This window comes from Hippocampus zosterae, chromosome 1 (assembly GCF_025434085.1).
Source record: "Hippocampus zosterae strain Florida chromosome 1, ASM2543408v3, whole genome shotgun sequence".
In the NCBI taxonomy this organism is placed as follows: Eukaryota; Metazoa; Chordata; class Actinopteri; order Syngnathiformes; family Syngnathidae; genus Hippocampus; species Hippocampus zosterae.
Genome location: NC_067451.1, coordinates 959,596 through 1,103,774, shown reverse-complemented (window position 1 = coordinate 1,103,774; position 144,179 = coordinate 959,596). Strand labels below are relative to the sequence as shown.

General features: G+C 48.9%; 1 protein-coding gene across 3 annotated transcripts; it reads left to right on the top strand.

The window, feature by feature from the left end:
• The first annotated feature begins 22,594 nt into the window (after positions 1 to 22,594).
• Positions 22,595 to 125,005, top strand: pcdh7b (protocadherin 7b). Of its 3 annotated transcripts, none has more exons than XM_052056112.1 (3): positions 22,595 to 26,408; positions 77,454 to 77,649; positions 121,935 to 125,005. In XM_052056112.1, exons 1-3 carry the CDS (start codon positions 23,337 to 23,339, stop codon positions 122,468 to 122,470), a joined length of 3,804 nt encoding a protein of 1,267 aa, XP_051912072.1. In that variant the 5' UTR covers positions 22,595 to 23,336; the 3' UTR covers positions 122,471 to 125,005. The 3 variants fall into 3 exon arrangements, with proteins under 3 accessions (XP_051912072.1, XP_051912157.1, XP_051911985.1); XM_052056025.1 differs by having other exon boundaries at positions 22,596 to 26,408; positions 77,454 to 77,673; XM_052056197.1 differs by lacking the exon at positions 77,454 to 77,649 and having other exon boundaries at positions 121,935 to 122,104.
• The last annotated feature ends 19,174 nt before the right edge of the window (positions 125,006 to 144,179 follow it).

Sequence of the window (144,179 nt, the reverse complement as noted above, 5' to 3'; positions counted from 1 at the left end):
GCTTTAAAAGTACTCCGGGCCCGACCGCTCATTGTCATGATTACATAACGACCAACAGGTGTGCAGCTGCAGGGAGAGCCCTACAGTGCCACCTGTTGGTCACATACCAAAACATGACATCCGCTGTGCGTTCCCCGACTCAACGCTTGAGATCCCGCTCAAATACATTTGGATCTGGCCTGAAAACTTTGTTCGCGGCTTCTTTTGAACACCTCAATAAATAAATAATGATGTTGGAAAAATACGTCCGATTTTCACGTTTTTCCATTTTGTTTTATCTTTTCATTCATCCTGCTTTTGTGTTTGGCATTTTCTCTTGAATTTAATCTTTTCTCCGGGTTAAAAAAAGCACAATGGATTTGGCCTTGTCTGCGGATGACGCAGACTGAAATTGCCGGACCTTGACGAATAGATCTCCTTTCAAGCCAGACCACGGAAAGCGTTGTTCTGATGTACTGCTCCAGAGAACTCGTCCGCCTCATGCGATTCTCAAACTTACCACGTGACACAAAATGGCGGTGTACACAATGCGCCCGCGTTAGCCCGTAGCACAACCGACGACTACTGTGGCTCATATGATAGACTTTGATCAACAAACACCTTTTTGTGTGCATGTCGCTTAAATAAAGGTCCAACAACGGATATATGGCGATCAAACAAGCAAAGCCCGTGTGACACAAACATGTTACGAGACACGGGCAACATCTGGCGCAACGGATCTCATCCTTGCTTGGATTCGCAACACAAACTGCACCACTGGTGCGACTAATCTCAGCCCCAATTCCCACGTATCCTCTTGGCCTAATGGACTCTTCGGAGTATTACATTTTTTTTAAAACTTAACCCCCACTTGTTAATAGTGTACATTAATGTCAGAAAAGAGCATCTGCTCTCTGGTCATTAGCTAAGTCGCTTTACGAGGGATTTTCAGGAACTACTTTTTCAATGCACACTTCCAGACCAGACCACTTCCAGTCTTAGACTTGACCTACATGACTTCCGCAAGTCTTTCCTGTGTACAACCGAACATGTTTCCGAGGCCTGTTGTTGCTGGAGAAAGAGTTGTTGACGTCGTGGTCACGATGGGCAAGGTGACAGACCAGCATGCGATGAAACAGAGCTCTGAAGACGACTATATTTGGATTCGAGGATTCTGATTGCAACGTTTGCCGTGAAAGACTCAAAATGCCAAAAAAGGGCATCAAAGCCGGGTCAAACCAGGCCCTGCCCTGGTTGAGCTGCTTCAAATGACGAGACGTGACATTTATGAAGAATATCGGGAATGTGTACAGAAACACAAAGTTCAAAGCCTGACTTGCTCCGTCTTTAGCACGGTAACTTGAGAGCGGCTTGAAATTTGAAGGTCAAACCTGACACTTCATGATGACTTCCACCTGCCGGATGTGAAGTGTCTCTTTTAAGGTTGTCGGTTCTCATTCGGGTTGAGGTCTGGGGATAAGGATTGGGCTTTTTCTCCCTATACCCCCCGTAGCAGCTTTAGCTCCCACTTGATTTTTATTTATTTTTTTTCAGCATGGAACAACATAACAAATCCCATAGTCATGATGATGTGCAACACGGCGCGTGCATTTTTCTTCTCTTGATATTGCAAAGCGTGATGGTGTGCGAGAAGCAAAGCGACCGGTCGGAGAAGGGCTCCAAACTCTCTCGGGCCAAAATGAGACCTGCCCCTGGACTAAATCGAGGGGATTGAATGCATTTTCTCGAATGTAGACGGCTTGGCAGAACTGATGGGAGATGAGGCGGGGAGGGGGATTGGAGGAGGGCAGGGGGGTTTTCAAGGAGAATGAAGAAAAGGAGCGTGGCGGGGACAGAAAGAGAGCGGCGGCGGTGCGTTACTGGCTGACCACTGGATCTCTCGAAGCGCCGCCGCTACTGACACCCACGGCCCCATTTTCATCCATCCATCCATCCATCCATCCATCCATCATCTACCGCTTATCCGGGGCCGGGTCGCGGGGGCGACAGCTTTAGCAGGGAAGCCCAGACTTCCCTCTCCCTAGCTACTTCTTCCAGCTCTCCCCGGGGGATCCCGAGTCGTTCCCAGGCCAGCTGGGTGACATAGTCTCTCCAGCGTGTCCTGGGTCTTCCTCGGGGTCTCCTACCGGTGGGACATGCCCGGAACACCTCACCGGGGAGGCGTTCAGGAGGCATCCGAATCAGATGCCCAAGCCACCTCATCTGGCTCCTCTCGATGTGGAGGAGAAGCGGCTCGACTCTGAACCCCTCCCGGACGACCGAGCTTCTCACCTTATCTCTGAGGGAGAGCCCGGACACCCTGCCGAGAAAACTCATTTCGGCCGCTTGTAACCGGGATCTCGTTCGATCGGTCACGACCCATAGCTCGTGACCATAGGTCCCATTTTCACCTCACCAATAAAAGTGTTCTGGTGCAGGGGCCAAGCTTCACTGAGCCAAACCCCCCCCCCCCCTTCCCTCGTCGCCGTCAACACTTGCGCACAGACACAATAGTCCCAAAAAAAAAAGGCCATGCTAATTCCCTGACGACGGGAGCAAAAGTGCAACGGGTTCCGCGGGGGTTTAGAATGCCTTCATCTCTTCATCCGGTGCTGCGGAGGACTATTCACAGATTTGACACACTCAGGCTAAATCCTTAAGTGGCATGCCTGGGCAGGACCGCATATGGATGCGGCAACATGCGGTTTGTGGATTAGGATCTGCGTGGCAGCACTTTCCTTCCACTTCCTGGCAAAATGAGGCAGACGGGGGGGAAAAGGAGCGAAGTGGCGTCGGGTCACGCGGCGCCTCGTCGATAGGAATAAAAAAAACCCATCCGCCCGCATATTTACACGGTAGACAGTCACGCCTTTGCTGCTCTTTCTCAGTCTCTCCAGTCTGATTTTTTGCGCATCCTAAGCAGCTCCAGTTCCCTAATGAGGCGCGATCGCTGTGTTAAAGCGCTAATTAAAATCGGATATTAAAGCCTACTCGCCATCATCCCTCCTGGCTCCAAACACGGGGCTGACTGTCGCTTGGCGCGACGTGGCAACAAGTGGCTCACCTCCCCCCCCCTGCGTAAAGCCAGATCACCCCATCAGCAATCATTTGAAGGCACCGATACGATTGGCCGGGCGCAGGCGGACGCGCATCGCGGGCATACGGTGCGTGTCGGCGTCGCGTCAGTCCAAGAGTGAGCTTGTAATTTGGATGAAATGGGGACGGAGTGTCAGAGAATTACGCCTGATGGCGCCATCAATTAGTGGATCGGGCTTTCGCAGAACAGCTGGCGGGCCTTAATGAAGCGTGCGCTAATGATCGGCCATGCAAAATTGATGAGTCATTCCTTTCAAGACGTGCAATGAATTTAGGATGATTAAAATGGACCCTTCACAGCCCGACGTATCGAACGTGGTGGACCAGACTGTACTGCCCCGTGCTGAACCGGATCCCGATTTTTTTCCGCACGATACGGCTCCGGAATGGCCGGCCCACGCAAATAAGAGCAGCTACCGCAGTTGAAAAGTTTTGGAAAACTCAACTTGTATACCGGATGCCTTTTGTTCAATGGAATGCAGGTCTTTCGGCGAGCCGCTTCCTCTGCTGGTCCCCCCCCCCCCCTCCCTGATCTGGAGAGAAGGGGGCCAGGTGATGATGACCCAATTGGAAGTCAACATACGGATTCGGCTCCCATCCCATCGCTGCGGACATGATGTGCATCGACCGAGCGGGGACAAGAGCTGGGTCGACCACTCGGAGGTGCCGTGACGAAAATTGCTTCATTGACCAACTTCAGGGATGGGGGGGTGGGGTAAGGGCTTTCCGAAGGCGTCTCCCCGCAGCGTTTTTATCTGGCTAAACAGTCAAGTCAAGTCAAGAGTATTTCTGGAGCACTTTCTGGAGCACTTTCTGGAGCACTTTGGAGCGATTGAACATGCACAATAAACAGTAAGACAAATCGGTAATAAAGGCGGTAGAAAGCACCAAACAGTAAAATCAAGAGCAAATCTAAGTCATGCTGAGTCGAACGCCAAAGAATACAAGTGAGTTGAATAGCATTCTCACTTTGCCAATACTATGTCAAATGTTGCCCACTCGGCATCCACTTCAGCCCGGTCATTCTGGAAGGGGGGGTTTTCCAATCTGCGGCCTCTCCTGGGGGTTAAGGTCAGGGGACATCATGAGTATTTGTCAACTGTGGGCATGCAAAGCCCTTTGAGAGTGTTTGTGATGACGCGCTTCCCTCCCAATCTGTATGCCACCATGGGCGAGACTGAAAAATTGGTACAGCCAAACAAATTCAAGTCGTGAGGCAGTCAAGCTAAAATTGGGACCTGATGTGCGAAAAGGTTCCGAACCTCTGCTGTGAAGTCAACCATTGGTAGGCCACAGAGGTGCACTTGATACCAAGAAGTCCTCATCTTCAAGTTGGCAAAGAATCAAGTCAGGTCCAATGGCCACTAAATTTGACTCGCAAGTCAGAAGTCAACATTTTGATGCGACCGCTGTGATTCACTCTCACCTCACATTTTTTGTCCTTCAAATCAGAGGCGCGGTTCGAACCTTTGCAGGTTTTCTGAAGAGAAATGGTTTTCCCCAACCAATTTCCAATGAATATTCTTTGCCTTGCAGCCGTGAAAACCCCGCGCGACCTTCGGTCTCTTCTACTTTGGGCGAGGTGGCGCCTGCGAACAAGTCAGAGTCTCAGTCGTGAAGAACAGGGGCAAACTTTGAACCCGGCGCTGCTACTTCATTAGCCTCCGTAGATATCGGCATCTGTTACATCGTGAACTCCTGCTCCTCAAACGCCAGAGTGGGAAATCAAGCGCTCTCATTAGACGGCGCCGGATTAGCCGCAGTTCACAGGCCGCTCGCAATCGCTCCGCTCTCGTCGGGTCCGAAGAGAATGTACTCACAAACTACTCAAGTACAGATGCTAAAAACGGAGTCTGGCAAATGTAGACGTCGGGTTTGGGGGTCATTACTGTGCACAATGTCAAACTCAGGAACGCCACAGCCACAAAGACTACGATTCACCTTTAGCGCGTTACGTCACAGCCTTGGTCGGACCCTCAAACGATTCGAGGATTTGCAGCCACGGTTAGTAGATCCATCCATCCATCCATCTTCTGAACCGCTTGATCCTCCCTAGGGTCGCGGGGGTGCTGGAGCCTATCCCAGCTGTCTCGGGGCAGTAGGCGGGGCACACCCTGAATCGGTTGCCAGCCAATCGCAGGGCACACAGAAACGAACAACCATCCAACGCTCACACTCACACCTGGGGACAATTTAGAGTGTTCAATCACCATGCCACGCATGTTTTTGGAATGTGGGAGGAAACCGGAGTACCCGAAGAAAACCCATGCAGGCCCGGGGAAAACATGCAAACTCCACACAGGGAGGTCGGAGCTGGAATCGAACCCAGTACCTCTGCACTGTGAAGCCGACTTGCTAACCACTGGACTACTGGGCCGCCCTCGTTCCAACTGTTTGCGTCCAAAAAACAAACAACAGAAATTCTTTGACTTGACTTAATTTGACTTAACTTTAACCTTATAAACAAGTTTTGCCTTCGACTTTACAAGGTATCTTGTCCCCCCCCCCACCCCCGGTCTCAATGCCGGGACCCACGCAACGACAAAAAAATACTGGCTGTGCACCGTGAATTCCGGTAAAGTCGGCGATTTGACGAAAACAGTGACCGCGGCAGGCAGCGATCGTCATGGATCGATGGACAAAAACAAACCGGCTAAATCGCTCCGTTTTGCGTCCACTTTGATCCGGCGATCCTTAACGTCACTTCGCACCCGCGTGATCATGTGACGTAGCTGCAACGGATCAATATCCACATCCTGTCACGCTTAGAGACTTAATCATACACGTTCACGCACTCGCTCACACTATCACATACTCACTCTCGATCTCCCGCTGCAGAGACAATCGCTGTTAGCATTAGCCGGAGCAGCGGCAATCTCCACAAATACAAAAGGAATGATTTTTGTATGTGTGTGGCAATACAAATTCTCTCACGGGATGAGGAAAGTATCAATCCAGAACTATTCCAAAAGTAAAGCCTGCAGGACGGACTCCCGAAACACGATGTTGGTCCCGCCCACTAAAAACCAGCTGTCGGCAGAGCGCAATTGTGTATCGCTTGTCGGTTCCGCCAAGCCCGTACACGCATTATGAAAGAAAAATTGGCTAATTAAGGGTCTCTCGTCTCCTCCGAGGAGCCCTTTGATCGCGTCCTAGAACGTACGTTGGCGGCAAAGGGAGACTGGGCGCAGAAAGGCGGACTTGTCTGTGTTCCCTCAGGCCATCGGCGTGGGCACTGACGGCGGAGGAGACGTCAAGAGCCCCGCCGCCGTTAATGTGAGTCACGTCCGCCTGGAAAACCTTCTTTTGCTCGACTGACTTGGAGTCGTGGAGACTTTTTTTTTTGCGCCCCGTCCCCCTTTGGGAGTCGAGGACAAAGTCATGCCTCAATAGAAAAGCTGGCAAAGTGGCATTAGACACGAACGCGAGCGTTTCACAACTTCAGGGACACGAACCCGCGAAGCCCCCCCGAGAAGTTGTCGCTCGGTGCTACGAATCGAAAACATCGGCGCCGCATCCAATGGGAATTTGAAAAGCGAGCATTTGCAAAAGTCAGACCTTCACATTTTTTTTTTGTCAACCGCTGCACCATTTGTTTGCCCGGCTCGCTCTCGCACATTCACTGTCTCACATATCTGACTCGAATGTTCTCACACTTGAACTCTCACATATTGACTTGACCACTCGCACCTCCTTCCTCACAAGATTCTCACTGGCGTTGACTCTGGCGCAACATGCTGGTCGTGATCAATACAAAGTTCTCGTGGAGTCCCACCCTCCCTCTCCATGTTTCCGAGTTTCTCTCACATTTATTCTCTCAGTAACACACGCTCACCGTCACACTGACTGGCTCTCGCTGGCTGACCGCATTTCTTGCCGTTGGCGTATGCGCAACAGTGCCCCCCCCCCCCCTTCCCGTTCCCCACGCAGCAATGAGGCCTTCTCGCCGTGGCAAATCCCATTTGAGTTCCTCGGCAAGCGGCTTGAGTGGCCGCCTTCTCAAAAAAGCAGCGGGGAGGCTTCTTGATAGGTGCCTCAGGAACAAAAAGGCGTCACCTTTTTGCTATCAAAGAGAAAGGCCATAATCCAGATTCCGGCGCTAAATCCTGTGTACACTGACATAATGCCCTCTAAGCTGCCTAATTCCTTCCAGAGCCTTCCACGGTTGCGCCACTCTCGCACTTAATCAGTACGTCGCCACTTCAAGCCTGTCACTTGATGTGTGTTGTTTTTCCTTTCCCTTCGCTTCGGCGCCCTCTTTGCCTCCTGGCATTAACCCCCCCCCACCCCCCCGCCTCCCCCCTCCCCATCACCCCCCTCCATATCTGCGGCTCACATCACAACAATAACAACATCCTGTCCTATGCCCAAACAAGCATCCGCAAGCTGATGGTTGCTAGGAAACCGGGCGGATATTGCCATTGGTTCTCATCATGCTCGAGATTTTCCATTTAATCCGGGCGATGTAATTGGCCTCTTTAACTCCGTCTGACTAGGATGCAATTTGCGCTATGGAAAAGTGAGCCGGACATACAAATAAGAGAATATTGTCCACGCACGGGAATGAGGCGACATGACCCGTCTGTCCGCCACGTGAATGCATAGTTGATGTTGTAAGCATGTTATGTGTTGCCACGTAACGTAGCAAGCCAGCATCGATGTTGTTGTTGGGTTTTCTCCGGGTGCTCCGGTTTCCTCCCACATTCCAAAAATATGCGTGGCAGGCTGATTGTACACTCTAAATTGTCCCTAGGTGTGAGTGTGAGCGGGGATGGTTGTTTGTCTCTGTGTGCCCTGCGATTGGCTGGCAACCGATTCAGGGTGTAGTGAGGATCAAGCGGGACGGAAGATGAATGAATGAATGAATGATTTAGTTACAAAAAGTGCAAAGTACAACAAATGACGACGGTGACAAAGAATCAAAACAAAATGAGACAAGTCAAGTCAAGTCAAGAGTATTTCTGGAGCACTTTCAAACAGCCATCGCTGCATACAAAGTGCTTGCTGTACATGGAGCGATTTAACATGCACAATAAACTGTAAGAGAAATCGGTAATAAAGGCAGTAGAAAGCACCAAACAGTAAAATCAAGAACAAATCTAGTCGAGTCAAGTCAAGTCAAGAGTATTTCTCGAGCACTTTCAAACAGCCATCGCTGCATACAAAGTGCTGTACATGGAGCGATTTAACTTACACAATAAACAGTAAGACGAATCGGTCATAAAGGCGGTAGAAAGCACCAAGCAGTAAAATCAAGAACAATCAGATGGCAGAGTCCAAAATGCTTGTGTGTCAAGGGGTGCGATGTCGTTTTTTTTTCCAGACCACCTGTTCAGGGATTCAGGCTCCCAAATGGCTGTTTCAAACCAAAATGGCCGCCTTCCGATACAATTAATACTTTTGTCGCCAAGGTCCTTGAGACGACCTTGTGAGTCCGCTCACGTTACTCACGTCCTTGGAATTTGGTGATGAGAGACACAACTGATGACTGGCCGATATTTTCAAATCGTCCAGGCCAAGCCTTAAAGCAAGTGGGTCACAAAATGGCCGCCGAAAGACAAACATTTGTGTTCATGAGAGAAAGTACAGTATTTTTAGTCGCACGTAATGTTTGCAACTTTAGTTTAATTTAACATGCACAATAAACAGTAAGACAAATCGGTAATAAAAGGCGGTAGAAAGCACCAAACAAGTAAAATCAAGAACAAATCTAAGTCATGCTGAGTCAAACCAAAAACGCTCGCAAAAGCCGAGGAATTGTTGAGTGAGTTGCGTGTCGCCGACGGGGGCCTGCGTTATCTCTCCAACAAAAGCCAAATGGCTCGGCAAGTGAGCGTCACGCCACATCGTTAAATCTTGATGGGCAGTTTGAGAGCGCGCTTAACGACCTTAAGAGGCCAAACGTCACGATAGGCCCTTTGACAAAAAAAATATTATCACCCATGTGCTGTTTTTTACTCCGCCCTGTGATTGGTTGGCGACCCCTCCAAGGTGTCTCTTGCCCAAACTGGGTTTTTTGTTTTTTCCGGTTTTAAACATGACAACATCATGAAAGGCGATTGGTTTCCTCCTCCTTGCTCGTGCCATCGATTTAAATGCGCGATCTTAAACAACGGGAGAAATGTTGCTCAAAAAAAGTTCCTTTCTCGCCATTTTTGGACAAATCTGACTCGTGTTGTGGTTTTTTCTCCCGCGGGTCGAGCTTTTACACAGCCCATCAATCGCCTGAGCGTCACACATGAAAAGGAGCGGCGCAGTGAGACGGCAAAAGCCATACCCCTGGCGAAACAATTCCTTTCCCGCTAGCCACCCCCCCGCAGGCTCTCTCTTCCATCGCACTTCCTCCAAACTCGTGGGGCCACTTTGGAGAGGCTGCACTACATCTGCTGGAGTGGTCATCCAAGTCTGGCCCGACATCCCCCAGCAGGCGTCGCAGCAAGCGTGCAACTAATGAACAAAAACAAAACAGCAGAATGTTTTCACAATTGCACACCCGGCCCGGTTTTATCTGATTAGTTTTGCGCTCAGTGGGTGGGCGGGTACTGTTTGTTACAATCTATCCACCCGGAACAAGGCGGAACAGCAAGGGTTTTTGACTCGCATCGCGTATTTCAGAGATGGCGTACGCACACAAATGAATCCTAAAAATCACTTTGCTGAGACGTTTAGCAGAAAGCGGGCAATACCTTGGTACTGTGGCGGTACTCGTTCATGCCATGCATCATGCCGCCAACGTTCAAAATGAACTTTTTCCAACCAAATAATGTAACTCCTCGGTATGCTTTGACCACAAAATGGACGCCGGCGTCTTCGCGGATTGGCGAGAGCTGTTTTGTTGACTTTTCAAAGAGTGCACAATTGGATAGCGACAGCCCGGCACAGTTGCCGTTCCACTTTTGACCAAGCCGGGCTCACTCAAATGCGCCGTTTTAGCCGGCCAGGTCGTTCCTGCACTTGTGGCGTCTCTTCACGAACGAGTGGCCCATTTACGAGCCGCTACGTTACAGTACTTAGCTTTTTACAAGTCCTTGAGAGCAACACTCAACAATAAAATGCGAAACATCTCACGACACCATCACATCTTATCTGTTTCTCCAGCCTGTTATGTCCAAAATCATATAATGTGTTTAATTCGGTTTAATCGTGTGCAACTAATTGATACGTTCAAATTAAGTCAAGCCAAAGAATTTCTGTTGTTGTTGTTTTTTTTGACGCAAACAGTTAGAACAAGGGCGGCCCGGTTGTCCAGTGGTTAGCACGTCGACTTCACAGTGCAGAGGTACCGGGTTCGATTCCAGCTCCGACCTCCCTGTGTGGAGTTTGCATGTTCTCCCCGGGCCTGCGTGGGTTTTCTCCGGGTGCTCCGGTTTCCTCCCACATTCCAAAAACTTGCATGGCAGGGCTGATTGGACGCTCTAAATTGTCCCTAGGTGTGAGTGTGAGCGTGGATGGTTGTTCGTTTCTGTGTGCCCTGCGATTGGCTGGCAACCAATTCAGGGTGTCCTCCGCCTGCTGCCCGAAGGCAGCTGGGATAGGCTCCAGCACCCCCCCGACCCTAGTGAGGATCAAGCGGCTCGGAAGATGAATGAATGAATGAATGAGTTAGAACGAGGGCGGCCCGGTAGTCCAGTGGTTAGCACGTCGGCTTCACAGCGCAGAGGTACCGGGTTCGATTCCAGCTCCGACCTCCCTGTGTGGAGTTTGCATGTTCTCCCCGTGCCTGCGTGGGTTTTCTCCGGGTGCTCCGGTTTCCTCCCACATTCCAAAAACTTGCATGGCAGGGCTGATTGAACCCACTAAATTGCCCCTAGGTGTGAGTGTCAGCGTGGATGGTTGTTCGTCTCTGTGTGCCCTGTGATTGTCTGGCAACCAGTTCAGGGTGTCCCCCGCCTACTGCCCGAAGACGGCTGGGATAGGCTCCGCGTGACCCGAATGGCGATTGAGCAGTTTGAAAAATGGATGGATGGATGGATGGATGGACAGTTAGAACGAGGGCAACCTGCAACCATCATGTTTTCTAGTTTACAGCGAGACTGTGTGATGGGAGCATTCCAAACGTGCATGTGCACAAATGTAACCAGCAGATCGGGGTACCTGATGATGCACGGTTATGAAGGAAAAAAAACAAAAAACAAAACAAAAAAACAACAACTTTTGTTGGCCGGGTGTATTATCCACGGGATTATGCGTAAAAAAAAAATCCGTATTGAGCGTTTCTTTTGTGTAGCGGTGGAGGCAGGCGGCACGCCGGAAGCCCCCACTTTGAGAATCATCAAGTCATCTCGTTTCTTTGACATGAAGGGGTGACTGCGGCTTGAGTGGTGTTCTTAAAGAAATATAAGAGCAGAGTCCTTGCGTGAATAACCAAACGCCAATATTCATCTGGCTTTTATGAAAGCTGTCCGGGCGAGCGAAAAGTCTGAAATTGCTTTCGTCGCTAACACAATGGTGGCCTTAACCGGAGGTATTAATCCTTGACCGGCGAGACCTAATTGGCTGACCTGTGAATAGGCCAATGGGTGAGTGGCTTTGAGGGGCGCAATGTCAGAGGGGCCCCACAAGTCATCCATTCTCCTGCAAATGAGAAAAAGTTTCCCTGTTGATTGAAGCGCCATATCCACTTCCCATCTCTCCTCGCCACCGTCCTTTTGTTCGGCCCGTTTTTGCGAGAGAACTACCGGTGAAATTTTGCACTGAATACTTTTGGATGAACCTTTCACTTGCGCTTTATTCCCCCGGTGCACACATTTTGACTTCATTTAACTCCCCCTCCCGTACCCCCCATGTGACAAAGCCGATTGAAAAAACACTCAGTCAAGTGAGAACACATTGTCGGATCTTTTCCCCGCAAGGGACCGGATGGGTGGTCGGTCGGGGGTGTATCCAATCGCCGACTCCAATGAAGCGAAGTCGTCCCCGGCCAATTGCGGAGACAGACGGTGGGATGGCGGAGCACAATCTGATCCAGCCGAGTGTGCTAATCAAAACCTTGTCTGCCTGATCAATACTTGCGGACAACAGATTGCACTCCTGGGGAGAGCGGGCGGAGGTTGGAGTTGCGCATCGTCCTCTGGGGTGGGGGTTGGGGTGGGGGGTGGGAGCGGGGACTGATAAGATAGAGCGAGCGTGGCAACGGGGGAGCGGTTAAGTGATTTCAACGTGGAAGGTCAGATGCGTCCTGGAAGGAAGCTGGAGGATCAAAACGCCGCCAACTGGGCCGCGATGAGTCAATCTCGGCGCCGACCGTTCGTCTTCGTCATCGGTCGGAATTGTCATCATCTAATGAGCGAATTTTAAATCATTAAAGTATTCATGAGAAGTGGCTCTGGGTAATCGATACCTTGATGTGGTCCCGTTGTGGCGGAATTTCGAAAGCGTTCATCTGAGCGTTCAACGTGAGGTTCTGATCCTCAATTTCACGGGGGGGGCTGTGTGGCGCCGGTGCGGAAAGGAGATGCCGAGGACGTGACCAGTTGCATCTCCTGCCACCGCAACCGCGACGTATGAAATGATGGTCTCGTTAAATTTCAGATGAAATAGCCATCAATCCCGATCACGTCGTTCTGTCCAAAACACTGCGGTTAAACACGTGATGGATTACTTCCTGCGGAGTACCGGGGTACCGAACTCGGGGTTGGGGTTGGTAGTGGTGGTGGTGAGGGGGGGTGAGCTAATTACACAGGATGGATCGCATTCAGTGGGAGGCAAATGACTTGTCGACTGTGATTAAACCAACAGTTTTTGAAGTTGGGAGCCCTGAAGGAGCTTGATCGGAACCCCGTTAGTTTGCCTGATGACATTCACGCATTTGACGAGACCCACATTGCCCTCCGGAGAGGGCATAGACCATTTTTTTTTTTAACTTTCCCGACAATCTTGGTTTGAGGCGTACGCTGGTTTGGGGGTGTTATTCATTGAAAATCAATATTTTCCATTTCTGCGGCTACCGAATGAATTATTACCGAGATGGGCATTGTGAAGAGATTGAAGGCTTAGTCTGAGGCATCACTCATCTTTAGACTTTCACAAGGACATCGACTTCTCCCTCCCTTGTTGACGTAAGCAAACATGGGCCCGACGTTTCTTACTGCTGCCAAAGGACACGTTGCACCTTCCTGTCCGTATCTCCGAGTGTGCGCTGAGTTTTGAATAATACTGGTAATGGTATTATGAAATTTTATTTTTTAGAAGTTGAAACAGACAGTTGTCAAAAGAAAAAATATATTTTTCTAAGCTGCCTATTTCTGAAAATGCGCAGCTGGTTATGGTTAAATTAGCCAGTGTTGTTGTTAGCGAGTCAGTTAGCCGTCGCGTTCGTGAAAACGGAAAACAGCTCATTCAACTCGAGTGTGCTGCGCTTCAATTTGGGAGTATTTTGGGTGGAAGAAGATCAGAGAGCATTTACAGAGAAACATGCCAACTGTTTTAAACTGGGGGGGGAAGGTACAATATGTCCAGTACATAATCGGTATCCCGATGCTCATGAACACTGTGATGGAAATAACTCTCTCCAAACTCATCACTGCGTTTCTTTTGTTACATGTACTTCCGAAAGCCACCTTCAAAATAAAAGCTCTGTAAGGAATTGGTATCCACGTACAGTCCTGCTTTTCCCTACTTTAATTTTGAAATCGACCTTAGGGTAGCGTATGAACAGACACCGTCGTGCCGGCTGGCTAGGCTAGGTTAGCTCTGGCGCTAACAGCTACTTTCGCCAGTGACCCGGCGCGTCGGTCGAGAGACGCCGGCGATACGGTGGTTTCTGTGTCGCTATGCTCGCGGTCCGTGGTGCAAACCACCACTGGGCACTGGAGGTGTATGCTAAGGTACCTAGTTGATCACAGGGTCCCATACTGCATGTCAGAAATGGGCAATTTATTCTTTTTGAATGGGCCATGCGAGTACATCGTGTTAAATATGAGTAGAATGTATTTTTATCAAACAGTAAATTGTATTGGGGCGGCCCGGTAGTCCAGTGGTTAGCACGTCGGCTTCACAGTGCAGAGGTGCCGGGTTCGATTCCAGCTCCGGCCTCCCTGTGTGGAGTTTGCATGTTCTCCCCGGGCCTGCGTGGGTTTTCTCCGGGTGCTCCGGTTTCCTCCCACATTCCAAAAACGTGCATGGCAGGCTAATTGGGCGCATTAAATTGTCCCTATGTGTGAATGTGGGCGTGGATGGTTGTTCGTCTCTGTGTGCCCTGCGATTGGCTGGCAACCGATTCAGGGTGTCCCCCGCCTACTGCCCGAAGACGGCTGGGATAGGCTCCAGCACCCCCCGCGAACCTAGTGAGGATCAAGCGGTTCGGAAAATTGATGGATGGATAAATTGTATTATTTTATTTATTTTGTCTATTTATTAATTATTACGATGGATTTCTTTTCTTTTCTTGGACAGCGACGGTCCTTCACGAATGCACCCTAAGAACGCCAAGCGTGCAATTCCACAGCGACCTCCCCATCCGACGCGAATATGATGAGCCAAGCAAAGGCGCGACAATTAGGCCGGGGCCGCTTTTACATCAGAAATGAACAAATTAGTGAGGCGATTCGAAATGTCAAGATAAGCAATTATCAGACCAAAGTGGCCATTAGCTAGCGTTCCCTCTGGCCACAGGTGATGAAGCCACCTGGAAGAACGGGAAGAGCACCGGCGGAATGGGATTTGAGATGTTGCCATGGGAGAAGTCGGGTTTTCACCTTACATGCAAATGGCCTGTGTGGAGATCCTTCTTCTCTTCTTTCAAGCACCCCTCGAGAGAAACAAACAATCATTGGCCTCTTACGCCAACATGAAGCAGCTGCTGGGCCTTCTTAGGACAAATCTTTCGGATCAGTTTTGATGCTGCGCTGACTTATAAAAGGAGTTTCTTGTCTCTTGTAAGTTCTTTTTTTGTTTTTTGTCTTGTCGCCAGTTTGTCACCAGGAAGTTGAAGCCGTCGTTCAGGGGGTACACGCATACAGTCAATGGCCGTGATGCTGCTTTGAGGCACGTTCACACTTGGTTTGGTTCAGTTCTACCGTATTTTCCGGAGTATACGTCGCAGTTTTTTTCATAGTTTGGCCGGAGGTGGGACTTATACTCTGGAGCGACTTATGTGTGAAATGCTTAACACGTTGTACAGATACACATTACATTATACGTTTTTGGTTCAGTTCTACCGTATTTTACAGAGTATAAGACGCAGTTTTTTTTCATTCGGGGGTGCGACTTATACTCTGGAGCGACTTATGTGTGAAATGGTTAACACATTGTACACATACATATTACATTATACGTTATTTTCACACTAAACCGCAAGAGGGTGCTCTCGGCCTGTGTAGATACTTTCCACGTTGGCGTTAACTGAGAAAAAAAAAACAGCTGACGATGACTCTGATGTAAGTGACGTAGAAGAGGAAGCGCTACATCTTCTACCTCCGGAATTGGCGGAGCTGTTTAAAAGTGACACCGACACACATTCACAGTTCGTTGTTTGAGCGTCATGCAACGTTAGCATACTGTACACTTATTCAGCCTGTTGTTCTCGAGTTTTGTTTTTATTTTAAATTGCCTTTCAAGGTGATATGTATGTTTTTGGTGCTGGATTTTATCAAATAAATTTCCCCCAAAAATGCGATTTATACTCCGGTGTTTTTTTTTCATTCATTCATTTTCCGTACCGCTTTATCCTCACGAGGGTCGCGGGGGTGCTGGAGCCTATCCCAGCTGTCTCGGGGAGTAGGCAGGGGACACCCTGAATCGGTTGCCAGCCAATCCCAGGGCACACAGAGACGAACAACCATCCACATTCACAATCACACCTAGGGACAATTTACAGTGTTCAATCAGCCTGCCACGCATGTTTTTGGAATGTGGGAGGAAACCGGAGCACCCGGAGAAAACCCACGCAGGCCCGGGGAGAACATGCAAACTCCACACAGGGAGGCCGGAGCTGGAATCGAACCCGGTACCTCTGCACTGTGAAGCCGACGTGCTAACCACTGGACTACCGGGCCGCCCTTCTCCGGTGTTTTTTTCCTTCTCAATTATTCATTTTATTGGCTGGTGCGATTTATAATCCGGAGCGACGTATAATCCGAAAAATACGGTCAATAAACTCTGCAGCGGCCGTGCCGAAAGATTGAGAAGGCTGGCGTGTGAACCCAACCATTTGCTTTTCGGGCTCATGACAACTACAAGCTACCAAAAGCCGAAAAATATGACGACGGGGTGACGACTGGGGTTCCCCACACAGGAACAAATTAGTTACGGGAGAAGACGCGGCGCAAAAATGCCTCGTGTTCTATCCGGAACAAATCACACTCAAGTTTTCAAAGCTTCATCCAAGCATCGTGTAACTCGATAAATCCCCACTGGTCAATGTTACTACTGCACTCCTGTGTCCTCCCCCCCCCCCCCACCCCCCCGAAAGGGACGACGAAACGAAAACAATTGATTTTGCGCCCTCCTGAAAAGAAAAGGTTGATGTCTCCGTCTTTCTTCAGTGGCAGGATGGAGAGGAAGTGCCCGTGGATCTTTGGAGAACAACGAAGGTCCGAGTGACTGGCAGACAGCTTGGTGAAGACGGAGCGTCCAGGCGGTGGGCAGAGGGCGTATTTCTCTTCTGCGAGACGGCCGCTGCCCTTTGCGGTGCGGGATGAAGGATGGACAGCGAGAGGGAGCTTAGAAAACCAGAGGCTAAGAGAGCAAGAGGAGAAGGGGCGGGAGAGGAAGAACTTTCAGTCTGTATTTTCCATTCAAAGACATTTTGACAGGCCAGAGCCCGCTCTGTGGCAGGCAGTGGGGCCATTTTCCAGTCTCCTACCGGCAGCTTGAGGGAAGCGGGGAGCCAGAATAGATATATCTTCAGGCTGCCTGACTGCTTCCCCTCCACCCTGCCGCCGCCCCCCAACCTCCTGCCATCGCCTACCAACACTTTCTTTCCTGTTTTTGACAGCCCGCCCCGAATAGCCAAGCAGGTGTCTTCTTATTTTCTTCCGAAACGGTGGGACCAAACAGATAAACAAAGCAGCGAAGAAGGCGGAACCCGCAAGTAGACTCTTGAGCAGGAACCGGTGGAAAAAAGTAACTTGGACTTGGACACGCACAACTTTCCACGCAAGTCACAAGAGCACGTCACAAAAACACAAGTGCTATTTCCAACGTTCCGCGGATGCAAAACAGCCGAAAGGTTGCCGGTTGAAAAGCTGAGAATCAGCCTCGGTCGCCCCACTGAAGATCTTCATAACGGGGCCGGCGTTGCACGAGTTTTTCTTCTTCCGACCGGATGGTTGTTCTCTTTTCTCCGTGCCAAGTGGCCGGCTCGTTGGAGGACCGAGCGTGGCCGAGGGTGGAGCGTGTGGTGTCGACACTGGAAATCATCACCATTGGAATGGTCTCCGAGCACATTCGCCGTGTATTGAGCCATTGAGAAGAGCCCCCGCGGGGCCTTGTCCCATTGAAAAGGCGCCTCTGAATCGCTTCTTTGAGCGGTCCCCTTTTGATGTTGGAAGGGCGTTGAAAAGGCCGGCCGGGCGGTGCCCCTTGTGTCGCTGGTGTGATTAAAATGGCACGTCTGACTCAGTGTCGAACGGGGGGCGGGGGCGACTGACAGTGTGTGTGTGCCCTTGTCCCGATGGGACCGAGACGCTTGTCAGGAATTCCAACGCTGTCAACCGATATTACCATACGCAGGGCACATATGGAGACACGCGAGCACTAAGACCAACATCCACACAGTCACCGAGTGGGAAACCAAGCTCACTGTAGCTGCACACGAGTCAGGCGATGAGACCACCATCCATTTTCCGAGCCGCTTGATCCTCACTAGGGTCGCGGGGGGTGCTGGAGCCTATCCCAGCCGTCTTCGGGCAATAGGCGGGGGACACCCTGAATCGGTTGCCAGCCAATCGCAGGACACACAGAGACAAACAACCATCCACACTCACAATCACACCTAGGGACAATTTCAGAGAGTTCAATCAGCCTGCCACGCATGTTTTTGGAACGTGGCAGGAAACCGGAGTACCCGGAGAAAACCCACGCAGGCCCGGGGAGAACATGCAAACTCCACACAGGGAGGCCGGAGCTGGAATCGAACCCGGTACCTCTGCACTGTGAAGCCGACGTGCTAACCACTGGACTACCAGGCCGCCCCACTACAATACATCTTGATTGATATTGCAAGATGGAAAGGCTGAATAAGAACCAAATGGGACCGGTCGATCAGAGAAACCAATGAGTTTCGGCAACGGGGTAGGGTCGTCCTCTCAAAAACAAAAGAACTTTTGGATCTTGGGACTGAATCCCAGAAAGGTACCTCGGAGTCTGGTCATTCCATTTCTGGGGCCGGGATGGGAGGGATGTTTTTTAGTCGATCTTATGTCCAGGGGACGGATGCGACGACACTCCTGTCGCATGCCGGGGTTGCCGTCAAGGACGAGAGATACCATTTGCGGTTGGGGTGTGCCTGCAATTTAGGTTCGGTCAAGTCCTCACCAAGCCATGTGGCAGGAACTGATGACGCCAACTTAGATGAGAGGAAACCCAAAACCATTTCGATTCTTATCAAAACAACCATGATTGATTTCTCCGAAGCGACCTATAAAACAAGCACCAAAGTCCCAACCAAATTCCGTTTTTACCGTCCAGAAACTTCAGTGAGCTGAACTATGTCAAGCGCAAGAAAAAACGGACGGCAATCTGAACCGACGTTGCGGCAAAGCCTCCCAAATTTGTGCTCCGGAGACGTAAAGCTATTAGCTATTAGCGATTAGCTATTTCCATCCTTTCCACGACGCGAGTGTGAAATCGCATATGGCAACTTTCAGTTCAGAGTGGGAGCTTTCACACTTTTGTAGCCAGAGCCACCTTCCATTTGCAGAGTACAAATGCGAGAAATGTGGTGAATATTAATCACAGAGCGCCGCGTTCACGTCATCACGGAGAACAGATTTAGTTGCCGTGCTCCGTTTTGCCCCCAAATGGCTGGAACGCCGACGTCAAAGCCCAAAGGGAGCCTGAGCTGCAACAGAGTCTTGGTGAACGCACACATCGGCATGAGGCGCTTCCATATAACAAGTGGAGCAGCTGGAGCTCTGGTGCAGCCGACACAACCTCGCGCTGAACACGCTCAAGACTGTAGAGATGATCGTGGACTTCAGGAAAGATTCTTCTCCACAGTTGCCCCTCACACTATCCAACTGCCCTGTGTCAATCGTCGAGACCTTCAAGTTCCTGGGAATCACAGTCTCCCAGGACATGAAGTGGGAAGTCAACACCATCTCCATCCTGAAAAGGGCCCGGCAGCGGATGTACTTCCTGAGGCTGCTGAGGAAGCATGGCCTGCCACAGGAGGTGCTACGACAGTTCTACATCACGGTTTGGTTTGGGGCCGCCACAAAAAAGGACAAAATCCGACTTCAACGGACAGTTAGGACGGCGGAGAAAATCGTTGGCACCGCCCTACCCACTCTTGAGGACTTGCACACTGCAAGAATCAAGACAAGGGCACGGAAAATCCTCCTGGATCCCCCGCACCCTGCCCACCACCTTTTCCAGCCACTCCCCTCAGGCAGACGCTACAGATCCATGCGCACCAAATCCAGAAGATACTTAAACAGCTTCTTCCCTCTAGCTATTAACTCCTTAAACAGTCACTGACGTAGTCACTCTTCTTGTACTACAAAATGGTACTACAAAACTACTGGTTACTCTAAAATGGGTCAATGATTTTGTTGTTTACAATGATACTAATGCAGCGTGTTATACCGGAGACAAATTCCTTGTGTGTTCTACATACTTGGCCAATAAAGATGATTCTGATTCTGATTCTGATTTTGCTTCCCTTTTATGGCCTGATTGATCTGTGCAAAAAAACAAAGGTCCTAAACCAGTTCTCCAGCCAATTGCCCCCCCCCCCCCACCCCACCCCAAACTGCTCTTGCGTGGTCCAGAAGGAGCCAGGCAGCTTTGAAAGTATCAAAATAGCCAGATCGCCAGAGGGGAGTCGGAATACAAGCGGACACTTTGCTTCTCTGCGGCTGTTGAGTCACGCCGCGTTGTGATGTTTCCTCGCTGCCGTTCGGAGGACGATGCCGTGACATATTACCTCCCGGGCAGCGCAACAAAGACTCGCTTAAGAGTGGCCTGGCCGTCCGCCCGTCTTATCCCGCCTCCCGCATGCCGTGGGGCAACTTTTCACACTTTGTTGACAGACAGCTTCGCTGGTCTCTCAAGGCGACTGCGGATTCGTGCCGAGGCGGTGACTGACAACAACGCGGTCAATGAGAAAGCCGGACATGGAGCAGGTCAAAGCGGAGCTCCGTGTTGTTGCAAACGTTGCAAACAGACGACCATCCAAACTTTTTCGTTTGACGGCCCCATCCAGAAAAATGCAAGGATGAAAGGGACGCTTGAAAATTGGGCCATTTTTTGACGCACGCTAAAGTCCATCCAGAAAGTCTTTGTTTATTGTTTGTGGGGTCGAGTTCATTTCATCAGTTCAAGGCGTTGAGGCAAAGAGTTGAGGCTTTGTCCCAGATTTCGGGGTGGCCAACAGCCCTCTATCTCAATCAGGCCATCCAGCAGAAATTGCCAGAAAACATTTTTACCTCGAAAACAGAATGATCTTGATTGAATGCGGTGTTTTGAAGGTCGATTATTCTTCGAATAATACGATGTTTATTTGCATCTTTCAATATAGAGAAAAGTTCTGCGGTGTATAAACACATTTGTGAGGAGTAATGGCAGCCATTTTGTTTTTTGACACGCTTCCTTCTCACTTTGCCCACCTTCCCCTTTTTTTTTGCACGAATCCTGTGGCCCATGTCAAATGTCATGGTAGTGTTTACTTCTATGAGGGGGGTGGGGGGGGGTTGTCATGTTGCCCATGATTGGACACCACCATTTCTGATGGCAAAGAAGCCAGGCGTCAAGTCAAAGGGTCAAACAGTTGATGATGCGCTTTGCAAAGAAGACAAAACGCCCGCAAGGGCCGTCAAACTATCGCCGAGTTTAAATATCCTCCCAAACTTTGACAGGGAGGCCTTCAAAAATTCGAAAAAATCCGAAAAAAAATTGACTTTAAAATAATAATTGCATTACGCTCCTTTAATTAACTGAAATGACAGCCACGTTGAAACAAACAAATGAAGCTTCATTTGCACTTTGTTGAATGTCGGGCTTTCGGCGATGGTGCTTGAGTACGATTATCATCCGGCTTTCGAAACACCAGCGGCGAAATGTCGGTCAGTCATTTTCGACCAATCACGTTCTGCGCGATGGTAGTTGTAGGACCCCAAAAAGCAGGGAGGCAGCGAGGAGCAGGCTTGGATCGACCAAAATGTATTTCACAAAAAATACACACACAGCAGTACAATGAAAAAAAAAACCACATTAAGTCGAAGTACTCAAAAAAAAATGCCCGGAAATCACAAGTATCAAATCAAACTAGGACAGGAAACAAAACATGACAGGAGCACACGTATGCTCACATAGTCACAGCGAAGACTGACAGAAACTCAGGGAAGAAAATCCCAAGCTGAGTGACGAGACAACGAAAAACACCTGGACAACACACAAAGGCTAATTGCCTACACACGAGGAACCCTGATAACGAAAACAGGTGGCGAAAAAAAGCCCGCATGAGGAATCGAAAGCAAACGTAACCAGATCCAAACGTAACAGTCATCCGCTGGAGGGCAAAGCCTGAGAACGATTTTCTGCAGCGATTGGGAATCGTGATCGCGGCGATCCGGGTCTCTCGAACTGCTTATTCCAGTTTGATCCAGCCGCCGGTGATTACGTCGCTCTTGAAGTCAACAGGAGTCAAATCTTTTTTTTTCTCTTTTTTACTTATTTATTTTATTTTATTTTTTTAAAGGATTGATTAGACTGATCGATTTCCTGGGAGGAGATAACCGGCGGCGCTGCGGCGCTTCATTTTTTAAATAATTTTTTGGGATGAATCAAACGTGATGGCATCGATCACCTGCCCAACGGACGCTTGATTGGGGCCAGGAAAGGTCTGCAAGGATGCCAGTACGTCTCCTTTAAGAGTCTTTCATGAAGCTGAGAAACATAAAGCATCACATAAATAGTGCCCCCACCCTAAAAAAAAAAACAACAACAACAACACCAACAATGGAGTGGAATCGATGCCGATCTCGGAGCTGCAAAAATAACACGCAGGCGTCTCAATCCCTGATGATGCCGTTCAAGGCCCTCGTGTCTGTTTGCAATCCGACGATAGAGGGCGCTCGTCAGCAAGGAACAAGCACTGCCGGAATGCAGACGCGAATGGCTTTTTCTCTGCACCTCCTCTCCTCGATCGCAACGTGAATTTGAACTCAGGCGCTACAGTGGCGCGAGTCAACCAAGACCAAGTGTTTCCTTTTTTTTTGGGGGGGGGGGGGGGGGGTGTACGCATGCATCCTTTCACCTGTACTTTACTGCGTTCTAATTCATCACACTCTCCGGGCCGGGACGCCTGGCGCAGGCGCGCGCATGTTTACGCACGCTACTGGGGAGGAGGTGGGGGTGAGTGAAGTAGAGAGAGCGAGAGAGAGAGGAGAGAGAGTAAGAGAGAGAGAGGGGGGGGGGATATCATTTGCGCGTCCCTCTCCGGTTGCTGCAGAGAGAGGCTGCCGACACACGTCTGCAGGCAAGTGGTCAGGTCGCTGCATTCGCTAAGGAATCCAATCACCCCCCCCCCCCCACCAAAAGAAAAAGTCACAAAGGATTAACATCTATTTTGCTGCTTTTCTACCAATCCTGTCATTTTTTTTATTGTAGTGGATCTGCGTCGCACCGGGAAGCAACTAAGTGACTTGCGGGATGAGAGCAGCCTGAGCAAGGTGGCTTGTTTTTTTTTTGGGCTTGTGTGTATTTTTTCCCCCCCTCCCGCCACACTTTTCCAGTGACTCGAGTGGACATTTGGCAGCGCAGCGGAATAACCGCCCCACAGAAGAGAAGAGCTCCCGCGCAGAAAAAAAACGTGAGTGACGATGAGAACAGCACGCGCTTCGTATTGCCCCGACTGGCGCCTTTTACGCGGGTGAAAATTCACCGGGTGCACACCGAGCCTCCTTCTTCTTTTTGAGGCGTCATTGAAATTCATAGAGAAGGACAGACGGGCGAAAAAACTTGCTGCCTTCCACTGCAGTAAGAGCGATGTAGAAGAAGTCGCGTTCTATTCCAACATCCAGACGATCACAGTGGTTTTTTTGGGGGGGGGTTGTTTTTGGTTTTTTTGCGGTGGTGGACACTTTGACCAAGCAGCAATGAGGACTACCGGCGCAGTGGACTATTTCTACTATTGCGTGCTTATCCTGCAGTTTGTGCATCAGCCCGCCGCCAAGCAGGTGCTCCGGTACCGCCTGGCCGAGGAGGGACCGCCGGACGTGCGGGTGGGCAACGTGGCCGCCGACCTGGGCATCGTGGCGGGCTCCGGCGAGGTGACGTTCACGCTGGAGTCGGGCTCGGATTTTTTCAAGATCGACAACATCACGGGCGAGCTCACCACCAACGAGAGACGGATCGACCGTGAGAAATTACAACAGTGCCAGATGATATTCGACGAGAACGAGTGCTTCATCGATTTCGAGGTGTCCGTCATCGGACCGGCCCAGAGTTGGGTGGACCTCTTTGAGGGAAAGGTCATCATCTCCGATATCAACGACAACACCCCTTCTTTCCCCTCGCCCGTGCTGACGCTGTCGGTGGAGGAAAACAGACCCATCGGAACCCTCTACCTGCTGCCCACCGCCACCGACCGAGATTTCGGCCGCAACGGGATCGAGAGGTACGAGCTGATCCAGGATGGCGGCGAGAACCCCCGGCGGCCGGGAGACGCGTACTCGGGCAAGAGGAGATCGGAGGAGGGCGCGAGCAGGAGCGGCGTTTTTGAGCTGCAAGTGGCCGACACCACCGACGGCGAGAAGCAACCCCAGCTCATCATCAAAGGGGCGCTGGACAGGGAGCAGAGAGACTCGTACGAGCTGACGCTGCGCGTGAGGGACGGCGGCGACCCCCCGCGGTCCTCGCAGGCCATCCTGAGGGTGATGATCACCGACGTGAACGACAACAGCCCCCGCTTCGAGAAGAGCGTGTACGAGGCCGACCTGCTGGAGAACAGCTCCCCCGGCGCCCCCATCCTGCAGCTCAAAGCGGCCGACGCCGACGTGGGGGTCAACGGTCAGATCGAGTACGTATTCGGGGCGGCCACCGAGTCGGTGCGCAGGCTGCTGCGGCTGGACGAGAGCACGGGGTGGCTGAGCGTGCTGCACCGCATCGACCGCGAAGAAGTCAGCCAGCTGAGGTTCACCGTGATGGCCCGCGATCGAGGGCAGCCGCCCAAGGTGGACAAGGCCACCGCCGTGCTCAACGTCAAGGACGAGAACGACAACGTCCCCGCCATCGAGATACGCAAGATCGGACGCATTTTCCTGAAGGACGGCGTGGCCAACGTGGCCGAGGACGTGGTGGTGGACACGCCGGTGGCCCTGGTGCAGGTGTCCGACCGGGACCAGGGCGAGAACGGCGTGGTGACCTGCACGCTGGTCGGCGACGTGCCCTTCCAGCTCAAGCCGGCCAGCGAGATGGAGGGCGAGCAGAATAAGAAGAAATACTTCCTGCACACCTCGGCGCCGCTGGACTACGAAGCCACGCGGGAGTACAACGTGGTCATCGTGGCGGTGGACTCCGGCAGCCCCAGCCTGGCCAGTAACAACTCGCTTCTGGTCAAAGTGGGCGACGCCAACGACAACGCTCCCGTCTTCAACCTGGACGTGGTGGAGGTGTCCTTCCCGGAGAACAACGCCCCCGGCGAGAGGGTGACGACGCTGGCCGCCAGCGACGCGGACGGCGGGAAGAACGCCGAGATCAGCTACTCCCTGGACCCCTCCGTCAACGGGATCTTCTCCGTGGACGCGGACAGCGGCGACGTCCGGGTCAACGCCGTCCTGGACCGGGAGCAAACCGAGCGCTACCAGTTCAAAGTGATGGCGAGGGACAAAGGCGTCAACGCCTTGCAGGGCTCGGCCACGGTCGTGGTCCTGGTGGCGGACAAGAACGACAACGAGCCCAAGTTCATGCAAGACGTCTTCACCTTCTACGTCAAAGAGAACCTGGAGCCAAACAGCCCCGTGGGCATGGTGACCGTCATGGACGCCGACAAGGGGCGAAACGCCGAGATGAGTCTCTTCATCGAGGAGGAGGAGAAGGAGATCTTTTCCATCGAGAACGCCACCGGCACCATTTTCTCCACGCTGTCGTTCGACAGAGAGCACAAGACGGCGTACACCTTCCGCGTGAAGGCCGTGGACGGCGGCGAGCCGCCTCGCTCGGCCACCGCCACCGTCTCGCTGTTCGTCATGGACGACAACGACAACGCCCCCGGCGTCACCTTCCCCATCAACAGCTCCTACACCCTCCTGCCGCCCTCCAGCAACGTCCGAACCGTCGTGAGGACCGTGGTGGCCACCGACGCCGACACGGGCGTCAACGCCGACCTCACCTACGGTCTGGTGGGCGGGAACCCCTTCGGGCTTTTCCAGATCGACGGCGCCACCGGTGTGATCTCGCTGGTGGCCAAGCTGGAGCAGAAGCACTACGGACTGCACCGGCTGGTGGTCCGGGTCAACGACAGCGGGCAGCCGTCGCAGAGCACCACGGCGCTGGTCCACATCTACGTCAACGAGACCGTCTCCAACTCCACGGCGGTGGAGGCGCAGGTGGCTAAGAGCCTGAGCACGTCCCTGGACACCAACGTCGCCGGCGACCCCGACTACGACCTGAGCAAGCAGCGGCTGAGCATCGTCATCGGCGTGGTCTCGGGAATGGTGACGGTCATCGTCATCATCCTGGTGGTGGTCACCGCCCGCTACTGCCGCCCCAAGAACAAGAACGGCTACGAGGCCGGCAAGAAGGACCGCGAGGACTTCTTCACGCCGCAGCAACACGACAAGTCCAAGAAGCCCAAGAAGGACAAGCGCAAGCAGAAATGCAAGCAGCCCCTGTACAGCAGCATCGTCACGGTGGAGGCGTCCAAACCCAACGGCCAGCGCTACGACGGCGTCAACGAGAAGCTCTCAGACAGCCCCGGATGCATGGGCCGCTACCGCTCGGTCAACGGAGGCCCCGGCAGCCCGGACCTGGCCCGCCACTACAAGTCCAGCTCGCCGCTGCCCACCGTCCAGCTCCACCCGCAGTCGCCCACGGCCGGCAAGAAGCACCAGGCGGTCCAGGACCTGCCCCCGGCCAACACCTTCGTCGGCACCGGGGATAACATTTCGCTGGGATCGGACCACTGCTCCGACTACAGCGGTCAGACCGTCAACAAGTACAACAAGCAGGTAAGAGGACTTTGGCTCCCGGTTTCCCTCCCGCCGCTGTTTTCCGACTCTCGGCGTTTTTTTGTCTGGCGTAATGTCTTCTGACAGGCCCGGGTCTCAGTAGTCGTGTTGCCTTTATGCCGCTAATGTGTGTCAAGTTAGCAGTATTGATCTGTTTCGGTTTGGAGTGCCATTCACATGCAATATTGAGAGGGACCGGAATGGTTTCGATGAGCTCATCGGAGGGGAAGCGCCAAAAAAAAATCTTTTTTCATTTGCCGCTAATGTGTCTTGAGGGCTGCAGACAGCTCGCATAAGGGTTTGGTTTGCGGTTAATTTATCCCAGAGGCGGAGGGCAGTGGGGGGAGTGTATCTGCACGTGTGTGTGGGTGGGAGGGTTGGCGGGGGCTGGGGGGTCGGGGGGCCGCCCTCGGTGTCTGACAAAGCGGCCTTTTCTTCTCGTCGAAAGGGGAGGCAGGTAGATGAGAGTTCATCTTTTTTGTCGCTGTCCAACCAGAGGCACCATCTGGTCATCGGGTCACGCTAACGTTGCTAACGACATTCCATTTCTCCATTTGCCTCCCCATCGCCATCCCAACACTTTGGCTCGTTCCTTGCGCCCTCCGGCGAGTCTTCGCTTCCTTCTGTTTGCTTCCTCACAAGGCATAAAGAAAGAAAGAAAGAAATGAAAAATAGCTTTTGGCCGCGGCATGAAAAGAAGGAGGCACGACAAGCCGGGGAAAAGAAAAAAAAAAACAGTCAGGCGATTTGCAGAGGTGCTTCGTCGCGCTTGATTAGGCGATGAAATGAATTATTGATCCGTTTCTGCTTTTATTTGACATTCAGCATATCCCCCCCCCCCCCCTCCATCTCCAATGCCGCAAACCCACCCCGTGCTGTAACAACGTTCTCCACCTGCCTCCACATCACAACGCTTCACTCCTTCTTTGTGGGTGGGGAGGTTCTTTTATTCTTGTGCTCGGGTCTCCTCTAATATACAAACGTACAGTATATACACGTATACACTTATGTATACATGTATACAAAACTCGCTCGTATTCTTTGCCGTTCGACTCAGCATGACTTAGATTTGTTCTTGATTTTACTGCTTGGTGCTTTCTACCGCCCCTATTACCAATTGGTCTTACTGTTTATTGTGTATGCTAAATCCATGTAAAGCACTTTGTATGCAGGATACCGAATATGTATAGAAAACTCTTTGGCGTTCGACTCAGCATAACTTAGATTTGTTCTTGATTTTACTGCTCGGTGCTTTCTACCGCCTTTATTACCGATTTGTCTTACTGTTTATTGTGCATGTTAAATCGCTCCATGTACAGCACTTTGTATGCAGGATACCGAGTATGTATACAAAACTCGCTTGTATTCTTTGGCGTTCGACTCAGCATAACTTAGATTTGTTCTTGATTTTACTGCTTGGTGCTTTCTACCGCCTTTATTGCCGATTCGTCTTACTGTTTATTGTGCATGTTAAATCGCTCCATGTACAGCACTTTGTATGCAGCGATGGCTGTTTGAAAGTGCTCGAGAAATACTCTTGACTTGACTTGACACACACACACACACACACACACACACACACACACACACACACACACACACACACACACACACACACCTCTGGAACCAAAAGTCACAGCTTCTAGTATTGTCTCCAGAGGGCGTCGAACGCCGTTGCTTCCGGACGTCCGCTGCATAATTACAAGGGCCATCTTTTCTCTCGGTTGTTTTGTGTGTCAGTGTGCTCCAATCATTATTTTCCCATATTTCGGGCGTATGTTATGACACCGTTGGCCTTCTTATTGTCTTCCGGTTATCTTTGAAATGCCGTTTCCATTTGAACGCTCATCAATGTCGAGATTGTGGACATCTAGCGGGTCCAGCTGCGTATTGCATTTCCCCCGGCCTTTCGGATGACCTCTCTCCTCGGCCCGTCCGTAGGAAAAGATTGAATCGGGCACAAGAAAGAAGGCCCTGTTAGAAGGTAGAGAGAGAAACCGACAAGGGCCCTCGGGGAGGGAGAGAGGGGGGGGGGGGCGGGCGGGCGTGTAAGTATAATAGCGAGCATTGACTGTAACCTCTCGGTATCAGGTTTCTTTTCTTTGTCCCCTCATCCTCCCGATCTGGCAACCCGGGAAAGTGGGTAACCAGGCAACTGCGCCGGGTTTATCGGCCTTTGGCTTTTAGCCGTCCCGTTAAAAAAAAAAAAAGCAAGTGATCTGGACATTTCCTGCCACTCCAGCTGATAAAATATTAACACACTGTCTTCGCGCGGAGCCGCCTCCTCATCTTCATCTCGTGCACCTCGCCCGACATTCCACTTTGTTATTCTTGGCTGCGGTTTGCGTCGTGAAAATCGTGCGGGGATTTCAATCACTTAGCCACCCGATGAGCAAAGGTCATGGGATTCTTCACTTCATATCATTGCGCCTCCCGAGGACCACTTTGAAGCGGTGGTGCAGTTTGTCGTTTCGTTGCTGGCGTAGCCCAAAAATATAACCGTAGCGTGTTTTCTTTCAATTTCCTGTCTGCTGCCACGAATAGGGAATCGAGACGCACAAAAGAACACGGGATGTCTAGAAGCATCGTTTTTGGCAGCAAAATGTCACGCCAAAAGTGATTCGATCCAAGAACTTGTGAGATCGTTTGGATGACGATCGAGCAAAACCTTTGGAAAAAAAGTCCGGTTCGGCTCTTGAGCTCAACTCGATGAATAATCTGGTCCGAATGACCGGGCGGGAAACTGAAGACGGAAGGGCGGTCTCGGTTTTTGTTTTTTCCTGAGCAGCCAACCAAACTCATTGCATCTTTGCTTACCTTTTGACTGTGGCATGATAGCAAGGGAGTAGTACTGCTGGTTTTGCTTTTGCTTTTGCTTTTGCTTTTGCTTTTGCTTTTGCTTTTGGGGTCCCGATAGTTTTATCCGTGAGGCCGCTAAGGCAGTCGCTCACTCATCAAGTCCAAGAAGACGCAAAACAAGAGGCTCGGCGGGAGATCTCGAGTTTCATTCACCCCACCGGGGTTGAGGTCGGCTTAGTCGCTCCAAACATTTGCCCAGCGAGCGGTCGTGCCGTGCTGGGAAACTCAGATGCCGGCTACTGCGAAACAGATTTTTTTAAAAACCAAACAAAAACAAAGACAATCAGTTTGTTTTTGGACTGCTCCATTATCGTCATCCGGCGTACCGCCAGTTGAGGCTGCCTTTGGATCTATTATAGATCGATTCAATCAATGTTTTCCCAGCCCTTGTGTACATGCTGGGTGGTGGGGAATGGAAGCGGCATTAGCCAAGCGAAACTACGACAGAAAGCCGTTTTCTGCAATCATTTGCTTTGGTAATTTGAATGGATTTGCTCAAAAGGCAAATTACAAAACTCAGACACTCGCCGAATAAATGAGCAGAATTGTTAAAGGGACTCAAATGGAGGAAGTTTCTATCGATAAGCCAATCGCCAATGACTTGGCACCATGCCGGGGTTGTTTCCTTGACGCCGCGTCGCACTTATCGTGGTTGCACGGCTATAATGGCGAAATCACAAATGTATCGTATTTTCACCACCATTTGGACCATTTGGGCGCAGTCTCAGTAGGGGGTGCTATTTCTGTATTTGACACATACACAAAACGCACCGTATTATTGGGCGCAGCCAGGCATGGTAAAACATATGGCAGCTTAAACATACGTCATGCATTCACTCACGCTAAAAACACGTTTTTCAAAAGGTAACGGAAGCAAAACTGAATTTGGTTGTTTCACCATTTTACAATGTGCTCACACGACTGGTACCTGCTAGGGACGTGCCTTTAGCGTCCTCTTATACGCCCATCCTTCACTCATTGGCGACTGGTACCTGCTAGGGCATAGGTGGGCCAAACTACGGCCCGCGGGCCAAATCCGGCCCGTTTGACTTTTTAATCCGGTCCACCGAAGGTTGGTATACAATTATGTTTTGATGTCAACGACTGCATTCATTTCATTTGGACTTGTAATGACAGGCATTTCAACACCAGGTGGCATAGTTACTTGAAGTTGCAGAGCGTGGGGAGGAAGGGAGAGACAATACGGAAACCCGCAGTAGCGCCGAGTCAAGCGAATCCCGTTGGATACGACGGAATAATGTACTCTTAAAGTCTAAAAAAACGTGGCAAAAAAAATGCAAAATACTGCTTTTTAAATAAAGAAATCCAATTAATATTAATGTCGAATTTAGTTTACACTTTTGATCCGGCCCTCCAGAATATTTTCCGGTTCTCACGTGGCCCTATGCAAAAAATGATTGCCCACCCCTGTGCTAGGGTGTGCCTTTCGCATCCTCTTATACGACCATTGGCGGACTTCCGCATGCCTGTCGTCACTCACTCGGCCTTTTCTCTATATAAACAGCGAACTCGGCGCATACGCCGGACGCACGGCATTATAAGGCCTCCTGTACATTTTGGAGAACATTTGAGACTTTTAATGGCACCTTATAGTCGTGAAATACGGTATGTTGGAATAATAAGCACAGTCATGGAACAAATGAAATGGCAAAGTCAAAACAGTCAAAAGCCGAAATGGCGCCATCGTATGACAACATTGCCTTTTTTGTTTGGTTGAGAAAAATGGTGGCTCTTCGTTGCGGAGCTCGAGTTTGACTCCTGCGGCGTAACGGATGATTGAGATTCCTCTCGGAAAAAAAGAAAAAAAAGAAAGAAAACTCCACTCGTGATTGAAGGAGCCGCTGCGGCTCTTGACATATGTCACGATAAGAAAGATACGGCGAGAGAAGCGGGGCGAAAGCGCAGCTTGGAAACAGAGAATGACTTCGGAGGGCGGCCGCCTTGATTGCCCGGCACGCCGCCGAGGACGCCACCTCTCCGCCGCCGCCGCCTTTCAATTTGCCTTCATCAAAGACGCAATTTGATTTCACGCGGCGGATTCGTCGGCGCCGACGCTCCGCCGCTTTTTTGCCAGAAACGTCATATCGCACGCGTGTTTGTCGGCGGCGAGCGTTAGCGGGAGCTTGTACAGCAAATTGACTTTTACAAGGCTCCCCGGGTGTGTGTGTGTGTGTGTGCTGCGCTACGCTAGCACCGCTGTTTCCTTTGCGCCGTATCGACTGCGGGAATTCAGGCCGGCTGGCTGGGAACATCGCTTAAGCCGCGCCGCGGTCGGACTCGGAGGAATACTCACCCGTCGACCCGTCGCGTCGCAACACGGAATCAGAAGCGAGGCTTTGTTTGTGTGACTAATGGGCACGGCGGCGGTTTCGTGTGTACCTCATCAAAATTGCAAACGTGTCTGGCAAAGTCGGGCGTGATTGTAGTGTGGCTAGTTATGTCGTTTTGTGCAACAACAACAATAACAACAACAAAAATGCCTCAGGCGGTCTGCTGTCTTCATTCAACAAGGTTGGCTCTCGGGGGTCTTGTCGGATTCTGTTTACCAAAGGCTGGCACAAAGTCATATGTGCAAGTCGTGAGTGACTTTCAAGTCTAAGTTTCAAGGGAGTTCCGAGATACCGTGGCCAGCAAAAAATTTTTTTAAAAATCACCCAAATCGATCTCCCACTAAACTTTGAGCATTGCACTTCAGGTCACTCGCACAGAACCGACCGGTTGCCATCGATTCAGTGGCCCGAGATCGTCTTTTCAGCTCAACGCAATGACATGAATCTTCGTTCCCGTCTCACCAGCTATGGGCAAGATAAACTCGTCCGAGTCGAGCTGCTTTTGTCGCTTTTCAAGTCACGAATGAAGTTAAAAGACCTGCAGATCAAAATTTGGGCGACTCGAGTTTGAATCATTCTTATTTGTTTCGTTTGCGGCGGCCCGGTAGTCCAGTGGTTAGCACGTCGGCTTCACAGTGCAGAGGTACCGGGTTCGATTCCAGCTCGGGCCTCCCTGTGTGGAGTTTGCATGTTCTCCCCGGGCCTGCGTGGGTTTTCTCCGGGTGCTCCGGTTTCCTCCCACATTCCAAAAAACATGCGTGGCAGGCTGATTGGACGCTCTAAATTGTCCCTAGGTGCGAGTGTGAGCGTGGATGGTTGTTCGTTTCTGTGTGCCCTGCGATTGGCTGGCAACCGATTCAGGGTGTCCCCCGCCTACTGCCCGAAGACAGCTGGGATAGGCTCCAGCACCCCCCCCCCCCCCCCCCCCCGCGACCCTAGTGAGGATCAAGCGGCTCGGAAGATGAATGAATGAATGAATGTTTCGTTTGCTTCTGTGGGCCTTGATCAATCACATGACTCACCCCCCCACGATATCAAGGCGGCAAACAGAAGAGTCCGAGGCGCCCCCTCGTCGATGGACGCGGACGCGAAGCCCATCCCCGCCGGCCGTGTTTTCTCACTCGGCCTTCGAGAAACATGAAAATAAGAGCTGTGGAAAGCTGGCTGCGCCGATCCGTAATTTAGTCTAAGTGGCACCTTTTTGCTCAGGCAGCCAACTGCCGAGCCTGTCAGCGCAAAGTGGACTTGTTTAGAAAGAGGAGCGGTGACAGGTGACGACGAGACTCTTTTTTCACTGCGCCAAGCGAGGCCTCCAAAGTGAGACCAGTACCATTGAAAACGCTCCTAAAAAATCCGGTAAACGGGCGTGAATGATATGATGGGCCGGGTCAATTTAGCGACAACTCATGCTAACGTTTACGCACGTCCATCGCTAACGACAGGAGGACTTCAACAATGAGTAGTCCGCCCCCCCCCCCGACTCTTTCATTGCGTGCTTGTCGCTTGACAGCAACGCCAATCGGAGCCCCCAACCATCCCTTGACAATCTTTCAACGCATTTGCACTTTATCTCGATGGATTTGTTCCGCAAAGGTCAGAAATCCGCCGACGGGCGGGAATATTCTCATTGCTGTTTTGAAAATAACTCACCTTGTTTTTGTTAGCCGCTGCTTGTTGCGAACAAAGTTGCGGTTACGGGATTTTATTTATTTTATTTTATTTTTTGCCAATGGATCTTCAGTCTCTGTCAATATTGAAATGACGGTACTTAAAATGAAACAACTACTGTCGGAGAGAGAGATAGACAGAGACCAGATCTTGGTAGACTCTGGTGTGTGATTAGACCGCATGTCGAAACTCTCGGTTTTGGCTTTTTGAGGATCAAATTAAAAGCGCAAAGCACGACTGTATGTCAGGAAAGAAAGTTGGAGATAAAAGGTAGCGCCGCGGGTATTTGAAAAAGTTCGGCAGGGCTTCAGCTTCACATTGATTTTCTTGTGGCTGTGACAGCACCTGTTCCTGCGCTTACGCTCCCACCTCTGCCGATTGACTTTGACCTTGCTCCTTTTGTAACGCAACGGATGTGAAATATTCACCGGTGCAGAAATCCATCGACTTTGTGAGACACATTAAGCTCCGTCTGAGGATAAATAATGCATTGAAAAGCTTTACATTTCCGGGGCGGTCTGCAGGCGCAGCGTGCATATTATAGCTCAGCGGCAGAAGAGAATGGCGATGACAAGAGGACCACTTGACTGCTTGTATTAGCCCCTCTTTCGGTTGTATGACCCCCCCACCCCCATTCCCCCACCTCACCCGCCTAAATGAGATTATGTGTGTATGAAACAGGAGGTGCCACACTCGGCGACCATCTATCAAAGCCCGGGGAGGCAGGAGGTGGGGAAAATCAGTGCCTGCGCGCTCAGTGGGTGCGCGTTGTACAGTTATCGGAGTGTATTCTGGGAGGGAGCGCCACGCCGCCGCCTCTCCATCATCTTGCACGCCAGGCAGCGACATGCCTGAGAGGGTTTCAATATCCTGCATGAATATAAGCGTGTGTGCGCGTGTGTGTGTGTGGGGGGGGGGGGGGGTGCGTGAGGTGTTTACCCAAGACTCACTGTTTGTCACATTAGAAAGTGCTTCTGGTCATTAGGGCGGGCAGTAGGCAGGAGGCGTGACCGCTACTTCAGCTATGACAAGTGAGGGTGGGCGGGTTGAAGTTTTTTCGGGGGGGATTTTTTTTCATCCATCCATCCATCATCTACCGCTTATCCGGGGCCGGGTCGCGGGGGCAACAGCTTTAGCAGGGAAGCCCAGACTTCCCTCTCCCTAGCTACTTCTTCTAGCTCTCCCCGGGGGATCCCGAGACGTTCCCAGGCCAGCTGGGTGACATAGTCTCTCCAGCGTGTCCTGGGTCTTCCTCGGGGTCTCCTCCTGGTGGGACATGCCCGGAACACCTCAGCGGGGAGGCGCTCAGGAGGCATCTGAATCAGATGCCCAAGCCACCTCATCTGGCTCCTCTCGATGTGGAGGAGAAGCGGCTCGACTCTGAGCCCCTCCCGGATGACCGAGCTTCTCACCTTATCTCTAAGGGAGAGCCCGGACACCCTGCGGAGAAAACTCATTTCGATTTTTTTTTTTTTTTTGCTTAAAATATGCGTCACAAGCGCTGATTTGTGACACCTCATCTCAACATTTCTTGAGACGTTCAACCACCCGGTAGGCCAAGCATAGATACATCCGAGAAAAGGTTTGCGAGAAAGCACAACGTTTCATGCTGCATCGTACAAATTAAAAAAAAAAACGTGTGACACTTTCCACAAATGACGCCAGGGATGCAATTTTTCTTGCAATTTTTTGGATTTTGGTCTGTTTTGGTAATTTCCAACTCCAAAATATCATTTTTTCACCCCCCTTCATGGCCACTTTTGTGCAATTGATCCCATGAAAAAAAAAAAAAAATATATATATATATATATCATTTTTTTGTTTTTAAATATATATATACATATATATATTGATCCCATGACAAAAATATACATATATATATATTTTATTTTAAAATATATTTTTTAAATATATATTTCAAATATATATATATAGATATATATATATATTTAAAAATATATTAAAAAATTAAAATTAAAATAACAAATAAAAATTTAAAATAAATATTTAAAAATATATAGATTTATTTTTTTATATATAAAAATCCATATATATATATATATATATATATATTTTTTTTTTTCCATGCGATCAAAAAATATATTGTATATATATATATATATATATATATTGTTCTGGAAGCATCAACGAATACGTCGAACTTATATCTTAAAGGGGAAGTCAACCCAGAAATAAAGTTCGGTGGGCGTGGGCGGCCATTTTGCCACCTGCTAGTGTCTGAAATTGAAATTGTGTGCGTTTAAAAACTTGTTGCAGGAAAACGTGCAAGAAAGGGGAGTCTTTCAGCTCCTTTCCGTCCAAAAATCAGATCCAAGCTTGTAATCAGAAACGGGCACTTTGCAATGGAAATCGAGTCCTGACAGAAGAAGTTGTCAAAAAGATCAAAAGGTCGGCTCAATCGCCCGCATTCTCAATCGCCCGACTGTAAAAACAGAGCTTCTCGAAATCTGCTTCTCGTCAGTCAAATGGATTGAAGAAATTCCAGACATTTAATTTGGCTCCAGGCGGTGGAATTTGCAGCTTCGTGCCCACTAGTTTTGGGATTGGGCTTTGATATCACCTTTTACTCTTTGCGCCATCTCAAGAGAGGAGTTCTCTTCTCTCGCTCTCTCTCCCCAGCAACAAAGTCCTTAGCAACGAGCAGCAAATCAACCCGACCGCCGGGATGGAGCGCGACGGCCATTTTGGATTGAAAGCGAGCGGGTCAACCCTGGCGCTGGAATGAGAGCGCTTTGCTCCGTTTGCTGCAATCACCCTAGGGAGAGAAAAGCCAATTGTTGGCGGGCGGGGTGGCCCGTGATAATCAAGACCCAAACGCTGCTCTTGGACACGCTACATTTCGCCGCAGTTGGTCCCGCGCAACACTCGGGGAACCAATCGTAAATTAGTCGAGATTCGGCGCTCGGGATCTGCTGTGGGTGAGATGCGGAAGCGCTTCAAAAGGACCAGGACGGACGAGGAGGGGGACGATTATTGTACGAAGAAAGTGAGAGGGACAATGACCTAGCAAAATTGGGTCGAGCGCCCACCTCCGCCGCTAGCTAAACGTAGAGCAGATTTGGACAAAGAATCACCTCTCTCGAAGCATGATCTGTCAGAATCAGACGGAATCTGATTAACGCCAGCCTCTCACTTCCGCTTTCGGATAAGCAGCTAAGTGCCAACGCAGGTGACATTAAAATGTGTGTGATGGAGGTCCCCACTCGGACGCGCGGCATTTAGCCGCCATCGGAACCCCGCGGACGCTGCGGCAAATGTTTGAGAGGTGAATTGTTTGATGTCTGCGCAAATGTGCTTAGCACACAAACCTCGCCACCTCCCTCGGCTTCCTCCGTGGCTTTTTTTTGGGGGGGGGGGGGGGGCTTGGATTTATGTCAGAGCGTCCGCGCGAATCTCTTTCAGTAAGCTTTTCTTTAGCCAGGCAAGCCTCCTCTCGTCGAGAATCGGGGACATGACATGACAATCGCAGACCTTGTAATTTATGTTGAAAGCGTTATCAGTGCCAACATGGTTTTGTTTGAACACGCGGGGGGTGGGGGGGCTTGACGGGGGGGTTTGGCGGGGGTGGTATTCTGGCGAGGGGCCTGAGTCGCCGTTGAAAGCGTATGCCCGTGTTTGCCCAGGAATCCTTGGTGGGCAATCCATTGTTACTATGGCAATATAGCGCGACAGCTCCCCCACCCACTCTTAACTTCTCCCATGGCAGTATGCCTGGATATTGGGGGGTGGGGGGGGGTGCTGTGTAGTGATGGCGGGGTGAAGCAATTTCACAGCTCCCATCAATGCCCAAAGCATCGCTCAGAGACGGCATCCTCCTCAAAACTGTCACCACGCTCTAACAAGTCGGCCCTCGGTTTGGATGAGGCGCAGGAACGCCGTGTTCCACTAAAATCTTGTGATAAAGCCACCTGGGGAAGCGGGGAGCATTTCAAACGCCCAGGTCCCTCAGCACTAAATTGGCGGCGCTTGCTTGGCCACAACGGACTCATTTCGTCGCGATGTCAAAGCCCACCGCCGGAAAAAGCCCCGTCGGATCACAACACTCTCGCGTAAGGCCTGGGAATCCAGTCTGGATCAGTCACTTACCTGCGTCGGAGTTCGTTTTTGATAGCAGAGGCAGGTTCTTACCCCTCCAAAGGAGGCGATGTTTTCATCGGAGTCTCTTGGAATTTGTTTTTCTTTGGATGATCTTTCCATCTGGCTTCGACATCTCTAAAACTGACAAGAATGAGCACCCTGGTGAAAATCTATGGCGGCGGCATCCTTAATGCCAAGCGAGAGCGACAGCAGCAAACGATATAAGCGGCCGAACGCAGCAATACAAAATGAATCCACTCGCAAAGAGCATGGAAGACGGACAACCGATATCATCGCTTGGAAAAAAAACAAACAAAGTCCAAAGTATCAAACAAAAACCCATGGCTGAAGCTCAAAACGATCAAAAACAGGAACATGACCAAAAACATGACCTAAACTTTACTGACAAACAAACATGACAGCAGCAAAGAGCAACAATGACCTGAGCATGAGTAGTCGGCCGGGAGTCCTTTTATAGCCACTAATTAACGACCAACAGGTGTGCAGCTGCAGGAAGAGCCCTACAGTGCCACCTGTTGGTCGAATCATGACATGACACACATGTTTGTGTTTGTCAACCTTTCGGCTCGTGGTTGGGGACGGTCCCCACAAACACAAACCCTTTCATTCGACATAAAATGTTTCAGATCGTTTCAAGGACTGAACAGGAAGTAAGCCTTTATTTTCTTTGCTTAAAACAGCCATTTTGGAGGTCAACAAAAAAAAAAAAACGGGCCTGGAAAGTTAGAAAACAAGAATGCTCGTCATAAACTTCACAATCGACACGTGACTTGATGGACACGTCTTGTATTACACTCAAGGACCTACGTGTGAAAGTTAACAGGAAGCCAGGCCGATTTTAGGAGACAAATCAAAGGAGGCTGGGAGCCCACAAAAAAAAAAATGAAAAAATTTAAAAAAAAGTCAGCTTTCCAAATCCAAGGCCAACAATCCGGGGTGGCTCAGTCGCGAGTAGCCTCCTGAAACTTTGCGAGCGGCACGTCCTTGCAATGGCATATAATGAGTTTGATATGATGAAAGGCAAAACTTGAGTCGCGTATTAAGACGCCAGGTCAAGGCTTAGCGCTGATGTGACGTGCCGCAAGTGCGATCATCGCACTTCAAATCGCTATTCATCTGGAAAAAAAAAAAAAAGACAAACAACAAACACCAACAGACAGACGAGACGCTGATTTGATGAATGTCAAGTTGAAGTGATTAAAAGGAGACGGCGTCAAAGATAGAAAAGAAAGAGTGGCGGTTGGCGGAAGGACATCTTTGACACGGGAGAATCACACGGCCGTTTTTCATTGGCTTCCCCGCATGATTTGATAGGTTTGCCGAGCCCCAAGGAGCGCCCGCTTGGCCATTTTTCAAAAGTCGTCACTCCCTTTCCGTGTTGTGTCGGCGTCGCGCCGCTGCACAAAGGGCCCTTCCTCCCGCCGCCGTCGCCATTGTCGTTGTCACCACCGCCGATGCAAGGTAAACACCGTGTCGCCCGCCCCCCTACCCTTTTCTCTTGCCACAATGCATCACTTAGACCTTTATGGAGCAGTCACGCCGAGGCGGAGACGGCGCGTATTCTTTCCGCCTCTGAAGGATGGCGCCAACGCCGGGAAATATGACTTGTGTGAATACGCCTCGACGCCTTTCAAAATACCAAACACGCGTACCTTTGACAGTTCATCAGATTGGGTACCAAGTGTCGCTGCCCTGCCCTGCCTCGGTAATCACATTTTGCCGCGCCGCTCTCACTTCTCAACATCCTTGCACGTTCTGGGCGCACAATTAACCGTTGGGTCCTTCAAATGAAAAAAAAAAAACCCCTAAGTTACGCATTTTACAATTTTTGTAATGATGTATTTTGTGTTATACAAACATTTTTTTTTTCAAACACTCAAAAGTAACTACATATATAGTTTATATTAGTTCTTTGGGATTTTGTATTCTTTATTTTTTGCAAAAGGAAAAAGAAAATGTGCCTGGAGGTCCCAACCAAGCCCTACTAACAATCCCGACCGGACGTGTTCATGTGAAATGCATTGGTTTGAAGCCTCCTGCAAAAAGGCAAACTCATTTGCGATCCTCTGGCGCCACCTAAAAGTTGCACAATTGGAATGACCTCAACCCAACAATGTGGCATGCTTACGTCTGTCCAAGCGAAAACAAAGCGATGGACATAAAAATCGCGTGAAATGCATGTATACACATTAGGTTTACGATGCATTTAAAAATATGAATTATAATGGGTCTCTATGGTGCAAAATATGTAAATTGTGAAGATTAGCGAATCAAAACCTTTTTTATTATTGCTGCAATGCCTGAGAATTATCAGACGGTGACGTCATGAAATTTAGGCCATTTTAGAACCCCCCTCCCCATACGTTTCAGCTCTATCGTGTTTTTCCGACTGCCTTTGCCTTTGATTCAAAGACAAAATTTTACATTTATCGCAAGCGGTGGACTACGAGGGTTAAAAAAAAAAGAAGAAAAGAACGCCTCACACATGCCGCCGCACCCACGGCAAGACACTGAGAAAAGGATACCTTTTTCGCTCCCATTACCGGCAATGACTAAATCGCGCAAAAATCCCCCACCCTTGGGAAATTTCATTACGTATGCATTCACACAGCTGAAATGGTTCCAAAAAAAAAAGGGGGGGGGCTAACATGGAGCCCACCTGACGCGGATGTGTTTGCTTTGGATTTATTTCCCCAACGGCAGTGACGAGTGCTCTCGTGCGGTTTTGACTGAAATCCGAGGTCGGGCTCGGGGCCCTCAACCGGCAGCTTTGTGGATGCCAATTAGCCTCGGAAGCTAGCACGCATTCCCCGAATGCCTTCCCCCAAAGAAAACTGTCAAGGACACACCTCGCAGGGGGATTGACTGCAGACTTAAGACAAATACTTTCGCAGCGTTTGGAGTGAACTGACACCTCGGCAAACACCCTCGACTATAATTTCCCAGACAATGAGCGCTAAGTAGGTTTTGTAACCACAGACGGGCTTGCGAGGGAGATATTTTCATCAGCGCCCTCAAGGAATCACACATTTCATTATTGAAATATTGAAACGCCCCCAAAAAGGTCCCCCCAAAAAATAAAAATAAAAGCTCCTGGCATGAGTTTCACCAATTGTCAAATTTGGTAGACAGGTCAATCGGAAGAAGATCCGCAAAAAATAAAATTTAAAAAGAGTCTTTTTTGTAGTCACCCATGGCGGCCATTTTGGTTTGAAGCAGTCATTTTTGGTCAAATTTAATGAGAAGGGGGCCCGGATAGTTGGAAACAAACAAAAGCCACATCGTTTGCTGATAGCCACCAAATTTGCTGAACATCTCAATCACACCGAGATGAACAAAATAGGTCTCTAGAACCCACGCCTGAAAATGAACAAGAGGCCGGCCATTTTGGTTTGAAAGCCCCCAAGACAAATTACAGCTCATTTAAATGTTTTTTTTTTTTTTTTTTGGAAAGCATGTATCGGCAAAGTGCTTTTTATTCATTTTTTTGCCAATACAATGCAAGATGGGTGGAGGATTCACAATGAAGAAGCCGGGACAACATGCCAATTCCTATTCTATTTGTCACAATGACGAATGAAGGTTATTGGAAGCAAGCAAGATTTATTTTTTCATTCTTGGAGATATTTTTATCACATTTTTTTTTGAGTCTGCGACCTTGAATTTGACCCGATGCCTGTCTGAAAGCTGTTTGTTTGACCACGGTGGAGGTCAGCGTTCGACCGATTGCCTGCGCTGTGTGTCCGCCGCGCGGTCACCGTGTGATTTTGAGCAAACAGCATGTCACACGCAATCCTACCCTGGCTAATTAAGCTCTGTTTACCTCGACGCACTTAAAGCAGACTCTGGACTAATTATAAGGCCGCGGCGCCGCCAAGACCTCTTTCAGCTTTCCCACGCAGATGACAGAGCGCTGAGGCCAGACAGGAGAGCGCAACCCGAGTGGCTGCCTGGAAGCATCCCTCTCGGCGTGCCCGCGTCTGGCCTACGTCGATTGGGCGGAATGCTCGATCACACTGCGACGACTCTAATTAACCAGTTGAAAACAATGTTTTTGCTGTGGGAAAAAACTTCCAGAATGGAAGAAAGAAAAAAAAAAACAACAACAACAGAGCAAAGTTGTTCATGTGTTGGTGTGCGGTCGACATTTAAGGCAGGGTTGGCGTTTCGGACTGACGGCTGATAGAAACCTTGAACCACCGACGGACTAAGCTCCAACAGAAGCAATTGCTGGCCGTCACTAACCCGAAAAGTGAAGACGACCATGCGGAAAATCATGTTTTGCTGCACAAGTTTGTGCATTAGTGCGTTCGTCCCGTCCGTCCATACTACAGAAATTTCTGCATGACCGCAACGTCATATCACAGCTTGCTGACAGACCGACGGCTGGCCTGAAATTTATGACAGAGTGGCGGGACACAACGTTTCCCGTTTGTATTTTTTCCACATGAAAAGACAAGTACTATTTTGTCACATCTGGTGATATGATTATTATCATTACCGTATTGGCCCGAATATAAGACGTGCCTGATTATAAGACTACCCCTTCCTTTTAAAGACTCGAGTTTGAAAAAAGACTTTTTCAACACCAAATACATTTTTATACAGAAAATAATTCCGGTACATCTGAAACAAATGATTCTAACAATATATTTGAGAGAAAAATCATGTTATTTTGCCTCATTTAAATATGTCAACTAAAGTGCAATCCCATTCGTAAATGAATGGCTTCTGGTTTTTGAAATGTAAATGACATCATAACTTCTCCTCGGCTGCCGGTTAACCCGGACGATCTTCGACCCACTTTTCTGCAGATTGTCGCTACGTTTTTCCATTTTCTTTTCTATTATTTTCTTCTCTTTTCTTTCTTTTTCAGTCTTGCAAAAAAAAACACCATCTTACATTCGGGCCAATATGGTATTTTTATTTTTATTTTTTTTAGACAATCAACGACAAAGGTCGCATCTGGAAAAGACCACAATGGCACAATAATAAGCACACTCTGGACTGAGCAGAAAGCAGAGAATGCACCAAATTCCCATTAAAAAAAAATGTTCAAGTTTATCCACTCTGGTTGAGGAGCGCTCCTTTTATCCCGTAGGTCTCGTGGCTGGTTGGCACACTCGCGTTCTCTCTCATCCTCTTCCACAATATCCCGCGCCGCAGCCCGATTTAATTAGCTCGAGGTGAGGAGCGCAGAGATGAGGGTCACGCTTGCCATTCCGGCCCAAATGGAGATGCGTCCTGGGAGACGGCGCCGGTTGCTAATTTAGGCCCGCTCCTGGGTCGGTGCACCTTGTTAAGCGCGAGCTAGCGTTAGCTCTCGTGCTGAATTAGCTCGCTACCCATTAGCCTTTTCTGTAGATTGGATGGGAGCTGCTGGTTTTTGTACGAGCTCAACTCAACTCAAATGTACTTCTCCAGCACTTTAAAACAACCACCGGTGTGTACAAAGCGCTGTCCAAAATACTTCCATACAACAACAAACAACAAATTCGTATTGAAGACGTTCGAAGGAGTCAGCCGATCCTCTGCTGCGGAGTAAAATAATACTTTATCCTTTCTTGAGGCTAAAATGACCACCGGTGCTCCTCCTATAATCGAGCTTGTGAAATGAGCATTCATACACAGAAGGTATCAAGTATAGATTTCCAGTAATGGCGGTTACGGGCAACGCTCGGTTCTTCCATCAGGCCGTAATGGATGTGGGGCTGGGGAATCAATGTTGGATAAACAGCAGGCCTTCATGTCGGAATGTTATTCAAACAAGCGCCAGGTCCAATCTCTGATGGGAGCGTTTATCGAGAGCACCTGGCTCTCCGGCGCAGCCTCGCTCCCCCAGCCCGTCTAGACGGCCGTTCCCAGCATTGCCGGCGTTTTATCAGAAATAAAGAAGGACCTCCTGCATACTTTCAACAAAGTGCTTTCGATATAAAGCTGAGATCAAGAGCGTGAGACTCCATTCACAAAAAAAGCGGGTGCGCGTTTGCATGTGGATGTAATCGGTACCGTAAAACGACATTTTATCGGACTTTGAATATGCCGCAACGCGTTCTGTCGTATTGTTTTCTTTACGTGTCAGGCAACAAGGAAGATGGCAAGGGGCAAAGTTGCGTCGAGTGACAGAACAACGTCGACGGCTATGACCTTTGAGCCCTTTTTGAAGTCACCCAGGTGCGTTTAGGATGGAAAGAGGTGGTGCTTAAACGGCAACGGCACCCACCGGAGACAATCTCATTCTTCCCGCCGTCGCTTTTATTGCCAGCAAGTTGCGTGCGGGTCTGAGCGAATGTGACGCTTTGAATCAAATTGCAAGTGGCGCAAGGCGACATCATCCCCCAAGGCGGCGACGTGCCGAGGCTCAACAATGGGAAAAACAAAAACCCCGTTCTCACTTTTTGAGGCTAATTACGAGGCTTGGTGTTAAAAAGAAGCGCGTAAGGGAACACATCGCGGCGGTGGCGGTGGTGGTGGCGGGGGAGCGAAAAAGCCTGTTAGTAATTACACATCTTGAGTGATTCACCAGCACATACGCAGTCTTTTCACGCAAAAGAATTTGACCTAAAAGATTTTGAAATTCCCATCCAAGGAACCAAACAAAGACACACTGGTGTACTTGCATGAAATTGACATCATGCCGTTTTTTTTTTTTTTAATGGTTGTTAATTGATTTCGGTAATATATCAAATTCATTTTAATCCGTCAGAAAATGCTGTAAGTCGTGCAGAATTTGAGCGTGGAGCGAACCAGGGTCAATAAGATTATTTGTGATCTCATCTCCATTTCTGACTCCTCCAATCGCTCTACCAACATGGGCAAGGAGGCTCATGTGCTGAAAAGGACAAAGATGTTGATCTGCACTAGTCTGCCATTATTATTATTATTATTTTTTTTTTAATCATCATCAAGAAAGCATTGGGAGGGAAGGTGCCTTTATTCCAAATTGGAACCTACAGAAAATGACCATCAACTGCACTTGGTCCTGAATTCGCCATGCCTGATCTTGCCTTGTGGCTTAAAGATGATGATGAGGAAGGTAAAGGAGCAGCTTCCAAGTACACAGTGAGGATTTTCGAATGACCTGAAAGCAATTAGACCTCCGTCTTCAAGAAGAATGGACTGAACTCACTGCGCTTGAAGGGTTCAAAACCTACAGATTTGAAATGTTGCCATTGAACAAACTGAATCTAAACGCCTGACGTATTTTGACAGATATTCTCTCTACTGCTACGTACAGACCAAATCCGTCGCGACTTCATTCGGGCACACCGGAGAAGAAGGGGAAGGGCTTCGCTTGCTCGACGATTGTTGTACCGGCCATAATGCTGAATATAATCGAGAATAGAATCGAATAATGGTCCTTAAGAATTGAACAATGGTCCTTAAGAATTGAACAGAATTGCCCAGCTCTGCTCAGTAGCTCGCTAACTAGCATGGCGAACATCAGGGTTTTTTTTTTTGCTTTCTGACGTTATTTCAGAAAGCACCAAAGAGCAGAGAGCTATTTTTTTTCTGAAAAAGAAAAAAAATTAATAGTTCACGTATGGAGCTTGTTCAGTTATTTCCAAAGCATAAATTTTGGAGCTGCAAAACTGTGACTGTGACTAAACCGTTAGCCTGAGAGTCCAAATGTTGCCATTCCAGAGCTCGCTGAAATAATAAAATAGCAAATAAACAACAACATGAAAGCATTTCACGGCGACGTATGCCCTTTTCTTGTCGCAGTATGTGTTCTTTTGGAACAAACAAAAGTGCGCATCTGCAACCCAGTCACAATGCTATTTTTGCTTTGAATTTTAGTTCAATGCCGCATCGAAGAAGCGATTGCAGCTAGCTTCCGTACGCAGCGGCATGTCATATGTTTGTTTTGGCTTTGTGTTTTTTTTAAAAACCCAGACATCAATAAAAAAGAAATAATACTTCTGTCAAAGCTCATGTAAGCCATTTCTTGTCTTCCGTGTCGGCTCCCCGCCCCCGCCATCTTTTCGGCAACGCGATGTTGCATCACCTCACAAAAGTCTACATAAGGTTTCGCTCCTCCAATGCGTTATTCTTGCGTCTTCCTGTTTCCTTCCCTGTTTAAAAAGCGAGCGCTTGAAAACGTCGGCGAACAAAGCTGTGAGCGGGGCGAAAAAATTCATTTGGTTCCATAAATTAAACATACATTTCGCTTTCTACCTCGTGTTTTTTTTTTTTTTTTTGGTTGCGCTTTCATTCGCTCAGGATAAGGAGAAAACTCATGTCCACGGCAGAATGAGGAGAGCTCATTTGTAAGCGCACCGCAGGGTTTGCAGTCAGCAAAAGAGAAGAAAGGCCATGTTAGCATGGATTCCCTCATTTGACCATGTTTCGGCTTCTGTCACTTTTTTAATGAGCCGGCCACATTGTTTCCTTAACTCATTTTCTCATTCAACCAAATAGCCCCGCCCCTCACAAAAAAAAACACTTTCTTGCATGGCTGCAACTTTTTGTTCTGCAAATCCGACCAAATATTGACTTTGTTTTTGTGACATATTGAAAATCGGTTGATTTTTGAAATCGCCAACCTTTTGTGACCAAAGATCTATTTTTCAAGCAAACGACCTCCCGCGATCGATCCGTGACCGCACGTCCACGCATGCAGACGCACGTGCAGAACGCAAGCCACGATGAGCCGCCGTCATAACAGCCCCTAACATGAACAAAACAGAAAAATGAAGTCCATATAAGAGGTTGTGCAAAGGAAATCACGCCTATCTCTGTGGAGATCTCTTTGCAAAGGCACGCGATGCACTTTTACAGCATCTCAAGTGCAGAAACTATCGTATGTATGTGGACCATTTGAAAATGCTTCTCCTGGCGCTCCGATCGCCGTTCTTTGCCATTGCCATCAGTGGCATCATCTCCCTTAGAGATAAGGTGAGAAGCTCAGTCATCCGGGAGGGGTTCAGAGTCGAGCCGCTTCTCCTCCACATCGAGAGGAGCCAGATGAGGTGGCTTGGGCATCTGATTCGGATGCCCCCTGAGCACCCCTGAGGTGTTCCGGTCATGTCCCACCGGGAGGAGACCCCGAGGAAGACCCAGGACACGCTGGAGAGACTATGTCACCCAGCTTGCCTGGGAACGACTCGGGATCCCCCGGGGAGAGCTGGAAGAAGTAGCTAGGGAGAGGAAAGTCTGGGCTTCCCTGCTAAAGCTGTTGCACCCGCGACCCGGCCCCGGATAAGCGGTAGATGATGGATGGATGGATGGATGGATGGATGGATGGATGGGTGAAACTGATAGGACGCTTCGGGTGCAGTGAGCACCTACACAAAAAATATATCATCAGAATAACCCACACACAGACACACAAATCGATTAGTGGGCGTATTTAGCACCCCTGCCCGATGGCATTTCAGTTCTTTTGGATCGTGAGGTGGTCCTTGGACCCTTAACATGGTTACAGTGTCAGTATAGTATCCACGTGTACGTCACTAATGGCTGCCCTAAAAACCTGCTCATGTCGCCCGTTATATAAGAGCTGGCAAAGACATGAATTAGAGCCCATTGACTAAATCACACTTTCAACTTCATTACCGAGGAGGTAGACAGATACATTAAGTCCCGCCTGCAAGTGAAAACTGCGTCCACATCAGCATTTTCATCCAGAGCGGGCCCTTTTAATGAGGGGGGGGGGGATTTTTATACGACGCTGCATTATTCAATTAGGCGCTAGAGGAAAAGTCAAGTCTGCTCCCGTGGCGCTTGCAGGAAAACACCAGGATGGAAAAGTCACCCACAATGTGCGGGATTTACACACACGGTGAGGATGAGAAGTGGGTGAGCGGCGACGAGGGGGGGGCTATTATGGAAAAAGGACAATGCAACGGAACGGTGCGTACGTTCAGCAGCGGGCGGTTTAATAATGCGGAGTCGCCTACGCACGGAAGGCATCAACCTGCATATGAAAGCAGAATGATAATAAAGCATTTCTGCTGGACTGGCACCGCACGCATTAGCGCTGATGACAGTTGTTGAATTGCAAATGTCCTCGGCGGCATGTTCTTGCTTCAGTGCGTTATTAGAGCGACTATTTAGCATTTGCTCCGTTTGCCGGAGTCGGAAAGGCTCGCATTCAAAAGGCAAAGGCCACTACTGTTTAAGTCAACTCAACAACGAGGGCGTTTACCATAAAATCAGCAAGGGAGCAATAACGCCGAGCTATGCTACAGCACTCACTTGCACACGTACACACATCGCATTGAAAATAGTTTGGGGCAAAAGTTGCCGCACAAAGGAAATGAAAGGACAAGGAGAGACTACTCAAGACCACCGCTATACAAAAGTAATACAGTGAAACTCCTCTACAATGAAACCTACATGGGCGAAAATACCCCCTAAACACCATTCCCACTTTCCTGCCCCCCATACAACGTAAACAAAAAAACCTGTTGCGTTACACGAAATATTTTTCTCTGTCGAATCAAAGTCGAATCCAACAGCGCCTTCTACTGCTTCGTTCGGAAACGGCAACAGCAACCACCACACTGGTTTACACATGCGCAGTAATCCAGGAAGTATTTGTTATTGTTGGTTTCGGACACAGCAAGAACGTTCCATCGTTAAAATGGCTACAAAACGGACCTTTGGATGTCAAGCAGCTAAGTCAAGAAGAGCTGTGACGCTGGGAGAGAGGGTAAAAGTGATCAGAATGAAAGATGGAGGAAATATTTTGACAATAAAGTTGTATCCTATCCAATCCAATCCTAACAAATAAAATACATTATCCACGAAATTGATGTAAATGAAAGTGAATGCTGATCATAAATTTATTTCCCTGTCAAACAAGTGTATACTCATACTTATGCACTATTGGAATAAATATAAAGAGTACACATACATTTGTGTGTGTGGGTGTTTACATCTAAGATCAAATTTGCTACAGTGAAAAACCCCCTGTTGAGAGAAATTTCTTGCTGCAAACAGGATTTCGTTGTAGAGGAGTTTCACTGTATTAGTTTCTCTGTATTGAATTTAAAATATTAAATACTGAGAAACGTAACAAGAAACGGTAGCTCAAAAATTCCAGTGCTTGTTCATGCAGGCATCCGTCTCGCTCGGAGATTGCCCACATTGACCGTCAGCTCACAAAGTTGGCCGAAAGAGCAGTCGCCAGTTGGTGTTTGTTCCTCACGCTTCAATGCAATCCAAACCCAAACAACAACCGGGAATCAAAAAAAGGCAAAATGACGGGTCGTTTCGTGAGGCTCCGGAGCAGGATGAGCATACAAATAGCCCCGTTTTGTACGTGGGGGAGTGAAATGGAGAGAAATTGAGAGAGTGAGAGAGAGAGAGAGAGAGAGGCGAGCAGGCTGGCTGGGATTGCGCTCAAAGTCTTTCAAATCCTCCGAGGCGCTGCCGGCCGTCATGTGCCAAGTGGCAAATTGATCATGACATCGCGGCGTGGAGAAAGAAGAAGCCGGAGCGTACGAGCATGTCAGAGGCACAAAAGCAGCAACGAGGGTCCGGGGAGAGGCGGGAACACACACGCACACACATGAAAACGTACCTTTAGGTGCTGGAGGAGCCGTGACTTACAGGTTTGTGCCCTACATTTCTTGATTAAAAACCCTCACATGGTTCCAGACCAAAAGAATAGATATATTTGTTGATATATAGGTTTACTGTCAAACTAAATACAAAACAAAAACGACACGTTCGGTATTTCAAACAAGCATGCAAAGTGGCGTTCTACGAATGCCTGCGAGTCTCACACTGACACGCACGGCAAAATGGACACCGAGGAGCTTTGGAAACGAGCATTTATGTTGGCGTAAGCCTTTGCGTCATGGATATCTGAACACACACACACACAGTAAAAACATGGTTTTGGAAATATTGGGGGGAAAAAATTGCAAGTAGCGCGGCCCGGTAGTCCAGTGGTTAGCACGTCGGCTTCACAGTGCAGAGGTACCGGGTTCGATTCCAGCTCCGGCCTCCCTGTGTGGAGTTTGCATGTTCTCCCCGGGCCTGCGTGGGTTTTCTCCGGGTGCTCCGGTTTCCTCCCACATTCCAAAAATATGCATGGCGGGCTGATTGAACACTCTAAATTGTCCCGAGGTGTGAGTGCGAATGGTTGTTCGTCTCTGTGTGCCCTGCGATTGGCTGGCAACCGATTCAGGGTGTCCCCCGCCTACTGCCCGGAGACGGCTGGGATGGGCTCCAGCACCCCCCGCGACCCTAGTGGGGATCGAGCGGTACGGAAGATGAATGAATGAAAATTGCAAGTACGCGGGGGGCCAAACATCAAGAACACAAAATATGCACGCGAAAATGCCCATTTAAAAATGCGATGCTGCAAATAATATTTCTTGCGTGAATCCTAAAAAATCATTCATCAGTCCGATTTCAAGACTCACATTCTCCATTTCAATAATTAAATAAGTTGCACGGCATTTCAGTGATTTTTTTTTGTTGGAATATCATGTAAACACATTAATTTGCGGTTTTCGTATCGTGTCAACCAAATTATTTCAAGGTGAGGAAAAGGTGAAATGAATTCAAGGAAAATGTGTTTTTCTGTTTTGTTTTTTTTAATCATGCGGATGTTTGGTGGTTCATCCGCACACCAAACTCAGCCATTGGCATCGACCTGATTTTGCAGTTCACTGGCGGCTCCACAGACGCCGCGCTCTTAATCACACTTTGCAAGCCGCCATTTGACAAAATTGCTACTTTCTAGGTTCAACATCCCCTCCTTTAGAAGCGTGCTTCCGAACCAAAGTATTATGATTGAAAACCTTGGAATATTAAAGTCTGCAACCATATCTGGGTGAATCCTCGCTTTGCCTTTTATTGCATTTTTTTTTTCTGGTGGCGAGTGACCATCTGGATAAAGCCTGCAGGATTTAGTCATCCACCCAAAATGGCAAAAAAGAAAGTAAATCTGCCACTGAAGTATTAGGTGGGAGGTCAGACGAGGGGAGGGCTTAAGCCAAACAATCTGCCGCTCCGAAGACACGCGGCAAAACGGGGCTTTCAACCTGCTGCCGTCGAGCGCGATGAAATATTCATCATAAAATGTTTTATATGACAGGCTGTTTTGTTTTGGTTGAGTGAGAGCTGAAGCCTCGGCGAGATGACAGTGTGTTTTATGTCAACTGTTTTAATAGTTAATCAGAGGGCCTGTTGCGGAGAGCGGCTTTGCTTTTGTTGGGACTGAGCGGAGAGCCAGAGCGAGTGGAAGGGAAACGGGTTGCCCCGCCCGCTCGCCGGGGGCGGTGGAGCGGCCCCATTGGGCCAACGTGAAGGCTCAATAAGCGGACTTGCAAGCGGTGCCCCTCGCAACGCTCTCAAACCCTCCCGAAAAAAAGACAAAATGGTTGCGTGTGGAGAGTCAGGTCTTTGGAGCCTTTGGGAAAATTCAGAATTCATATACTGTACGCGGGCGGCCCGGTAGTCCAGTGGTTAGCACGTCGGCTTCACAGTGCAGAGGTACCGGGTTCGGTTCCAGCTCCGGCCTCCCTGTGTGGAGTTTGCATGTTCTCCCCGGGCCGGCGTGGGTTTTCTCCGGGTGCTCCGGTTTCCTCCCACATTCCAAAAACATGCGTGGCAGGCTGATTGAACACTCTAAATTGTCCGTTGGTGTGAGTGTGGGCGTGGATGGTTGTTCGTCTCTGTGTGCCCTGCGATTGGCTGGCAACTGATTCAGGGTGTCCGCCGCCTACTGCCCGAAGACGGCTGGGATAGGCTCCAGCACCACCAGCGACCCTAGTGAGGATCAAGCGGTTCGGAAAATGGATGGATGGATATACTGTACGCGAGGAAAAACGTTGTACTCTGCCAAGGCTGACATTGGACAGAAGCAAATCGATCTTCACGAGAGGACAAACAGAATTCTAAAATAACGCCATCGACCACAACCGTCATTTTGACTGTTGAGCTGTGGCACTGACTTTGCTTTGGGGTCAGACAATCCTCCATGAAGCGTCTCCAGTCGGTCCAGAATGCTGCCGCTCGCCTCTTGACTGCTACTCGTATAAAGAGGGAGCGGAGAACTCCGACTCTGGCATCCCTTCCGTGGCTCATTTTAGAGTTCTTTTGAAGATTGTATTATTTATTTTCCCATCTTGAAATGGCCTGGCCCAAGCTTGACCTCTCAGAGCTCCTACGCACATGCCCGGTGCCTCAGACCTGCGGACCGGGCACTATTAGAGGCAACGAGAGCTCAGCGGAGACTCAGAGGGCATCGAACCTTTTCCGTTGTCCCTCTCTTTGGAATGACCTTTCACCGAAAGTTCGGCAAGTTCCCGGGCTGCTCAGCTTTAAACTTTGTCTTAAAACTCATTTTTATTCCTTGGCTCAACATCAGACTTCTTATGTCTTCATTTATAATTCATTGTATTCTTGTTTGTTTGAGTGTGAATTATTTTTGCTCCAAGTACAGCATTTTGGTTGTTTGAAAGTGCTCGAGAAACACACTCAAGTTGAGCCGAGTAATTGATATCATACAAACGAATGAGAAACAGGTGGCGGAGCGCCCATTGCGAGTGTCGTGCCAAGAAACGGAGAAACGCAAAAAAGACTTGACTGCACTTCACTCGGAGTGAGGGAACGCGGAGCAAACAGGAATTCAGAACACACCCCGAAACTCTTCATTCCGTGGACGAATTATGTCCACGAGCACCACATTAGCTGATTAGTATATTGATTTTGACTCTCCGGCCTGCCCTGCCCAAAACGGCACGGCTCTCACAGCTAACAGCCGAGATTTTACGGCAGCTTTTCAATGCCAAAAATCAATGCCACTGGTGGTTGCCCCGGAGCCGCCGTCCCGGGCAGCGCAGAAGAGTTGCATTAAAATGAACTACGACTTGTAAACATTGTTACTGTTTTTCACGCGGTAAAATTGCAACATGCGGCATATGTGTCGAGAGACGTGAAAAGCCCAATAAAAGCCAGCAACATTGTTCATCTGGAACGCATCGGATTTGAGAGCTGTCAACACGACGGCTCTGGTACTCTAGTCGAGGGTTCTCCCAGTCAGTGAGGTTTTCTGGTCTCTGAGGTTCAGGGTCAGACTGGCAAACCAAAAATGGTGACGGGATTGTATCACGATCTAAATTCTCATGAATACTGTACTTTGGTTTCTTTTTAATCGTTAAATGATGGCGGCCTGGTGTTGAATGGTTTTGGACGTCCGCCTCGCAGTGCAGAGGCACACGGTTCGATTGCATTTTTTCTGGAAAAGGGGTACATATGTGTAAGCTGTGATCGGCCGGCCATCAGTTCAGGGTATGGCCCGCCTACTGCCTGAAGACGGCTGGGATAGGCTCCGGCAAACCCGCGAACCTCATCAGGATAAGCGGATCAGATGATGGATGGATGGATGGATGGATGGATGGATGAAAACGACAGATTCCAAGCTTCTGTCATCCACTGTTAGGCCAAACCTCACATGGCTTCTTCGGTTCCTTATCACCCCAAAACTGTTGTGATTGTTTGTCGGCTTCGCCAACAGGTGATGACGGGTCCAGGGTGTACCCTGCCTCTCCGGCACCAGTCAAGAGTCGTAAAATCAAACACAACCCGAGAGTTCAAGATTGCTGAGGGGTCCTTTAGCTAGGTCGATAATCCTACGCTAGCCAAATTGCTAATCTGGAAAATTCCCCGAAATATCGCCGACTGTCAATGGATTGAATCCCTCACGGTAGGTAGCTGCTGGTTGACTGTTGAGGAATAGATCGGCGGCAGTCGACGCTCCCCAACCTCTTCTCTTCTTCCGTGACCAATTAGCAATTCCCTTTCGAGTCACCGCCGCGCCGTGTTTTGACACCTCACATTTTTTTTTTTAAATTGACATTGAATCCTCCTCTCTCTTTCGATGGCCTTTAATCTCGCTCGTCAAACGGAGGCTCGAGCGGAGCATTAGATAAAAGGCCTTTGCGGAATCGTCACCGTCTCTTTGACCTTGATTCTCCGTCCTCGCGAGCGGGGCCTCGTTACCAATGGAGCGGTGTCACCAGTCAGATCAAACGGCACACGCAGAGGACCAACAAATCCCATTAGAACACCTGATAACGTCCAAAAAAAGGGACGGAGGAGAAAGCGATATTGAGGACACATTTCACTCTTCTGGATTGAAAATTCCCCAGGAAAACAAAAGTTTGGCCCTCAGCTGTCACTCTTATGTCCAATCCCAATTACCGTTTATAGCCCCAAATTCAACAAAAGCTAATCCGTCCCCTGAGGGGGAGCTCGGTTCTTATTTTTTTCTTCTTTTTTGGTGTGTCATGTCTCAAGAGCAAGGCAACAGCCCAAGTTTTGAACTCAAAGAATACTTTCTTGTTTGGATTCACCCAGGTCAGGCAACAAGGCAGTAGAGCAAAACCAAGCAAAATATAACTAAGTACACATCCATCCATCCATCATCTACCGCTTATCCGGGGCCGGGTCGGGGGGGCAACAGCTTTAGCAGGGAAGCCCAGACTTCCCTCTCCCGAGCTACTTCTTCCAGCTCTCCCCGGGGGATCCCGAGTCGTTCCCAGGCAAGCTGGGTGACATAGTCTCGACAGCGTGTCCTGGGTCTTCCTCAGGGTCTCCTCCCGGTGGGACATGACCGGAACACCTCACCGGGGAGGCGCTCAGGGGGCATCTGAATCAGATGCCCAAGCCACCTCATCTGGCTCCTCTCGATGTGGAGGAGAAGCGGCTCGACTCTGAGCCCCTCCCGGATGACTGAGCTTCTCACCTTATCTCTAAGGGAGAGCCCAGACACCCTGTGGAGAAAACTCATTTCGGCCGCTTGTATCCGGGATCTCGTTCTTTCGGTCACGACCCATAGCTAGTGACCATAGGTGAGGGTTGGGACGTAGATCGAGCGGTAAATTGAGAGCTTCGCCCTTTGGCTCAGCTCCTTCTTCACCACGACAGACCGATACAACGTCCGCACTAAGTACACAGACAACTGGAAATGTTTCTAACGGGCAATATTCAGCGTTGGAACCCCCCCACAAACGATACTCCCAAATCATTTGAGATCCACCTCACGTGGTTCTATTCTTTGTACGCTTTTGTTCGACTCAGCATGACTTAGATTTGTTCTTGATTTTACTGCTCGGTGCTTTCTACCGCCTTTATTAACCGATTTGTCTTACTGCTTATTGTGCATGTTAAGAAGGAGGACCAACCCCCCCCCCCCCCAAATTTCAGTCACGTTCTGCAGAAACTGAGCAAATCGCAAACGGGCGACGGTTGACTGGAGTTACCTTTCGAGAAACGGCTTCCTGACGTTTCCTGGTTTGTATTTTGCATTTATTTCATCTTTCTTCTCTCGATCCGCGAAGCCCTTCGCGGCGGGTCAAGAGCCAAGAAAATGTTTGTCTTCGTTGCCTAAGACGTTGGATTGCGGAGCTCCCCGGCGAAAGCGCGGCACTTTTTGTTCTTTTGAACGTCGTCATCCGACGCTCAGCACGCCAGCTCCCCCTCTTCTGTCAACCACGTCGATTCCACCTCTGGCAACAACATCAACAACAAAAAAAACCCCACTTTGCTGTTTCAATGTCAACGACAAGAAAGACGGAGCGATCTCCTCGACACACCGCCTCCAGTCAAGGGAGCAGGTAGCTAGCAAGTTCAAGGGCGACGCGGAAATGCCTCTGATTGTCGGCGCATTTAACGCATGTCGGCGTGTGAAAGTCACGTGGCTTTTGTGTTCTTTTCCCGCCACCTTGTGAAGGTGCAAGCGGCTTTTATTGCGGTAACGTATCATCCGACGGCTTTGGGGTGACGTTTGGCAACCGACCTAAAATGCCTTCCAAACCTTCGAGGAAGGAGCATAATTTGACCTGCCAAATGTGCAACGTCCACACAATGCAGGCTATGCTTTATTTTATTTTGTATTTTTTTTGCACCGTTCTGGATCTAAACGATTCCCAACAGGTCTTTTCAAATATCAAGCAGATCAAAGGTGCGCTTGTTTTTTTGTTTTTTGTTTTCATTCGGCAAAGCTCACAGTTTGCACTTGAACGATTGAAACCCCCCCCCACCCCCACAATTTTCCATAATGCACAATGTCCCCTTGAATTCGTCGTGAATCTTCAGAAAGAAGCCGGGCAGATGCAAAATGTCTTCGCTTGTCTGCTGATTTGCATCGACTGAAGTTGTCGTCTTGTCATAGATTAATTAAAAGATTGCGACCAAGGAGGAAATAAAAGCTCTGCCGGTTTTTTAATTTATTATTATTTTTTTATTATTATACAGCAGATCAAAGTGGTTGGAAAGCCCGAGCAGCCCGCATGGCTAAAATATCAAATATAAGTTCACTCACAGTGGACACACGCAGTCCCCTCGCACGCACTTTCAGTAAGCTCCTTTGTGATCCTCTTCCATGCCGTTTTTTCATTCATCTTCCCCCTCATCTTTTCCATCTCATTCTTTTCATCGACTTTCATCTACTTTGGTGTACCATTTTTTAAGCCACCCCCTCCATCCTCCGCCCCCCCCCCACCCCCTCGCTTTCCAACCCAGCGCCTCCTCGCTCTGCCGTCTTGGTCTGTGGATGGATTTTTTTTTTTTTATTGGCCGCAAAAGAAGACGCCTGCTTTGTCCCCGTGCCGGATGCTGAAGTCTGACCTATTTTGGCTCCAAGACTGGGAGGCATCTCTTCTTCCTGCCTCTATTTTACCAAGTCGCTCAAGCAAAACAAATCGCGGGAAAATCCTCACTCACTCATCTCCAAACAAGTTGGGGCCCGAGTTTCATGACCCACCAATGCGACTGGTGGTGATTCGAGACCGGGGGGAGGGGGGGTCAAAGTTCAGGCAAGGTTATAGTTATGGAAGCCCCCAGGGGGCCACTTTGAGAAAGCACATCCAGCTGCATTTCCGACCACTGTTTGGTGCACACCTTGGTTTGAAGCGGACTACAGCCTGAACTGGTCCAGTTCCAACAAAAAATAAAACTTTCATCCCCACATCCACATCGTCCCCGAGTGGGAACCGATAGCCAAGTGTCAGGCGCACAAGTCGTGCGAGTGAACCGCCACAGCAATCGGGACGGTGACTTGATGGACTGCTTATAGCGAGTGTAAATGGAAACCGATTCAGTGACTTCTGTCCTCTCTTTTGAAGATGGCGACACCGGTAGTTTGTTCAGGAAAACCGTGGCAAGCTGATAAATGGAGCTGGATGTCTGGATCTGGCCCCCGGGCCTCGGGTTTGACACCTGTCTATTTGACTGCTCGTACTTTGCAGCCACACACCTGTTGGTCGTTAGATAATTAGCGGCTTTAAAAGGAACGAACGCTCGCTGTCGGCTCGTCGTTTGCTCTTGGCTTCTGTCAAGACTTAGATTCATTCATTCATTCATCTTCCGTACCGCTTGATCCTCACTAGGGTCGCTGGAGACTATCCCAGCCGTCTTCGGGCAGTAGGCGGGGGACACCCTGAATCGGTTGCCAGCCAATCGCAGGGCACACAGAGACGAACAACCATTCATGCTCACACTCGCACCTAGGGACAATTTAGAGTGTTCAATCAGCCTGCCATGCATGTTTTTGGAATGTGGGAGGAAACCGGAGCACCCGGAGAAAACCCACGCAGGCCCGGGGAGAACATGCAAACTCCACACAGGGAGGCCGGAGCTGGAATCGAACCCGGTACCTCTGCACTGTGAAGCCCACGTGCTAACCACTGGACTACCGCGCCGCCCAGACTTAGATGTGTTCTTGATTTTACTGTTTGGTGCTTTCTACCGCCTCTATTACCGATTTGTCTTACTGCTTATTGTGCATGTTAAATTGCTCCATGTACAGCACTTTGTATGCTGCGATGGCGTGTTTTGGTCATGTTTTTGTTCTTGATAGTTTTCTTGTTTCTGCCATGGTATTTGTTTGTTACTTTGGATTGGTTTTGTTTTCATTTCTGTTTTTTATCAATCCGCTTCTTCAACTACACCCCGCTCCTTCCTCCTGCCTGCTTTGTACCTTGCTACGTGACACAAAATATGTCCGAATATCACACTATCTTTGCAGTGAAATGTATTTAACGTTAATCGGGACCACGTCCTGGTGGAAATCGTACATGATGAGTCGAGACCGATCATCCGGTCTTTAAATTGACTTTTGCATATTGTGGGTGTGTGTGTGTGTGTGACCCCGATGATAATGACGCTATTAAATCCTTCACTTAAGCGGACTTAACTCCCTCCCCCTTCACTGTCTTCCATCTCTTTCACTTTGCTTCCCCTCCCTCACACGGCCAAACGCTCACTTCCTTCCCAGGCTGCATTATTAGCGCATACTGCGCTCTCTTGCCTCTGCAGAAGCCATTAGCCAAGATTAGCAAAAAGGAAGAGAGCCCCGGCTTCTCTCTCTCTCTCGCTGTCTCGCTTTATTTCTTCTTTCTCGGAGCTCGCCGTAGCCGCCATGCGGGATGAATGATTACCATCCATTATGGGGACCGTATTGTGCTGACAGAGGCATCCTGGTCTTGGCCATTAAGGAAAAAAAAAAAAAAGATCAGAAAAGACTCACTGTGCGTCAGAGCAGCGGGCGCATGTGCGTTTCAAGAGAGGTGACATGAAGGCTTTGGAAGCAAAGAACTCTCAACGCTGATTGGTGGAAATAGAAGTTTGTCCTTATTGTCTCAAGTTCCGCAGAAGCGAGATAACCGAGCGTCCTGATTATTTGAATCAGGTGTGTTGCAGCAGGGAGAGACGGAAAACAGGCAGGACGTCGGTACTGGAGGACTCGACGAGCGAGTCTGGACAGACCTGGTCTTTGGCCGTAGGGTTGTGCGGGAGTCTTGTCGTGTGAGGACACAAAAGATTCGGCGTCAGTCAGCCTCACAAAGTCGACAAGTTTCGGGAAGAGTAGCGAAAAAGTGACTTTTACAGCCATTCACTTTGTTGATGTCGGGATGCAAATGTAGCCACGAGAGAGTCCCAGCAGGGTAGAAGTCAATGTGTTGACACTCCAACAGCCCCCCCCTACCCCCCCCCCCCCCCCACACCCCAACTGCTAATGGATTCAAACGCAGCGGGTAAGGAATTGCATCACTTGACTTGGACTTTCGATTGTTACTTCTTTTTAACTTCTATTCTCTGTTTTGGGGTGGGAGGGGCATCATCCCCCCCCCCCCAAAAAAAACCCCAACAACAACAACAAAAAGGTCGCACGCAGTTGATAAGAGCTTAAACGGCACACGCTGCTGTGATTTCCTTCGTAGTTGTGTGGAGGGATTTCTTTCGCCGCCCCAAGTCCCCCACCGCCCCCCCCCCCCGACCCCCTTCTTCCTCAACGCTTTGCCACGCCGCATTGCAATGAGTCTGTCCCTAAATGCACTGTCAATATTCCTGACAAATCTCCAAGGCGTGATGTTGTAAGCCGGCAAAATGACGAGCGGCGGTGACGTTGCGTTGCTTTACACTCTCTGGACATTTTGTCCCGTCGTCCAGCAAGACGCCATCTTGAGTAGCTCCTCTTCTCACTCGAAAAGCACCCCCTCTCCGAAATCTGCCATCTATGAAATTGGTGACAAGGGGGAGCGCATTCATATTGTAGCTTTCCTGGATTGGTGGCTTTTGGATCTACTTGTATTCTTTGGCGTTCGACTCAGCATGACTTCGATTTGTTCTTGATTTTACTGCTTGGTGCTTTCTACCGCCTTTATTACCGATTTGTCTTACTGTTTATTGTGCATGTTAAATCGCTCCATGTACAGAACTTTGTATGCTGCGATGGCTGTTTGAAAGTGCGCGAGAAATACTCTTGACTTGACTAGATTTGTTCTTGATTTTACTGTTTGGTGCTTTCTACCGCCTTTATTACCGATTTGTCTTACTGTTTATTGTGCATGTTAAATCGCTCCATGTACAGCACTGTGTATGCAGCGATGGCTGTTTGAAAGTGCTTGAGAAATACTCTTGACTTGACTTGACTTGACTAGATTTGTTCTTGATTTTACTGCTTGGTGCTTTCTACTGCCTTTATTACCGATTTCTCTTACAGTTTATTGTGCATGTTAAATCGCTCCATGTACAGCACTTTGTATGCAGGGATGGCTGTTTGAAAGTGCTCCACAAATACTCTTGACTTGACTTGACTTTGGATTCACGTTATGTTTCTTGACACTGTTGGGTACGTCTCGTGATCCTCGACGAATCCGCCGAATCCGCGCTCGCTTTTCACTGGCATTTTGTCCACGATCCACCACCGAAACATTGCGCGTGAACCAGCGTGACCAGAACCCCCCTGCGATCGAAGGTCCGGATCCTCTCGCGGCTTCCCGGCCTTTTCCACTGCGTCTCCGCTGTCGTTCTGGCTCCACTTCCCTCCCCTCTTTATTTACAACCCATTTTTCTCAACCTTCCCTCTTGCCGACAGCTCCCGCGGCTATCTCTTCCACTTTTGCCCCCGTCACTCTTTTCAGTCTCTCTCCACTTCAGCCGTCCTCGTCTCTTTTGGTTTTTCCCATCCTGCGCTTGCCACCGCTTGTTGTTTCTCACCAGTCAATAACGAAAATTGCTCGCTACCTTGAATGGATTATGGAGGCCCCGCGGGTACTTTGTTTGAAGGCGCCGCGCTGTCAAATGAAAGGTCCCTGACCGTTTTCTACCCGCCACGGGCTCTCGGCCTTCCTTCACGATCACACTCGGACAAAGCAATGGCCCGCATGTTGAGAACGCAGCGGCTCGCACTTGCGATCGACGACGGCGCATCAAGCTTTTACCACCCAACCTCCTTCGCTTTCCCTTTCCCTCACCCTTCCTCTTCCCTCCGGTCATGTATTATGAATGTTGCCTAATTACTCGGCCCCGGATTGCTTCTCACGGGTTGGCGTGCGCATTTGTTTGCTTTGTATCTCTTTGCCGTCGCGCTTGTATGCAAAATCCTTGCGCGATTTTGTTGTTTGTTCTTTTGGCGCAGCCGTGCTGAGATCAAACAGCGAGCAGATTGAAGCGCCATCCGCGGTCAACCCTCGAGTTGATACGCACCGGGAAGCAGGAGGGAGAAAGGAGGAGCGCAAGGAGGGGGCGGGGTTACAAGGGGATTCTAATCCGAAAAGCCTCTTGGAATCTAAAAAAAATACAGTGGTGCCTTGACTCACCAGTTCCTCAACGTCCAAGTTATGCGCTGAAATTTACTGTGGAACACCCCTGACCGTTCACGAGCTAAATACCATCACGGTATGAAATGTTATGCGAGCACAACTAGCATTGATATCGGGGCAGTGAAATCATTGTTTTGTTGTTGGGGACCTGGAACGGATGACTGATTGATACCCCCCCCCCTTCATTTCAACGGCGACATCACATTTGAGATGCAAGCACTCCAGGTTACGAGGACGGTCACAGAAGGAAGTCAACTATCATGAATAAGAGATCCGTAGTCCTTAGAGCCGGTGACTCACAAAAGCCATCGAACGGAGGACCTTTTTTGAAAAAGCGCTCAAGCTCTGAGTGACGGCCGCGTCGCCCAAGCGGAATACAAAGAAGAGCGATAAGAAATTGTGACGGACGGGCCCTTCACGCTGCCTTTTTCATGGCCGAGCCCCGAAATGATCAGCCAATGATGGGCTCCGCCCACATCAAGTCAAGTCAAGTCAAGAGTATTTCTTGAGCACTTTCAAACAGCCATCGCTGCATACAAAGTGCTGTACATGGAGCGATTTAACATACACAATAAACAGTAAGACGAATCGGTACTAAAGGCGGTAGAAAGCACCAAGCAGTAAAATCAAGAACAAATCTAAGTCATGCTGAGTCGAACGCCAAAGAATACAAGCGAGTTTTGTATTCATACTTGGTATCCTGCATACAAAGTGCTGTACATGGAGCGATTTAACATACACAATAAACAGTAAGACGAATCGGTAATAAAGGCGGTAGAAAGCACCAAACAGTAAAATCAAGAACAAATCATGCTGAGTCGAACGCCAAAGAATACAAGTGAGTTTTGAGGAGGGCTTTAAAGATGGGCAGCGAGGAGGCTTGCCGAATGTTCAGTGGGAGGCCATTCCAGAGAGAGGGACCAGCAACATACACAATAAACAGTAAGACGAATCGGTAATAAAGGTGGTAGAAAGCACCAAGCAGTAAAATCAAGAACAATCAGATGGCAGAGTCCAAAAAGCTTGTGTGTCAAGGGGTGCGATGTGGTTTTCTTTCCAGACCACCTGTTCGGGGATTCAGGCTCCCAAATGGCTGTTTCAAACCAAAATGGCCGCCTTCCGATACAATTAATACTTTTGTCGCCAAGGTCCTTGAGACGACCTTGTGAGTCTGCTCACGTTACTCACGTCCTTGGAATTTGGTGATGAGAGACAGAACTGGTGACCGGCTGATATTTTCAAATCGTCCAGGCCAAGCCTTCAAGCAAGTGGGTCACAAAATGGCCGCCGAAAGACAAACATTTGTGTTCATGAGAGAAAGTACGGTATTTTTAGTCGCACGTAATGTTTGCAACTTCCTCGTCGGTTTTAGGAGGTCATGATTGGGAACTGGACACAGACCTTTTGCGAATATTGATTCCTTTGCTAGCATGACGACACCGCTGAATATGCGATTCCGAATCAGGGTACATGGAACCAATCGGAGCACGGCCCTCAAAAATCTGCGTCTCAAATCATCCGCTTGACAAATGCGTTACGACGTGCTCATTTCGGACGGATTCGGAAACCAGCTGCAATCCAAAAGCGCTGCCGCCCGCTTTTCTGTGTCACATCCGTTTAGGCGCCACGTCAATCGACTGCAGAACGCGCCGAAGTGGGCTTGCGTCATGATTTTTTTTCCCCTTTTTTTGGGGTGGGTGGGTGGGGGGGTTCTCACTGCGTGGGCGCCGTGCGGTTGTGTGCCACAATGAATGAGTGTGTGTGTGTGTTTTTGTAAGATTATCTTTTTCAAATGAACGACAACAAAAAAAAACCTGAAGGCATTTGCATATTTTGGAGGCAGTTGAACTATTGTACTGCAATGTAGCATCGCCTGCAAGAGCAAATATTCATTTTTTTATTTTCATTTTTTTTTGTGGGGAAAACAGAGCGGCTTCAAAATGAAAAACATCGCTGAATGAAAGCCCGTGAGAGGAGCTTTGGGGGATCTGATTTCACAGACGCTAATGAGCATTCAGCATCGGTCTCCGCCTCCTTCGCCTCGGCGACTAATGCGTGACTGACAGGCCGTGTTTTTTTTTTTTGAGGGGGGGGGGCAATGGGCTCGAGTGCCCCCGATCATCAATCATTCCTCATTTGGACACCTCTACCAGTACTCCACAAAAAAAAAAAAAAACACTCTGTAGATCTTTAGGTTTTAATCCCAAGGGATGATTTTGGCCAAGACGTCGGAGGGTGGGTGGCAGCATTTGGGGAACATTGTGTTTTTTATTTTATTTTGCCAGATTACTGAGCTGCCCGCGTCGGTTGCCTGCTTAAATTAGCCCAGCGGGGACATGCCTGTGCCAAAGAGGATTGTTTTTTTTATCGTGAAATTTGAGCATGATTTCAAGCCGCTCCACAGTTACCCGTCGCATCTCGTTTGTCTTCCGACCGATGGAAAGAACGTACTACGACTCCGCTCGTGGGGCAGGGCGGTCATTGCAAAGAATCACCGGTTCCAAACCGGCAACACTGACTTGACGAGCAGTTGAAAGCGCCGTGCATTGTTTCCCCCGAGCTGGCCAAATTTCTGTTTGTGTATTAGCTCGCCTAAGCCGATAAAGGGACGGAGATCCCTTGAAACCGTTCCAAAGCAATCCCAAAGCCGCCCGTGTGTACATCCGGCAATAAGTCGCGCGGGGATTCGAAAGCGAGGTTTTTCCCAAATAGACGTTCCGACCCAACCCCGTAGTGTTGTCATCAAAAGATTCGAGTCGTGATTCAAATCAATGATTCATGACCTCTTGAATAAAAAGGACCTGACGCAGATTCAGACGGGCGCCGGAGGGGCTAGTGCACAAAACACAGTCGAATCTCCCGACAAATTCCCACCAAGAAACTTCCTGTGACGAAAAATCATGGGAAACTCGGCTAATCGGTTCGCTCCGTTTGTTTGATCAGCCCGCCATCAACGTTGCATCGTTTTCACTCTGCAGGTACGGCAAGCAAAGCCGCCCGCTAAGCCTAGAGGAACCGGCCGGGGTCACTGGCAAAGATCTTGCATCGTTAATCCAGTTCAGATTCCGTATCTAGGGTAAACCCTCAGAATCCGCGCACGGACTTAAGACCCACGCGGGGGCACGTGACGAGCCTTGCTCCAGATGTCCCTTGGAGAGGACAAACAAGAAGGAGGTAGACCATTTACAGAGCAAATACACGTTTAGCGGCCCTCGCGCTCATTTTTATTTCAACTCGGCAGCGGTGTCAGTTTCCTAAATGAGGAATTTGTCCGAGACCAAAGAGAACCATCCAGCTCGCGTATCTTCATTTTGCAGCTCAATACGTTCAAACGGAAATCCTATTTTATTCATGTGGATTGCGGCGGTCCTCTCGCTATCTCCATTACCCCCCCCCCCCCCAGGACCCCCTTTCCCCACCCTTCCTTTTGGACCTCCTCCGCCTGCTGCTCTCTGCAGCGAGCGTGCAAATTAATTTTCAACTTGTTAATTCTCTTTGAAAAAAAAAAAAAACGGAGGGTGGAAAAATGGTGAAGGAGAATTCAAGAAGCCAGCGCAGGTCTCCTGTTTGATTTGCAGCCCGCCGGAGCGCAGCGTGCGACCCGCCGACGTGCGAATACGCCAAACCCGATCAACTTTTAACAAGACCGTGACACTCCGGTTGAGATGGGCCGTAATGGAACGGAGCAAACGCTGCAACCACCCGACACGTCTCGGGCTGAAGAGGGTCACGTAAAGGAATGCAGGAATTAAATAGACCTCGTTAAGGGAAGAGCGACAGGGGGGGGGGCATTTACTCCCCGAGTGAGCGCGCCAGATACCAGCTCCTCCAAGGTCTTATGCGGCATCAAACCGTAATGTGAAACGTAGCGCTAACCTTATCGCGGGGATTTACGACCCGACAAGCCATTCATCTGGTTCGCTCCCTTGTTAGTATTACGCCTCAGCTCCAAAGTATTGAGATAAGCAGAGCGGGAGACGGCAGAATTAGGCATGCGGAAGGGAGTGTGATGGATGATTCGTGTCGACTAATATTCCTGACAGATGGACACAAAATGGAAATGCTGGATGGGGTGGGGGGGTAGGGAAATGAAAAAAAAAAAACCTTACCCTAGTTTGCTAATAGTGACGACGACATCTGGACGAGTTTGGGAGGAAGAACTCGGTAACAATGTCATGTTCCAGTGGAGGAACCATCTCAATATGAACGCTCCGCTTGCAGACTGCACTTCGACTCAGCATGACTTAAGATTTGTTCTTGATTTTACCGCTTGGTGCTTTCTACCGCCTTTATTATCGATTTGTCTTACTGTTTATTGTGTATGTTAAATCGAGTTGTTTCTGATGGTGAGTGCTGGTGCAACGGAGCCTTGACTGGGCTGATGAGTTTTTCCAAGATGAGAGGCGTGCGTCCGGTCACACTTTACACAGAGCAACAGTTTTCCGTCAAAGCAAAGCCAAACAACTGCTTCAAGAAAGGCCCCGCTAGCTTAATGCTAATGCTAAATGAACATCTCCGCGGCGCTTCCTTCACACTTTCGGCAGCGCAAAATTGTTCACCATGTTGACAGACGGCATTGCGATACTCAGTCTTAATCTCTTTATTTGTTTATTTGTTTTTGCTTTTACTGTTTGGTGCTTTCTACCGCCTTTATTACCGATTCGTCTTACTGTTTATTGTGTAGGTTAAATCGCTCCATGTACAGAACTTTGTATCCAGCGATGGCTGTTTGAACGTGCTCGAGAAATACTTGACTTGACTTGACAAAAAGATTTCAAAGAACCTATCGTGACGGCTTCAGAGCAGAATCGAAATTGCCCGACCAGAGAATTTCCTTATGGCATGAAGTGCTGAACACCCGATCAGCCGTTCCACACCACGCCGCCACGAGAGCTGGACTCAGTGACACAACCGAGAACCGAATCTTGCCGATAAATGACAGGTTGGATTCACTGCCTCCAGGCTTTTGGCGATGTACCCGGACATGGTTTTCTTCTGATACCGCAAATCGAACCCGTCCTTGCTGCAGCATTCGACCCGGCACCGCCGACCTTTTGCTGGACCAAAAAGACTTTCCGCACACAGCCAACGATTCACTCCCGTCCCTTCAACGTCATATCCAGAGACGATCCTACAGTTTCTTCCTGCACTTGACCAGCAAAAGAATTGAAGCGGTGACTAATTGGCGGTGCCGCCAAACAGTTTTCCAAGCAGATCGGGGGCGGAATTATCACTCATCGCAGCCTGCGCCACGGGATAATGGTTCGGGATAATCTTTTGGAGAGACCCGGTGATCTGGCTTTTGTGGACTTTTAGTCAGAGAGAAGCGAAAAAAAGGTTTCACTCTGACCCGATTACGGACGGGGGGGTGGGGGGGGGGTACCGTCCTTCAAAGTTATAATGGACTGTTTTCAAAGCAGATCGGGGGAGGAGCTACGGTGACAAACACCACTGGACTATCGCTCGTGGCAATCTTTGAAAGACAGCCAAAAACCTGCCCTCTGTTAACTTTGGTCGCAAGCCAGGGAAAGCTTCTTCGTGTGGCCCGACGGCGGCTATGTGAGTACTTTGAACAAACAAGCTCCTTTGGGAGAATGCGTGCCGGTGCTGAGAAGGCCACCTCTCTTGATTACCTGCAGGTATTCACGCAGGACCATGCTTTTGTCTCTGATGAAAGGCGCATCCGCACCCTAAGCAAAGCGGACGCGATGCTTTGAAGACAAGCGTGGGCGGAATCCGCGGCCTTCCGCTTAATGCCCCAGATTCTTAATAACGTGGTCAAGAGAGCACAAGGAGGTTTTCTTTTTAGCCTTGAAAAGCCAGACAGATCTAATCAGTGCTTTCGGGCCCGGTGTCAGATCAACCGCGGCGAGCCTCCTCGGCGTGAACCCCGACAACCCCCCAATTTACACCGAGGGGGAGAGGCCATTAGCGTGGAAGCCCGCTGCGCGATTTCCTTGGGGTTTCATCCAAGTCCAAGTAGGGGCAAGAATGCTCATAGTCTGCACTGAAGCAGAAATCACCGCGATTTGGTGTCGTCATCGGGACGCCACGTCACGATTCCCCGTTGACGAGGTACGAAGTGGAGAAAGTCAAACATCATCTGAAAAAGAAATCCTCATCCCCGCGCTGCAAGAAGGAGAGATACCGCCGCTCGTTCCTACCTGTCAGGCTGCTGAATAAAAATAATAATAATAATTTAATGATGTGGAAAAACAATTGTAAATAGCACTGCGACTTTTCATTCATTCATTCATCTTCCGAGCCGCTTGATCCTCACTAGGGTCGCGGGGGGTGCTGGAGCCTATCCCAGCTGTCTCGGGGCAGTAGGCGGGGCACACCCTGAATCGGTTACCAGCCAATCGCAGGGCACACAGAAACGAACAACCATTCGCACTCACACTCACACCTAGGGACAATTTAGAGCGTCCAATCAGCTTGCCATGCATGTTTTTGGAATGTAGGAGGAAACCGGAGCACCCGGAGAAAACCCACGCAGGCCCGGGGGGAACATGCAAACTCCCCACAGGGAGGCCGGACCTGGAATCGAACCCGGTACCTTTGCACTGTGAAGCCGACGTGCTAACCACTGGGCTACCGGGCCGCCCGCACTGCGACTTATCCATTTGTATTTATATTGCACGGTGTTTATTTTATTTTTATTTTTCTTCTTCTTTCTTCTCTCTACCCACAATCTTGCTGCTGTAGACTGTAAACGTCCCCAGTGTGGGACAAATAAATAAAGGATATCTTAAGAATCGGCCGAGGCGTTGGAACAAGTTCAGACGAAAATGGATGTGCATTTCCGTGGCTCCGTGGCTCTAAATTGCCACGTTTGATTCTGTTGTCGCTGAAAATTTCAGCGAAATGACACGGCACGCCGGCAAACCTGATGCCGTGCCGCCGTATTGATTCTACATCAAGGATACTTCAGTTCTCCGTACTCGTCACTATTATATGACATGTCAGCCCCGTGTCACCTGAAATCAATAACCACCTCGCAGTCACTCGCACCGCATTCCACGTCACCATCAACACTCCATCGGTTCCTATCGAGGAGCGAAATGCGCCGGATGTTCTTCTTTGCCAAAGAAGTCGGCTGCAAACGTCGTTAATTACCGTATTTTTCGGATTATACGTCGCTCCGGATTATAAATCGCACCAGCCAAAAAAATGCATAATTAAGAACGAAAAAACATATAAGTGGAGTATAAATCGCATTTGGGGGGTGGGGGGGCACTTGTTTGATAAAATCCAACACCAAGAACATACACGCCATCTTGAAAGGCAATTTAAAATAAAAATTACATTGAAAACAACACGCTGTATAAGCGTACGATATGCTAACGTTATATGACGCGAACACGCCTGGTATGTTCAAGAAACATATTAAGAGTAATCTCGACAACTATAGCACAAAGAACATGCGTACAAATTTAAGATATCATTTATTTGTCCCGCAATGGGGAAATTACGAGCCAAATTTACAAATTTTGTAAAATTACAAATTTAACAAACCGTCAATGTTTTTCTACGTCGCTTACGTCAATATAGGGTCTAGAGCGGCCTCTTGTGGTTTCATGTGAAAATAACATGTTAAATGATATAATAATGTGTTAATAATTTCACCCATAAATCGCTCCAGAGTATAAATCGCACCCCCAGTCAAATTATTTAAAAAACTATGACTTATAGTCCAGAAAATACGGTATAAATTTATATAAATCCGAGTTGTCGGATTGGTTTTGAACGGTGATTATTGAGTTTCAATGAACGTGTGAACCGCAAATAGGTCGGGGTTCCCAGGACCAGTGAAGGGAGTGTTCGGCTGACGGTGAGGCGCAGCCACCTGTACAGGCTAACAGGAGGGGGTCTGTTCGACAGAGTGGGGGGGCACGGGGGGGTTGTGGAACCGGAGCTGTTCCATCTGGTGGCCCGCTCACCTTCACTGATGAATGGAGCGTTCCTCGGATAGCAGCTGTTGCTAAGGCGATGGGCGCGCATGCACAGGAGGGAAACTTGCTGGCACGGGTGTTCGCTCATTACGAGGGCTTAACTTCTTGCAACCTTCACATCGGGGAAATCCAGTCTTTAGTCCGGACCGGGCGATGGGTGAGCGGCTTGCGCGTCTCTCGCCGAAGACTCCAAGTTGTTGACAGCAGTTGACACTGGCCGAGAACCGGTCTGGGGTCGACTTACAAAAGCGCGACAGAAGTGGTGATGTTTTAGCAGGAAGTCGGGAAGGGCGAGAAAGCCCCCCCCCCCCCCCCATTCGTTCTATTTGGTGAACAAAACAGCATTAGCTTGTTTTTGGCAGTGTTATTCCGCATTATTTGGACCCATTGTGCCCAATGACAGGCAGGAATAAACGCGCGGGCGCTAATTGCGTTGAGTGGCCCTAGCAAAGTGGCGCCGCGCCTCGGGAGCACAGCAACTCCAAGCCCCCCCTTCTCCAATCTGCCATTAAGCAGCCCCCGAAATGGCCGGCCAGTCAACAAGTGAGTTAACGAGAGCTAATAAGGCCGACGGCGAAAAAAAATGAAGGCCTAAGAGCGTCATTTTCCTTTTCACAATTCGGTGGCGATGAATCGGGCGGAACTGTTAGCAAAGTGCCTCCGAGGACCATTTTACATGCGGATTAGCGCCCATATCGCCACGATCGCCGGCTGATGTGACGGCTTGATAGAGTCTGTGTCTTTGATGTGGGGGGCGGGGCGTGGGGGGGCTTATCCCTTTTTCAGCCGTCTTTTGGAACACGCTGATCTGGCTTCTCGGAGCCGGTAGAGATGTCGGAGATTGGATTGTAAGACGTCTGCGTATCGCTCCTTGCCATTTATATCGTACACCTTGTAAATAATAGCCTTGTCATGCCGACGGATCGGAGAAAACAATATTTTCCCCAGCCAAATACGCCGGCGCATTTTTTTTTTTGCCTTCACTCGTTCGGCACGTCAGCAGCCCCCCCCCCCCCCCCCCGCCGTGCTTCTTCATCTCCCCCCGCCGCGCATCTTGGTGATCTAAAAGTGTGCTTTTAGCTTCGTTCCGTTTTCATCCATCAAAGCGAGCGCCAGAGAGCTTTGACCTCGCCCGATCCCGCCGACAATGGCGAGGCCGCGGCGGAGGCGAACGGGCGAGAGTGACAGAGATGGCAAGTTGCGAGATAAGTTGCCGTGATGAATGCGGACGAGGGACGGCGAGACATGACTGGGGGGGCCGGGGGGGGGGGGGGTGGAAATGCGGCAGTGGGGGAAAAAAAATAAAATAAAAATGGCGCCAACGCAAATTCTGGCGGCCCATCAAACGTCTAAGTAGGAGTTATTGTGTTTTGCATAAGCCGACAAAGGAACCATCATTCCTCCTCTGCCCCCGTTTGCCCAACCTCTCAACCACCAAATTATTATTTAGTAGAATGACTTCGATTCTCATCCACACATCCCCCAATTGGTCGGAAAACAATTTTTTCACGAGCGCTCGTTATTTTTTTTTTTTCAGACAGCCTTCATTACTTGCTTTTTGTTGTTGTTCTTTCCCTCCGACGGAAATACACATGTGCAAACGCCCGATCGATCGTGCTAGCATTAGCGCTTTTATTTTTATTTTTTCCCTTTTAAATAACGGCCACCAACACGATCTCTCCGGAGGATGTTGTCGAGTTATTTTCTTGGTCCTTATCGATGCCGCCGAGTTTTAGTGACAGGTAGAAGAATGCTATTCCGTTCGATGGCGGATTATACAAGCTACGTATCCGCACGGCGCTATTCAGTCCAACGGAATAAAAGGCCCCGAGTGAGTCCTTAACTGGGTAAAATTGAGATGACAACGTCATTATTTTAGTCAAACACTTTTTTGTGGCGTTTTTTGGTTTGGCGGGATGCTGGGAGATGTTTCTTATGTAATACACGCACCTCGGCTTAATCAAGGTTGGGCAAAGCAGCGATTTGAATCATCTGTTTTCCTCATTGTAATGCATCATAATCACAAATATGGCAGCTGGACGAGAGCGTGTGCGTGCGCCGATAAGGACGCTTGGCAAAGGAAATGATGGCGTGAGGCAATAATGGCTGTTTTTTATTTTTTTTTAAGATGATGAGTTAAATGCACGCTACATCCTGCGCCAATCCATCTTGGTTTGCTCCTGGATGGTAGCCGCGCTCTCCTGATGACTGAGGACGGCAAATAAAGTTGTTTATCATCTGCCAGCAGGGGTGCACAAAGGATGGCCCACTCGAGGTCTGAAATCCGGACCAAAAGGGGCATTTACGTTCTCAATATGTTGCATTCATTTGGACTGTTTCTTTCCTCGCTGAAATTCCTTTTTGTTTTTTTGTACATTTATCATGGGAAATAATTGGCTACATCATTGAATAAGTACTGCTGCCAACTAAAAATGTTTTATCACTGTACTTAGTGTACTTTTCTCAAGTGTGTACGTTTTTTCTGAAATAGCCGATTAGCATTAAAACATGAGATTACACACACACACACACACACTATATAAAAATATATGGTTAGCACTGGTTAGCACGTGGCGGCCCAGTAGTCCAGTGGTTAGCACGTCGGCTTCACAGTGCAGAGGTACCGGGTTCGATTCCAGCTCCGGCCTCCCTGTGTGGACTTTGCATGTTCTCCCCGGGCCTGCGTGGGTTTTCTCCGGGTGCTCCGGTTTCCTCCTACATTCCAACAAACATGCGTGGCAGGCTGATTGAACACTCAAAATTGTCCTTAGGTGTGAGTGTGAGCGTTGGATGGTTGTTCGTCTCTGTGTGCCCTGCGATTGGCTGGCAACCGATTCAGGGTGTCCCCCGCCTACTGCCCGGAGACAGCTGGGATAGGCTCCAGGACCCCCCCCCCCCCCCCCCCCCGCGACCCTAGTGAGGATCAAGACGTTCGGAAGATGAATGATTGAATGAATGGTTAGCACATTTGACTCACAGTGCAGAGGTCATGGGTTCGATTTTGGCTCCGACCTTGATGCGGGTTTCCTCTGGTACTCCGGCAAGGTACCTGTAGGTTGATTGATCACTCTAAAAAAAAGTGTCCATCGGCGTGATTGTGAATGCAAATGGTTTGTCTAGATGTGCCATGTAATTGACTGGCGACTGGTTCAGGATGTAGTCCCGCTTTTCGCCCCAAATTTATTAAGGGCTGCTTAATAAATTTTTGCTTGATGGTACAATATGATTGTAGTTTCAAAATAACATTCAGACGAGCATTCATGAATTGTTTTCTGTTTTTCCTTGAATTGCCATTTAAAATTTGGTTGATTTGTTGAAACAAAACGTTTTGTTTTGGGATCTAAAGCAGATTTGGGAAAAAAAACAAACAAACATGAGAATTAATTTCTATTTGAGTATATTAGCCCCCCCCCCACACCCCCACCTCGCCTTTTTTGACCCATTTGTTTTTTTGAACACCAAAGTTTGCCCATCACGGCCTTGCCCCGCCTCCCTCTCTCCTCTGTCTCCGACTGTTCATTCAGCATCAAAATGCTCAACGTAGCAAGAAACGTTAGCGTCTCCTTCTCGCATCTGTGACAGCAAATGCGTAACGTCGCATCGAGCCCACTTTGCATCAAGTCCAGGCCAACGGCCTCGCTCCCTGCCGAAACCCAGCGCCGTGTCACAACAAGTCGACGCCGGCGACGGCCGCAGGCCCGCCGCGACCTGACACTAGCGGGCCACTGGTCAGACACGCTGACGGATCCCTGAACACGACACCCGCATAGCTCCCCTCGTGCCCGAGAGACTGGCAGGATGGGGGCGGGGGTTCCTGAGCTGATGGCTGTCAGGCCTCGACTTCTGTGACACGTGTGCACCGTTCAGCTAAGGTTGGCAGGGCATACCAAACAAAATGGCGGAATGCGGCTTCGACGGGACAAAGTCACATGATCGTCGCCGTGAGGCGGAATCCTCGCGTCGTAAAATTGGTCGATTGAAATCTGACCAGAGTCGAGAAAGCTGTTAGCTTGATGACTGCCGTCTACCTCAAGGCCACAGGATGGCACCAAGGGTCAGTTTGAGGACTCGGATCCCGCAACCGTTGCCATACGAAGAGGGTCTGGGGAGGATCTGAATACCGACGCGATGTGCCTCATGACACCATTGAAAGTCAGACCGCAGAAATCTAAGACGTTAGAGGAAATAGTTCGGTAAAGATTGAATCCAGCCAAGCGTTCCGCTTGAAAAACCAAAACAAAACAAAACAAAATAATCATTCTCGGTTCGAGCCTTTCCGCAGTTGCTACTTCAAACGAATCTTATTCCGTCTGTTTTGGTCTGTGCACATTTTGGGGCAAAAACGAAAAGCAGAAGCTGCGTTTGTTGGTTGTCCTTGTGCGCCCGGCTGCGTAAAAGGACGTTGAACGACGCATTGTCTGAGACAAAGTAGAGCAGGACACCATTTTTATTTATTTTGTTTTCCTAGCAAAATCAAACGCTGAACTCGCAAAAGTCGTTTCTTCGGGAGTCTCGGGTGCTTTTCTGGGAAGTCGCTAGCCCGGTTTCTTCTCTCCCCGTCTTTCCTTACGGGAGGAAAGAGAACGCGGAGGTGGAGGAGGCGCAGGAATCGGCGTGCCGAGGAGACGGGGAAGGAATTGAAGAAGAGAGCCGGGGGAGCTCCGCGGTGGGCGGGGAATTTGGGGAACGGCCTCGTTGGACAAAACGATCGGCGCGGCCAGAACGCGATACCTTTGACTCGGCGGGAGTCTGTTCTGAGGGAGCCGCGGCGTTTATTGCCAACATTCCAGAGACTCGCCCTTATTCAAATTCTCCCCGGTCACTCGCTTAAGAGACCGTCGACAATCGAGCATTTGTCTTTTTCGGGACAATAGCACCACTGTGTTTTGAAGCTGAGCTCTGATGAAATGAGCCGCAATTGGACAGAAGCTAAAACCACTCCCTGATCAGGTTGCAATTGATGACCCCCCCCCTTGGACATTTGCCTCGTGGGCTGTCGGCTGGGCGTATCTGATGACGGTTTAAATTGACATTCCAGTCGGGTTGATCGGTCACCAGCGGGATCCACTTGGCACTCTCCGCGTGTCTCGGGTGGCGTGACGCAGGGCTCCGTCCCCTTCCCCCGTTTTAAGTGAAACGCCACTTCCACATCCGCAAACTCGATTGCCATTTTTCGCTTATGCGCTCACTCGACTCAAATTTTGAGACGCTACTTCCCATCTCCCCGTCCTCCTTCATCTTGACTGCCATCTGCTCAAGGTATTTACAGCTGGAGTTACTCGCCGAATGCTCGACTCCCAATAAGCTGTAAGTGTAGCACAAATTCCAAACAAACGAGCTAACGTGTGTGTGTGTGTGTTAGAGGGAGCCTTGCTGACAGTTCAGGGATGAAGGAAATGAAAATCAAATCCAAGGGGTCGCACATTATTGCGGCGAAAGCCGCGCTTGTTGTTTTCGCTGGCTCTCCGCAGACTTGCATCAGAAAAGCCGCGTGTTTTCTTTCCCCTCCCAGACAGGAAACGGGGCCCGGTTAAGCCTCCAAATCTACCTGCGACTTTGTTTGCATTGTTCATCTCGGAGGACGGAAGCTTCGCTCAATCAGCCGTGGCTGTCGCAGATGGCTCTCAATCACGGGCGCGCCCCCCACCCCCCGCCCGTGCACGCACACCTCCGCCCCCCTCCTCGGAGGATGCCGATGCCGACGTCGACCCCCCCTCTGAGAGGTCCCGGCATCTGGTAACCATCGAGCCGACGACGAGTGCTAACTTATAATGAAAGTGCTACGTTGAAAGCCGCGCTAACTCGCAGCGTGGGGTTAAGCCATGCGCTAGCGTGTGCGCTAGCGTGTGCGCTAGCGTGTGCGCTAGCGCGTGCACGTTTCCGCACGCAAGCGCAGCGCAGAGCCGTTTGATGAGGTTTTGATCTTTTTCTCATCCCTGAATTCAAGGTTGACAAATCCCCCCCTCAATCCCAGATCCTAGTCAGGGGCTGAAAACATTCACAAAACAACACTGTAGCACTTCTTGAATTACCATTAGTATCAACAAACTCGGGGACTTTTATGAGCTTTCCTCTCGGTCGGCCCAGTAAAACAGCAGCTCAAGTAACGCAGGCGAATAAAAGCTTTTCCTTTTACAAGCTGGACCCGGGCCGTGTGATTGCGCATTTGTGTGCGAGCGCTTCCCTCGCCGGACTCGATTGGCAGATGGGTGAACTTTCGGGCCAGGAGGCGGAAGGAGGGCACGTTGTCAGTCAGCCTTAACAAATGCAAGGGGCCCGAAAGGGTGCCGAGTGGGTGTCAAGTCTGCGCCGCTGCCATTTCCACCGTAACACTGACAGACAGCTTCTTTTTCGCTAGTTTGCCGTGAAAACGAGTCAAATAGCCGAGAAAGCCCCCCCCCCCCCCTCACATTTTGGTGCGAAGCTCCTTATTCTTGTCCGGTCAGGCCCCACTGCAAATAAACTGTTACCTTAGCAGCCAAAGGTTTTGCTTTGCCTTGCGAGCAAAGCGCCCGAACCGATTCCAGCCGCGACAGGCCAACATCACCCACCGTCGTGAGAGCCGACCGTTGCGTCGGGTGCTCGAATCTTTTTAGACAAAGCCTAAAACTGCCCAGAAATCCATCAAAACTGAAATGGGTCCGTTCTATGGCCGTAAATCCGCAAGGGGAATCGCATGCCGGACATTGGCAACATTTCATTGGAAAAACTCGCTTTCCACTCTCGCTGACGTGAACCTGGGAAAGAGAGAACCAAACGCTTCGCGGATCGAGAAAAGTTTGAGAAGCGAAAGGAGCAAAAGGTCACCGTGCAGATGGTGCTTACAGCAGATTCCCATCCAAAGCCCCGCGGCAATCCTGGCGCGAACTCCGTCGCCCCTCTGCAAATAAATTCGCTTTCTGCCCACCGTCTCGCTGCGCAGCCAATAAAGGAGGAAATCCAGGTGAATCAAATATTTTTCCCCGAGCTTCATTTCCGCAAGCTAATTTTCTCTTTTCCTTGCCCGGGTGTTTCCAACTCATTAGGCGGCGTTCATTGCATTTGTGTCAGTGAGAAAACTGTTTTCCCAGGAACAGAGCGTCACGCCACCAGACGAATCCACAAGCAACATCTCGCACCCCCCACCCCAAAAAAAAACAAACGTTTGGTTGCGTAAACAAAGAAACAAAAGGCAACATTTAGCATCTTAACATGGACTCAAGTGTTGTTACACTCACAGAGCCGTTTTCCTTCTGGGTTGGCGGTTTTAATTGCGCAGTAAATGTTTGGCTATCCGAGTGAGAGCTGCATGAATATTTATAGCGATTCATTTGTTGAGTGTTGATTGTAATTACACAGAAACATGAGTTATTGCCAGGATTGCCATGCGCGTCAGTCAGCCAGGGAAAGTGAAGTGGGTGCAAGTAAGTCAATAAATGCGGCGCTTGGTGTGGAAACGCGGGCAAAGATTCGCAAGCGTGAAGGGCTGCATCCACACCGCGTTGCTTCAATATGTGGATTTGGGGCTCTCAGACATATTTGGGATGCGTCGTGGCAGACTGGAGATGACGAAAAAAAAAAAAAACAAACAAACACGGAATTGAACAGCCTCAGAACAGGAAGACAATTTGGCTTGATGATGGAATCACGTCTTGGCCATGTCAGGAAGCGACGAGGTCCCGGCGACGGAGGCGAGCCGGGGCTACGTCGGCATCTCATTACAAAGTCCGAAACGGCATCGACCATTTGCGGAGTCATTTATAACGATAACGGCAAAGCCGGTGTCGAATCCACATCTTTCATCACCTTCCCGCTTGCCGCTACCACTGCGCGGCACGCCGATAGGGAACGAGAGCTAGACAGGCGGTGACCGAGACAGCGGGGGAGGGCAGGAAAGAGACTTCTGCTTTAATGAAATGCTCTTAACTGCTTAACTCACTGACGCTGTTCAATAACGTCTTCGATCAAGCAACGCGTATCGACAGCGGCTCCTCTAGCAAAGACTCAGACGGGCGGGGCCCTCGTTTGCCCTTCTTCGATAAATCAGGGGGAAAACATTCTTTTCCCCTGTGGGCCAGCACTGAGGCCAGGGGGGGGGGGGCATGTATACCACGCTGATCCGCAGAGTCCCATCGATGCGTTTGCGGGTGTTAAAAGTTGTCGGGAACTACTGGAGGAGAACATGTGGTCGCCATTATCGTGCATCCCTGCTATACTTGGGGGCTCGGGACGGAGCCCTGCTGCGATTCTATTAGCCTCAAGATTCCGCTAGCTATGGTCTGTCACATCATAGGAAACAGATCATCACCTTCCCGCACGTACGCAATTATGAAAGCACTAGCTGGTTCGCCGCCCTCTGGGTGGCTAATCAGCTAGTTCCTGCGGAAGGCTGGTAAGGTGGGCCATCGGCCCACAAAAGTGTTGTTGCTTGGTTCAACTTTTTGTTCATCTTCATTGCTTATCGCAAAAATAAAGAGATGTTTAGCTCTACTAAATAACTAACAATTTTATTGCAATGCTTGTGGGTAGACCACATTTTTTCGCTAAGATGCCCACGCGATCGTAGTGAGCCACTGCCTGAGCGGCGCAGTGGCGGCGCGCAGCGGCGCGGTGAAGCAGGTACGTTTTGAAAAGGGACAGACGGAAGGACAGACCGCGTGCGGGACGACGCGCAATATATATATAGATGTTACTTAAACAGCTGTACTCTGGACTTCAATTATTTAGCACAAACTAAATACTGAACTCATTCGCTAGTATTAGCCAGCATGCTAATCTGAATAGCACGCAAACGGACAAGACGAGCAAACAAATATGCACGCTCGCACTTTAAGATATTTGGATTTCATACGCCAGGTAGCTCAATGTGCTTCGCAAAATACTATACTCACCAGCTTGAGCCTTTGACTCTCTTTGGGACCTTGCGGAAAAGCCTTCTGACACCTGTCTGCTTTGTTTCTTCCCTCAACTCCCATCCGAGGACAGAACTCCGCCTAAGCGTCCCTTTTGTAGTGACCCCCGGCCATTTGGTTTCTCTTGTAGCCGTTTCGCCGAGTGACCTTCTCGGTGGTGAGCCAGCCCCAGGACCCTCACCAGCAGGGATCGCTGCAGAGCTGCTACGACAGCGGCCTGGACGAGTCCGAGACGCCCAGCAGCAAGAGTTCGTCGGGGCCCCGACTGGGCGCCCTGCCCCTGCCCGAGGACAGCTACGAGAGGACCACGCCGGATGGCAGTGTCGGTGAGGCAGAGCACATGGAAAATGGTAGGGGCAAACACTGAAAGGAGATTGAGATCAGAGAGAGGGAACACATACACGCACATACAGCGCAGGGCGTTGGAGTAGGGTGGCGGGGAGACACCGGCGGACGTGTAGGGTCGTCTGGCGTATTTAGAAACAATCTTGCTTCGACCGGATAGAGCACTGGCACCCACGTGCTGACGTGCGTACAAAACGGCGCGTTGGCTTTGACTTCAACCTTCCGTCCATCTCTCTGTCCGTCCATCTACCCACCTACCCATTCACATTCGAAGTTTGTCCTCGTGAGTGTCGCGGCCGATCTGGAGCCTATAGGGGCCTAGTTGCCGGTCAATCGCAGGGCACATGCTAACCGCCGGGCCATCGTGCTGCTGCCCGACAGGACTGTAGGACATCAAAAACTTGCAGGCCAACCTTCCTGTCTTTCTGGAGGCTGTTTTGGATCATTCCCAAAGAACTACAACTGTGCACTGTATCTCACCTTTTCTTGGAAATAACGTGAAGTGCGGCGGGGGAGGGGCAACCACGGGGGTTTAACAACCTACTTGAATTGGTAAGCAGCTGTGTCGCCACATGCAGTGTGTTTGCCCGCAGGCCGGCGTGAAAGAGGTCGCGCTTCTCCAAACCCCGGACAAAGCCGCCGAGTGAGATTGTGAGCGAGTCAAGTAGCTTGAATTTGACCAAGCGTACATTTGAGAGAATGCGAGACTCCCGCCCGTGAACGACACGTAGCGTTTCCATAAATGTCTGCATCTTAAACCACGTCCTGAATCAAGCTTCAGACAGACAGAGTTAAAGTCGGAGGCCAATTTCTTCACACCGAGGTCGATGCCTCCGTGTGGTAACGTCAGTATCGCCTTCCAGTGGCAGCGCTTTCAGACAAATCTGAGTGCTCAAGTCTTGTTTTGAGCCGTCTGAGGACAGAGCCGTCTACTTTGTAGAAAACTTCAGACAATCAGACACTTTTTTTGCAGTCTACTTCCAAGTAACCATCAATCAGGCAGGAAATAAGCTGTTCCTGGCGCTGTGATCCAAGCCCTTGAAACCAAAGCGTCCTTGAGGAAGACCTTTGCCCACTCACTTGTGCTTAAGAGGGCATCAGTTGCACACCTAAGCGCAAAATGAATGCAATTATCAAAGGGGAGGGCAAATATCGGCTAACCGCTCAAGCTAACTGAACTCGTTAGCTTCTCCAAGACGAGTTTCTCTCAGACGGACAATCCACTCGGACTTGCCTTGTTTCATATCTTTCGGCTTGGTCATTGTCCAGTGACCCACTTGGCTTTTGTTGTATCGCAGTGCGTATGTTCTGCCTCCCTTTTGCTTCATGGGCTAACCGCTCAAGCTAACTTAACTCATTAGCTTCTCCGAGGCGAGCTTCTCTCAGACGGACGACCCACTCGGACTTGCCTTGTTTCATATCTTTCGGCTTTAACTTGGTCATTGTCCAGTGACCAACTTGGCTTTTGTTGTATCGCAGTGCGTATGTTCTGCCTCCCTTTTGCTTCAGTCATCACGCGTCATCAGATACTCATAAACGCCGAGCCTTGTGAGTCAAACAGCCAATTAGGTTCTTCCAGCCATACGCCTCGTGACCTCCTATCGATCAGCACGTCGCTGGAAGCGGTTGGCGGGTGGCTTTCCCCAACCCCTCGGGCAAACTTCATCTTCAAATAAACAACACGCTGCCGCATCGTCCCAAGCTAGCGGTGCAATGTCAAACCTCAGAATCAGAACAGCCGCCAGCGCTCGATGTCAGAGGTGGCGGACCTCAGTCACGTGACTTGACGCCGGTCAGAATTCGTTGTGGAACTTGGGACTAAAATTGACTGAAAGACTCGACTTGACTCACTTGTATTCGTTGGCGTTCGACTCAGCATGACTTAGATTTGTTCTTGATTTTATTGTTTGGTGCTTTCTACCGCCTTTATTACCGATTCGTCTGACTGTTTATTGTGCATGTTAAATCGCTCCATGTAGAGCACTTTGTATGCAGCGATGGCTGTTTGAAAGTGCTCGAGAAATACTCTTGACTTGACTTGACTAGACTTGACTTGGACTTGATATGCGTGAGACTCGACGGCTTGACAGATTTTGCTTGCGCGATTCAAAAATCTGCATTTCAATGATTTGTGTTGTTTCTGAAAGAAAACGTACTTCCTTCTGTTGTGTTCGCCAATTTGCCAAACCATCGGTACGCTCAGAAGCGGGAGCGCAGAGGCCATTTGATGAAACCCGTCGCAGGCGCTCCAAAGATTCTTGAATTTGCATTCAAGCATTACGTTTTTTGATTTCACCAGGAAGAAGAGAAGGTGACAGTCTATGTTTGCAACTCAAAGACAAGACGCACAACCACAACTGTCACCTCACTCCACCCGTTACTATAAAAACACACAAAGACGGCTACGCCAAATGAACTTGGCACTTTGACGTACCGCTGATGCGTTTTGGCGTCAGAACCTCTGCGTCCAGCTTCTTTGACATGTCGACACACCTGATTCAAACAGTCAGCTCATCGGCAAACACAGAGAAGCCCGATGACGATCCTGAGCATTTGAATTTCCCGCGAGACGTCAGTATAGATGGCTAGGAAAGACTGTTTGGCTTGAGGTGATAGCGGTGATTACTTGCTTGATATTGCTGCCGAGGCAACTTCAGAATCAGAATCAGAATCAGAATCATCTTTATTGGCCAAGTATGTAGAACACACAAAGAATTTGTCTCCGGTAAAACACGCTGCGCTAGTATCATCGTAAACAACAAAATCATTGAACCATTTTAGAGTATACCAGTAGTTTTGTAGTACCATTTTGTAGTACAAGAAGAGTGACTACGTCCAGTGACTGTTTAAGGAGTTAATGGCTAGAGGGAAGAAGCTGTTTAAGTGTCTACTGGATTTGGTGCGCATGGATCTTTAGCGTCTGCCTGAGGGGAGTGGCTGGAAAAGGTGGTGGGCAGGGTGCGGAGGATCCAGGAGGATTTTCCGTGCCCTTGTCTTGATTCTTGCAGTGTGCAAGTCCTCAAGAGTGGGTAGGGCGGTGCCAACGATTTTTTCCGCCGTCCTGACTGTCCGTTGAAGTCGGATTTTGTCCTTTTTTGGGACTGGCTTGAAATCGTGGAGGTTAATGCTTGAGACTTAACTTGTGACTTCCTCCCACATTTGCCACTTGACAAAGTCTGTGCGGTATGGACAGCGGTCTGACTCACACACAGTTGTGTCAACGCGATCCGCGTTCCAATTTTAGCTTGCCTCGTTTTGGACAGAATTTACCGATCCCGAGGAAGGCCCATCTCGTTGTTTTCGGAATAACTTTGCAGGCGAAGCTAGTCGCCGGGAAAATCGTTAAAAACGTTCAGGCAAGCCGCGGCGGCACCTTAAGGATGATCACTTGCAGATAGAAGAACCTTTTACTGGCCCGGACATCACCGGGAGTTCATTCACAGCCGACCGCCGAGACGGATGCAGAGTGCAAATGTATCGCAAGCCTCGAAAAAAGAGTAATGGCTCATCCGAGCATGCCTCCCACACTCTTTAGCGCCGGCGGCCAGACAGGGGGAGCCGACGCTTACCTTAGTGGGAGATTACGTGTTGGAATGTGAAATGGGAATTGAAATGGGAATTGAAATGTTGGAGGTGTTCATATGGCAGCAAACAGAAAAACCGAACCCAGGTGGGCACTTTATTTGAAAACCCTTTGCTATGACGGGTTCTTTTCTATACTTTGAAAATACAATATTTCATCTTGGTTAGATTCTATTCATTTGTTTATTTTTGCCCTTTGGCAACGTGAATTGCTTCGCGACATCGTCATCGTTGTTGTTTTCTGGCATTTTCCAAAGCCCGGGTGATAATGAGCGCGCTTGTGTGTTTTAAGGAGGCAGCCCCGATGGTGGGGGCCAGATGGCAAAAGGAAGTGCGTTGAATTCAAAGCGTTCATATTTCAAGAGCGGCGGCGGTGCCGGTATTAGGGTTGATTTCCCCGAACCTGGTGGAGGCAGAAGGCGTGCGCCTTCTCCATCCCCCCCCCCTCCCAAAGGTCACGGCCCATGTGTGCACGCAAATTAAATCGCCCGCAATGCAAAAAAAACGGCAATCGGGACAGAAGCGGGCACGACAACAACAACACCCGTCGTGTGTACGACTCTCAGCCGGGATTGCGCGTTTTAAATTACAAGACTAATGCGAGACTTTGCGGTTGAACGGACAACATGCCGAGGAGGCTCTATTTTGATTTATATATTTGTTATTTCTTTATTTTGCGCCTGCAGATTACAAATACGCGCCTCCTATCCATCACCTGCTACCTCGCCGCCCTCAGTTCCCTTTGTGATATCGCCGCAGGCGAGGCGACAGTGAGCCAGATAGGCAGAACAAGAGGACCTGGTGAGATAACGCGGGGCGAGGGACCCGACGGCGACGAGACGGCCGTCGAAAATGACTAAAACGGCACGACAGAAGCTCGGGAAGCAGATGGAACAGTGGGGAGGCAGGAGAGGAGGCCCAGGCGAGACGGAGGGAGAAAATTAATTAATGAATGTTTAAAAAAAAAATGTCGAGGAGGCAACGTGCAATAAGAGCCGGTGGGGAGTGGCGGCTGACAAAGAAGTGATTGATCACTGCTCGGCTGGAGCAGGCAGGTATTCAAATCATACCCTTGTGTCCGGCTTCCTCCTCACTGCCTCCGCGCCCACGCGCAGGCGCGCCACAAAGCCCCCGTTGTGCACCCCCCCAAAATCCCTGATCGTGGAAATGCTCATTCCGGAGGAACAAATCTGCCTCTTGGGAAGAGAGCATTTGGACAGGGAAGTAACAGAAAATCCATATTTACTCATCTTGAAGAAACCGCAGACGAGAAGACATAATTGATTATTTTATATATATATAAAATAATCAACATATATATATAATATATACAGTATATAAATATATAAAATCTATATATCTATAAAAATATATATTAAAATATTATATCTATATATTTAAATAAATATATATATAATATGTTAATATAATATATAAAAATATATATTTAAAAAATATATATATATTTTTAAATATATATTTAAATTATATATTTTTATATATTATGACTGCATATATATATATATATATATATTTTTTTTTTTATAGATTTTATATATTTTATATACTGTGTATATTTTTGGGGGGAAGAGAGAGAGAGAGAGAGAGAGAGAGAGGGAGATTATATAGATATATACATATATAGCTATATAGATATCACCATATATTTTAATATATGCGTCACTCATATGTCTCTTTATTTACTTATTATACGTTTTGGGTTTTTAATACATGTTTTACATATCTCGGTTTTGATATTCGCATTGTATAAGATGGCATTTTTGGGAGGTGAGGTTAACAATGTCGTAGTGATCATTCAAAGTAAGGGCGTATGAGCAAAAAAATAATAATAAATTGCAACAAAAATGAAAACAACCCCCCCAAAAAAATAGCTGTAGATATAGTTTCCCCATTTCCCCATTGTGGGACGAATAAAGGATATCTTAGTTTTGATTGTGTTTTTCATGAGGGCCTGCAGTCATGTTTATGTGCAGCCAAGCACAAGTCTGGCTTCCATTGAGACAACGGCCGGCCTCTTGTTTTTTTCTCCAGTTAGCATGGAGCGTCTCATTAGCATCTCATATGCGTGTGTGGTGGTGGTGGTGTTGAGGGGGTGGTGTGGGGGGGAGGGGTAATGTTTTGTTGTGAGGGAATGTGAATGAGCTGTAAGACTGTGAATGTCGTAGTTGTCATTTCTTTGAATGCCTTCTTGCGCCAGGACTGTGCATATGTTGCTGACTTCATGCCAAGAAAAAAAAAGGGGAGGGGGGGCTTTGTATTTCTTTTCTCACGTGGTTCAAGAGGTGCTGAAAAACACACACATACTGTATATATTCAGGCGTTCACACATTCTGTAGGTTTGACACCGGGACTGCGGCGCCCTCATGCATTCATGCGTGGAGCCGCCAATCATCTCTCGCGGTTAAAGATAGCAATCATCAAAATGTGTACACTCATCCCCCCCCCCCCCCCCCCCTCCCTCGCGATGTTTGGACACGTTCTCGTCCGAGCCTTCGGTTTGTATTATGCATGCAGCGACCAGGCCTACCAGCTGCTTGACCTTTGACATTTGCGCTACTTGTCTAAATAAATAAGAACTTCTGGGCCGCGAGAACAGCTTGCTGCCCTCGCTTCTCCGAGATGACATTTCCTACTCTAGCGGTGAACCGATTGTTTGTTGGGGTTATTAATTTGGGGTTTTGCAGTTTTTGGGGATGGTGGTCGTCACACCGTGAGTTGTTTCTGATGCTGAGTGCTGGCGCAACGGCGCCTTGAGGAGCGACTGACTGGGCTGATGAGTTTTTCCAAGATGAGAGGCGTGCGTCCGGTCGCACTTTACACAGAGCAACAGTTTTCCGTCAAAGCAAAGCAAAAGACAGCCAAACAACTGCTTCAAGAAAGGCCCCGCTAGCTTAATGCTAATGCTAAATGAACATCTGCGCGGCGCTTCCTTCACACTTTCGGCAGCGCAAAATTGTTCACCATGTTGACAGACGGCATTGCGATACTCAGTCTTAATCTCTTTATTTGTCTATTTGTTCTTGGTTTTACTTTTTGGTGCTTTATTACGCCTTTTACCGATTTGTCTTACTGTTTATTGTGTATGTTAAATCGTTCCAAGTACAGCACTTTGTATGTAGCGATGGCTGTTTGAAAGTGCTCGAGAAATACACTTGACTTGACTTGACTTATCCTCTGCGTAGAGCGACTGATTTTAGTGACGAACACTCAGGCGGGACACGCCCCACTGCAATATGATTGGCTGCCGCAAGGAGACGGTGGCAGGTGCGAATGAGAACTTCTCCGTCAATAGGATATCCGCCTGACTTTTACTGCCCCCCCCAGGTGGCCAAAGTGGACACCCCACAAGGGCAGCATTTTTTTGTGGCTGAAATGTCAACATTGTTGTTGAACCTCGTATGTTTTTCTAAAGTACAATATTATGGGATGCTTTACTGGGGAAAGCCGGAAGGGATCGATGCCATTTGTATTACAATAGGAAAAGACGAATAGAAAAGTATGCCGCAATCCACCTTTTGAAATCTTTTTAAAAAGGGCTCTCCACTGGGTCAAGGGACGCCAACGGCCACACTTGGAGTTTGCCCCCCCCCCCCCCCGCGCCCCTCCCAAAACAGCAAAACCTCGCTCAAGGAGACAATTACTGCGGTGAAGAAATCCTCTGCAAGTGGACGGCTGATTAGGGAAGTATCTAAATATTGCAGGATGCTCATTATCTCTTAACTCCGAGCACCCCCCGCCCCCCCCCCCCCCCCCCCCGAGAGGCAAAGCGGACGGCTTTAAGTCGGGGACGACTTTTGCGAGCGCCAGACTTTGACACAAAAGGCATTAGCGCCATGCATGTTTTATGAAGGCCTCGCGCTACTTAAGACGGACGTCCGTTCGTCCTGGGCCGCGCACGCGAGCGCACCCCCATTAGGGGGAAAAGAAACCGCGCGCCAAAGCTGGCCGCTCGCATCGTTGACCCATTTAAAAGGCGACGGCGCCGAGCTTTTTTCGCTTCACCGGTGCGGTACAACAAGAAGCGTTTGCCAGCCGCCATTGTTCCCACCGCATTGCCCTCCTTTCGCAGATCGCAAGCCGCAGTGAGACGTCGTCAGCAGTATGCAAAGACGTTCGCGGAACGCAACCCGCTGACGGCTCGAGAATTATCACGGTGGCGGCTAAGGGGGGCGGGGGGGGGGGAGGGGTGGGGGGGGCGCTGCACGGATGCCATTTTGATCTCGGCATGAATATGCATCCGAAAGCTGAAAGTGGAGCAGCCCCCCGCCCTTTTTTCTCGATTTTGTTTTAGGACTAAAAACAATTAATCAAGCTTAAATTGACATTGCGATGGAGTCGATGGTAGTTCACAAATCGCAAAGCAACCATTTGTGTGTGTGTGTGTGTGTGTGTGTGTGTGTGTTTGTGTGTGTGTGTAATTCCGAAGAATTTATTGCATGTGTTTAAAAAATTAAAAAAAAAAATTTCAGGATGAGGACTTTGAAAATGAAATACAATTGCAATGTTTCGGGCGGAAAAACTGCAATGACTTCATTTTCCCCCCCAAAAATATTTTGTCACATACATGTACTTTAATGAATGCAAAAATAGCAGTACATAAGAATATACTTGGCGGCCCGGTAGACCAGTGGTTAGCACGTCGGCTTCACAGTGCAGAGGTACCGGGTTCGATTCCAGCTCCGGCCTCCCTGTGTGGAGTTTGCATGTTCTCCCCGGGCATGCGTGGGTTTTCTCCGGGTGCTCCGGTTTCCTCCCACATTCCAAAAAACATGCGTGGCAGGCTGATTGAACACTCAAAATTGTCCCAAGGTGTGAGTGTGAGTGGAATGGTTGTTTGTTTCTGTGTGCCCTGCGATTGGCTGGCAACCGATTCAGGGTGTCCCCCGCCCAATACCCGAAGACAGCTGGGATAGGCTCCAGCACCACCCGCGACCCTAGTGAGCATCAAGCGGCTCGGAAGATGAATGAATGAATTACGAATATACTTCATAAAAACATGGCAATTCATGCAAAAAGACATTTTTTTTGGTCACACTCTGAAATGTCGCCGCTTCACAGGCGTGCCAGTACAAAACCATCAATTCTGCTGTTCATTGAAGCGTCACAGCTCCTCTTTGCTCATCAGAACTGCACTGATATTCGCCGAGGATAAAGAAAACACCCGTGAGGACCGTTGTCTGGCCTTTACGCACACTGCTGCCACGCTTGTGTTCAATCTTAAAAGGGGTTGTAGCACTGCGACCCGGATGCTATATGACCATCATGCTAGCAAAGGCAACGCTAGCAAAGGCAACGCTAGCAAAAGCAATGCTAGCAAAGGCAACGCTAGCAAAGGCAACGCTAGCAAAGGCAACGCTAGCAAAAGCAATGCTAGCAAAGGCAACGCTAGCAAAGGCAACGCTAGCAAAGGCAACACTAGCAAAGGCAACGCAACGTGCCATTCTTGTTCCTTTCTGTTTGGTTTGAAAAGTCATCTTGAGCCGGCAGAGGCATGAAACAAAAAAGTGCTGCTTTTTGTGAGGGTTGCCATCCGGAGCCGAGTCACGCGACTGCGGCAGCGGCTGACTCGGGGGGGGGGGGGGGGGGCTAGGCTTGACACAAAGATGAAGCCATGAAACAAGCGCGCCGGGAGCACACCTGGCCAAATGTTTTGACTGGCTCTTTCCTGTTCTTTAGTTTGCGGCGCGGCCCGCGGGTGAATGGGGCGGAACCAATACCGGCTTAATCTGACCCTCGAGCTGTCGCTTTGTTGGACGGGGCGCAAGAAAAAAGCTTCTCGGTAGTGTACGGGGGGTGGGGGGGATGGTTAGGGGGGTTGCATTTAGGCAGGTGAAGGAACAAAGAGATTTGTTGTTTTGCTGCGGCCGGGAGAACCGCGCTGGGAGTGACGCTTCCCACCTACGCCGAGTTTCCAGCTCGGGCTTTTGGGGGGGGGGGGGGGGGGGAATCTCGGCCGAGTGACAGATTGGGTTCACGCTCGCACAATGTGCGGAAAGTTTCACTTTTTATCCGCACGCTCAAACGTAGGCCTGTCCGTCACCTCGCATTTCAATCGAAGGTAAATCGTCTTAATCCGTGACTGATTCCTCAGATGCGCGCACACACAGATTCATAAATACAAAGTTGGGGAGGGGTAGTGCGGGGGGGCGAGGCAGATTTAACTGACTTGAGCTCACTGGGGGTTCGGCTTTATCTCCGTTGAAAGCAAGCGCCGATTAGGACGAGCAGATGGTTTTGTGAGTGGAAATGGCATTTCTTGATTGTTTCCGATGGCCGCCCCCCCCCCTTCTTTTTATTTTATGATTATTTTGATGACTGCTCCCTGCTTTGGGGCGACTTTACGACAGCCTTTGGGGCATTATCCCAGGCTTAGACCCTGTTGACCAATTCCCCCAAAATGCTCTTGGTGTGACCTTTTAACGGCATCCAAGGTCTAATCCACGTCAATACCTCCACGCGGACGCTAATCCCGCCCCGCCTCTCTTTTGGCACGACCCGGGGGGGGGGGGGACAAAGTATCAAAAGGCGGAGGCCTCCGGGCGCCTACGGGAAGCGGCGGCTCCTCGCGGTGGTTTTTGGCTCGCTAAGGTGGGGAGGAGTGGGGGGGGTTTAGCAATTTTGCAAACTGGCCTTTTTCTTCCCGAGATGAAGTGAGCGCCGCGGTTTAATCTGAGCACAGGCTGATGCAAATATAAGAGGGAGAAAATAATGAGAAACAAATAAGGCGAGAGCACTTCGACTAATGAAATGGAACGTCCGGCTGTGTTTTTTTCTTTGCACATTTCCCTAATGAAATTCCTCGGAGGTGCTGATAGCGAAGAAATCCGCTGTGAACTATCGAGGTGGGGCTCGCGCGCAACCATTTTCATTTTCAGGGAGAAATGTTTGTGGGCCAAGTTGAAATCGGGGCCACTGACTGGGGTCACTCGGGTCAAATTTCAGCATTTTTTCTCTTCGTTTGCATCGTCAAAGATCAAAGTCAGAGTGTCTGGAGAGCCAAAGATTTTCCCGAGCGATTATCATGTGGTGTGCGCTGTGTTAAGAAAGATCGTCGTCCCCCCCCCCCCCCCCCCCCCCCCCCCCCGGATCGGCTTTGAAAGCAGTCAGAAACAATTGGAAGCGGACACATCCTGATCATTTTCTCCTCTTCAAGTCAGCAAAGGCCCAATCGGCGGATATCGCTGAAAGATTATCATCAGCGATTATCATGTGGTGTGCGCTGTGTTAAGAAAGATCGTCCCCGCCCCCGCACCCCCCGATCGGCTTTGAAAGCAGTCGGGGGGGCAACAACGGAAACAATTGGAAGCGGACACATCCTGATCATTTGATCATTTTCTCCTCAAAGTCAGCAAAGGCCCGATCGGCGGATATCGCTGAAAGATTATCATGAGCGATTATCATGTGGTGTGCGCTGTGTTAAGAAAGACCACCCCCTCCCCTATTGGCTTTGAAAGCAGTCGGGGGGTCAACAACGGAAACAATTGGAAGCGGACAAATCCCGGTCATTTGATCATTTTTTCCTCTTCAAGTCAGCAAAGGCCCGATCGGCGGATATCGCTGAAAGATTATCATGAGCGATTATCATGCGGTGTGCGCTGTGTTAAGAAAGATCCCCCCCCCCCCCCTATTGGCTTTGAAAGCAGTCGGGGGGTCAACAACTGAAACAATTGGAAGCGGACAAATCCTGATCATTTGATCATTTTCTCCTCTTCAAGTCAGCAAAGGCCCAATCGGCGGATATCGCTGAAAGATTATCATCAGCGATTATCATGTGGTGTGCGCTGTGTTAAGAAAGACCCCCCCCCCCCCCCTATTGGCTTTGAAAGCAGTCGGGGGGGCAACAACGGAAACAATTGGAAGCGGACACATCCTGATCATTTGATCATTTTCTCCTCAAAGTCAGCAAAGGCCCGATCGGCGGATATCGCTGAAAGATTATCATGAGCGATTATCATGTGGTGTGCGCTGTGTTAAGAAAGACCACCCCCTCCCCTATTGGCTTTGAAAGCAGTCGGGGGGTCAACAACGGAAACAATTGGAAGCGGACAAATCCCGGTCATTTGATCATTTTTTCCTCTTCAAGTCAGCAAAGGCCCGATCGGCGGATATCGCTGAAAGATTATCATGAGCGATTATCATGCGGTGTGCGCTGTGTTAAGAAAGATCCCCCCCCCCCCCCTATTGGCTTTGAAAGCAGTCGGGGGGTCAACAACTGAAACAATTGGAAGCGGACAAATCCTGATCATTTGATCATTTTCTCCTCTTCAAGTCAGCAAAGGCCCAATCGGCGGATATCGCTGAAAGATTATCATCAGCGATTATCATGTGGTGTGCGCTGTGTTAAGAAAGACCCCCCCCCCCCTATTGGCTTTGAAAGCAGTCGGGGGGGCAACAACGGAAACAATTGGAAGCGGACACATCCTGATCATTTGATCATTTTCTCCTCAAAGTCAGCAAAGGCCCGATCGGCGGATATCGCTGAAAGATTATCATGAGCGATTATCATGTGGTGTGCGCTGTGTTAAGAAAGATCCCCCCCCCGGATCGGCTATAAAGCAGTCGGGGGGTCAACAACGGAAGCAATTGGAAGCGGACACATCCTGATCATTTGATCATTTTCTCCTCTTCAAGTCAGCAAAGGCCCAATCGGCGGATATCGCTGAAAGATTATCATGAGCGATTATCATGTGGTGTGCGCTGTGCACCGCTAAGCACATTTTATTTTTTTTTCAATCGCCTCGGGAAATGGTTGGCGGCTGGTAATCAAAAATGTTCAATTTAAACTTAACGATAGTGGAAAAATCGCAAACCCTAGTATACATCTAACGATAATTGTCTATGGTGGGTCACCTCAGGTACACCGGTCATCAAATTTTCCTCATCGCGTGGGGTCGCTCAGGTTTTAAAAATGAGTTCAGATATTTCAGTGTGTGTGTGTGTGTGTGTGTGTGTATTTCGCTTGAGGCACCAATCGAATGTCCCCAGATTTTGGATTAGCGAGCGTGACTTGTGTTTTGATATGCTCGATAAACAAATTCTGATATTAAGAGGCAATGTATCTCCGGCATGCCTTTCTTTTTCTCCACTCCCTGTGTGAGGGCGTGCAGTTGCACATCCCCCCCCCCCCTTCTACGAGGAGAAACAGGGGGAGGACGGGGAAAAAAAATAAAACAAACCAAAGGCAATGCCAAGTATTTGAAGCGCAAAGAGACGGCCAAGCAAGGGCTCCTCTTTGTTCTCCAAACTTCTCTTTCTTGTTGTTTCAGCGCCGTCCAACATCGACTCGCCCCCCCCCCCCCCACCAGACCACGTAATCAGCCCCCACCCGATGGTCAAGGCGTTTTCCGAAACGTCGATTGCATGCGTGCGGGACAATTAGAAGGTCATCATCTGATCTCCAGGCACAAAATTCCGAGGGCATACATCAGAAATAGTCATGGAGATTTGTCTTTGAGAGGCGGGGCTTGGCGTAGTGGAGCGTGACATCTGGATGCGAGCTGAGGCTGACAGCAGCTCCTGCGTGAAGCGCGCTCGATGAAAAATGGTCGCTTTCCTGTGCATTTTTGCCATTTCAGTTTTTACTTTTTTTTTCCACAGGAAAGTGACGATAGGTTTTATGAATGTGCATTTACGACGCACCGACACGCCATCAGATAAAGAAAACATTTGAATTTGCCAATTTTTGGGAGAAACATGCTAAGCTAACACAACAAAATAATTGTTCATGCTCATTTTATGCTAATAATAATCATCCAAAATCAGTCTTGCGTTAGAACATCTCTCCAACGTCTATATTCAGCTGAAGCTGTCACAGAAGGCGATCGAGTGGGCGGGTCAATCGATATCTCCTGCAGGACCCCCCGTCCCCCCCCTCTGTTATTTACAGTCCTAAACGGATTAGGGTCCAGTGGCAGCAGCGCGTTCACCTGCACATGTCTGTTCCCAACCTGCCTTGCAACTCTACGATGAGAAAGCGGGCCTCTAACCAGCAGCCGCCTCTGCGTGTCGCTAATCACGTTAGCATCGATCACCGCCGCTGTCCCGGCTTTGACCTTGCCGCACGGCGTTTCGTTTTAGAGGCAGGCCACCTCAATCGGTTCAAGCTTAGCCGACCGCCATTCATATTTGATCCCCACCGGCATATCATAAAGACACGCGGGACAAGGGTGGGGGTGGGGGGGGGCGACTTGTCATAGCCTAACTATGCATTAGCATCGAGCTGCCGCGTTTGCAAACGCCAGCATTTAGCCGTCAAATTCAGCCACTCTGGAGAGAAAGAGTTGTCAGTATTATGAACATGTTTCTTTTCATCACATCAAGGACGGGGTCGCCCACTGAATGATTCCCCTCGACGTAAGCCCGGAAATGAGCCTTGCACTTTTCAACAGGCATAATTAGTCCGCCTGACAGTCCATCTCCATTTGTGACACTTTTTTTTTGCTGCCAGTCTCGAGTTCAGAACTGTAATCCCCCTTTGAGGATATGTGCGCATTAGCTTTTTTTTTTTTGTTCTTGTAGATTATTCCCGCAATTAGACTTGACACAATAACAGCCATAAGCTTATTGGAATTTTGCATTTAGATGCCCAACCCATCTCCATTTGTGTGTATTTTGTGTGTTTTTTTGGGTGACAAGTTGCATTTCCAGTTAGTGCAAAACTCACTGGGTGCTTTGTTTGAAAAGAAAAAAAAAAAGGTGATGGTGCTGCTAAACCAGGATCAAGGTCGCCGCTTTCTGCTGTCATGTCATCAGTCTGCACGTCGCCCCCCCCCCCCCCTCCTTTCATATTTAGTGTTTTGATACTGTTTATTTCAAGCCTTGAAGAAAATATTGGATCGTAAAAGTCAAAATATTTGTGATCAAAATCCAAAAATGTGTTATGTGGTGGCCCAGCATATTGGTAGACTGGCCCAGTGCCATCGGGCCAAAGTCCATGTTGGACCCTGACTTCCAACAAGTTTATGACATACTGTATTAATACCAAAAAAAACATTTACATTAAAAAATACAAAAAAAGACAAATGAAAAGGAGCAGAGGAACAATTTCATCATAAATTATATCTTTTACCTGCGATTGGCTGGCAACTGATCCAGGGTGTCCCCCGCCTACTGCCCGGAGACGGCTGGGATGGGCTCCAGCACCCTCCGCGACCCTCGTGAGGATCAAGCGGTACGGATAATGAATGAATGAATGAATGAATTATATCTTTTAAGCTTCTAAGCTTTTTAAGTATGACGTCTCGCTAATCTCGCGATTGAGGTAATGTTGTTTTATTCCGTTGGTTGTGGATTCAAAGTAATATTGCCTTGTATTTTATGTTGCAGTTTTACCTTTTTCTCCATCATTAAACCTGTGGACTAAGAATAACGTCTTCAGAGTCGTGGTGTAGAAGACGAGTTTAGCTGACTGTCCAAATCTGACCGAGACAGTACAGTATATATATATATATCTTCCGTACCGCTTGATCCTCACTAGGGTCGCGGGGGGTGCTGGAGCCCATCCCAGCCGTCTCCGGGCAGTAGGCGGGGGACACCCTGAATCGGTTGCCAGCCAATCGCAGGGCACACAGAGACGAACAACCATCCACGCTCACACTCACACCTAGGGACAATTTAGAGTGTTCAATCAGCCTGCCACGCATGTTTTTTTGGAATGTGGGAGGAAACCGGAGCACCCGGAGAAAACCCACGCAGGCCCGGGGAGAACATGCAAACTCCACACAGGGAGGCCGGAGCTGGAATCGAACCCGGTACCTCTGCACTGTGAAGCCGACGTGCTAACCGCTGGACTAGCGGGCCGCCCATATATATATATATATATATATATATATATATATATATGTGTGTGTGTGTGTGTGTGTGTGTATATATATATATATATATATATATATAAGAGATTGACTGTTATTATGTTATTAGCCAGACAAGTTAGCTTCGATGCACTTACCAAATCATTCATGGATAACATACCATAAACGGTTTGGGTCCAAGAATTGACCCTTGTGGTACTTCATAAGTGACGTCAGACATTTTTCTTTTTCCCTTTCCGTCCGTTTTTTGGATGCCGTTCTGCACCTTTATAGAGTGTAGCAAATGCTGGGTTGAGCAGAAGTTTCGAGGTCAAATGAAGTCTGAATGCAACGGTTGTGGTGCTGATTCGGTTCTTCTCAGAGTTTTACCTGCGAGCTGAAAACGGCTCACTTTTTGGGAGCAGTGCATCATCCGCCAGTCAAAGTGAAGCGAGAGGAAAAATGAGCGACAGAGGGCAGATTTGGCTGAGTGCCTTGGAGGTGTTTATTTGTCATGTTTTTTTTTTTTCCAAGATGGCGCCGAGTAGGCAGCCTTCGGCAAGTGCTCTTCAGGAGCTGTACCAGCACAGATTTTGATTGGGAGGAATGTCTGCACCATTGACTGTCAGTGCTGGACAGACCTGGGGCGCTTGTGTTTTTTTGCGCCTGTAATGGGCAGCATTTTTCACAACCCCCATTTTGTTCAGTGGAGATGTCGGCGCTGTTGGACTGTCGGCGTCGGTGCGGCTGGATGGATGGCTGCTGAAGTTGAGGATGAGGAGAGAGTGCCGATGTGTATTTGGAACCGAGAGTCGCCGCTTGGAATTGAAACGGATTTCCATGGGATAGGAGATGTGAACCAATCTCATGCTACAGCTTCTTGTTGACTTTGAAACTTAGCTTGTAGCCGACGTGTGCACATTTTGAGCATGACGTCTCTGATCCACTGGTTAAAGGACACTTTGATTTTCTCCTCTTTCATCTCAAACCGCTTCAAACAACAAAGCGTGTGATGGGAAAGTGGTTCGGACTGCATGACTGTCCGCGTTTTATATTATGTCTTGTGTTTATTATTTTACTTTATGTTAACTGTTTTGTTAAGCGCTACATAAATCAGCATGTATTGTATTGTATTGTATTGTATTGTCTTTTCTGATGACAGCCCCACCTGCCCTCCTGACGCGTTTCGGAACCGAGACGCGTTGCGCATGAAGAAAAAACTCGACTTTATGGAGCGTATTGAGCTCTCGGACATTCAGGGGCATCCTCATCCGCCAAATGGACATCTTTCAGGATGATCTGGCTTCCTCGGGTCCTCCCTGATTCAAGCGCTGAAGGTTTCAGTGAGAAAGTCGCGCCGGCTTTGACGGCAGACACTCGTTGGGAAAGGTCACCGCTGTCGGTCGGCTTCATCGGAGCTCGTCTGAAGACTAATTTCAGGCCAACTTCAACTTTGAATCGCTGACCTGGACGGCGCACGGTGATTTCCCCCCTGCACTCTGCAGCCGTCCTTTTGCATTAGTCGCTCCCGCTGCTTCATTCGGTCAGACGACTCCCAGGGCGGCCATTTCAAAGACTTTAGCAGGATAAATAGTGTGTAACTGTGTAATAACTGTGTAACATCCAAATATTTCATAAATTGTGGCTGCGTATTTTGACAAACGGTGGGATGTCTTCAATTAATTGCCTGTAAACAAAGAGTTGGGTCTCCGGAGCAGTTTTTCTCAACTCAACCAAGAGGCTGTAAAACACTAAGAGGAGTCATTTTCTTTATGTTATGTGTTGTGTTTATTATTTTAGGGGTCGGGTTAATGGCAATGTGGCAAATTTGACTGATTTAATTTTTAAAACACAATGAAACAGAATGGCGGGCGGCCCGGTAGTCCAGTGGTTAGCACGTCGGCTTCACAGTGCAGAGGTACCGGGTTCGATTCCAGCTCCGGCCTCCCTGTGTGGAGTTTGCATGTTCTCCCCGGGCCTGCGTGGGTTTTCTCCGGGTGCTCCGGTTTCCTCCCACATTCCAAAAAACATGCGTGGCAGGCTGATTGAACACTCTAAATTGTCCCGAGGTGTGAGTGTGAGTGCGAATGGTTGTTCGTTTCTGTGTGCCCTGCGATTGGCTGGCAACCGATTCAGGGTGTCCCCCGCCTACTGCCCGGAGACAGCTGGGATAGGCTCCAGCACCCCCCGCGACCCTAGTGAGGATCAAGCGGTTAGGAAGATGAATGAATGAATGAATGAATGAATGAAACAGAATGGCATTATACGTACATTTTTTGCCTTTTATTTAACTTACAAATGTGTCAGATCATTTTACCCGACCCTGTATATATATACTGTATATATATATATATATATATATATCTCAACTTGTAACTTGAAAGGTTTGTAAGTTAAATCACTTGTATGTCAAGGCACACCATTGTGTTAATATATTGGCTTCCAAATCTATATATATATTGCGCGTCGTCCCGCACGCGGTCCTGTCGTTCCGTCTGTCCCTTTTCAAAACGTACCTACTTCACCGCGCCACTGCGCGCCGCCACTGCGCGCCGCCACTGCGTGCCGCCACTGCGCGCCGCCACTGCGCCGCTCAGGCAGTGGCTCACTACGATCGCGCGGGCATCTTAGCGAAAAAATGTTGTCTACCCACAAGCATTGCAATGAAATTGTTAGTTATTTAGTAGAGCTAAACATCTCTTTATTTTCGCCATAAGCAATGAAGATGAACAAAAAGTTGAACCAAGCAACAACACTTTTGTGGGCCGAAGGCCCACCTTACCAGCCTTCCGCAGGAACTAGCTGATGAGCCGCCCGCAGGGCGGCGAACCAGCTAGTATATATATATATATATCAACTTGTAACTTGAAAAGTTTGTAAGTTAAATCACTTGTATGTCAAGGCACACCATGGTGTTAATATATTGGCTTCCAATACTATGAAATATATTTTTGGGAACAAAGCTTTGTTTTTTGTCTCGATTAGGTCCTTTTTTTTTTTTTTTTGAAGTAATACTTGCCATAAAAAGATCGACAGCCACTGCTTCAAAGGTTAAGGCGTATATTGTTACAACATGTACATTTTACAGTTGGATTCTCAGAAACGGACTCTTTTTTGTTGTTGTCTGAAACCCAAGTGGATGAGAAGTCGACTACGTTTTCAGGTAGACGCTATTATGCCAGAATGAAAGGGACACCTCCCCCCACGTTTGAAGCTCATAGCAAGGTATGACGCTAATCGCTTCAGACCGGCGTGGCAGCACCGAGGGATGAGAAAGAGAACGCGAGGGCGGCAGCGGCGTAATGGAAGGAAGCGAGTCGACGCGGAGCGAGTCGTAAAACGGCCGGAGGGGATGCTGTTGGCAAAAGCGGGCCATTTGTTTGCGTGGCTTCGGTAAATATGTGTCAAGCCCTATCGTCTTTGTCGAGCTAACGAGCCGTTGCTTTCTCACTAGGTGAGGCCATGAGGGCGCACAGGTTAGGAATGCTGACAAACCCGCTTAGGCTACATGCCGAGACGCTCTTAATATCTCGACGGGAAAAATCAGAGCGCGACGGCGCCAAGTTTGATGGTTGCGACTTTGTTAAATGGGCCACCGTCAGGCCCCCACAAATCAAGCCTGTTTAATCAGGATGCACCGCGGGCTGCTATCGGTGCTTCCAAGGTTGTTATCACCCGTTTGGGGCTTCTGAAACATCCCAGCAGATGACGGGAATAAAATGCTTGGGAAAACATTGAAGCGTTGATTTTTTTTTGTACCTATGTCACCGTGATCCAAAATTATCAATAAATTGTGACAAAGTCTAGTACAGGAGGCTCTGTGGTTACGTTGGACCTGACAAACGCGTTTGATGTTCCGAACCTTGTGCAGTCTACTAGCTTGCGCCTAGCTTGCGCCTAGCTTGCGCCGCAGTGTAGGTGTACATCAATTACTGCCAGAGTTCTGTTTTTTTTTTTTATCATCACAACAGTTCGAGCTTCACTTACTGTTTATGTTTTGTATTTATGGCCTAGAAGCAAATTTATTACAAATATTTACTGTGACTAGGACTGGGCTAATGTGTTGGGGTGTTAGCGTTTGACAGCAGTTGCTTTAAGAATATATTGTCACAGAGCAAGAGAAGGAACACTCAGCGACGACGGCACTTTGTGTTTTGTGTTTTATGTATGCGCGACATACTTATCTCATACAAATATTTACTGTAATCATGACTGGGCTAATCTGTTGGCATGAATTAGCGATAGCAGGTGGCATGAGAATACGTCGTCACATGGCACGCAAGAGGCACACTGAGTTACCACTGAACGTATTTTGTTTTCTATTTACGTACCATTTTTTGGGGCCTTTCATGAAAAAAAAAACATTTACTGCATTTATGATATTTCTAATGTGTTAGCGTAAGCTAACGATAGCAGCACGGCGCCCGAATACATCATCTTGCGGCAAGCTCAATTACCACGCACTTCTTGTTTTTCATCTGATTGGTTCAAATTTACGGCAGTATACAGTCATACCTCGGTTTTCGACCATAATCTGTTCCAGAAGGCTGTTTGAAAAGCGATTTGTTCAAAAAACAAAACCACGTTAAAAAAAAAATCTTTATTGAACACGTCTGCTTAACAATGGAACGCTAAACACGAGGACGCGTCACTTCCTCGTGTAAGGAAGGCAAGAGGAGTCAAGTGGCGCATTCAAGTGCGCTCAGTTTGGTCGGGAACCGATTTTCGGTCGTAATCCGAGGCATAAAAAAAATATCTAAATTTTTGGTCGAAAACCGATTTGGTCGAGAACAGTTTGAAAACCGAGGTTTGACTGAATTTCTTTCTCATACAAAAAAAAAACAAAACAGGAAGGCTTCAGCTTTTTTTGCAAAGGCAACGGCTCGAACTTGAGTACAGATTGGGTTTATGCTGCCGCAAGATCGGAACTGAGTCGGAAACCGAGAACCCCAAAAGCATTGTGGGAAGGTGATGAAATGGAAAACGTGGCACTCCCAGTTTGCATGGAGGACACTGCAAACGTCCTGCCCCACTTCTCACTTCTTGATGAGGAGAGTCATGATGTCCGTCCCTCCCTTTAAATAGACTCCCTCCCAGAGGGTTGTGGGGGGGGGGGGGGCGGCTGGACATATAAAAGTCAACAGCGCTACCCCGCCCACGTTCACCTTGAGACACTGGATCGTCATTGTAGGCTTTCCAAAAACTGTCCATTTTTTTTTTACTCTCTTTTCCACTCCCACCCCCGTGAATTGTTGAGCGTTTCCCAGCCTTTACTGACCCAAAGCGCCTACACGGCATTAGAAAAGGCACGCGGCACATCTGCAAAGCAAAATGTCAAAATGTCACGCCGAGTATCAACACTAAAATTGACTTGGGGTGGAAAAAAAACTCTGATAGTCAATTCGGCTTTCTGGTTTTGGGGCAGCATCTCATTTTCAGACGGTGGCTCGGAAGAGGATATGAATCTCATCTCGCCGCTACTTTAATTATTCCATCTTCGAGGAGAGGTTTTTTTTGGGGGGGGGGCGGTTATTAAAAAGAGTGACCATTTTAATCAAGGAGCGCTACGACCACAAAATGGGAGAGTAATTAAAGTTGGAATCACGGAATAACATTGGAGAACCGGAGAGGCAAATTCAAATTCATTTTATGGTCACATTATGGGGGGGGGGGGGGGGGGGTACTGAGCGGATCGCCCCTGCGCCTGGAGACAAACGGCAAAGTCGCGACACACCTTCCGCCGGCTACGACCGCATCCTCCGTTTTTGCTGGACTTTGTATGGAATGTGGCGTGACTTTCTCCGTCTCCCCCGGCGAGACGGCGATAATTACCAGCTCGAGTGCAGAAGACTGCAGTGCAGCGGCCGCATCGAGCACAAAGAGACCTTTTACGGGATTAGAGCGCCACTTTTATTGCGCGCCCATCGTGCGGAACAAGTGGGCGTTTATATTTGTTTCGTTAGCACAAAGAAAAGCCGGACGTAGTGAGAGGTAATGGGCTAGGGCACTTTCTTCAGAAGTCTTTTTCATCATGTCCAGCAGAGGGCAGCCCACCTGTATTGGTGTCCCAAAAGGTCACATCCCGGGGTCACCCGCTCGACGGCAATGCCAGCAAAAAGAGCCTCTCGGGACCGGGATATGGCGATGAGAAGGGGAGGAAAAGCAAAATGTCAAATTTGCAGTGTTGGGGGGAGAGCGGCAAGAGAGTGGAGGAGGGAGGGGGGGAGGAGCGCGTGCTACGCGCTACGCTAGAGGGATCGGGCTGCCGAGACAATGAGCTCATTAGTGCTTCGGCTACTCTGTACGAAGGCGCTTCATGAAGAGGGTTGCGTAAGCGCGACTGCCGAGTTGCTTTTTCGTTTGCATATTCAAATTTTACGGCCACATGCGTGTAAAGGTGATTATTGGCGGTGCGGTTTGTATCTTGTGTGTGTGTTTGTGTGTGTGTGTGTCTTTGCGTGGCACGACAACATGAGCCCAAACGCTGATGTGTTGTTCGGCCCTTGCTGCGAGCTGCAAAAAGCAGGTCACGATTTGGGGGTGAGGAAAAGGCGACTTTGAGGAGAGCAACCCCCCCCCCTCCCGCGCCGAAAAAATAAAAGTGCGGTGTAGCCCCGACTTGACGGCACGCATGCAAAATCAAAATGGCTGCCGTGCAAAAGGCATTTATCCTCGCTGAATGCGCCATTCGCTGAGTCACAGGCTTAGCTCTTTATCAATGCTTTATTACTCATTTCACACGTTTTGAGTTTTCCCATCCGTCGAAGGCGACAAAGAAAAGAATATGCTCCTCGGGCTGGTGGGGGGGGGGGGGGTTGACTGACGGGGGAGGGGGGGTGGGGCATTTTTTTTTCTCCTAATGATGCCACGGGCAAACGCAAACCCGCATCGATTCCCAACTTTGGAAGCTCGTCCGCTCACTCTTGTCCAACGCGCCGGCATCATTAGCCGGCTCGGGTCCACTCCCCGAGTCAAGGGTCGCGGCGACAATTCGCCTCTGCCGTGTTTGGGAAGATTACCGCCATCACTCACCGCCGTAATGAGGGCGCAGCAGATGGATGCCATTCCAGAAACCGCTTTTAATGACCAAACAGGGGAATGGGCTCCTGAACGATGGAGCCTGCCGAGTCTCACTTGTAAAGGGCAACAGTCAGATAGCCAAACTGAAGAGGGGTGGTGGGGGGGGGGGGGGTCTCCTATGCTCATTGTTGCAAGAAGACGAGCATTTCGGAGTCACGCCTCATTGTCTGGACTAAACAAGCCGCCATTGTTTTCTCTCATGCCAAGTAATCAAACAAGAACTAACCGCCCCCCCCGACCCCGCCCCCCCCTCCCACTACAAACACACTGAACAGTCTAATTCATCAGAATGAAGAAAATCACGTGCAGTCCTGTCAGGCTTAGTCTCGTCCAGTCAGACTGGAAGGAAAGCCTACCGTCTGTCCAAAATGCAGTTTTTCTTCCAGCGGCGTTTTTGTTGTGGTACGAAAGCGCTTCCGACGACCAGAGACAAATTGGAACTTGAACTTCATCAACCCTCCGTCCACCGTTTGCGATAAATGCAAAATTATGTCTTTGAATCAAAGGCAAAGGCATTCGGAAAAACACGAGAGAGCTGAAACGCATGGGGGGGGGGGGGGGGGGTTCTAAAATGGCCGAAATATCATGACGTCACCGGCTGATAATTCTCAGGCATTGCAGCAATAATAAAAAAGGTTTTGATTCTGTAATCTTCACAATTTACATATTTTGCACCATAGAGACCCATTATAATTCATATTTTTGAATGCATCGTAAACCTAATGCGTAAACATGCATTTCACGTCAATCATTTTTACGTCAATCGCTTTGTTTTCGCTTGGACAGACGTATGCATGCCACCTTGTTGGGTTGAGGTCATTCCAATTGTGCCACTTTTAGGTGGCGCCAAAAAATAAAGAATAAAAAATCCCAAAGAACTAATAAAAACTATATATGTTATGGTTAGCACAGATGCCTCTAAACATTTTGAGTGTTTGAAAAAAAAAATGTTTGTATAACACAACATACATCATTTCCAAAATTGTAAAATGCGTAACTTAGGGTTTTTTTGTTTCGAAGGACCTAAGGGTTAACCAACCACGATTCTAATTGTGATTTGCCCCGCGCCGCCCGTTGTGGAGCAAGCGCCTCGTCCTTTCACCTCAAATCCCAGATCGCTCCGTTTCATAACCCGATTTTGTGAATGCCAATCAATACTGGCAGATTAGTCGTGGGATTTAACGAGACAAAAGGTGTAATCCCCCCCTCCCTCACACTGTTTGTCGAAAGACACCAAATACAGCGCATAAATAGCCCTTCTCAACTGAGAAGCTCTTAAGCTTAAGCGCTCTTTTCGCTGACGCTTTGCAGAGCAAAATTCGGACATCTTGACTCGTTCTTTGCTCGCTCTGCGGTCGGCGGGGGGCGGGGGGGGTGCGGCCAAAATGTTTTTTCCATGACCCCTCTTGTCACAAGGCGAGGAACAGTCAGGATGCTTTGCCGTTGCCCCTTGAGGCCCTTTTGGAGTTACCTCAATCCCCCTGCCTTTAATTAGCGATGAGTATTAGCAGTCCTGCGGCGAAGATGAGAGGACGGGACATTCGGGGGGGACCACCTGGGGGATGGCGACGACAGGATATCAGGGCCTCTTATCTGCCGGTCCCGGGGGGCGAGCCAGAAAAACAGCTTAAGCAAACAGCCTCCCAGGTAGTCTCCTCATTAGCGCTATCCGAACTATTAGCAGCATTAGCGCCCGTGTTTTGATTGCCGTCATTAGCGTTAGCAGCTTAAGCGGCGCTGTTACGCGGCAAGCGAGAGGTCAAGTTGTATGTCTGGTGGGTGTTTTAAAGAAATCAACAGCGTTTTGTTTGGTTGAGAGGCGGCGGGAGAGAGACGCAGAGAAAACGGAGAGCGAGAGAGAGCGTCGCACGTCTGCTTGTAGACATAACCACTTACTTTTTGGGATGTTTGGAAAGCAAATGAAACCTGACCTGAATATCTTTGTAATCATTCAAGTACAGCAGGTTAGCCTTGAAATATTTAAATAGTTTCGCCTGCTTGTCTTTTCAATACAACTGCGAGTGGTCTCTGGAAACAATGATCCGTTGGCCGCCAAAAGGGGGCGGGAGAGGACGTAAGATGCAAACGAGCAGGCGCTAAGTCTCGGGACTTAAATTTCCAGCAAGTTACTCTGGAAAAGTATCAGGTCGGGTCTCGTCAGTCAAGGCATAAAATCTTAAATATCAGCACGACCGTTGCGCGAATTAGCCGAAACCACTCCGCGTGTTGTCTCGTTCTATCGTGTCTTCTCAGTCCAACTCATCGACGATATCAAGCAAAGTTCCTGTTTGTCGAGCAATCGTCGAGCTAAGCTGCGATGTTATCTCGCTCAGCTCTCTTTGTGGGATTTTGAATGGAGGATGGAGTCTGATGTGGTCCTGGTTTTGGTTCTGACTCATTTGCAAACAGGTCATAATTCTCTCGTCTCCCTTTTCAATGGAAGGCTAAATCATGGAATCAAATTTGACTCATCTTCGGCTCTTGCGAATACGTTTTTTCATGATCGTTTTCGATTTCACGCTCGTGCATTGGCGGGTTTGTGTACACGACACAAACAAATCTTCCGCAAACAGGCGAGACTCGTCGGGTTGACCCTTTTGGAATATTTTTTGCTAAGCCAGTTCCTCGTCCTAAAATCGACATCTTCAGTCTGACTCGAGTCCTCTACCTCTGGGGACTAACGGACGGATGCCAAAAGAGGACAAATGAACGGAGCGTAATGTACCAAGTGGCGCTTTGCAAAGTGCGGTAGGCTTGAAATCCGTTGCCTTTGCGCTTTAATAACGGTGGGGGGCTTTGGATACAAAAGCATAGCGAGGGAGAGCGATGACGGTGGAGACAAAGTCAACGGAAAATAAAGAAATAAATCGCCGCTAACTCAGTGCGCCGGTTTGCTCCTCGCGCGATCTGATAGCAACGCCGACACCGAAGCAGAATAGAGATTTGACATCTGCGCATTCTGAATAATCTTTTTTTGTGGGGGGGGGGGGGGTGGAAAAATGCAAAAATGCAGGCAGTAAGCGAGTTAACAGAAGGCAGGCAAAGATAGGCGCTTCTCTCGTCTTCATTTCAAATGGTCCTTTTGTGCGCGAGGTGGCATCTCCCACTCGCCGGGCCTGTGATCAGCCAGGCGGCGATGACAACGCCACTGTCAGACGCCGCACGCGGTGCATTCAATTACGGCTGTTTTGATGTGACACAAAAGCAACCTGTCGGTTTTTGGACGGGAAAGCGGCAGAGAAAGAGAAAAGGGGAGCGGAGCGTGAGCAATCGCCGTTATTGTCCTCGACCGACGCTGACAACGTCGCCAAAGCCACCAGGCTCCGAAATTGATCTCGATCGCAAAAAAGGAAAAATGGAGGAGGCGGGCGAATAAGGAATCTCTTGTTTCCCCAAAAGCCAGCCGGCGCTTCCCCGGATGAAGCAACCCACCCCACCCCCACGCCCCCTTAAGGTCCATCATTACTCAGACATTATTGGCAAGCGCTCGCGTTTACTTAATTGGATGACTTGTGCGTAAGTGCCAACCCCCCTGGGCTGGCCAACACCAAGCCTAAGCCAATCCAGATAATCGATCCAAGCGAACAGTATTAGTCACTGCTCGCGACTGGTGACGAAACTGCTAAAAGTGTATTCAGACGGGGGGTACGCAAACACCCAATGGTTTTGACTCCGATCCCACCGTACCTATCGGAGCTCAATTGTCAGGTGTCTCTAAACCAGGGGTCGGCAACACGCGGCTCACGAGCCGCATGCGGCTCTTTAGTGACATCTAGTGGCTCGCTGGAGCTTTATAAAAAAAATTTTGCAAATGGAAAAAGATTTTGAAGACATATATTTTATTTATGCTTGACAAACACACACACGGGCGGCCCGGTAGTCCAGTGGTTAGCACGTCGGCTTCATAGTGCAGAGGTACCGGGTTCGATTCCAGCTCCGGCCTCCCTGTGTGGAGTTTGCATGTTCTCCCCGGGCCTGCGTGGGTTTTCTCCGGGTGCTCCGGTTTCCTCCCACATTCCAAAAAAAACATGCATCGCAGGCTAATTGGGCGCTCTAAATTGTCCCGAGGTGTGAGTGTGAGTGCGAATGGTTGTTCGTCTCTGTGTGCCCTGTGATTGGCTGGCAACCGGTTCAGGGTGTCCTCCGCCTACTGCCCGAAGACAGCTGGGATAGGCTCCAGCACCCCCCGCGACCCTAGTGAGGATCAAGTGGTTCGGAAGATGAATGGATGGAAACACACACACGTCTGCGTCCGACTCCGAGCCTTCTCTGTTCTTGTTTGACTCGAGAGGCGTTCAAAGACAACCTCCGAAAAACTAAAATTCATGATCACTTCACTGACACTAAAAAAAGCGAAAATAATGTTACCTATGTTATGATATGGAAATAGTGTTACCTTCATCGTAAGTTATATAGAAGACTTTTATTTTTTTCGCAGCGGCCCGGTAGTCCAGTGGTTAGTACGTCGGCTTCACAGTGCAGAGGTACCGGGTTCGATTCCAACTCCGGCCTCCCTGTGTGGAGTTTGCATGTTCTCCCCGGGCCTGCGTGGGTTTTCTCCGGGTGCTCCGGTTTCCTCCCACATTCCAAAAACATGCGTGGCAGGCTGATTGAAAATGGATGGATGGATGGATGCAGACATTTTTGTTTTTCGTCCTTTATGGCTCTTTCAACATTTTAGGGCTGCCGACCCCTGCTCTAAACGAAGATCCCCAGTATGTCGTCTGTCGGTGTGCCAGTCAGCAATCAGGAACGTGAAGCCGAGTTCACGTTGAGGGGCTTTCCTGCAGAAATTGAGCATCGGTCCCCAAATTGAGGTCAAAGTCAGCCAACGCCCAATTCTCAGATGTCTTTGGAAAGGTTATCGAAAACGAGTCACCGGACATTGTGAAATACCCATGCGGGTGTTGCGCATCGTTAAAAAGAAGCAGCCATGTCATTTCTGTTTGATTGATGGTTCAGGCTCATCCGGAGCAGCCCATCACGGCGTTCCTGATAATCAGACTCGCCGGGCAGTTTCAGAGGTTGACGTGAGTGTGGAGTAAAGATGTCCGCATGAACTGCGGCGACCGTCGACCACAGTTTTGGCACGACGAGGCGACGTTTGGATTCCTACGTTACGGGTTCGGACGCTTCGGAGGCTGACAAACACAAATGGCTCTTTGACTCGTCCATCTCTGGACTGAATGGGCGAGATAGTGAGGGGGCGTGCGAGTACATTTTCATCTGAAAAGGCAACACGGGGCCACCCAAAAAGAGCCGAAAGAGCGAACACAAAAAGAAAAAACTTCTCCCCGGGAGACTCGGTGGGATTGATCGTCTTTTCCGCATCAGTAGCGTCCAAAGCTAACATGCCTCAGTTGTTTGGAGATTCACATCGCTCCATTCCTGCCAGAGAGCGTGCTGTTATTTCCAACTTGTTTAAAGATGAGTTCGGGTTAACTTTGGAGAAGGTCGGACCAAGTAAGGAGAAAAATGCTTTCAAACTTTTCTTTTTTTTTCCCTCCTCCTTGTTAAAATGTACGCAGAGAATGATGTAGTACACAAGGGTCCCCGGGGCCAAGAGAGAGACTTCTTCCCAAATAAGGACAAATCCAAGTACAGGAGGAGCAGAGCGTGATGGATAAAAAAAAAACCGACAACCAACCCCCCCCCCCCCCAAAGTCAGACCACAGTGCTAATATGTGAAAAGATCGACAGGGGTTCCGCACTGATTCCCGTCACAGCTTTCCAACTCCAGTGCAGCGTTCTGGTCTCCCTTTCAGCTCGCCACACCGCTCCCGTCTTGGGACGTAAGAGAGCGAGATATTAATTTAAAAAAAAACGTGAACGAGGAAGCCTGGCTCGTGTGCGTGAATGCCTGCTGTCAGGTCCTTCTGTCACTGTGAAATATTGCTGATCCGACCACACTTGTTAATGATTCAGTCCTTGCGGGGAGTGGGGGGCTGGGGGGGGGGGATGTCATCCGTCTCACCTGCCTCCAGTGTCCTCCAGGAGATCATATTTGGAGGTTGAAAGCAAGCTGTCGGCAAAGGTTAGCCACCTCAACGTTGGCCGCTTCGAGTCAACTCGTGTCCGATTCCGTCAAGTGGCGGCGGCAAGTGTGTCAGGTCCAGCTGATATGACGACGTCACGAAAATCCAGGCTGAAACTGAAGCGGAGCTCCGGCAGTTCCAATTTGGTTGCACAGTGCAGAGAGACAACACAAGGCCACCCTGTTCCAGTTCTTCCAAGTGACAGGTCGCCAATTTTAGGGCCCATGTGTTGCTCGCGGCTTAATGCTAAATGCTAATAAATGACGTGAAGCTAACGGAACTGGCATGGCTGGTGCGCTTGTTTCAAACCAAGCCCAATGATTTCATTCCAGGTCATGAAAGGAATCAAATTCACAAGTCAATTTTTTTCCCACCGTATTACAGAGTCGGGTTGCACGTTGGACTCGTTTTACTGTCTCGTTGGCACCGAAGTACCAGTTGGATGGTTTTGACTGACCGCAGGGGTTCAAAGCTGCGTAAAGAAAAAAAAGTTGCGGCTTACACTTCCCAACTTGTGGCGGCGTAAGTGATTTTACACCATTGGGACAAAGTGTTCATTACGCAAGTGGCTTGTTAACCTTTAAGGAGAAAAGGGGGGGGCCGCTTTGCTGACGTTAACGAGGGGTGTCAGAAATCTCAGGGCTCATTCCAACTCTTTTCACCGACCCGCTTATGCACCCGCACTACTCCCACACTATGCGAAATCAATAACCCGATTGCATGAGGGGAGACTCCCTGTCACAAGCTGCTCAGCTAGTGAGAAAATCATTGCGACATACGGGTGGGGGGTGGGAGGAAGGGGGCAAACAGCCGGATGCGAGAGAACGAGAACGAACGAGAGAAACTGTGAGTAGGAAAAATGCAAACAAAATGGCAGTACGTCACGGATAAGAAAAACATGAATTTGAAAAGCGCTAACGCTAAGCGCGATGCTAACGCTAAATGGCATCTTTGTTGTGGCGCCGACATAAACCGCAGTCTCCCAAGTCATCTATTCATTATCCTCTGCGAAGAACGGACGATAATAGTGCCGTACTGATGAGCTCAGAGGAACAAACTAAATTTGTAAGTTGTCAATGCGATATCGACTCCGATCTTTCGGGCAATTTGCGGCCTAATGCAGATCTTCTGCTAAGTGTGTACTATTGCGATGAGTCATTCCGTTCATTGTTTCTCTATGTTTTCAACACCCCCGCCCCGCCCCCAAACACACACACACACACACACACTCCCACACCCTCAAGCATACCAGGCCATTTGTATTCATGCAAGGTGGCACTCTCAAAATATAGGACAAACACGCTCCAAGAATAGACGCTTACGATCCAAAGCTTATCCCTCTCATTCTGCACACAACTTGAAACCCAACGATTGATTTTTTTTTGGGGGGGGGGGGTGCAATATGTTACACCAACCGGCAGAATTTGGACTTGGCAAATGACAACACTTTAGTACTCTGGGACCAATTCAGTCGAGTTTTCCCTTTGTCCGGCCACGCCAGATTTTACGTCATGCCTGAATTTCCCCCCCCCAACCCCACCCCCCGCCCCAAACAAAAACAGAACATGTTTTCCAATGTCTCGTCATGAAGCTAAACAACAATCAAGATTGAGCTGGGATTATTTACGCGCTAGCTTCCATCATTCAAATATAGCTTTCAATGTTTGCCCCAAGGCCCAACTGAAGAGACCTCCCCCCCCCCCCCCCGCCACCACCACCATCACATTCTGCCTGCTGTCTATGAGAAGCGACACACTGCCACTGCAAGACAAATTGCGCGACGGTTGCGCTTTTCGCCACTCAAAACGCATCGCGGGAGGCGAGCGCTTTGTCCGATCTCGAGCACCTGCCACACGCAAGCGGAGCAAAAGATGTCAAAAATATGTCGGCTAAAGTACAGTGCAATCTGTGTTTTTTTTGTTTTTTTTCCCCCCGCCTCCAATATTAATGAACGCCGGCAAAAATAGAAGCGCCTTCTTTCTGCGAAGTAACATCCCAAAAGGGCCGTTTTTTTTTTCCTATTCCTCTTATACTCACATCAGGTGGAAAAATAGATCCACTGGTGACAGAAACCCATAAGTGCCTGATAGGGAAAAGGTTGCCGTCGTCAGACTGTTGGCTATTCTGCAGTCAAGCCCCCCCCCGCCCCCCACCCCCAAACCAATGAGGGGCTCGTTCATTTTTAATGGCTACTTCTCATAAAAAAACACAAGCAATAGAGAAAATCATCCGTCGCGAGAGCAATTTGCCTCTCAGAGCTAAACCGTCGACGAGCAATCATCTTGATACGCGTGGCCTATATAATGTTGGGAACAACAACACCGCAATCATTTATTGCCGTCCTTACAATCACGCAGGCCCCTTTCCTCCAGCCGGCACAACAAACCGAAGCGAGCCGAACGCATCCAAAGGAACGTGAACACGACCAGTGGATTCATTCACATGTTGCAATTTTAATTTTAATCCGGAATCCAAATGGCTTCGGGAAGCAAAAAATACGAAGATTGTGCCTTTGCAATACTTTTGGAGGGTACTGGAAGCGGAACACCCCACACTCTCGACTGGAATATTGTCATACATAGCAGTCAAAAGCCCCCTTACTGCCGTTATTTTGAAACTCTCTCATGCCAACGACTGACGCGTACTCGCACACGAGTGACTTTTTGGATCATATGAAATGCTCTGGTCTCACTAACGCGATCACACGCGACGCATTTTCCCCCAGAGAATATGCAATTTAGTACAGTGAGAGCATTTGACTGGATACTACGTGGACCCCCCCCCCCTCCACCACCATCACCACTACCCCACACACACACTGCTGCAGAAATATCAGTATGGAATGGCATGCAGTATAAACATAAAAGCAAGACGAGATGCTCGAGTAGTGAGCTGAATTAAGATGTAATATTTTTTTTAGTTTAGTTTTAGTTTTAGTTTTATTTTATTTTCCTCGAGTGCCACCCTTGATCAGTGTGCTGCCTCCGATTCCGCTTTTGCTTCCTTTCACCCAAAGTCCTTGGGGGGTTTGAGGAGATGGTTAACCCGGCGCATGTTAAGCCGCGGGCTGTCTGGAGTCTCCTCGCCTGGGGGGAGGGGGGTTCCGCAGCCGGAGAAACGCGCTGGTAGCTGGGAAGGGCCGACCCTGTTAGAATACCCGCCCACCCGTGTAAAAAAAAAAAAAATACGTGTGTGTGTGTATAGATAGATCGATAATCAATCGCACAAATGCGCCAAAAGGGAGTCGTTGGCCGATCAGCAGAGAAACGGGGGGAGGGAGGACGGGCGGAGTGAGGAGTGCATTTTCAAAAGGGATTGAAGGGAGATTGAGCGAGCATGAGAGAACGGATTAGGGAAAACAAAAGAGCAGGTGAGCTTTGATAGATAGAACCAGGGGACACGACCATCAATGTCGCTTTAGATAAGAAAAAGCTGAGCGTGCGGGGAGGGGGGGGGGGTAGGAGAAGAGAAATGGACAATGTTTTTCCTGGTTTTTGCCTTTCATGCATCAGAAAGCTGACGGCGCATTCTGGCTGCAGTGGAGCCAGGTACATGTTTGTTTTGAGGGGGGGGGGGTTCTTTTTCCTCCCGTCGAGGGTGAGCGAGTGTATCTTGGTAAGATAGCGACGAGGGAGATTGATTTGAGAGTCTGTCCTAAATTTGAGGTCTGGTACAGCTCGAGGGTGATTTCTACACTAGCAGGCAGTGTGGTATGTAAATGTCATAGAAGTCAACGGAGCGAGAGAGTGTCTGTCTCCGGTGGTTTGACAGAGCATTGCGGGTCAGGTGCGTTTCTCAGCTGTGTCGCTGTCACTGCCAACACGCGTCCGTCTGACGGATGTCGGTTGAAGGAGACTCGGATGCAACGCGGACAAACTCCCTCGGGTGAAGGCTTTATCTTCAAAGGAGGAAAAACAAGCCCAGTACAAAGCGAGTTCGAGGAGATCGCTCCGTCCATTTTGGATGGTCATTATCCCGCTTCTGGCCGGCCCGGTAGTCCAGTGGTTAGCACGTCGGCTTCACAGTGCAGAGGTACCGGGTTCGATTCCAGCTCCGGCCTCCCTGTGTGGAGTTTGCATGTTCTTCCCGGGCCTGCATGGGTTTTCTCCGGGTGCTCCTGTTTCCTCCCACATTCCAAAAACATGTGTGGCAGGCTGATTGAACACTCAAAATTGTCCCTAGGTGTGAGTGTGAGCGCGGATGGTTGTTCGTCTCTGTGTGCCCTGTGATTGGCTGGCAACCGATTCAGGGTGTCCCCCGCCTACTGCCCGGAGACAGCTGGGATAGGCTCCAGCACCACCCGCAACCCTAGTGAGGATCAAGCGGTTCGGAAGATGAATGAATGAATGAATTATCCCGCTTCTGCCCCTTTTCCACCCAAAACAAACTTGCGCTGTGCTAGGTTGGCGCTTAACAAGTCTCAGGAAGAACATGTTTGGTTTTGGACCCAAGTAGGAGCGATGTCATGATGTCATCATAAAGCGTCCAAACTTAAGCACCGGAGCTCGAAACCATTTCGGTGGTGGGAAAAGAAAGAACTGCTGCTAAGTTGGGCACTGGCCCGCAACTAGCGGTGGAAAAGGGCCATGGGTAAACTGAATTCTAGCCTTGCTGACTTTGGGCAAAAGAATTCAGAGGGGTCCCAATGGACAATTAAGAGAGCTCAATGAGCCCAACACGCTTGGGCGGAAACAGGGTACCAGAAGAAAAAACTGAATCCAAGCAGAAGAACATGCAAAGTGCACCAGATCAGAACACTGAACCTCTGAGATGTGAAGCTGGCACGCTAACACGCTACCCCCCCCCCCCAAAAAAAGAAAAAAAAAACTAGCAGGTTGTTCTTGACACATTTACGATTTGGTCAAGTTATTCGTACGGAGAACAAGGGTCATCACATAGACAGCACAAGACTCGAGTGCGACGAAGATGAATCCAAAAAGCTTTGTCTGTGTTTCGATGAACTTCAACGGCAACGTCTTTGCCACCACGCGAAGGTTCTTGAGAAGCTCCATCGTCGTCGCTTCATCGGGCGAGCACCGTCACCTTGCGCGGAGCGTCTGAATAAGCAAGCTGAAAGTGAAGTGAAGAACGTGTGGCCCCGCCGCGCATTAGCGTCGCCGCTCGCGATGGCAAAAAGTGCTTTCAGCAAAGCCGGTGAGTCAGAGGACGGCATCATTCCTTATCGGCACATTTCATGTTCCCCAAAGGGACTCCGCGAAGCCGCCGATATTATCGAGGAGCGCTGAGCCTTATTAAATTCCCAAGCCGTATTACCAACTCGGTTGCGTCGTTCAAACGCTTGCTGATTGTGTTTCTCCCTCTCTTAATTTGGTTGCACGTTCGACCGGAGCTCAACGCGCAACTTTCTCATATCCCGCTTTTTTTGAGAAGACAAAAGGATATCTCCGATGTTGCTCCCCAATCTTATATGCCTGACGCGCTCTTCATTTTCAACTCGCATGACGTGAGTTTCGTTTTGAAAATGGAATCATGTTTTCTCAACTCAACGAAAACAACCGCCCCTGAACAAAAATCTTTCATCCAAACAACAAACCATAAAACACTAACTTTGTGTCGAAGACGGCAGAAAGCACAAAAAGGGTCAAACTAAAAATCAAGTCTCATGCTGAGTCAAAAGCCAAAGAGTCTAATCGTGTCTTGGTCCGCAGACCTGAGACGTCGGCCGGGTGGTGGAGGAGATCAGAGAGGTCAGGCGCGACGAGGCCATTTCAAGGTCTGAAAACAAAGTTCTCTAAATGGGAGCCGGTGAAGGGATGCCAGAGTCGGGGTTTTCTGCTCCCTCTTTATAGTCAAGAGGTGAGCAGCAGCATTCTGGACCAACTGGAGACGCTTGATGGAGGATTGCCTCACTCTAAAGTCAAGTGCCTTACAGTAATCCAACCGGGATGTCATAAGGGCATGAAGTACCGTATCTCAAGGTGCTCTTAAAAATCGGAGAGGCTTTCCTTTAGCCAGCTGATGAAGGAAGCCGCATTTGACAACAGCGCCTATTTGCCGGTCCAATTTCAAATCACTGCCCAGTTTCAAGTTGGAGACTGTCGTCTTAAGAATCAGGAGCCAGGGCCCCCCCTCCCAAGTCCACCAGGTGGGACCAAACGCCATCACTTCAGTCTTCTTTTCAATGAAATTCAAGGATTTCAGTGCCATCCAGGTCATGATTTCCTCACCACGGGATAAAAGCGGGACACGGATCCGCATGGCGGTGGAAGCGAAAACCGCGTTTCCTTAAGATGGAACCCAAAGGGAACAGATACAGTGAGAACAGTCGGGGAAAATGCAGAAGGAGCAGTTTAGTCAGCGATCTTCATGAGCTTGGTCAAGTTGTGTCTGCCTTTTGAACGTACGTTTGTGTCTTGAAAGTGGTGTTTGGACATGACATGACAAATATCGTCAAGTGTGCTTACTCTTTCTTATCTGCACGGCACCTGACAACCGTGATACGATGACTAACCCGGACAGACCTTCCAGGCAGCACCGCGCCACGGGACATCGCACTGATGGGGAAAAATGCAAAGCAGACCAAGTAGCAGTAGACAAAAGAAATCAAGAAACACGCTCGTTAAAGAAAACCAAGAGAGGAAAACAAGAGTTGCAAAGATGTGAGATGTGAAACAGCAGGGCGACTCCGCCGCGTTACCATCTGCCGAGCGATCGGGCCGAGATGGAGCGGGAAGGACAGGAGGGAACAATGGGCGAAACAACGGCCCTAACTACATTTGCAATTGCAAATTCTTGTCCTTGTGCTTCTGCGTGCGAGCCAAGGACACTCTCGACGCGAGCAGCTGTACCCACCGAGCGCGCTAGCTTCCTGATTTGCTAATGTTACGCTTGGCGGCATAATGACGCAGTCCCTTGCCCGGCGCACATCAAGATTGGCCATAGGACAGTCAAGTCAACATTATTTCTCGAGGACTTTCAAACAGCCATCGCTGCATACAAAGTGCTGTACATGGAGCGATTTAACATACACAATAAACAGTAAGACGAATCGGCAATAAAGGCGGTAGAAAGCACCAAGCAGTAAAATCAAGAACAAATCTAAGTTTACCATTTGCGGATCGTTTGATTAACATACCCCACACCGGGCGGGGCATTTCACTGTGGGGAATCTTTTCAAGACATCCGACAGTCGGGAGGGAGAAATGCTGACATTTGGCCGGGTAGGCACTATGTTGAGGGGTTAGCGCCACGGAAGAGCCGTGACGACTCTGCGTGCTAAGGCAGCTTGATGAAAATTTGATGCTCCCCGTTTTAAACGCACAGTGCCACGCAATCGCTTGAGAATTCCAAAGAACTACTAGCCCAGGTGAGGAGCACAATTTCCCCCCCAAGCTATAAAACGCGGGGGCTTTAACCGGGTTCATCTGCAGTCCGGGACGGAACTCTGGAAGGTATTCGGAAAAAAAAAAAAAAAACGGTTTGACATCTGCCGCTCATCAAAGACTCGTCGGCTCGGTCGTCGGATTATCGGGAATGGCCGTTTCCCACAACCCAGAAGCATTCGATTCAAGGGGCGGCCGGGGGGGCTGAGGTAGACTTGGGAAAAGGGGGAAGAAAATCCATTGGCCCGAGAGGCTTGGCTAAAAAGGGGCGATGGTGGGCTGCGGCGAATAAAATAACGCAGCGGGCTTTCTGCACTTACTCGGAAGAGGAGAAAAGACAGAGGAGCTACGTGACATGATTCGTGTCCTGTCATTTCACATGAAAATACGGCGTGAAAGGGAGCGGCCCCCGCGGACGCTCGTGGACAGTCACGCTATGCCGCATTCAAGAATATTCTTGAGGTACGACGACCCGTCCACCTGTGCGGAGCGTATCCACCCATGTCTTTGAATCTCTTTCTTCCGATCTATTTCCAAAGCTTCTCATTTTGTTGTTTGTTGTTGTTGTTTGAAAAAAAGGATCCACTGAGTTTGAATTGACTGGCTTTGTCAGTAGGAATCAGCTCGGGGAGTGGGGGGGGGGGTGAAATTGCCAGGCGGGTGCCGCTTTGATCTCACCGACAGACGGTGTGAAAAATACATTTCAGAAAGGATATTCGCCCGCGATGGGCCCACCAGAGTGACAAATTGGGCTTCCAGTTGCTTGAAATAATACACTGCGGATTGCTCCGGCGTCGCTTTGCTATCGCCTGGATAACCCGCCAGGTGAGCCGCGCTCTGCGGATTGAATCAAAAGCGTTTGGAATTTTGGAAGAAGAGGCCAAAGTATTCACGTGCTGCACTCCAGCACAAGTTCCGTGTCGTGTAAAGTGCATCCATACGAGGGTCGCGGTTGCGCCGCAGCCTATCCCGGCCATCTTCGGGCAGTAGGCTGGGGGGCACCCTGAACCGGTTGTCGGACGATCACGGAGCACACGTCCTCAACCAACCGTTCGAGCTCACAATCGCACCTCGGGACAAACTGTTCGAGTGTTCCGTTTGCTTGCCACGCAGGGGTGTTTTTGGAACGTGGGAGGAAACCGGAGTACCCGGAGAAAACCCACGCAGGCGCGGGGAGAACACGCAAATTCCACAAAGGCCGGAGCTGGAATCGAACCTTGCGCCTCTGCATTGTGAGGCCGACGTGCTAACCGCTCGAGCACCAGGCCAACTGCATTCAAGTTAAAAAGTACACACCGATATTTACGTTGTTGGCATTGGTTCAGGATTCCTTATTCAATGAAGATCCCTCCCGCAGTCGACGTTCTCTCTTGATTCACGTCTGTCCAGCAGATTGCTGGAAAACTGGTCATCAATTTGACAAAACAAAGGTGCGGAAAGTATTGAGAACCCCGTTTTGAAATGTCCTCGGTCACGCTAAGCGAGTCGCGGCATCGCATGAAAAGAACCAAAAAAATTAACTCTCCTCTGTACAGACAAAAGGCAGAATCGAGTCGAGGACTTTCTCCCTCTCGTCTCCAGTGGATTGAAAAAAACAAAATGGAGTTGATTCCAAGTTAGAGTGTCGAAGACGGCGAGCGAGCAGGGAAGGTGACATCGAATGCAGCGTTCCTGGATGGGGGGGGGGGGGGGGTCTGTGTGGCCTATCTAGCCGTAATCCGGGACACCTTGGCGCTATCGGGCTGGATCGCTCCGTCGGATACAAAGCCCCGGATCATGTTTTAAGGCTCTTGAGAAATCAAACATCCCCGTTTCCACCGAGTGCCATTTTTAGAATGTACGCCGATTAGTTGACATGTTTTCAAATGAAACTGATGAGCAGATGACTTTGGAAGCAATCGCGTTTCGCTTTCCCGGAAGCCGTCGTCGGGCGGACGGACGGACGGATGGAAACAACAAGCGCGCCGCCGTCCGACCGTAGGAGACGTGAAAGATTTGCTCTTTGCCGACTGACACATCCTTTGAGCGCTTTTCATCAGCGCACAGTCGAGTGATGCGGTTTATTTTCAACTTGCTCCGTTTAGCGTCAGTCCTTGAGGGAGCCCGTGTGATCACTTTTGAGGTTAGCCCCCCCCTGCCCCCAGGGGGGGCAAGTGTCATCTCATGACGAGATCTGATCAGGCGAGCGTTCCGAGCTGAAACACGCTGCGCGGAAAACGGAAAACAACCGAGCAAAGACACGTTTCCCAGCTCAAAAACAATTTTGCAGGTTGGAGGGTAGGGGGGGGGGTGTCTGGGGTGGGGTAGGGGGGCTGCGGCAGGTGATCGCCACCTCTGTGGCTCCTTCGTTCTCGCCGCATATTTCAGACATCGGCGGGATCACCCACATAGCGGATCACATTTTTCTTTCATGACTCATTATCGACTTAAATGACTTCTACCGCAAGACTTGCTAAAAAAAATAATAATAAAAAAAAAAAGCACAATCGTTTTTTTTCCCTTTTTTTTTCACAGTTCATTTTCAAAGTGCCGCTTTAATAGAAATGATAGTTTTGACAAATAACCATTTGGCACCACGAAAGTGGCTATTGTGCGAGAGAGAACCTGGGCAAGGGTGATAAGCCCAATGGGGGAGGGGGGGGGCGACATTGTCTTTTGTGGAGAGAGCACCTTTGGAGAGTCATTTGCACAAACGCGCACACGCAAGCTGAAGAGTAGCGCAGGAAAAAAGAAAAAGAAAAGCCCTACCATTTTCTCAACACACCCGCTTTCGCACGTATTGTGTTTGTCTTCGCAAATGAAAGAGTTTTATCGTCCGCGGCTGACAACAACAACAAGATGCTCTCCTATTGCAAAGTTCAAGCATGTCGGTGAACCAATGTGAAGGCTTCGCAATGAAAACGTTTCAGGATCGACACGAGACGTGTTTTTCACCTTCTGCTCTTCTTCAGTGCACGTGCTGCCTCATGTGGTCAATCTTGGTACTACCACAGCCGTGGTGCCACACGGCCAAGTTTGAAAGTCACGACAATTGGCCATTTTTTTCCCCGCATGGGGGTGTGGCGTCTCAGTTCAGGCGTTCTTTCGCCCCCCCCCCCCGCCCCCCCCCGGGAGGAGGACGCCGTTCCATCAGCAATTGGGCGACGGACAATAGACGCAGAAAGACACGAAATTGCGACACCGGCGTGAACGTTGCCAATTAACTCGGTTGCTCGGGGTGCGCTTTCCAAAAGGTCAGCACTCCCCAAGAGTGGCTTTTTTTGTTCACGTCTCCCCGCAGCGCCGCCGCGTTCCCGCCGCCTGTCTGCCGTCACCCCTTGAAGTCGCTGACAAATGTCTCGTGTGGGAGGCGGGGAAGGGTGGGCGGGGGGGGGGGGGGGGGACTCAATTTAGCGCTTTTAATGTAAATGGTCTGAAGCCGCTGACGAGCTCTTACTAATTTAGTCCCCAAATTTGTTCTCTGCTCCCTTTCTCTCCTGAACGACTTCGTGTGGTTCTTTCTTCCTCTCCTTGCCGGCCCCCCGTTTCCCGGACTTTCTTGGCCTCGAGTAAAAGCGATAAAATGGCGTAGCCCCAAAAGAGGACTTTGTTGTATTTGTCGAGCGAAATCTCCAACCGTCGACGACGATTGATAAGCTGACGTACGAGAAGGCGTTTGGGAACACGGCAGGACGTGGCGGCCGCCTTCCTCCTGGAACGCCGTCTGGGCGACTCTCTTTTGGCCGATGACGGCCCAGAGGCGGTCGCGCCGTCTTCTCTGCTCAATCCGCCGCTTCGCCTCTCGCGGGCTCTGACCTCGCTGCGATGGCGGCATTGTCACTCTCCTTTAATTCCAAGAGCAAAGGCTTCGACTGTCATGTTCATTCGATGGCCTCCGCGTTTTTTTGCTTCGGGGGCAGGCGAAAACGAGTCAAAAAAATACAAAAAACAAAAAACGTCGCTCTTGTGACAATGAGGGTTGAAATCCATCCTCCTCCTGTCCGCCATCGCAAGCCCCTCCCTCCCGGTTTTTCGGTTTGTGAACCAAAGCAGGGCAAATGGGCCGTGTTGGAGGCCATGATGAATTTAGCGCCTCCCCCGGAGCGATCTCCGGCGAGCAAATAAGCCCCCACGGGGGCTAAAACCCGTAAGAGAAAGAAAGCCCCCCCCCCCCCGTCCTTTGCGTGTCTTTTTAGTTGCGTCTCTCAGAGAGCTTGATTGTGCCTGTGACAAAAGAGCACTTTCTGCAATGCGAGTCCTCTCGGGGCTTTTTTTTCCCGATATTGTTTGCCGTGTTGCGATTACTGAATGCGGTCTCCGATGCAAAAGCGGCCTTGAAGATCCATCCACTTGAAAATTCTAAGCCTCCTCGATTTGCCCACTCCCCCCGTATATGATTTGAGGTCACAAATGGCCCGCAAGGAGTGCACGGAAGGGACCATTAGCGCAGTTGCCGCCGTACGCGAAGTGTTTTTACAGTACACTAAACGAAAAATACATCCAAGACGTTCAATAACTCCCCGTAAAATGACTGCACTACCGTCGGCGATCAACTTGGGCGTGACGTCAGAATACGTCACCGTGGCCAAAAACGGGCTTTTCGCACATCAATATTTTCCGGAATTGGAAACGAGCGTCCAACTTGGTGAGTGTCAGTTACGGATGATCGCCAATGCCGGAACGCATCTCGGCCGTCAGACCTCGTCTTTACGTATTTGCGGTATCTGGTAGAGCACCTCAGCCGGTCTGGACATCCCATAATGCTGTTACAATACTCCAGAGGCTTGCCAGATACGGTCAACCCCGGCGTATTCATGGCTCAGCATTTTCTTTGATTTACTTGCGTAAAAGTCTCGCTTTGGTGTCAAGAAGTAGGTTGAAATGATTTGAGCTGCTTCGTTTCGACAAGCGTGGCGCTTCGCCACCGTCGTAGGGTTGTTATGCGTTGAGGATCTCCATTTAGACCGCGGGTGTCAAAGTCAAGGCCCCGGGGGCCAGATCTGGCCCGACGTATCGTTTTATGCGGCCCGCGAAAGCAAATTAAACATGTCGACTTCCGTGATGCTGACTCAAATCTCTCACAAAATGTACAATTTTAATATATCATAAATATGAGACGTATTTTATTGTAACCAAACCGCTCGTTACAGGAACTTAAACAATAGTTGAATAAACCGTTATTATTGACTTTTCGCCTTTGGATTCAGTCAGAACGGCCCTCCAAGGGAAACGGGAACCAAAATGTGGCCCATGACAAAAATGAGTTTGACATCCCTGATTTCGAGATTTTTTATTTTTTTTTTCGGGGGGGGGGGGGGGGGGGTTGTAGTCAATTGGATGAGCAGTCACTCACAGCCTGGTCTTGAGAGTACCACCTTGAACTGCGGATTGCCCAGCGGCTCGATTGTTGTCTTAAGTGAGCTGGACAATCAGTGTCCGCTTGTCTCCATGATGGATGTCTTTTTGAAGCTGGCAGAAGCGTGCGGATGTGTGTGTGTGTGTGGGGGGGGGGGAGTCACGCCACGATCCATGACATCATAGCATTCCATCTCCCGCCTTGACTTTGGCTCACTCAGCTACTTTGAATTGACGATCCGCCGATAGCTAAAAGCGATTCCCCGAGGTTTTGGCTCCGTGTCGCCGAGCGATGCTTGGTCAACAAAGCCTTTAGTCGGTTCTAGCGAAGCGACAGAATGGCACTCCGAAAAAAAAGAAAGGCAAGACGGCTACACCCTTTGTTTTTTTTTTTTTGGTTTTTTTTTTTACCTTCCCCTTGCGCGATCTCACTCCCCTGCTTTCATCAATGCGGCGCATTCGTTTGCGACAAACAGAACGAGTGATTTCTGTTGTGTCTTCTTTCTTTTACAGGAGAAAACGAGCATTAAAAGTAAGCCACGCCACCAACTCTTTTGTTTCGGGCAGAGGCATGCTTGGCTTGCTTTGCACTCCCCCGTCGCTGCTTGACTTTGAGTTCCCATTGCATCCTTTCATGATCAAATGACATCAACCTCACGAAAAAAAAAAAAAAAAACATCCATCGACATGACGTGTCCACTCGGGCGGCGATGCATCACATCCGACTCCCTTCGGCGTATACACACGAGCTAATCTTGAGGTTGTCGCTAAGGCGGGTTAATTGGTTCAAACCCTAATCAGCGGATTAAAGAGAATACCGGGGCCTCTTGAGCCGCGCAAATCTGTCCGGTGACTTCGATCAAGCGGCGATCGCCAAGCTGTCAATCACCAGATAAGGAGGAGGGCCAAAAAAAAAAAAAAAAAACACCCTCGCGCGCTCAAGCACGACTGAGCAACGACATCAGCAAAACTCCAACGCAAGTCTTCAGTCCTTCATTTTACATCATCAATCACCCCCTCCCCCTCCACACCACCCCCCCACCCTCGCCGCCGCCTCAGCACAAACACGTTTTTGAAGCATGACATGATTTCAAAACCCAAATTCACGCCACCGTTCTTGAATTGGGAGGCTGCTGTCCAAGTTGTCTCCGTTTTCATCGCTGTGGTGGCACGCGTGAAAAGTAAACTTTGACCTTCATCTACAGCCTGCGCGGTGGAAGGCACAAGTCCACTAGGCACTTATGATGTCAGAGATTTATTTATTTTTTCGTAAATGGAGGGCAATTGTTACATTACAATAAAATAAATACAGATAAAATTAAAAAATTTTAAAAATATATATTATTATTAATTTAAATATATATATATTTTTAAGTATATATATATATATTTTTTAATGTTTTAAATTATATATATATATATATATTTTTTTTAATGTTTTAAATTTTATATATATATATATATATTTTTTAAAATATTTTTTAATGATATTTTTTAATGATATATATATATATAATTAAAAAATACCATTAAAAATTTATATATATATATATATATATATATATATATATATATATATATATATATATATATATATATATATATATATATATATATATATACACATTTAATAAGTGCAGGTAACGGCGGCACGATTTAGCCAAAAGGGGGGAATCAGAGCGGTGTGTTCCTCATGCAATTTTGCAAATCATCACGGACCTCTTCATGTGTGACGGAATAATTTGCCGCACTCTTTTGATTTTGACAATGAAAACTGAAAGGGGGGTGAGGGGTCATAATCCTGCCCATTTTTTTATTTTTATTTTTTCGCTTAACTGGTTGAAAGTTGCTCATTCGGGAATAGACGACGATTGAACTCCAATCGTGTGATGGGCTCGTTCAATTGGGCGCGCTTCCCTCCTACTGCAAGCGCTTCATGTTGTTTATTACCAAAAGTGAGGCAATCGCGACGGGATGAAGAGCTAGCGAGCGCAAAACGTCATCGTGAAAAAAGTCCAGTGGGATTGAGCAAGCGCCACCTCACCAGGGAGCACTTTTACTGCGAATGTAACATTAACTCGGTGTTTCAATCAAGAAAATAAGGGGGGGAGACAAACTTCGATGATTTAATGAAAACGGAAAACACGCTTTGCGTAAATTCAATACCAAAAAAAAAAAAAAAAATTCAGAAGATGAAATGTGACCAAATTATAATTTCAAGTCAAATCCGACACAACTTTTCTGTCACATTGTGCCAAGTTTGGATATTGAACCCTCGTAGTGCACCGCTTGCGATAAATGTAAAATGATGTCTTTGAATCAAAGGCAAAGGCATTCAGAAAAACACGAGAGAGCTGAAACGCATGGAGGGGTTCTAAAATGGCCTAAATTTCATGAGGTCACCGGCTGATAATTCTCAGGCATTGCAGCAATAATAAAAAACGTTTTGATACGTTAATCTTCACAATTTACATATTTTGCCCCATAGAGACCCATTATAATTCATAATTTTGAATGCATCGTAAACCTAATGTGTATACATGCATTTCACGCGATTTTTACATCAATCGCTTTGTTTTCGCTTGGACAGACGTATGCATGCCACATTGTTGGGTTGAGGTCATTCCAATTGTGCAACTTTTAGGTGGCGCCAGAGGATCGCAAATGAGTTTGCCTTTTTACAGGAGGCTTCCAACCAATGCATTTGACATGAACACGTCCGGTCGGGATTGGGACTTCCAGACACAATTTTTTTTCCCTTTTGCAAAAAATAAAGAATAAAAAAATCCCAAAGAACTAATAAAAACTATACAAGGAAAGCACAGATGCCTCTGAACATTTTGAGTTTTTGAAAAAAAAGAATGTTTTTATAACACAAAATACATCATTACAAAAATTGTAAACTGCGTAACATAAGTCCTTTTTAATTTGGAGCACACAAGGGTTAACGTGTTGACACAAATCACACTCCGCCAACGCACAAAAGAGTCGAGTGTAGGCACATTCTTCACTGAATAGTCCAACGCTGGGGGGAAAAAACCGAAAATGCCCTGACGCCGCTGTGTTCTCTGTCCTCCCGCAGACTCGCGGCCTTTGCCTGACGTAGCCATGACCGGCAAGTGCACCCGGGAATGCGACGAGTACGGCCACTCGGACTCCTGCTGGATGCCTGTGCGCACGTCGCCCGAGCGCCGGCCATCCAAATCCACCACCACCGCCACCACCGCCACCCCACAGCAACCAAAGCTTTCTACTTTCATGAGCGGCAACGGCAACGGCGGCGGCGGCGGCGGCGGCGGCGGCGGCGGCGGTAGCAGCCAAGAGCAGCCCGGCAGCCAAGAGACCCTGGCCATGGCCGCCATGGCCAACGGAGACCCCGCCGCCGGCCACATGCTGGGCGACCGCAATAGCAACCTACTTAGTAAGAAGATGGCCTCCTCTTCCTCCTCCTACGATGCCTTCGGCTCGCCGTCTTACGGTTCGCCTCCGTACGGCTCGCCCGGCGGCGGAGGAGAGGAGACGTCGGGCCGCCCCGCCGAGGAGATCCCAATGGCGCCCGCCGGGGAGTACAAGCCCAGCTCCTGTGGTACTCTGACGCGGCGGGAGGTGTACCTGTAAGCCGACGCCGCCACCCGGAGGGCCGGAAATTGTCGGCAAAGAGAACGCAACTACGGTTTACGGCCCTCGTTATTTTCAACGCCCCCTTTTTGCGCCGGATGAAGTCGGACTCCAAAGAAGGTGGCCTTTTTTTTTTTTTTTTTTTTAAGCGCTACGACTCGGATGTCAATCTGGCGAGTTGGGATCTTGCAACACGCTAGTTCCAGCCGTAGATGAAGCGATTTATTTGACAGGCGAGCGCAACAGTCCATGCATGCATCCACGTCCATCACACACACATTGAGACTAAAAAAAAAAAGGAAAAAAAAAAAAAAAACTTTCTTTTTCTAAAAGACTGGCCAACTTTGCTTGGGAGCATATCTTGAGTTGGGAGCGTTCTATTCTTTTGGATACCCTGGATGTTGGCTCCCCCGATCATTGGAGCCTTTGCGGACTGGAAGACTTCACGAAAGGAGACGTCGGCAAAGACTGAGCTTTAAAACATAGCGCAGCCGCGTCTTTTTTTTTTTTTTTTTTTTTTGCGGCAAACTCTTTTGGGGACCAGTCATGCCGCCGTACGGACGGCGACATGAAAAATTGTACAGAACCACTCGGGGGGGTGGGTGGGGCCATGCTTTTAAGGGGCGGGGCCGAGCCCCCGTCGTGAAGCGCCGCATCAGACTGCGCACCGTTAGCCAATTCATGATTTTAACAATATATAAGCCAACTGAGTGGACATGAAAACTGAATCATCGAAAAAAAAAAAACGCGCCTTGTGTACGGGCGACGCTGTACGTACAACAACAATTGCTTCACGATGGCGTCCTGATTTACTTCATCGTGGGATAGATTGAGCAATAAATATCATAATGTAAACATTTACCGGCAATCAATCAATCATGATATATACATTAATATCTATATATCTATAAATAGATCTATCTATCTATATAGATATAGATATAATTTTTTTTTCTTTAACGACTCCTCGTCCTAATCAGCACGAGAATGCGGCTCTGCGTAGTCCGTGACATTTTTTTTTTGGGGTGGGTGGGGGGGCATGAATGTAAGAATCCGCTCAAGCAAACGGGGAAACAATCAATTTGACGCTTTGATCCTTTTTGTGTTGGACGCCAGAAGCTGAACTTCAAACATTCCACAAGGCGTTTGTCCATCGAACGAGCGGAGTTGCAATTTCTGCATCTTTTTCATGTGTGTGTGGGGGGGGGGGGGGGGGCTCTTGATAGTCTTGTAAGTACTACTACCCGTCGTGGGAAAGACAGCGCTCCTTATACTTAGCAATTGTACACATGAATATCTACTTTTTTTTTTACTGCACGCTTTATGGAACTTATGTCGCTTAACGAGAAGGAAGAAGAAGAAGAAAAAAAAAAAAAGGACAAAACAAAATGTATAAAAAGTACCCCTTGTAACATCGGCTTCCACCTTGTTGCTTGCTGACTTTTGGAACTAATGAAACATTCGCCACGTAGTCCAACTTAGTACATCGGTTCATCTTTCCACACAAGGGCACTAAATTCTCCCCCGTGTTTGAACAACCGATTTTCATTTCCGCCATTTTGTTTACGACAGCTGAAATTGTAGAGATCATGAAATTGTACTCTGTATTATGACCTTTTGTTTTTCGGTTTCACTTTGTATACTGTATTGTCCTTGGAAGAAAAAAAAAAAAAAGGGATCGAGTGAATGCAAAATTGTGCCTTTTTATATACCAGTCGGTATGATTCAACGTTGGCTTGGGATTGGACCCACCGGGGGACACGTTTCCGCACCTTCCTGGAAGTATTCGCCAGTCGGGTTGTCGGTGAGCTAAACTTGAACTGGGCTTCGGTCCCCGTGTTGAACTTTCCTGGTGTCGCGCATTGCTGAGCGATTGGCGGGTTTTCTGTTGCATAACTCGCTCGTGGGTGTGCGATCATAAAAACCAATGCGTCGCGGGTCCGCTAATGTCGACGCGCTCGCACCGCAATTTATCGACCGCATCTGAAATCGGAGCTCCTGCGACAGATTTGTCCCGCTCGTCGGGCCCGTTGATTTGGAAACGACTTTAGTGAAATTTGAGATAAATTGACAAGCGAGCGCGAGACATCGGACGTTCTTTGCATGAAACAAGCACTAGGATTGAATATAGAGGCGTAGAATGATCGGTAGTTGAAAAAAAAAAAACACTTGCTTGGAGACATTGAATCGCTCTTATTTGAAGTGGGGTGGGCAGATCCAAACGGTCAACGAAGCCTCGAGAATCCGCCGCAACCTGTAACCAGATTTGTAATATTAAGCATCGCTATTTGTCCTGCGACGTGGATGTTTGACATAGAAATGGAGGAAATGGGACTTTCCCGTCGTGAACTTTGAGTCACTATGCACGCAAGCTTCGCTGAACATGGCAACGTGTGTTGAAAGCAAGTCCACTTCTATTTATGAGATATTTTATGTAAGTTAATTTGCTTTTTGTACAGGTTTGTGTAAATAAATCGCTTGTCATTTTTTTTTTGTCCCTGGGAAAAATTAAAATATAAACATGGTCAACCTTCAGTTGTGCATTTTGGCTTCGGGCGCATCCGCCGCCGATCGGTCGCAACACCGTACGGCAGCTTACTCTCATCGGAAATAAGCAATGATGGGAAAGCTCTTTGAAACAACGCGAAAACGTACGCAGCCATCCATCCGTGTATCCGCTTTCTCATCCGCTTCACGGATTACAAAGGGTTGCGGGACTTGCTGTCTTCGGGCAGGAGTTGGAGGACACCCGGAACCGGTCGCACACAGAGACATACAACCGTCAAGGCCTACATTCACACGAGGGACAATTTCGAGCGCTCCGTTCACCCGCCATGCATGTTTTTGGAATGTGGGAGGAAACCGGAATACCCGGAGAAAACCCACGCAGGCACGGGAAGCCATTCTGGTTCAAAGGTCCCGTTTATTGCAGGGGTCAGCAAAACCTTTTTGGGGTCATGGACCAGATGAGACAACTACATGCTGTTCACCCGCCGGCAACCGAAACGAAACAGGAAGTCATCCATTTTGAGTGAACCCCAAGCCTAGTACGTTGACAAAACGGCCTCAAGAATGAGATGAGGTCCGATTTAGCCATGAGAGTGCCCGGTCATCGCCGCATGGACATTTCGCTAGCAAATTGGCGAATGAGCAATTGCAACCAGGCGCCTTGGAAATTGCAAACGCCGCTCATTTCCCCCGTCTCGTGAAGCGTTGTGAATTGCAGGAAGAAGCAGCGGGTAGCGGATTTTTAAGCAAAGAAGTGGAGTGGGGAATTAAGACAAATTAGAATTCATTTTAAGTGTCATGAATGTTGGGGCAATGAATACAAAGGATGTTTTGTTTCTCGAATGAATAAAACAGCGACTGAATCCGATAAATACAATTAGAGCACAGAAACAGCTGGCGGCAGGCGGCAGGAAGATCTCAAGAATGGCGGCATAAGCGATACCGCCGCCAATGGGGACTGCCCAAGTGTCATACTTCCTGAGGCTGCTGAGGAAGCATGGCCTGCCACAGGAGGTGCTACGACAGTTCTACACGGCAGTCATCGAATCAATCCTGTGTTCTTCCATCACGGTTTGGTTTGGGGCCGCCACAAAAAAGGACAAAATCCGACTTCAACGGACAGTTAGGAGGGCGGAGAAAATCGTTGGCACCGCCCTACCCACTCTTGAGGACTTGCACACTGCAAGAATCAAGACAAGGGCACGGAAAATCCTCCTGGATCCCCCGCAACCCTGCCCACCACCTTTTTCAGCCACTCCCCTCAGGCAAACGCTACAGATCCATGCGCACCAAATCCAGTAGACACTTAAACAACTTCTTCCCTCTCGCCATGAACTCCTTAAACAGTCACTGACATAGTCACTCTTCTTGCACCACAAAATGGTACTACAAAACTACTGGTTACTCTAAAATGGTTCAATGATTTTGTTGTTTACGGTGATACTAGTGCAGCGTGTTATACCGGAGACAAATTCCTTGTGTTTTCTACATACTTGGCCAATAAAGATGATTCTGATTCTGATTCTGATTACCCCCTTTGACCCATAGGCGGAGCTTAAGACAAGAAAAAGCCCAAAGTAGACCACCGATAAACAAAGAGGTCCAAATATCGCATGAACAAAAGCGCACCCAGGATGAAAACGTCTTACGATCTTCGGCCTTTCAGCATCTTGGCCCACGGGGCATTTGCACACCTGCGCGACTTCGACCCCAACACTTGCATTGCGTGGCAAAGCCAGGCCGGAGGCGAAGCCAAGCGCAATGCACCAGTACTATTTTGCGATTTCCTTCTGCTAATAGAACGACACGGCTTTCTATCCGTGCCGATTCCCTTGATGAGACGCAACATCCGAGGTGAACATGTGCTCATACATAAACAAACGGACTATCGATCCCCCCTTGTGATCTTTGAAACCAAACCGCATGCGGACACCGAATTTGCAAAGCAACCTTACAGCGCAGGTGACGCTTTGCTCGTGAATAATTCATCAAGGGGTATTTGCATGAGGCACATGGAGGCGAGACTCAACCCGAAACTACGGCGGCATTTGCGCCGCGGCTCAAAACCTTCACCGAATTCTGTGGGGTGACTGGAAAGGAAGACGCGACACTCGCAAATATTTGCCTGGAGTATAATTGCAAGCCGGAGGAACATTATGTACAGTTCCAAGGTGCTTGCCAGCCAATCGCAGGGCACATATCGACAACCCACCATTGGTGATCACAATCACACCTAGGGACAATCTTTTCGAGTGTTCCGTTAGCTTGCCATTCACGTTTTTTTAAAATGTAGGAGGAAACCAGACTACCCGGAGAAAAGCTACAAGGGCACGGGAAGAACATGCAAACTCCACGCAGGAAGGCCGGAGCCCGGAATCGAACCCTGCACTTCTGCACTGTGAGGCTGATGTGCAAACCAACTGACTACCGTGCCGCCTGCGTATAACGAGTATGTCTCTTCTCTCTCGCACACACACGCACACACACACACACACACACACCCACACACACACACGCACACACACACACACACACACACACACACACACAAAATGTGTTTATACCGATTTATTTTTTAATTTATGGATTTAATATACATGGAGTACAGTACTGTATATGCTGCTATATGTTAAATATTTTTTTTATACCTCTATATGTTTATTGGTCGCTACTTTGCGGATTTTCGTTTATCGCGGGTGGTTTTGGTCCCCATTAACCCTGATAAACGGGGATTACTGTACAGTTCATGTTGGTGTTTTTTTTAATTTTTTGAATGCGTATTTTTGGAAGGAGGCATCCGTATGCCCAGAAAGGTATGTATGATTACAGATTTACAGATTATATTTTAATTCTGCTTTGTTTTGTCACAGGTTTGGAATTCCAGTACATACCGTATGTGACAGACACCTAAAAGTGTGTCTTCATCTCCATCTGTCCTTTCATCACGCGGTGCACTCAAGGGGTACGATCCCCGTGGCCGAGTTGTTTACATGTTGTTTCGGCGCGGATCCGGTGCGCGCTGGCGCTTCCTGACCCTCCGCAAAAACCTCCGCTGGCTGCCTTCCTCCCTAAGCGAGGAAGTGTGTTGCACTAATGAGCCCCTCACACACAAACACGGGCTGCACCGGCGCTAATGCACCAACGTACCAGTCATGAGCCCGCCGGGATTTTTTTGATGACGTTGAACAGTCGAAATCCCGGCGGACGGCCTGTCTTGGCAACAACAAAACACATGTTCGTGCGCCGAACGTGACCTATGGTGGGAAAGTCATTCTTTTCAAAGACTTGGTGACTGCACTCAAACAGATTTTTTTTTATCAGGTACTTGTATTTTACTTGAGTATGAAGGTGGTGCATTTTTCGATTAAGTACTTTTGCCAGAGCTTATTTTTTGATCAACACACCAATATTTGTCGTCTATCTTAAGTTCGTCTTGAGCCCGCGCCGAGTTGTTGTGACCGAACATTGGCGACGGCGATTCTGACGGCAAACGCTTGCTTGCGTCGCTCGCAGAGAGAGAAACGTGTTTATCCGCAGAAGCGACGGCAGCCCGTGCGAGGCCTCCAACCTGGCACTCCAGATTAGCGTCCGCTCCCCCGCGGCCGCCCACCCGCAAATTTGCGTGCCAACGCCGGCCAATCTCGCAACCGTCGCCACCCACCCCGTCGCCGAGGACCAACACCGAGAGCCTGAAAAGCCGAGCGCGGGTGACAGCTCCTCGCGAGTCAACGCGGGGGTTGAAAACAGACAGACGTGGCCTCCGGGGGGCAGAAAGTTGGGGATGCGGCGGACATCCGAGTAAGGTCTCCTCCGGTGATCTGCTGACGGAAGCAGAAAAACATCACAGACTTGACTACGTACAACGTAAAGGCGCCGCTTTCGCGTCGAGAACTCGTTCTCTGAGGCTTCGCAAAGAAACGCTCGGTTCCACAACAGTCCAGCAAGACTCAACAAACCAAAGTTCCGGAAAGAAGAGACAGAGATGGAGTCGTGTGTTTCTTAAGAGACAGTTGCGTGCGTTTGGAATTTATCATCCGCGACGAACAATTGAAACCCGCACACAAAAGACTGCCTGTTGGTCTTTGAAACGGCATCCGTCATCATCTCCCAAATTGTCCGCCTTTGTTCCCAACAAAACCTTGAAGCGTAAGCTCCCTGTTGCTTGTTCGGTGTTCTTTTTCAGAATCAGAATCATCTTTATTGGCCAAGTATGTAGAACACACAAGGAATTTGTCTCCGGTATAACACGCTGCACTAGTATCATCGTAAACAACAAAATCATTGAACCATTTTAGAGTAACCAGTAGTTTTGTAGTACCATTTTGTAGTACAAGAGGAGTGACTACGTCAGTGACTGTTTAAGGAGTTAATAGCTCGAGGGAAGAAGCTGTTTAAGTGTCTGCTGGATTTGGTGCGCATGGATCTGTAGCGTCTGCCTGAGGGGAGTGGCTGAAAAAGGTGGTGGGCAGGGTGCGGGGGATCCAGGAGGATTTTACGTGCCCTTGTCTTGATTCTTGCAGTGTGCAAGTCCTCAAGAGTGGGTAGGGCGGTGCCAATGATTTTTCCGTTTTTGGCAGCCATGACGTTATGTGCGTTAAGTGTTTGTCTTGAGGCACACCGATGGCCAATGGAAAAAAAAATGTTCTCCGGAGCTACTTCATCTACTCATGAGACGGATTTCCTTAAGGATCCTGGCCGATCCGTGTGTTTCCCCCCCTCGTGGACAACGATGACGGAGAGAAGAAAATCGAAGGCGGACAGGAGACCGGACCGACCGTTTGGCTTTCCGGGTCTTGTCTTCCTGAGCCGGCAGTTAAGATTCTGCTCAGCCGGCTCGCTCCTCCGAGGGCTCAATCGGGCGCGAATGAGCAAGGCCGCTGGTGATAAATGGCCCAGGCTGCTGTCAATGTCCTTCCCGTCGAACCTGGGCATTAATTACACCCAACTGGAACTGCGCCGTCATCAATATCCGTCTGCTCGTTTTGTGGCTGGCGTGACTTTGGTGTGCGGAAAAGATTTAGGATTTGAAGATTTGAACATCCTAAGGGAGCTTGAAACACTTTGCTTACTGCTCTGAGCGTGTGCGGCGGACTCAAATTGACAAAAGGACGATGACTACCGAGACGGAGCGACTCTTGCTGACTTGGCGGTTTGATTTACGTTAAAATCCAGAGTCCAACATAACTCAATGTTGAGCACAAATATCCAAGAGTTTGAACGAGTGGCTCGTTACAAGTTTCGGGTTAGAGGGACTACTTTGGAGGGTTATGTTTAGGATTAAATTGGGGAAGAGCAAATCCCTCTTAACACAGCCTCACACCACGGGATAATTCCTCGCAATCTTTTCCAGATATCGGAGAATTGGACCTCCCTGACTTTGATCGCAAGGGAGTGAAGATGCCGATATTTCGCTTAATTGCTGCTAAGTTGCACACCCCGCTTTTGCCGATAAAACGACAACAACAGTCCAGGCGCAGTAACAGAGCGCCGGTGTGCTGTTTCTCAAGTTTCCAAGTCATTATCTCCCGACAAACTTCCAGAAATATTATCAAATTGAACCGAGACAGTCTGTCTCCGTCAACCTTTAAAAAAACCTCCAAAAGCAGACTCCCAATCTGTCAGTCAAAACATACCGGAGAGAAATGTCAGGCTGGAGAAAATCTGCAAGAGTATATTTCTGGAAAGATGAGCTGATAGCACGCTGGAAGCTCATACGAGTGGCTCAGCCTACGGGGGGGGCTTTTTTACTTGAATGTTTCTGACTCAAAGCCAACAAATCAAAAACACCAAGGCGAATACTACAAAGGCGTGCAAAATCGGCCTTTGATTCTTTCTGCTTACTGGCGTTTCAATCACTCCCGGCTCAAGCAGTAAATCCTCACCCCACCAAAGTCGGTGCAAGGTGACCTTCGGACAGGAGCGCCTCTTAGGCGCTTGGACGGACGGTCTGAGCAAGAAGGTGACGAGAGACAGCCCCACTCAGGAAAGTGACTTTGGCTTCAGACCATCTGGCCTGCCGCTTCGCCGACACCTTTACGTCCATCCCAACTTGCCCGGTGCAACTTTCGCTTCCCGCCATTGATCAGCCGACATACGCCGCAAGATGGACTTGTTGTCGATGTCATCGGGTCGACGGGTTCCAATGACCAGAAGCATATGGCGCCCGACAGTGACTTGCGGAGGGCGAGGCAGTCGGACGCCTACTTGAATTTATTTGAAGCCGCGCTTATTAAATGAAGAGAATTCTTTTCGAACCTTTGCCCATCTCGGATGGTTCCTGTGTGATTCGTTTCTGATTTCCCAGAAAATTCACGTGCTAGGATGAAATTCATTCATCCTCACTCGGGTCGCGGGGGTGCTGGAGCCTACCCGAGCCTCCACAGAGACGCACACAGAGACGAACAACCATCCTGGGCACAATTTAGAGTGTTCAATCAGCCTGCCTCGCATTTTTTTGGAATGTGGGAGGAAACCGGAGTACCCGGAGAAAACCCACACAGGCCCGGGAGAACATGCAAACTCCACACAGGGAGGCCGGAGCTGGAATTGAACCCGGAACCTCTGCACTGTGAAGTCGATGCGCTAACCACTGGACTAGCGGGCTGCCCAGGATGAAATGCATTCATTCATTTTCCGAACCGCTTCATCCTCACTTGGGTCGCGGGGGTGCTGGAACCTACCCCAGCCGTCTTGGGCCAGTAGGCCGGGGACACCCTGAATCGGTTGCCGGCCAATCACAGGGCACACAGAGACGAACAACCATCCACACCCACATTCACACCTGGGGACAATTTAGTGTGTGTGGATTTTTTTGGAATGTGGGAGGAAACCGGAATACCCGGAGAAAACCCACGCAGACCCGGGGAGAACATGCAAACTCCACACAGGGAGGCCGGAGCTGGAATTGAACCCGGTACCTCTGCACTGTGAAGTCGACGCGCTAACCACTGGACTTGCGGGCCACCCTGGGGACGAAATTCAACATCCAAAATATCGTGATATGTGTAATGTCGGAAATATGGCACTTTAAGATCCCGTTTAAATGTTCCGCACAAGCTGAGTGCTTATTGTTTCTGATTTTATCAGAGCCGGACGACGTTTGTGCCCTGCGCTTGACTCAAAATCGGACACCGTCATCCTCTCCGATTTCATAGACACGTCCCTCCAATTTTGCACGAATGTCGGACGCCGCGAATACGTCTTCAAACTGAATCGGTGAGTCAGCCTATTTAAGGGGTGGCGAGAAGTCACTGTCCCGTTTTGGCGAGATGGCGTGTACCGCACTAAGCACGGACCAGAGGAAGCAAAGTCAGGAGTTGACTTGGGAGATTAGAAAGAAGATGACAGACAAACAGGGCGGCCCGGTAGCCCAGTGGTTAGCACGTCGGCTTCACGGTGCAGAGGTACCGGGTTCGATTTCAGCTCCGGCCTCCCTGTGTGGAGTTTGCATGTTCTCCCCGGGCCTGCGTGGGTTTTCTCCGGGTGCTCCGGTTTCCTCCCACATTCCAAAAACATGCGTGGCAGGCTGATTGGACGCTCTAAATTGTCCCTAGGTGTGAGTGTGAGCGTGGTTGGTTGTTCATCTCTGTGTGCCCTGCGATTGGCTGGCAACCGATTCAGGGTGTCCCCCGCCTACTGCCCGAAGACAGCTGGGAAAGGCTCCAGCACCCCCCGCGACCCTAGTGAGGATCAAGCGGCTCGGAAGATGATGAATGAATGAATGACAGACAAACACATGAAAAGCAATTGGAGAGAAGACAAATCTCCCAGCAGCCAGTGACCGTGACTACAGTTGCACTTATTCGTGGATCTAACGTCCGCACACCCGCACACTCACACACTGAAGGCGGTGCAGAGAATACACTTCTGGGAATAACTTCACCCAATTCCACGCGACAAATCGAAGAATTTAACTCGTGAATGTGGGTCAGCAGAGGAGGCCTTTGCCACCAGTGGATAGAAATGACTTGGCCATCCTCATCCTTGCAATGTGAAAATGAAATTCGCAAGCATCGTCTTCCGCCACCGCCGCCGCACCGTGTCGAGATGCGGCAAAGTAATTCGTGCTCGTTGGTGCCGGTGAAAAATTTTCACTGATTCCAGATGCCAGAATCCACCACGGTATTATTCATTAAGACAAGTGAAACGGCGGAGGGGGGGTGGTGGGGCTGCGAGTATATCTCCAAAGGGGGCCGACCATATGTTTCGTGTCAATATGACTTCACGGTTGCCCGTGTGGAAAATAGCTGCGGGCCACGCAGCGCCGCGGTTAGATAAATCGTCTTGAACTGTGAAATGCAAAAAGCAGGAACAAAGAGCCACCTCTAAAAATAATTCCCATCTCCATTCTTTTTAATTGTGATCGGGGAGAAATGTTGGATTGTTTAGCGCGACCTTGGCGATTCTCCAAGCGCGGCCCTGGATATAAAATCGGCACGAGAACCGAAACCGAAATGTCTGGTGAAAACAGAAATCGGTCACATAAGGGAGATCGAGTTCTTCTCAAGACGCAATCTTGAGCGCTTGAGTTTTACGCCAAACGATTCGGCAGCGACATACAGTCAACTCGACACCTCGAATGGCAGAAGCGTCACTCTCAGCTCATCTTAAAGCACGCCGGCGACATTTGGATGGACTGACCATGACCATGGAAGTTTTCCCGAATGCGAAATCTTTCGTGCATCTTCCGTTGTGGAAGATTGACGAGCCACAATTTTGGGAAGAGGGGCTCACAATGAGAATGCGCTAATTGTCTTGGCATTTCACAAAAGGCAGATTTGACTTTGTTCTAATGCGATCTCGCTCTTCCTCTTGCTGCGCTCGCTCACCACAGAAAGAGGTGGGCGAGCTTTGAAGGCAAGCTCGCGCGTGGTTTGTTCCGTCGCGAGTTAAAAGCTATTGTTGTGTGGAGGTTTTTTTTTTCTTTTCTCTCCTCCCCCCCGGTATGGTTCGACTTACCCCCCGAGGCTCGCCTGCATCACACGGTCGACGGCGGTAGAGCCGTTTTCAAAGACATTCCCGACATTCCCTCTAGGGGTTGAATGGGTGCTGTTTTCGAAGATTAGAGCGCTTGTTTGTCTTGAACATTATTTTGGCACCTGATACAACTGAGCGGTGTTGAACAAATGCTCCGGACTGGATAAAAAAAAAAAAAAAAAAAATCAATAATAAACAAAAAGCGAGAAGAAAAGAGGAAGAAGCAACATTATGCACAACAAAAGCCTTCTAGGGACTAATCAAGCGCCGATGGCTTTTGTTTGCTCCGCTGAAGCGCTCGCCAATTACGAGCTGGCCGGATATCAAGATGCTGACGAGCGCGAGGGCACGACTGGCCGATGAAAAAGCCGCGGCCACCGGGACGCCTCATCAGACTTGTCGACGCCCCTCCGGGAGTTCTTCGGCAGGTGCCGATGGACTTGATACCGAGCGTCACGAGGGGCGTCTCGAACTTCAGTCTTAGATATTTTATGTGTTAATTATGTTCATGTTTTTTATTTTTTTCCCCTCCCACAGACACACCTGTTGCCGATCAGAATCAATCAGTAGCCATTTAAGGGCAGCTGCAGCACTCGGCTCGTTTCAGACCATTCCGTTACGAGGGAGGCGTTCAGGAGGCATCCGAATCAGATGCCCAAGCCACCTCATCTGGCTCCTCTCGATGTGGATGAGAAGCGGCTTGACTCGGAGCCCCTCCCGGATGACCGAGCTTCTAACCTTATCTCTAAGGGAGAGGCCGGACACCCTGCGGAGAAAACTCATTTCTGCCGCTTGTATCGGGGATCTCGTTCTTTCGGTCACGACCCATAGCTCGACGAGCCATTATTTGTCCAATATGCTTCCTGTACGTCTCCTGCTAACGGGAGGTATATTTGAGCTGGGGTGTGTGTGTGTGTGGGGGGGGGGGGTGGTTCGACATCATCATGGACAGTCAAACCTCGGTTTTCAAACGGCTGGCTCTGTTCTTGACCAAATCGGTTTCGACCCAAAAATTTTGAGTTTTTTTTATGCCTCGGATTACGACCGTAAAATCAGTTCTCGACCAAAGTGAGCGCGCTTGAATGCGCCACTCGAGTCCTCTCGCCTTCCTTACACGAGGAAGTGACGCTTCCTCGGGTAGACGTGGTTTCGGCTTTCAAACAAATTGATTGTACAACAGCCAAAGTATGGTTGAAAACTGAGGTATGACTGTATTTTTCTTAGGGGAACCAAAATGTCACCGTTTCTTTTGGGGAGGGGGAAGCTGGTGGTAGTGGTGGGGGTGGGGGGGTTGTACATTTGATATCCCCGTGTTATGATGTGTGTCCTTAGTCCGAATGTGATTTTGACTGTAAATAGCCTGGATCATCTTAAAACAAAGGTTTTGAATCTAATAATAATAATAATAATAATACATTTTATTTATAAGCGCCTTTCAAGACACCCAAGGACACGTTCCAATAACAAAAAACACGAGAACAATACGTTCTTAGTGTCTACTGTCATTTTTCCTTGTGGAGTTAATGTTTGGATTAATCCAGCGGCCTTAACCTTTTCCCCTCTCGAGCGAGTAATTTGCCTAATTGTGTTACCGCCGTGGGTGGCTCTTGCCACAATGACACCCCCCTGCCGCGTGCCCGATCATCGGGGAGGCCTGGCCGGCGCGGTCCCCCTGAGGACGGTGGGGAAAAGAGCTAGCTAACACCTAGCACATGGGAGCGAAGCCACGATTTCTGGAGTCTTGTTGAGGGATCAGACGCAACCATCGCGTTACGCCGATCGGCACAGGTGGCAAAAGGGCTCAAGTTCTGGACTTTAGTCGAAGGACTACAAGTACCGACTCAACCGGTGTACTTCAGTCTCAAGGAAATCAAGCTTTGCAGCATTCTCGCGGCGTTCCCGAGACGCCTCCCTTTTAAGCTGGCGTGTGATGATTTGGAGGATTTCGAGGGCTCCTACCTCGGTTGCTCTTCTTCGCACTCAACAAATTGGCCCATAATCCCGCTGAGCACGCGCGTCGGCTGCTTGTACATGCAGACGGCGTCTTTCCTCTGCTTTTAAGGGAATCTCCTCCAGATGAAATTCCCTAACAACCCTCGGAGGAAGTTATTATTAGAAGCCCGTCGGGAAATCGGCCAAATGGGCCTAGTTTCCCTGCTCGGGGGTCCTAAGCCTTGTCTTTGGAACGTGAGACGATCCAAAGTAGGTGGTGGTCCACGGGCCCTTGAGCACAAAAGTCGGCCCGCCCCTGCTTTCAATTGAATCCGTCTACCCAAGAGAGAATCCCAGTGGCGCGTATCCTTTGATCATCCGTCCAGGAGCATGCCGTTGTCAAAGGAAGATTTTAAATGAATCTGAAAGGTCAAACGGCCCGCTAACAAGGAACTTGCAGCGCTTCCACTCCGACAGCACCTTTTCTCTCTCCAGTCGGGCAAATACTGTACACACCGATCACTATCAGCGTCTTTTGCAGGGTTGGCGCAGACTCCAAATCACTGTGTTCCGCTTTGTGCGAGGGCGGCGGGGCGCCCGCGCAGGGATTCGTTAGGGAACCACCACCGCCGCAAACCTCACAACTAAAACGGGCCTTTGGATGCTTCCGGGAGTTTTTGAGGGAAAGATCTGTTGATTGTGACTGATGAAGATGGGCCCCGATTGAGGGTCTGCTGACCTTTTGCTCACATTGGGTAGAAAGGAAACATAAATACTTGATTATCGTACCGCAGGGATCTGTACTTGGGTATTTCATTTTTATTTTACATCTTGGCAGGATTATTGCAATGCCCGCCCACCCTGAAACATCGCTATGTATGGGTGTTAAATCAGTACTTGTACTCATACTTTCATGTATTTGAAGAGTCCAGAGTTTCAATCCCAGGTACGTTTTGAAAGGAGGGTCCGGAAATGGCTGACACGGAGAACAGTACAGTGTGCGAGTACTCTACTTTCCCACATCTGTTTGAAACAAATCTCTTGCTCGCTCGGATGAAAACAATAAGCCAAATGAGGTTCGCCGCGCAAAGATTCGCAATGAAAAGGTCTCTGTTGAGCAATACAATTTATTTTTTGACTATTACAGTCATAATAAGGAGGGAGAGATTTGCACTCAAGCAAATGGCCTGTGCCTAAAGCAAAAACAAAGCATTCAAGCAGACGTGATTATACCGCATAGCGGAAGGCATTCTATAGGGTCCTCGTGTACATCCGACAGATTTGGGCAACGCAATCATGCCCGAGAAAGCTTTTGCGCTTTCCCGCAAAAAGAGCCTTTTGTCATTTTCGTCATTTACCGTCACGGCGAAAAATTCAGGCGTGACTCGCCGGTAATTGTGGAGAGAGAATAATGACAGGGGACGCGCACCACCAGCACAAAAGCGTGTCGGCGATGACGGGTCCTCGTGCAAGGGCCCCACCCCCTCACCCCCCGCCGCGCTCGGATGGAATCGGCAACAACGCCTCCGCTCGTTCTCTCGCGATTGGCCGTGAGGCAAACCGTCGAGTCGCGTGCACATCGTTCAACTTCAACACCTCGCGCCTTGAGTCGTCATCTCTCGGTGGAGCATTGATGCATTTGCATCCATCTTCTTGAACCTTTGGAGATTGACACCTGCAGAGGTGACATTCAAGCTAAACAGCTCTCGGCGCTAATCATTCATTTAATGCGCCGTGCGTGATTGCGAGTGGCAAAGGTAATATTAGAAGAATGCCATTTCCATCTCTATTACCCGTAATATCCAAATTTCCAAGATTAGCGCAAGTTAACAGCTCCTTATGGAATAAACCTTCCATCTGGATGAAATAAAAGGGTGCTTTGCATCCATGAACACACACACACAGAGTAATTCATGGGATAACAACTTGAATATGTCCTTTGGGAGACCCGTCGATGTGACTTTGTAAACACACCCAACCGTGTTTCTGACCCCGGAACATGCTTGAAATATTGAAAAGATCAAGTTCCAGCATACAGAAAAGTCAGATCGAAAAACGATCCGCTCATTGGCAAGTTTTGCAGAAGCCTGATAATGATCGTGAGCGTTTGAAAAAGGGAGTGTTGGCAGATGGAGACATCTCAAACAGGCTGGGTGGGGGCTCTACCGGACAGACTTATCGGGAGTACAATTTTTTTTGCGTACTTTATGAACCCGCTGAAATGGCATCATTGGAGGCAAGGCTTAGGTAAACACGAACAACAACAACTGAACAAGTCAAGTCAAGTCAAGAGTATTTCTGGAGCACTTTCAAACAAAAATCGATTTAACATGCAGAATAAACAGTAAGACAAATCGGTAATAAAGGCGGTAGAAAGCACCAAGCAGTAAAATCAAGAACAAATCTAGTCAAGTCAAGTCAAGAGTATTTCTCGAGCACTTTCAAACAGCCGTCGCTGCATACAAAGTGCTGTACATGGAGCGATTTAACATGCAGAATAAACAGTAAGACAAATCGGTAATAAAGGCGGTAGAAAGCACCAAGCAGTAAAATCAAGAACAAATCTAGTCAAGTTATGTCAAGAGTATTTCTCGAGCACTTTCAAACAGCCGTCGCTGCATACAAAGTGCTGTACATGGAGCGATTTAACATGCACAATAAACAGTAAGACAAATCGGTAATAAAGGCGGTAGAAAGCACCAAGCAGTAACATCAAGAACAAATCTATGTCAAGTCAAGTCAAGTCAAGAGTATTTCTCGAGCACTTTTAAACAGCCATCGCTGCATACAAAGTGCTGCACATGGAGCGATTTAACATACACAATAAACAGTAAGACGAATCGGTAATAAAGGCGGTAGAAAGCACCAAGCAGTAAAATCAAGAACAAATCTAAGTCATGCTGAGTCGAACGCCAAAGAATACAAGCGAGTTTTGAAGAATCTTTGTTCTTGCCGAAGCTCACTGTGTTCCAAAACGGCCATTTTCGGCACAGTTCAAAAACCTCGATGTACACGTGGACAAAAATGTTGAGATAATTCCGAGAGAAAGAAGGAGAAATCCATCTTGGGCACTGAACTTGCTTGAAACGCCCTACCAACAATGAAACATGGAGCAAGCGCGTTATGTTGTGGCGTTGCCTGATGCATCAGGCGTTGGGTGTCTTGAATCTGTGAGGTACAACTAAATTGCAAGTGTAAGTTGCCTGGTGTCAGAAAGCTTGACCACGATTATGTTTTTGGGGCTGCTTTGCTCTGTCAGGTGCAGAATGTTTTGAACCGGCGGCTCCTTGGGGAAAAAGAAATGGTTTCCCTTATAACTGTGTGTCTATGTGTGTATCTTGCAAATAAACCACACGCTATGACGCAGTGGATGAGAGCACAACTACATGTTGTGTTTTAATGGTTGAAATAACAGTTATTGAGCACGCCATATGGCGACCTTATTCGCCTAGCAACAAGAACACTGCCACTTTCTTGCACTTTGTCAAGACCTTGATAATATAGAATAGCATTTGGCAGGCCAGTTAATTATAAGCTGGCCCCCGCACTTTGCGTCCGAGGAGCCTCGCCATCTGAAGACAAGGCGAACAGGTTATGACTGTAATCCAAACTGCCACAGTCACTTTGAAATAAAAGAGTTGGCGAAGCACGAGCGGGCGCACGCTTGCTTTCACGCAACGCTGCAAACGCTACCGAAATAAAGCGGCGCAAATATGGTCCAAGATTCAAAACTGTGCTTTTCAGACTGGGAAAAATAAGTGTATAGTAAGGCCTTTTTAGCCCCCAAAAAACGACCATGTATAGTAAGGCATTCTTAGCCGAAAAAAAAAATAAACCAACCATGTACAGTAAGGCATTTTTGGCCGAAAAAAAACAAACATGTATAGCATGGCGTTTTTAGCCGAAAAAAAACGACCATGTACATCACAGCGTTTTTAGCCGAAAAAAAACTACCATGTACAGAAAGGCATTTTTAACCCCAAAAAACGAACATGTATAATCGGGCGTTTTTAGACGAAAAAAAACGACCATCTAAAGTAAGGCATTTTTAGCAGAAAAATACGACCATGTATAGTAAGGCGTTTTTAGCTGGAAAAAAAACCCGACCATGTATAGTAAGGCATTTTTAGCCGAAAAAACCGACCATGTATTGTAAGGCGTTTTTTGCCGAAAAAAACGCTGATGTATAGTGAGGCATTTTTAGCCCCAAAAAACGACCATGTATAGTAAGGCGTTTTTAGCCGAAAAAAACGACCATCTAAAGTAAGGGATTTTTAGTAGAAAAAAACGACCATGTATTGTAAGGCGTTTTTAGCCGAAAAAAACGACCATCTAAAGTAAGGCATTTTTAGTAGAAAAAAAACGACCATGTATTGTAAGGCGTTTTTTTGCTGAAAAAAAAACGACCATGTATAGTAAGGCGTTTTTTGCCGAAAAAAAACAACCATGTATAGTAAGGCATTTTTTGCCGAAAAAAAACGACCATCCAAAGTAACGCATTTTTAGCAGAAAAAAAACCGACCATGTATAGTAAGGCGTTTTAGCTGAAAAAAACGATCATGTATAGTAAGGCTTTTTTTGCCGAAAAAAATGACCATGTATAGTAAGGCGTTTTTAGCCGAAAAAAAAGACCATGTATAGTAAGGCGTTTTTAGCCGAAAAAAAACGACCATGTACAGAAAGGCATTTTTAACCCAAAAAAAACGAACATGTATAATCAGGTGTTTTTAGCCGAAAAAAACGACCATGTATAGCACGGCGTTTTCAAAATCAACCATGATTTTAAACTATGTATTATCAATATTCAAAACAAACAAACATGAGAAAGCATTCAGGAATCGAGCAAAAGGACTCCAAATCGCAACGGCCAAACCCGAAAGTGAACTGCCGACATATATTGACTCCAGCTGTAACGCAAATTACTTGGTTGACACAAACATTCTAGTGCGACCGCACAAACGTGACGACTCTGCAAAAATAACAAAATAAAGGACACCACTGTGACAGAAAGGCTTTACACACTATTTAAACTGCCGGTCCTTGTATAACTTGTATAACGGTCCTTATACAAGTGTTTCGAGGCTCTAATCCCTCATTGTGTCCGAGGACCGGCAATCCGAAGCCAAGGCCAAGGACTTGACTCCCGAGGCCAAGGCCGAGTACCAAGGACCGCCCCTGGGTCCTCGAGCCGGTCCTCGAGGACAAGGACCGGCTCAAGGAACATATCTCTAGGAAATGGGCATTCGTCGTCCCTCCAACTGGACCAATAATTACGCTCTGCAATCTGAAATCGGTTTTATTTCGTTCTTTTCAATCAATATCAAAATGAAAAGCTGCATTTTAACAGATGCAAGATTTGTGTTGCTTTCATTGAAAAGCAGATTTCAGGATCACTCGTATGAGGCCTGGACCACTTCAATGAATGGACCTTTGTCATTGAAAAAAAAAATCTTTCCGGCCCTTCGGGAAGTCTATTTGAGTTCAGTTCTTTTATAACACAAAGGTTGCAAAAAAGCGATTTGAACGGAAATTGTTCAAATAGGACTCTGACGCTTCATGACTGTTATTTGAATGAAATGCTAGTCAACTGAAAAGGAATTTAACAGTGGAACGCTCATCGGGACTTCATTACGTTTTGAGTTTGGTCAGCCCCCGCCCCCCCCAAAAAGTTACTAAAAACATTTGGACTGACCGACGGATGGTTTTCACTTGTCAAAAATTTTAACTGAAACATGTCCAGGCTGAGAGAATCCGGTTTGACTTTACTGCAAATCCGTTCGTTAACAGTGCCTCGAAAAAGCCGGCCTTGCCAAGGCTCACTCTTGCAGATTTAATTCAAACAGCTGTTCATCCGCACGCAATATGCCTACAGCATTTTATTTTATTTATTTTTTGCCCGGGAAAAAGGGAGGAGACGCGAGGGTCTCCGGATCCTCTTCGGCAGATTGGTTCCAAGAGATATGGACCCAAGTCAGGGACTAGTTTTGCCGGCGACTTTGCCAAGCGTTGCCAAGTGTTTCCGAAAAACCAAACCGTGATGGTTTTGCTCCAACTATGTTGGCCGATGGGCGAGCATGTTCCACCGCGGGTGGCGGGGCAGTTGTGCGCGCCCTCGGCGGTCCCGCCAGAGAGGCCGAAATCACACCGAGCAGATTGCTTGGCTGCTAAAGAGGCGCCGAGGCTCATGGTTCTCGACAAGGCCCCCCCCACCCCCCGCCCGGCCGTGCCCCGCAGATGCTCAGGTGCGGGAAGCGGTTGGAAGCCCCCGCCGGTGGAAAGGACGCTTGGAAGTAACAAGCATGGCCCCACGCTGATCCCCAAGCTGTGGTGTCGATCTGCTCCCCCCCTTTATCTCTCTTCCCCCTTCCTCCTCCCTCTCGCTTTTTTTACAACTAACTTAACTTGCTTTCAAAATGGGTTTGACGGGACCGCACAAATGAGGAAGGCCAAAAGTCATCGCTGCCCCGCACTTCGAAATACAGAAATTTGCATTCAAACAAACACGTTAGATGACGAATTGAAAATGATAACATGTTTCTGCAAGGTGGGGGGGGGGCATGTTTCTGCAAGGTGGGGGGTCGGGTGTGGGGGGGGGGGGACCGGAGTACACGGAGAAAAGCCGCGCAGGGAGCGAGCGGGAGAACTCCACGCAGGGAGGCCGCTAGTCTGGAATCGAACCCGGGACTTCTGCACTGCGAGGCGGACTTGTAACCATCGAACGCCCTTTGGAAATTTTTTTTTTAAAAAGAGATTTTATTTCTCTGTCTGACAAGCTTCAGTTAAAATATCCCCCAGCTGTCCAGGAGTCGGGCGTAAAAGGAGTAGCGTCAGTTACGGAGCGATTTCTCGGTTGCGTACACGCGGCGGCCATCCATTTTGGAGCAAACTTTCAAGTGCGCCTTTTGGTCGTGAAAACACGCGATATGCAGTCATAACCTTCATAACATCCAAAATGCAGTCCATACATACTAACTAGAGGGGAGGGAGAAAAATGATAATAGCTTTTGATAGCTTACAAAAAAAAAATGTACTCAAGAAGAGAGTAACAAAGTAATCGTATCAGGTCAGAGGCAGCGGGAAAAGAGAGAATGCACTTGATTAAGTTGAAGGGCAAAAGTCAGTATCTTTTTTCCATTTTCATTCCTATTGTTAAAACATTTGGCGCTTAAGTTTCGCGCATTTATCATCCTGCCGAGGAACCGCGACATATTTCCACGCGTCGGCCGATGCCGATTGCCTCCGAGTGTCCTTCCGCCTGATGCAATTGCGAATTGAGCAGAAGAACACCGCCTTGAGTTCACCATCCAAATCGGCAGCGCATCCTTCGCCCAAGTGTCTTTCACAGGGGGGCGGGGGGGGGGGGGGGGCGGGGGGTTCGATGAAAGCGAGGGAGCCGTGCTAAATGGGAATTAATTCAGCGCGAGACCGGCAGAAGGACAAACAGAAGGAGCGGAAGATGGAAGGTGAAAGTGGCGCATGCGACGGCGACTCTTTCAAAACAGCTCATCCGGACCGGTCTGCTTGCAATATGATTGGCGTTTGGAAACGATGGGAGGCCCGCGGTGCCGGCCGGTCCGCCGAAGTGTGCGAGCAGACTGGCCTTGGGAGACCGCGTCTGAAATGTTCCCGTTGAACACGTTTCATCTCTGGAGTCGGGCAAGAGCAACTTGAAGACTCTGGGCTCGGTGCTGTGCCATCTTGCTTCCTTCCTTCTTTCCTTCCTTCCTGCCTTCTCCTCCTAACTTTTGTCAAAGTCAATGCGATAAAACACAGGTGTCAAACATAAGGCCCCGGGGCCAAATCTGGCCCGCCACGTCATCTTATGTGGCCCATGGCAAGTTCCATGATGCTTGCTAAAGTCTGAACCAAAATTTCAAATGGTCATATATAAGCCACAATGCCAGTTATTATTCTTGACTTCTGAATTCCAAACAAGTTATCCGTCAATTTGTTGTGCGCTACGTATGTAATATGTGAAGGTAGATGGTTTCCAAAAATTCATAACGGCCATAACGGGAATTACAATGTGGCCCGAGACAAAAATGAGTTTGACACCCATGCGAAAAAAAGAAGGAGGAAAATTTTTGCTTGAGTCGACGGGTATATTTTTTAGGCTGAAGATAAAGAATACATGCCTGTGGCTATTGAGATTGTTGTGTTCAAATATCAACTTCTGAGAGGGTCAAAATAGAGCAACATCGATGGCATTCGTTGGCGCCGGAGTGCTCCTATCGGCATGAAGCTAGCGGACTCAAATGCTAAGTTTTGTGGTTGTTTTAGATACGCAAAAAAA

Bases quoted from the DNA above. Each gene is read 5' to 3' on its own strand.
- pcdh7b (XM_052056025.1), top strand. From the start codon at position 23,337: ATGAGGACTACCGGCGCAGTGGACTATTTCTACTATTGCGTGCTTATC. The intron at 26,409-77,453 runs GTAAGAGGACTT...TTTCTCTTGTAG, and splicing joins TCAACAAGTACAACAAGCAG to CCGTTTCGCCGAGTGACCTT. The intron at 77,674-121,934 runs GTAGGGGCAAAC...GTCCTCCCGCAG, and splicing joins GGCAGAGCACATGGAAAATG to ACTCGCGGCCTTTGCCTGAC.